At 38.7% G+C, this 116,285-nt stretch overlaps 14 protein-coding genes and 3 non-coding genes across 18 annotated transcripts; 14 read left to right on the forward strand and 3 right to left on the reverse strand.

The window, feature by feature from the left end:
- Positions 1 to 3,250: 3,250 nt before the first annotated feature.
- On the forward strand, positions 3,251 to 5,261 carry LOC102717785 (expansin-A21-like). Its single transcript, XM_040521611.1, has 3 exons — positions 3,251 to 3,398; positions 3,498 to 3,810; positions 4,922 to 5,261. The coding sequence occupies exons 1-3, from the start codon at positions 3,251 to 3,253 to the stop codon at positions 5,238 to 5,240; spliced, it is 780 nt and encodes a 259-aa protein (XP_040377545.1). The 3' UTR covers positions 5,241 to 5,261.
- A 2,198-nt stretch (positions 5,262 to 7,459) lies between these two features.
- On the forward strand, positions 7,460 to 15,231 carry LOC102704499 (protein DGS1, mitochondrial-like). The gene is made up of 14 exons (XM_006650072.3): positions 7,460 to 7,739; positions 8,077 to 8,191; positions 8,307 to 8,510; positions 8,959 to 9,087; positions 9,181 to 9,348; positions 9,923 to 10,117; positions 11,066 to 11,166; positions 12,223 to 12,312; positions 13,128 to 13,200; positions 13,289 to 13,317; positions 13,413 to 13,536; positions 13,688 to 13,798; positions 14,300 to 14,400; positions 14,483 to 15,231. Exons 1-14 carry the CDS (start codon positions 7,522 to 7,524, stop codon positions 14,583 to 14,585), a joined length of 1,761 nt encoding a protein of 586 aa, XP_006650135.3. The 5' UTR covers positions 7,460 to 7,521; the 3' UTR covers positions 14,586 to 15,231.
- An 855-nt stretch (positions 15,232 to 16,086) lies between these two features.
- On the forward strand, positions 16,087 to 26,102 carry LOC102718070 (protein DGS1, mitochondrial-like). The gene is made up of 14 exons (XM_040522711.1): positions 16,087 to 16,381; positions 16,725 to 16,839; positions 16,933 to 17,136; positions 17,368 to 17,496; positions 17,580 to 17,747; positions 20,715 to 20,909; positions 21,685 to 21,785; positions 22,692 to 22,781; positions 23,873 to 23,945; positions 24,030 to 24,058; positions 24,163 to 24,286; positions 24,960 to 25,070; positions 25,439 to 25,539; positions 25,621 to 26,102. The coding sequence occupies exons 1-14, from the start codon at positions 16,134 to 16,136 to the stop codon at positions 25,751 to 25,753; spliced, it is 1,821 nt and encodes a 606-aa protein (XP_040378645.1). The 5' UTR covers positions 16,087 to 16,133; the 3' UTR covers positions 25,754 to 26,102.
- A 1,649-nt stretch (positions 26,103 to 27,751) lies between these two features.
- On the reverse strand, positions 27,752 to 28,772 carry LOC102718350 (E3 ubiquitin-protein ligase AIP2-like). Its single transcript, XM_040521866.1, has one exon. It carries the CDS (start codon positions 28,452 to 28,454, stop codon positions 27,882 to 27,884), a length of 573 nt encoding a protein of 190 aa, XP_040377800.1. The 5' UTR covers positions 28,455 to 28,772; the 3' UTR covers positions 27,752 to 27,881.
- Positions 28,773 to 28,878: 106 nt separating this feature from the next.
- LOC102704784 (probable glucomannan 4-beta-mannosyltransferase 5) lies at positions 28,879 to 33,445 on the reverse strand. The gene is made up of 10 exons (XM_006650073.3): positions 33,207 to 33,445; positions 32,768 to 33,084; positions 32,448 to 32,546; positions 30,793 to 31,045; positions 30,406 to 30,516; positions 30,188 to 30,324; positions 29,958 to 30,071; positions 29,690 to 29,889; positions 29,402 to 29,599; positions 28,879 to 29,302 (listed from the first exon to the last, which is right to left on the reverse strand). Exons 1-10 carry the CDS (start codon positions 33,313 to 33,315, stop codon positions 29,131 to 29,133), a joined length of 1,710 nt encoding a protein of 569 aa, XP_006650136.3. The 5' UTR covers positions 33,316 to 33,445; the 3' UTR covers positions 28,879 to 29,130.
- A 5,344-nt stretch (positions 33,446 to 38,789) lies between these two features.
- Positions 38,790 to 39,701, forward strand: LOC107303764 (heavy metal-associated isoprenylated plant protein 33-like). The gene is made up of 2 exons (XM_015834431.2): positions 38,790 to 39,434; positions 39,549 to 39,701. The coding sequence occupies exons 1-2, from the start codon at positions 39,111 to 39,113 to the stop codon at positions 39,699 to 39,701; spliced, it is 477 nt and encodes a 158-aa protein (XP_015689917.2). The 5' UTR covers positions 38,790 to 39,110.
- A 2,713-nt stretch (positions 39,702 to 42,414) lies between these two features.
- On the forward strand, positions 42,415 to 47,321 carry LOC102718637 (probable apyrase 6). Its single transcript, XM_006651371.3, has 8 exons — positions 42,415 to 43,054; positions 44,705 to 44,817; positions 45,078 to 45,185; positions 45,281 to 45,323; positions 45,780 to 45,965; positions 46,353 to 46,450; positions 46,534 to 46,730; positions 46,830 to 47,321. The coding sequence occupies exons 1-8, from the start codon at positions 42,538 to 42,540 to the stop codon at positions 47,083 to 47,085; spliced, it is 1,518 nt and encodes a 505-aa protein (XP_006651434.3). The 5' UTR covers positions 42,415 to 42,537; the 3' UTR covers positions 47,086 to 47,321.
- A 127-nt stretch (positions 47,322 to 47,448) lies between these two features.
- On the forward strand, positions 47,449 to 47,529 carry TRNAL-CAG. The gene has a single exon. It is a non-coding gene; the product is annotated as a tRNA-Leu (tRNA).
- A 1,629-nt stretch (positions 47,530 to 49,158) lies between these two features.
- Positions 49,159 to 56,626, forward strand: LOC102718915 (uncharacterized protein At4g17910). 2 transcript variants are annotated; one of them, XM_006651372.3, is made up of 16 exons: positions 49,159 to 49,447; positions 49,526 to 49,589; positions 49,679 to 49,712; positions 50,190 to 50,320; positions 50,531 to 50,604; positions 50,745 to 50,823; positions 50,917 to 51,006; positions 51,257 to 51,330; positions 52,226 to 52,313; positions 52,632 to 52,758; positions 52,845 to 52,949; positions 54,147 to 54,270; positions 54,350 to 54,401; positions 55,385 to 55,429; positions 56,015 to 56,113; positions 56,257 to 56,626. In XM_006651372.3, the coding sequence occupies exons 1-16, from the start codon at positions 49,407 to 49,409 to the stop codon at positions 56,407 to 56,409; spliced, it is 1,380 nt and encodes a 459-aa protein (XP_006651435.1). In that variant the 5' UTR covers positions 49,159 to 49,406; the 3' UTR covers positions 56,410 to 56,626. The 2 variants fall into 2 exon arrangements, with proteins under 2 accessions (XP_006651435.1, XP_015690402.1); XM_015834916.2 differs by lacking the exon at positions 49,159 to 49,447 and having other exon boundaries at positions 49,537 to 49,589; positions 50,190 to 50,246; positions 56,257 to 56,625.
- Positions 56,627 to 70,795: 14,169 nt separating this feature from the next.
- Positions 70,796 to 71,805, forward strand: LOC102719192 (transcription factor MYB30-like). Its single transcript, XM_006651373.3, has one exon. It carries the CDS (start codon positions 70,818 to 70,820, stop codon positions 71,790 to 71,792), a length of 975 nt encoding a protein of 324 aa, XP_006651436.2. The 5' UTR covers positions 70,796 to 70,817; the 3' UTR covers positions 71,793 to 71,805.
- Positions 71,806 to 86,585: 14,780 nt separating this feature from the next.
- LOC102705055 (probable methyltransferase PMT2) lies at positions 86,586 to 90,872 on the forward strand. Its single transcript, XM_006650074.3, has 7 exons — positions 86,586 to 86,836; positions 87,448 to 88,094; positions 88,215 to 88,425; positions 88,514 to 88,808; positions 88,944 to 89,333; positions 89,864 to 89,941; positions 90,040 to 90,872. Exons 2-7 carry the CDS (start codon positions 87,456 to 87,458, stop codon positions 90,260 to 90,262), a joined length of 1,836 nt encoding a protein of 611 aa, XP_006650137.1. The 5' UTR covers positions 86,586 to 86,836; positions 87,448 to 87,455; the 3' UTR covers positions 90,263 to 90,872.
- Positions 90,873 to 93,321: 2,449 nt separating this feature from the next.
- LOC102705326 (protein IRON-RELATED TRANSCRIPTION FACTOR 3-like) lies at positions 93,322 to 95,278 on the forward strand. The gene is made up of 4 exons (XM_006650075.3): positions 93,322 to 93,588; positions 93,929 to 94,047; positions 94,265 to 94,392; positions 94,591 to 95,278. Exons 1-4 carry the CDS (start codon positions 93,512 to 93,514, stop codon positions 95,080 to 95,082), a joined length of 816 nt encoding a protein of 271 aa, XP_006650138.1. The 5' UTR covers positions 93,322 to 93,511; the 3' UTR covers positions 95,083 to 95,278.
- A 224-nt stretch (positions 95,279 to 95,502) lies between these two features.
- LOC102719476 (protein GAMETE CELL DEFECTIVE 1, mitochondrial) lies at positions 95,503 to 97,775 on the reverse strand. The gene is made up of 3 exons (XM_006651374.3): positions 97,157 to 97,775; positions 96,027 to 96,216; positions 95,503 to 95,948 (listed from the first exon to the last, which is right to left on the reverse strand). Exons 1-3 carry the CDS (start codon positions 97,702 to 97,704, stop codon positions 95,739 to 95,741), a joined length of 948 nt encoding a protein of 315 aa, XP_006651437.3. The 5' UTR covers positions 97,705 to 97,775; the 3' UTR covers positions 95,503 to 95,738.
- Positions 97,776 to 100,146: 2,371 nt separating this feature from the next.
- Positions 100,147 to 102,243, forward strand: LOC102705608 (40S ribosomal protein S9-2). The gene is made up of 3 exons (XM_006650076.3): positions 100,147 to 100,259; positions 100,675 to 101,056; positions 101,881 to 102,243. Exons 1-3 carry the CDS (start codon positions 100,232 to 100,234, stop codon positions 102,056 to 102,058), a joined length of 588 nt encoding a protein of 195 aa, XP_006650139.1. The 5' UTR covers positions 100,147 to 100,231; the 3' UTR covers positions 102,059 to 102,243.
- LOC121054049 lies at positions 101,223 to 101,312 on the forward strand. The gene has a single exon (XR_005811516.1). It is a non-coding gene; the product is annotated as a small nucleolar RNA Z161/Z228 (small nucleolar RNA).
- LOC121054050 lies at positions 101,501 to 101,589 on the forward strand. Its single transcript, XR_005811517.1, has one exon. It is a non-coding gene; the product is annotated as a small nucleolar RNA Z162 (small nucleolar RNA).
- Positions 102,244 to 105,794: 3,551 nt separating the features above from the next.
- LOC102719756 (putative disease resistance RPP13-like protein 2) lies at positions 105,795 to 113,474 on the forward strand. Its single transcript, XM_006651375.3, has 3 exons — positions 105,795 to 106,082; positions 109,823 to 110,038; positions 111,088 to 113,474. Exons 1-3 carry the CDS (start codon positions 105,817 to 105,819, stop codon positions 113,339 to 113,341), a joined length of 2,736 nt encoding a protein of 911 aa, XP_006651438.1. The 5' UTR covers positions 105,795 to 105,816; the 3' UTR covers positions 113,342 to 113,474.
- The last annotated feature ends 2,811 nt before the right edge of the window (positions 113,475 to 116,285 follow it).

Consider the following 116,285-nt stretch of genomic DNA (forward strand, 5'->3'; position numbering starts at 1 on the left):
CCATGATTTGGAACAATGTCCGGCTTGAAGGAAAATGACTCAAATCAGAGGTGGTTAGGCATTGGCATCTAAAGTAAACAATAAAGTGAAAATGTCGGTCACCTATGGTTGCCCACCTGTACCATGCTCAAGAAACTGAGCTAGTAGTATTAACAGTTTACCTTCTGAATTATACCAAGGGCTATAATCGCTGAAATCTTATGCTAGGATTCAGAAAGCTCTTAACAAAAAGGAATGATAAATATTTACTGTCTGCAGATGGGAATTTTTACAGGTTAGCTAGCCTGTCATTTTGGTGCCACTTAAAAGCAAATCTATCTTCCTGAAAACTTCTCTGTGAGTGTTCTACCGACCAGAAAATTTTCTCTGAAAATATGGGCCTCAGTTTCTGTTTGTTCTGACATGACAGCAAAGATGTCAACACTGAAACAGCTGCACGGGCGTCCCAATTACTGAGGTGTTGTTTAGATTGAGAAAATTTTTAAGAGAAGTATCATATTAAATATTTGATCGGATGTTGGAAGTGGTTTTCGGACACGAATGAAAAAACGAATTTCACGACTAGCCTAGAAACGGCGAGACGAATCTTTTGAGCCCAATTAATCCGCCATTAACACATGTTGGTTACTATAGCACTTATAGCTAACCATGGACTAATTAGACTCAAAATATTCGTCTCAAGATTTCTTCCATAATTATACAATTAGTTTTTTGGTTCATCTATATTTAATACTTTATTTAGGTGTCTAAAAATTTGATGTGATGTTTTTTTAAAAAAATTTTGGGAACTAAACAAGGCCTGAACCATAACAGCAAAGATCTCGGAGTGCACTGAGGTTCTTTTACTGAAGATCCTGTGCATGTATCCCTGACATGCTCTGTGTGTGTGTTTTAACATTTTCCTATCTTTCTTGGATCTGCATAGTCCCCTTCTGTTTGATGGCAATAGGCAGCAGGACATGATCTATGAAAAACTGAGATTGTCAGACCTCCTCCATTACTCCATCTCCATGGACTATCTCTGTTCACAAATATGCCTACACAGTTCCTACACACACAGATCTTGGTTTCGGTGGTGGTTAGATTGAGAAAATTTTTGGAGAAGTGTCACGTCAAATGTTTGACCAGATGTCGGAAGAGGTTTTCGGACATGAATGAAAAAACGAATTTCACGGCTAGCCTAGAAATCGCGAGACGAATCTTTTGAGTCTAATTAATCCGGCATTAGCACATGTTAATTACTGTAGCACTTATGGCTAATCATGGGCTAATTAGGCTCAAACGATTCGTCTCAAGATTTCTTACATAACTGTGCAATTAGTTTTTTGGTTCATCTATATTTAATGATTTATTTAGGTGTCTAAAAATTCGATGTGATGCTTTTGAAAAAAAATTTTGGAAACTAAACAAGTCCTTCATCTCCAACAAGTAGTTGGTTACTGGTTACAACTTACAACTAAACAGGAGCAACTCAGGCTACTTCGGCTAGAGATCTAGTGGACTGCAATTTTCAGAAGAACACAAACAGAAGCAAGCAGCTCAAAGTGGTTGTTGAGGTGGCTTAAAGCCTTGTCTTGCCTGCACATTTAGTGCCCCCACATGCATGCAGGTGCAGGCCTCTCTTTGCAATCTTGCTTGTTGGAGATCCTCAATTAGTCCAGAGAGATCTTTGACATCATGTCATGGTTGCTGGTCCTGCTTTGGTTATGCAGCTAGCATTCAATTTGGACTCAAAGGCATGCAACCATAAGGGAGCTGCTAACTGGCTGTCAGATATCTTGACACATATGCAATGGTTAGTGTTAAGTCATAGAAGCTCTAATTAACACATGCATCCATGATGCACAGATAAATTAGGGGCATGGATGTGCTGTTCTACTGTAGATTTGGCCCCTCTAAGGGAAACAATGCACGACCTTGTTGTCACTTTATAGTCATTTACTACTGCCTACAAAAATGGTCTGAATTAACACACTTTAATTTGAAGCCGATTAAACTTGTGGGAAAAGTACTAGTACAAGTGCATCGAATTTCAAAATGTAGGTCCATTTCATGGTTCTACATTTAATACTACTTTTTGCATGTGTTCTGGCTTTGCAAAGTTGCAAACCATATCTGATTATACACCTGAAGGCTGCGTGTAGCAAACTTTTATCGTCGGAAAAAAAAACTGTACTGTCAGTCTGTGACAACTAACCACATAAATGTGCATCACTGCATGATACCTAGCTTTACATTCTTATCAGTCTATCACCCGAAAATCAGCTGAACTCTTTGCATTTTGAAGAAAAGCTGTACAGCATTTTCTGTTGGAAGCTATGAGTCACAGGGTCGATGGATTGTTTAAGCAGAGTCTGAACTCTGAACTCTGAATGAGGTCGATCGGCCATTTGGCCAGGAAGTTTTTTAATTTTACATCTATACCGGTTCAGTCGCGCTTAAGTTTATGCATGTGATCTGACTTAGATAGTTATAAAAAAATCACAAATTTTGCACGTCTGATTTTATTATTTTGATTTCTCTAGTTGTACATCAAATTTACATTTACATGTTTGTCTATAGACCAAATACTTCATAATCAACTCTGTAGTTTTTCTTAAAAATTCATAACTATTTAGGTGGTATGTAAATAATGAGTGCTATTGTATCTAAGTAGAAAAAACTTGAGATAACCGATCTTGTGCTAGTGTTCTCTTAATTGGCAACAAACTTGGTCCATCTCTTCACACGTATGTTAGAGGATATATTTATAGGTGGATGAGCGTAACATTGAGTATGTAATGGTGTGCACGCGTGTGTACGTCTTCCGTGCAATAAAAAAATCCCACATCTTTTCGCTTATGCTTATAAGAAAAAATATTTGATTTTAATGTTTTTTACTATAATTTATTTTTCAGCTCTAACTTTTAAATCACTAAAAAATATGTTTACTTTTAGTTTACAAATATATTGTTTAACCATTTCCATAAAAAAGACCAACCATTCACCGTTGAGTTGGTAGGCAGAGAAAGACACGCACATTACACATATCATAGAAAGACAAGCATGCATGCAAGCGTACGTGCAGTTAAAAAGTGTTAAACCAGTGACATATTCTTCGAAAAATAAATCTACAAACTTTTCCTGTGCTAGCCAGCTATATGTGCGCGTGCCTATTTATACCCCCACACGAACGAACGAACGATCGATGCCAATGTAGTAGACACGAGCCTACTTTAAGCTCTCTACTTCCTCGATCGCGCGTACGGCAATGGCGGCCTTGCTAGCGGTGCTCTTCTTGCTCTCGCTGTCGTCGCCGTCGTCGTCCTCCGCGGCGGCGGCGGCCGGGTACGCCCCCGGCCGCTGGACCAACGCCCACGCCACCTTCTACGGCGGCGCCGACGCCTCCGGCACCATGGGTACGTACGTACGTCTCTCAGCTAGCTATATCTATATATATGCGTGTCAGCTCTCAGCTCTGGATTGAAGTGTGGCGATCGACGCCGGCGCCGGTGCAGGTGGCGCGTGCGGGTACGGCAACACGTACAGCCAGGGGTACGGCGCGGACACGGCGGCGCTGAGCACGGCGATGTTCGCGGACGGGCTGAGCTGCGGCGCCTGCTTCGAGGTGCGGTGCGCCGGCGGCGGGGGTTGCCTGCCGGGCGGTGCCGGCGGCAGGGGGTCCGTCGTGGTGACGGCGACAAACCTGTGCCCGGCCAGCGGCAGGGGCGGGTGGTGCAACCCGCCGCTCCACCACCTGGACCTCTCCCAGCCGGCCTTCCTCCGCATCGCCCGCTACCAGGCCGGCATCGTCCCCGTCTCATACCGCCGGTGAGCGACCATGTCTACGTACACCCTTCGTCGTCGTCGTGCACTAGCTAGCTAGCTTTAGAGGAATACTAGCTAGTGCTCTAATGCTTGAGCGAGATCCGGTCAAACTTTTCAAATTGTGATAAATTGTTGATAATTTCTCAAATACTTAGTTTAAAATAAAAGAAGTGTGTTAAAAGAAAAATAACGACGTACTCCGTCCGGTCAAAAGTTAATGTCGTTTTGGATAGTTGTATGGTTAAACTTTTAAAACCTTAACTATTAATAACTATTAAAATATATTTAGTTTAAGACACTAGGGAAACATGTTTGAACGAGTCTTATAAAATACTTCAACAAAGATAAACATTTGTTTTTTATATTATAATAGTAAATTATAATCAAAGATAAATTTTGAAGACCGTGTTGGTGTCCAAAACGATATAAATTAAGATTTTGCTTGAAATTAATGTAATCTAGTAATACCATAATGTGTTATATTTTCTAAATTTATTTTGATATAAAATTGTTGGTTGGAATTTTGAACTTTTGACTTAATCTTATAATGAGTTATTCTTAATTTTTTAAAACCCATATTTTATAGTTAAATTATAGAAAAACTATGCGTATTGTGATTTATCACCAGGATTCACGAAATCATGCGGTAACCATGCTACAGCTAGAGGGCAGTGATGGTAACCGTGTGGTTTGGTTTCATGAATTTTTATCAAAATTCATTTTTGTAGAAAAAAGATAAAATATCGAAATAAATTTCTGCAAGTAGTAGTTGATTTCTATTGCAATCTTATAGGTTTATTTCATATTTTGGGCTCCACAAAAATAGGAAAAAAGCTTAAAACAAAACATATATGGGATAAGATATTATTTCTTCTTTAAAAATATATTAGAAGTTGCGCTAACAAATTTATGCAACGTTGTATTACTTTTCTAGAGCTACCTACAATTTTTTTTTTGAATTTTCGTAGTATGGTATTTTGTGAAATCTTAAGATCATAATACCTGATGTTATATGTGACATGTTATAATGCATGTTTGTTTTTTTTTAAAAAAATTGATCATAAAACACGGTGTCTTTCTTTTCTGAACTTTAATTCTTAACAAATATGTGTAGCGTGGCGTGCCGGAGGAAGGGCGGGATGAGGTTCACCATCAACGGGCACTCCTACTTCAACCTGGTGCTGGTGAGCAACGTGGGCGGCGCCGGCGACGTGCACGCGGTGGCGGTGAAGGGCGGCGGCGGCGGCAGGGCGGCGCGGTGGCAGCCCATGGCCCGGAACTGGGGCCAGAACTGGCAGAGCGCCGCGCTCCTCGACGGGCAGCCGCTCTCGTTCACTGTCACCGCCGGCGACCGCCGCTCCGTCGTGTCGTACGACGTCGCGCCGCCCCGGTGGGCCTTCGGCCAGACCTTCATCGGCCGTCAGTTCACCTGAGATCGGCCGGCCGGCCGGCCAATGCACACTATTGTATCTTGATCGATTTGAAAATTTCGCAGCTATGTAAAACTGACACGATCCGGATAATTAAGGGGATGTTTGTTTCTAGGGGCTAAGTCATATCAGATGTTAAACGTAAACTATTAATAAAACTCATTCATAATTTTGGGCAAATTCGCGAGACGAATCTAATGAGCCTAATTAATTCATGATTAGCCTATGTGATGCTACAGTAAACATTTGCTAATTATGGATTAATTAGGCTTAAAATATTCGTCTCGCGCGGATTAGCTCTCATTTATGAAATTAGTTTTTTATTAGTCTATGTTTAATACTTCAAATTAGTATCCAAACATCTGATGTGACATGAGACTAAAAAGTTTAGCCTCATCTAAACAACCTCTGAACAGTATGTCGTAATCAAACGCGTTTCAGAAGGAAAAGAACGTCCAGTAATGGTTGGGGATATCTATTTGTCCATGACTTAGGTTATTGTTTTTGCTTTCAGTAAAAACAGAGCTTTTTTTTAAAACTTTTTTCTCTAAAAGAAAATATATTTGTCGATCGATGGAATTTTTGATCTCGTCATTTCTCTAACATTATTTGTATCGATATATTAACAACTCACACTTAAGTATAATTTTGTGAATTGCACAAGTTTATGTGACCTATGTATAGAGAAATACGAAGCAATTGATAAATATAGGAAAACCGTTAATTACCATCTCCAAGAGAATAATAATATTTTACTTTCCAAAAACTTATATTAGATTCATCTAAAAAATTTTGGACATAAAAATTACACACTCCTCCTATAGAAATAAAAAAATTTATATTAGGAACACATATTTTTGCTCCTAATTTTAGGATACAAATGAGCTAATTTAGGCATGCGTAAATATTTAGAATATATTTGTTAAACTGTTGGAGATATATTTTCCAGTCAAATTCTTAAAATTCAGTTTTATCATCAAATCTAGATATCTCTTTGAGATGCTCAATACTTCCCATTTTCTCGAAGGAAGCGGATCATCTGGGCAGTTAAGCTCTTAGATTTTCTAACGGCTTTGTGCTTTCAGGGATAGACGCCGTCCCCGCTGATCAGGCTTCGGAGATGTTTATAGGGATAGGGTTTACGTGCGTGCGTTCTTAGAGGAGAGTGCGTGCGTTGTGAGCGTCTATATTGTACTATGTTCTCTTAAAAAAGCTCCATATCCACTGTCCATTTCATTAACGGAGTAGGATTGCCCTCACGTGGCTACTTAGCGAACCAATGAAACCTATGTGCTACAGTAATCAGGATTATGGATCATCTTTTCGTTTTTGGAAAAAAAAGGCATACAACATATTTGTAGATAAAAAATAATTTTTAAATAAAACTTTTATATACATGTTCTCGATGATAAAGTCACAACTAAAAAATAAACTACGATAAAAAATATCAAAATTTTCGGTCTTTAGTTCATTTAGTTCGGTTTCTCAGTTTTGGTTATTTTTGTCCACTCCTATGCGTGTGTATATATAAGTGCATAAACAATTTTTAAGGCTCTATGTACTTCTTATTGACTATGGGTTATCGAAAGTTTATAGCAGGGTAGGAGACAGTGTTTAGGCGATGGTACTTCATTAATTTTTTTTCAACGGTTAGGATTCTATATTTGCGTGCCTAATATTTGCAATGCCATTGTTTTAACATGGATTATTGCCTCTGCTACTTGTAGTTACCAAGAAAAAATAATCTCATAAAACTTTTATAGATGAGACAACTATTGATACGTTAGATATGTGCTAAACTTAAAAATATTGGTGAATGAATATGCTTCCTTGATAAAATGGACAATAGATATGGATAAAGTAACGACCGCCTAAATGATCGAGCGAGTTTATTTATACCTTGAGAAAGACCTACGAATCAAATACAGTTATTACCCAAAACATAACCGATGAATGAAAAACAAAGTAAAATTTACAAAACCAAATACATTATAGTCTAAGTGCATGAATGTACGTGAGTTTTGACACATGATACTTATCCTCTGACATATTTCTACTCGTCACTGATTCAACTATGAATCACCACATCACGCTGATTCTAAGTTAAATTATCTCGAACCCACGACGCCAGCTATTTTCTAGTCAAGTTTCAAAAACCATGTTATTAACCAATTTAACTTGGTATTATAGTAAACAAAATGAATATTTCGAAGAGTTGAGCTCTTCGGCTCTTCCTCCTCGGCTGCCGGGGGGCCCCACTCAGCAGCGCCCGCCCAACGCCGCCATGGGGATCTCTTCGCCTCCGCCGCCGCGGAGCCCTAGCTCCGACGGCGATCCGACCGAGGCCGCAAAGCTCGCCGTCGCCGCCCTAGCGGTGCCAGCTCGCCTATGGAGCTCCCTCGTCGCCCGCCTACGTTCGCTCCCGGGTCGCCGCCGCCGCCGCCGCGGCCGGCGCCCTGCTATCCCGCTCCTCATCCGCACTGCCGCCGCCCACCCTGCCCGGTGAGAATCCACTGCTTTGAATAAGCGTAGCTCCTGTGCTGGTCTTTTGCGAGGTGGTGCTACGCTAGTGCCTTCGTGGACTGGTTCACATGACAAGTAAAATTTGGGCGGATTTTGGGGTTTGAGGTAGCTGGTGGTATGTTAGGAACTGCCAATGTGTTTGGGAATTGGTGACTAGCTGCAATATAGGCAAATCATATTGATTTTTTTTTGTCTAGTTAAATGCTAATATTTGATAGGAGTGGTTGTGTCGGCGTGTGTTCTTTACTTCTTTGTGCTTTCGATGACTGCAGAATTACATTAAGTTTATTTATTTTTGATCATATGCTACTTTCAGGGTTACTGGTGAGATGCCTGAAGCTTTCGGCATCCTAGAAGATATTGCACAACACACGCTGTCTAGTTTGCATGGTATTCAGAAAAGCTTACTCTTTTGGCAGTCCAAAGCTGAGGTCTCAAGTTAATTCATAAACTTTTGAATTGTTTATCCACTGATTTTGATTAAATATGTGCATCTTATACTTCGTGCTATTTACCTACCTTTGGTTCTGGTATATATTTTTGCAGGGAACAAATTCACAGAAAATGTATTTCATGATATTTGAAAGAGGCCCAAGGGCCTTTGTTAAATCAACATATCAGACATTGACTAGACTAAGGAGCAATGAGAGTCCAATCCAGTACCTGTTGCACTCTGCATCGGATATGGTCTCAACAAAACTTGCTGTCCTGACAAGCATGCAACACTGCTTGGCCGCTTTTCTTGCTGAGGTTTGTTTAGTCAAATGTGTTTATTATTAAAAATGCTGATGTGTAAAGCAAACTCTTACCAACAGTTAATCTAAAGCTATTCCCCCCGTCCCAAAATATAAGAAGTTTTAGAGTTGGCCATGGGTATTAAGGAGGTAGGTGGAATTAAATGGAGGAATGTTGTGCTTGGTTGTGCGAAGGAAGTAGGTGAAGAAATTGAATGTTGGAAGGTTGTTATTGGTTGAGAAGAGAATGTAGGTGCAGAAGTTGTTATATTTTGGGACAAATTTTGAATGTTAGATGTTGCTATATTTTGGGATGGAGGGAGTAACCTTGTAGCTACTCAGTTCCAAAAACCGCTGCACTGCTGTGGCCAGATATTCAAACCCAATATTGTAACTCTTGGATAACATTGTTTGTTTTACATTACCACATTTATGAATCTAAATCCCGCATCTCTATTTTATAGATTTACTGCGAAGTTGATAAATTCAGAGAAGGATTAACTGAAAATTCAGATAAATCGCTTCACACACTGTTTGTTGTTTTGAATACTGTCTTCTCCAAATTGGAGGCATCACTCCAAAATGTTCGTGAGGTATGCAGCGCTTGATTTGTCATGTACTTGCGTGTTATATTTATAACATACTTTCGTGTTTGGCTTATGTAATATAATTTCTTATTTTTTCAGGGGCGAACTCTACTGGTTCCACCTGAGGGAAGCTCATCTGAAATCCTCTTTGAAAGGTTGCCAGAAATTGATTATGAGAGTTCAGAGTGGACTGAGGCTTCCTCAACAGATGCTATAAGTTTGATCTACCAAAACCTCCAGAAGTTAGATAATTTTGTTTCCTCTCAGGTAAGCAAATTCTTTTCAACAACAGCAACGTGTCCCACATTTGCCAGTTCTCAGCCTTAAGGCGGATATTAATGGCACTTGTTGTAGAGTGGGAATGGCTGGCTCCGTTTTATAGTATTGGAGGTTCTGTGATTACGTGTTTGCGCTTGATGTATAAAATATCTATATAGGTGTATGTACATGCATTATTTCGGACTATAAATGAGTGGTATTATCATACCTATAGCACTGAACAGGCGCCTCATTAGCATGCATATAACAGATCAACATGCTGATTACCAAAACTGTGAGACTTGAGTTATGAGAATCAATCATGTGGATAAACTAGTGATGATGTGTTCAATGCCAAACTTATATCTCAATACCAGAGTAAATGCGTAAATTTATAGCATTCTGCAGGTTTTTTTTGTACTTTCTCCATTTGTCATAATCTTTACTGTTATAAACTATTTAAGTTGTAATGATTATGTAGAAACAAGTGGGCTTGTTCACTAGACAACAGTAAATCTTACAGTTCTTAGCAGATAATTGTATGTTGCTCAATTGTCTGAAGCAAGTTTTTCTGCAATTATAGCTTTCAAGCCACAAAAGACCAACACATATGACCATACACTGGTTGCCCTACACATGTGGAGCATTGGGCCTTTCGGCATGTTCTCTATGGCTTCTGCGACATAGTAGCTTGATGGGAAGTCCTGACATTGACAACTGGATTCAAGGTGCCAAAGAGTCAGTAGCTGGATTTTGGGATGTGCATGTTGAGAAACCTGTAGGATACTTTCTATTTTTGTCCTCTTATTATTTATCTTATGCATTTTAAAATGATTCTAGTGTAAGCTAACTGAGGGTGAACCAAGACATTCTAGACAAAGTCTTTTCTGGTTGTTTCGACATTGACATATATGAGGCGTTCTGTGAGGTACTGCAGGATGCCTGATTTTGTTATCTATTAATGCAAATATTAGTCTAACAAAAAGGAAAACCAGATAACTGGAAAGAAAATCATGCTGCCTTAGACATACTAGATGTACTATTTTCTTATAGTATTAGAATATATGATACAGTATAGAAACCACTTCATGCGTTTGTTAAGCACTTGCACTTATTTTCATGAGCATACTTATAAGTATAAAAGTGCATATAAGGCACTAACTAATTACTACCTTGTTGCTAATTATAAGAAGCACACATAATTTCAAAAGTTTGGACTTTGTAATTCTTTTAACAATAAGTAACACAAGATTCAATGATATACATGTGATACAAAAATGGTACTTTCGAATTTTTGTTTCCGATAACTTTCTTATGACCATGATTTTGTAGTTAAACATGGTATGTTATTAAAGATTCAAGGGTAGAAGTTTATTCTGACAGACCATACCAAGTCAAATCACACATATCATTATGTAAAAATCAACAGATAGAGTAATATGCACCAGCATCCACATTGAAATGGCTGAAATACTGTTTATCATGGAACCGTTGAATGCAACATGACAGAACTTCAGAGAACATTACTATAGGAGAACATTACTATAGGAGATCAAGTACCAAGTTTTTGTGGGGAACTTCTAATTGACTTAATATAGACACAATTTCTTTCCATACCTTTGTCAAGCTGAATTTTGAATTTTGATATTGTTCTTTAAATTTGGAGATCAGTTATGTTATTGTGATTACATCATGATTGTTTTTGTTTTCTTTTAACAATGATTAGATCATTTCCATTAGAGGTGAGCTTTTCGAGACATTCAAAAACAGAGGTAAACATGTAATGGATAAACAAGAGGTCCAACTGAATGAAGAAGTATTGCACAGGTTATTCCTTGATACTACATCTCTAATATGCAGATTCCATTGTACTCATATCCCACGTTTTCTTTTCTTGAAGCTAGCATATGCATTTTCGCCGTTCAACAAATTGGTACCATATTATATCAAAGTCAATATCCCTTTTGTCTGGGTTAAGTTTCATTTGTTTATTCAGATAATTTTGAATAATACACACAATATGTACCTGTTGTTTCAAGATTTTTAAATTGATTATGCAAGTTTGGTTGTTTTAATAATGCTGTAGATATACTTGTAATTTTGATTTGGGATACCTACCGTACTTTGAAGTGCTTTCCAATTATTTTGGGCAAAAACAGTTGGGTAGTCACTATGAGTATTTGTCATGTGTGGCATGCAGTAGACCTGGTGGCACAAGAGCATAATGGCACCAGCTTAGAATGTATGTTTCAATTTTTGTTATCTTTTGTTCCCTACTGTTAGGGTTCTGTCAATACCTAGTAAGTAGTTGCTGTTTTGAGATAGGATTTGTTAGGTCCTTTCACTTTATAAAGGGTCAGACACATTGCACATGTGCTTTGAGGAATCAATCAAAGGAAACAAAAAAAAGGAAAATTCCTAATATCTCTCACTCCTTCCTTCCCTTTCCATGCAACAGCCACACTACAGCTACCGAGTCATGCCGCAGGTGTCCAGACCTCCAAGGACATGTCCTGAAACTTCCCTTCCTGTTTTAACCCACCTAACAATAATCTACCTATGACAGTATTGTACATGTGATGACTGATGAAGAAATTGGTGACATAGTAAATACTGTAGAAAATAGTGGTGGGGACTAAACAAAAAGATTCTCCAACCCAGCACCTAATGTTTTTCCATTTATCTACCTTTTGTTGTTATTATTGATCTTGTCTGGTGTTCTTTCAACCTGGATCACTGTAACTTTTCAGTGCAAAATTTGCAAATTTTAATTTTCATCAATATGTAAACTTCAGCTTTGCAGTTATATTTTTTCTGAATGCATTAGAGCATCATAAATTATATTTTGCATGTTTTAAGCCCACTGATATATTGGATTTGTAGGATGATGCTTGCCTTTTGTCAGGAAACTTCAAACGAGAAGCTTCCACAAGATTTATCAGAGCAAGCACTTATGAAAATTTTCATGGAGAGGCAAGACTGAACTATATAACTGATGTACTGGTGTTGACCGTGGGCATTCATGTGCAAATTTTTAAGATTTTTTTTTGTGATTTCCTTATGCTGAAAAAAGTAATTCCACATCTCAATCTTTGTCCGTCATTCAGTTTTGAAACTTTAGGTTCATATGATCACAAAGGAAAACATGGCACAGGCTTCATATTCTTCATTGAGTTTCAGTTGCTATTTTGAAACTAAAATGTTGTCACCTGGCCCTGGGGCCTGCAGCTATTTGAATTTGCTGGAAGCTCTAATTCATTCTCAGTAAACAACTACAAGCTGGTGAAAGAAATTAAAAGCTCAAAATGAATGTAACTCAGTACTGGAGAGTGGAGACCCAACATTTGATATTAAAGCATACTTGACCTTCTTATGATTAGCACCTATCAAATTCATGTTGTAGAATTCTCATTTAATGCTTATTCAATATTTCAAAACGTTATTCTTTGGAACCCCAATTCAGGTCATTTCTAACCTTTGAATTTCCACTGTGGTTGCTGAGTTAACTACTTTGTAGTAATGGAAATTAATTAGCTTCCTATTCTTTTCAGTAGTATCCAGAAGATCTCGTGGTACACATGTTCTATAGCTATTCTACATAGGTTCTACGTATAAATTTATAGCTGCTTTACATACTGCCTATATAGCTAGCTGTTCCAGAAACTATGTGCAGTTGATCACTTAATGCACTATTTTGGTTTTGCTTCTTTAGTGGAAAGCTAAGCTGCAGTTGACCTATCCTTATCTTGTTTATTTGTGCATTGAGTTCTATGCATGTATTGCCGCAGATATGAGAAGGAATGGACACATCCTGTTAAGAATCTTTTTCGTGGAGAGTTAGTATATGCCATTCTTATCCAGGTTAGTTCACTTATCTCTATTTCTGATGCAGTGAATATTCTAGTTCATGTTGATTTTCTTTTTCTCACCTTCAACTTTGAACAATCAGCTCCAGAAGCGTACAGTCGATATCAAGCAGTAAGTTATACTATTTGTCACAATAATGCACATAAAGATATAATTTGTCATGTCTAATATTCGTCAACCAATGTAACTGGATTCTTCTTACACAGGGCATTGCTGGAACTGGATCAGATTCTTAAGGGAAATGCGATAAACTTTGCTATTCTTGCAGCTTTACCTGCATTTGGTGTTTCGCTTTTGCTCCTCACTGTGGTGCAAGCATGGGTTATGAATGTATGTAAATATAGTTCCATGATTCTATTATTATCTCTTTGAAATATCATTTATGTGAAGAGTATCTGTACGACACATGTTTGCAGTTTGGGGATGTGTGTAGAAAAACCCAAAAAAAAAAATGGTGACTAATGTCTTGATTACAAAATAGGATCAAGGCGCAGAGGGAAGAGGTAGGATTGCACGGCGTCAAAGAAGGCTGCTGCTTCTTGATGCAGAGAGAAAGCTTATGGAGTTTAAGAATTGCACAATTAATGGAATGGTAATATTATCTAGAATTTATATGAGTTGCACGTATTACCTCTGTTTTATATTATAAGGTGTTTTGACTCTTCATAGATTCATATGGATGTTAGTGGATTTGGACACATATATAAATCATATTTGTTGATACATGGATGAATTTAGATAGGACCAAAACATCTTATAATATGGAACAGAGGGAGTATTTCATTTTGAGCTTTCTGATTCATTTTTTCCATCACTCCCTGTTGGTGTATATTCTAATATGTCTAGATTTTTTCCTCGGTATTTGATCTATGCGAATCTTGTTCTTGTACCAAACATGAGAGGGCCATAACTGCCCTTCCAAGATTGGACAATCCTACCCCTTTCAAGATTGGACAATCCTACCTTTGCGAGAATGCTTTTGTATTGATGGCAAAGCTATCTGTCAGCAACTTTTGAATAAAAAATAATAATATTGGCATGAGGACAAAACTTACTAGTTACTAATGATGTCCCTGAATTTCCTCTTTTACAGGAGGAAGAGGCATGCTGTAAGTTCGGATTAACACTGTACACCCTCGATAGATTATACAGAGCTGTTGAATCACATGCAGAAGAAACAGGCGAGTGGTCGAGGTCAGTGTCAACTCATATTCCTTGGCCATTTTGTTCCTGTTTTCTCTGGGATGATCTATGCACAAAACCGTTCGCATTGCAGATTAAGAGAAGACATTTTGGATCTGGCGAAACCTAAGATGGGTATGGCCGACAAGCTGGTGGTTCTTTCACGGCTGAAGGGAACGTACGACTGCTTTCCATAGCCAGAAGAGAGAGGGGGGCCGGGGGGGTGTCGCTGCATCTGAAAATTTCCATATTTTTTTCTCGGGTGGTGATTGGTGAACTTACAGTGCTTCATTTTGAGAAGACGAAGGCGCAAATCCTACTGTGGCATGCAGTCTGAATGTCTGATCCGCCTGCTGGTAGGAATTCATGAAGATTTTGACACCGAACATACGATAGAGAAGTGGCCTTGTGCCTGTCCTAATGCCTACTACTTGTTTCTCATTATGTATCTCCCTGTACAACTAGTCTAGTTTGTGGTAAACTGGCGATGGATGATCTTTTGTGATGATAAGAGCCATACTTCCATGCTTCCATCATTCAACTGGTTCACTACAAGCTGCAATGATTCAGTGATAATGTGCTATTTCACTCGGTTGTGGATCCAGCGTGGCTGCTAAGGGCTCCTACCTTGGACTCTCCTTGAAAGACAAGAGGAAGGGATGGAGGAAAAAGATGGAAAGAAAGAAGAGTACCGGGCTGAAGGAGTAAAAAAAATTAGCCTACCCTCTCTCATTGGGCTGGATTTGGGTTCAGATTCTCTGCAGTAATATATAGGAACATGTAAGGAGAACAGTAAATCAATATCAGTACATAAAATACTATAAAATACTATAGTAACAGCAATCCAAAATACTGTTTACTACTTTAATGATAAATCTCGGTCATCCATTTTAATCCAATGGTCGAGGGGTATACCAAATGCATTGTATTGGAGCCCCTGCAGTAGCACCATGCTACTACAAGGGATGTCGTTTCCACTGGATTCACCCTTTGGGCTTGTTTGGGGGGATTCACCCTTTGGGCTTGTTTGGGGAGCTTCTTTCAGCTGCGGCTTTTCTCAAAAGCTGCTACTGCCAGAAACTGCTCCAAACAATCCATAGCTTCTGAGAATCTGTACTTACAGATTCTGTAAAATAAACTAAGAATCCAGAAGCTGGAGAAGTTAGGTTTAGGAGCTTTTCTATATTCTCAGAAACTAGCTACCAAGCAGCTGCTTCTCAGAATTTAAAGCTCTTCTAAATAGGCTTTTTATTCCACTATAAACAACAATTCTTGTTTTATGAACTATGAAAAACAAACAAATTGCTGCTTAAGGTGATAAAAAACAGGAGCTGATTGTGTAATCTGGAGCTTAAAGTGGATCATACCGTCTTGCCAATCGAAGAAATCGTTGCAGGATCAGCGAACGATGGCTCAACGTTTTTCGAACTATTAAATAATATATTTATTTAAAAAATCATATAAGAAAGTTGTTTTAAAAATTCTTATCAATATAATTTTTAAGTTTGCTATAGTTAATGAAATGATAATTCATTGTTATGTTTTTGCGTAGGTTAACCTACTTTAAAAAACGGGGGCCTAGTTTGAACGAAATGTTTGTAAAACTCACGCTGAGAATAGCATTAGGATGAAGGGAGTATTATTCTTTCTTTTTTCTTGGATCCCCTAGGGAATTTCTATTTTGAGTAGGCTGAAAAACCTTCAAAACTTTGATTCGCACGCCGCCTCCCTGAATTTTGTTTGCTATGGCTGCTTGGTCGCCACCGGCGAGCCCTAGCTCCGGCGACCCGGCCGAGGTGGCCGCGAACCCCGCCGCCGCTAGCGCTGCTCTAGCGGCGTCCGCTCGCGTATGGAGCTCCCTCCTCGCGCGCCTCCCCTCGCTCTCAGACTACTCCCGCCTCCTCTCCGGAGGCCGCCGCCGCCGCCGCCGCCGCCGTCGCCGACGCGCCGCTCTCCCACTACCCATTCGACCTGCCGCCGCCCACTCCGCCCGGTGAGGAGCCGCCCTGCTCGAATTAGTGTGGGGTGCTAAGCTTCTTATCCTGGGTAGGCTTTTGACGGAGTAGTGTACTTGTGATTCGTGGATTGGTGGACATGCGGCAGGTAGAAATTTGGGCCAGTTCTCGATTAACAGGTGGTCTACGTGGATCTTGTGCTTAACTTGTGCTAATGTGTTTCGATGTTTATCACTGGGTGCTGTATGTGCATCAGCTTTTCTTGAACTATATTTGATAGATCTTGTTATGTGGATTCATTTTACTATTTTTTGACATGCCATTGATTACTGTGATGCGCAGAGTCACTTGGAGATGTTTCTAACTATATGTTGTTTGCAGGATCGCCGGTGAGATACCCAAAGCTTTTGACATCCTACAAGATGTTGTGCAACACACACTGTCTAATTTGCATAGTATCCAGAAAAGCTTAATCTTTTGGCAGTCCAAAGCAGAGGTATAAAATTAATACATATACCTGGGAAGCACTTTTACACTTATAATATGTAGGGAAGACTACTATTTTGTTGACCTATGCTATTTTCTCCAGGGAACAAATTCACAGAAATTGTACTTTATGATCTTTGAGAGAGGTCCAAAGGCCTTTGTCGAAGCAGCATGGCAAACGTTCACCAGACTCAAGAGCAATGGGAGTCCAGTCCCGTACCTTTTGCACTCTGCTTCTGATATGGTCTCAACAAAAATTGCTGCCCTGACAAGTATGCAACATTGCTTGGCTGCTTTTCTTGCTGAGGTTTGTTTAATCGATTGTGTTTATTAATACAAATTCTGATGCCAAATAGAGTAGATTGTTCTCAACAGTATTTTCAATATATACTCTGTAGCAGTTAGCAGCTCCCAAATAATTGGTGTATTATGGTGGCCAAAATACTCAAGCTCTTCTATCTCTTGGATGAATTGACTTATAGAACATGATTACTGTTTCTCATACATGAATTCGAATTCTACATTGCCTCTTCTATAGGTTTATTTTGAAGTTGATAAGTGCAGAGAAGGACTAACAGAAAGCTCAGATAAATCGCTACATACTCTATTCATTGTTCTGAATTCCGTCTTCTCCAAATTGGAGGTATCGTTTAGAAATGCTGATGAGGTATGTAATGTTCATGTTTTGGATGTTTTAGGTATAACATACTTGCTACATTAATGCTATGTAACATATTTTCATTTCTTCAGGGGAAAACTCTACTATGTACACATGATGGAAACTCACCTGAACTTATTTTTGAAAGATTGCCGGAAGTTGATGTTGAGAGTTCAGAGTGTACACAGGCGTTACCGACAGATGCTATAACATTATTATACCAAAACCTCCAGAAGTTAGATGATTTTATTTCCGATCAGGTAAGTAACTCTCCTTTGTACAACAGGACACATGCCGTATTGCTACTTCTCAGCCTTTCAGGTTCCATATTAATGTTATATGAGTTGGTGAAGGGGTATTGTGAGACTATTTTTTATAGTAATGAGTGTTCAACCTTTACCCTGAAACTGTTTGTGCTTCTTGTAGAAAATATTTATGTGTATGTAACTTAACAAATAATTTTCTGTGCGTGTAACGTGAATGCTTTCCATCTATAAACTAGTGTTAGGACTATAGCTGTAGTGCAAAACAGAATGCTAAGTGATTCTAGCCGACAACTCTGTTATCCGGATTGATCATGTGTTTAGGGTGAGGACCTTCATCCTGGTTTTGTACCTCCTTTTCCTTTTTAATGAAACGACATGTTGTTAAAAAAGAATTAATCATGTGGATAAGCAGGCTTAATCTGTTCAAATACCAAACCTGCATCTCAAAATACTAGTTTAGCATTATCCAGTGAACTTTTTTTTTTTGGCAAAAATTAGTTCCATTTTCATTGAAATTACACCTGTCAAGTTTCATATTCATCGCAATGTTACTCCCTTCGCTGCCCGTTTTCCATTATCACCTGTTATCCACTTATCCTTCCTCTTACTCTTCTTCCCTCTTTTCTTTCATCCCTCCCTTGTTTGCTTCCTACCTGATCTTCACCCTTCTCTGTCCATGTGGTGCCACCACCTAACACCGTCTCTTCTTGGTCTTAGCATGAATCTGTGTGGTGTTGTAGCTGTATATTCCCATCCACCACCATCTCCAGGATTCTGCATCAATTTTGCCTCGTCATCAGCAATGTAGACATCCTGCATAAGCACATGTTCCTTCAGCTTTAGCAAAAAGATACCTGAAGTGAGTGATTGTCCAGCACCTTTATGCTTCTTCCTCATTGAGCTTGACCTGAGCGGCTGAGCCATGCCCTTCATTGTGCATGCCATGCCTCTTGCTACCTGGTGTGCACACTACTTGGTGTCTCATTTGCTACTCCCTCTCACAAAGCACAAATATGGCACTACACTTGCCTTTGTCTAAAAAAAGTAAAGTTTAATCATAAGAGAGATAAAAGTGAATGGTTTAAAATTTTGGTGGTATAGAAGTTGTTGGGGAGATTTCAATGGTATAACTGTTAACAGGTGCTGTTTTGGTGATATGAAACCAACTGTTATAGTTATTTTTTTCAAATTATTTATTTTTGCTGTCATAAACAGTTTAATATGTAATTCTTACTTGGAATAAGTGAGGACTGTTCACTTTTAAAAATGTAATTTTGCTAGTGCTCTTAGAAGTTAGAAGATATGTATATGTGTTATGGTTATTAGAAACTGTGAGATAGAGATAAATGGAGAGAGCTGAATTGTGAGTCACTTGTATCATTTTCATTGATCCAAACATCTCCTTATATAGGGAGATTTTCAGTGGGCTGTTACAAAATTCATAAACACCATCAATACACATGAATATGGCTGATTTAGAGGCTTGTTTATAGGCTGGTTTCTTCCCTTGCATGAAGGCAAATTATGGGCTGCAATTAAGCTAGTTTATTCCCTTGCATCAATACAATTCATAGGCTACAATGAGGAGAATTAACGATGGCTATTTGCTGCAATTGACTTGATCAAATTGATTTGTTTTGTAAATAGACATGGATAATTCCCCTAATTGCAGCCCATGAATTGCCTTCATGCAAGGGAATAAACTAGCCTAATTGCAGCTCATAATTTGCCAAGGGAATAGACCAGCCCATAAACAAGCCCCTAAATCAGCCATATTCATGTGTATTGATGGTGTTTATGAATATTGTAACAGCCCACAATTAGTGGGCTGAAAATCTTCCTATATAAGGAGATGTTTGGATCAATGAAAATGATACAAGTGACTCACAATTCAGTTCTCTCCATTTGTCTCTATCTCACAATTTCTAATACGTTATCAAGCACGCTCTAACTAGTTGAGCAAAGCAAATAAAAGAAGGGTAAGAATGGCTAGAGATTTACCGATTGGTGTTGATGCTAACTCTTTTCTCCCTCATAATCTCCATGCTCGTCAACTGCGGCGCCTCATGCACCAGCAGCTAGAAGAGCTCCTCCGGGCTCTAGTTCGTCGTCTTCGATGTCGCTGGGACCGTGCTTGTAGGAACACACAAGCCGGTAGCACCGACTCCAGCACCTTCGCGACTCGCCAAGGTTCTTCGGTGATGTCGACCTCCTGCACCGCACCAGGCCGCATCCTTGTGGAGTTGCCGCACTCCATACCATGGTACTCGCAATGGTGCGGCGACTCCCCCAGGATGTGGCTTGGTGCGGCGCAGGAGGTTGACATCACCAAAGAACCTTGGCGAGTCGCGAAGGTGCTGGAGTCAGTGCTACCGGCTTGTGTGTTCCTACGAGCACGGTCCCTACGACGTCGAAGACGATGCACTGGAGCTCGTCTAGCTGCTGGTGCATGAGGCGCCGCAGTTGACGAGCACGGAGATTATGAGGGAGAAAAGAGTTAGCATCAACAGGAATTGGTAAATCTCTACCCATTCTTACCCTTCTCTTAGTTGCTTTGCTCAACTAGTTAGAGCGTGCTTGTAACGTATTAGAAATTTTGAGATAGAGACAAATGAAGAGAGCTAAATTGTGAGTCACTTCTACCATTTTCATTGATCCAAACATCTCCTTATATAGGGAGATTTTCAGCCAAGTAATTATGGGCTATTACAAAATTCATAAAAACCATCAATGCACATGAATATGGCTGATTTATTCTCTTGCATGAAGGCAAATTATGGGCTGCAATTAGGCTAGTTTATTCCCTTGCATGAAGGCAATTCATGGGCTGCAATTAGGGGAATTAACCATGGCTAATTGCTGCAATTGACTTGATCAAATTGATTTGTTTTGTAACAATGGTTTCATTATGCGAAGCAATATTTTGCATAAATATCTGAAGCAAAGTTTTTTCTATTGTAGTTTTCAAGCTATAAAAGACCAAGAAATATGACCATCTATTGGTTGCCCTACACATGTGGAGCATTGGGCCTCTCTGCATGTTCTTTATGGCTTTTGCGCCACAGTAGCTTGATGGGAAGTTCTGACATTGACAACTGGATTCAAGATGCCAAAGAGTCTATGGTTGGTTTTTGGGATGTACATGTTGGGCAACCAGTAAGTGCTTTCTTGATATGTTCATTTATTGTGTATCATATGCATGCATGATGCTAGCATGCGTTTAACTGAAGGCAAATTGAGTCACTTTAGGGCTCACTTTAATAGGTGGGGTTTATGTCTGATCCCTTTAAATTGCAAGGGATTTGAATTAAAACCCCCACCAATCTGAAGGGATTGAGGTCTAATCCCCATATATGCAAACAAGCTATTGTGAGGGTAGAGCATGTTGTTATTTTGAGATAACTGCATCAAGCTGTATATATAATTGCTTTGGAAGGCATATATACACGATTTTCTGTGAAATACTGCATCCAAATGTTTGTCTATTGAAAATGAATAGCAGATACTGCTTAAATAGAAAGAGCTGCATTATTAGATGTGCTCTTGTGTTGCAATGTTAAGCATTTGACTTACTTTTACTGGATGACTTCGCTTACCAGTTACCATCAATGATCTTAAGGTAATTAGTATATCCAGGGTAAGAAACTTGTTAATATGCACCTGCCTCAGGCCCTCAGCTTGCACATTTCAGTGGACTGATTTCTGCCAATTCAATTCCTATGTGGAACCATCAAAATTTTACAGAGAACTTCTTTAATTATACCTGATTTTAGTTGATAACTTCTAATTGACCTCACTATCTCAACAAAAAATTGCATTCCTTTGTTTACAGCTAAATTCAATGTTCTTTACAGTTTTGAAATGTAGAAATCAGCTATCTATATTACCATGCTCTTACCATGACCATTCTGTTCTCTTTGAGAATCATTAGATCATTTCCATCAGGGATGAACTGTTTGAGACATTCAAGCAAAGATCTAAACGTGAAATGGAAAAACAAGAGGTCCAACAAACTGAAGAATCATTGCGCAGGTTATTCCCAATGATGCCCACGCTTCTCTTGTCAAGCTTACATATTCATGTTTCCTTCCTCAAAACTCTGTACAATATTGTTCTGAATATGCCCATTCTTCTTCCTTCAACCTGACGTGCATTTCTCCTTTCCAAAACTCTGTAAAATAGTGTTATACGTTACTACCTCTGTTTCACAATATGAGACTTTTTAGCATTGCCTAGATTTATATGGATACTAAGTCTTACATTACGAAACAGACGAAGTGGTATTCATTTGGCATTGTCTAAGTTTCACCTCCTTAAAACATTGTTCTGAATATGCCCACACTATCCTTCAACCTGACACGTGCATTTCTCCTACCAAAACTTCATACAGTAGTGTTCCAAGTTAATATCCATTTGGCATGCCCTAAGTTTCACTTCCTTACCGAAACAAAATGTAGAAATGTATCTGTACTTCTGTAGTTAAGATTTTACAAATGACTATATTTGGTTCAGTAATTTACCAGACATCCATGTCATTTGTATTTTGGTCACTTACTATTCTTGGAAGTGTCTATGAAATTGTGGGTTGAAACTAGGTTTTGCTGCTCCTGCCTTTCATATGTTCCTTTGTTAGATTGATCTGTTGACTGTTGTGTTGTCATTGACTAATGTTCATTAATAATCAATAAAAGGCTTCTTCATCTCATAACCTACACCGCCTTGCTTCCTTGTCTATTTTATTTTGCTATTTCTGGTCCCTTGATAATTTTCTTCACCCTGGAGCTATGTAATGTATTCACTATAAGTCTTCCAAACTTCATTTTCTTGAAAATATGTAAAACTTCATCTTTGCATTGCAGTCATTTTCTGAAACACATTGAGTATTATAAACCATATCTTGCACTATCTCATCCTACAGTTTACGTGTTGCCTTTGTAGGATGTTGATTGACTTTTGTGGAAACACTTCGAACGAAAAACCGCCACAAGATATACCAGAGCTAGCGATGATGGAGATTGTCATGAAGAGGTGAAGTGTTTGAATATTTATGGTGTATTGGCTTTGACTATCAGGTCTTATTTCAAACTGAATATTTGCAAGATCAAATCATCAAAAGGCACCTGGAATTGTTTTAATTTTGTGTGTCAAATTCCTTTTTTTTTTGGGTTGCTTTTGAAAACTAAATAAATTCTATCTTTTTCCCTTTTTTTTGTTGGGGGGGGGGGGGGGTGGAAGCAAAACATTGCTCTTGAAATTTGTTATATGGTTATTAAGATGACATTATAAGGCTCATTGAGGTTTTGTAGGGATCTATAGGGTCCCTTGCTCCCATAAGGCTTTACATAGGTGCAACCCTGTACCAACACATAACACCCCTTAATCTGTACTTTCCTAGCAATCCATATCTAATTCCGAGCTAAACTGATACCAACTACTTATTTTATTCGTGTAAGGTAAACTCTTTCCTAGTACTGCTACAGTACCACTTGCTGCAGTACCGGCATCTATTACAGCAGTTTTTACTATTTCTTTTGAGCTTCCATTTTATTCTCCATCTTGTTTCACAGTGTACAAGGAAGCACACGCAAGGCTGGTAGCAACTGGTTATCCACAGTTACCAGCCAGTAGGCTTTTCTCTGCCATCAGTTACCCTTTGGTTGTGCCAGTAGCCTGCAGTGGACCAAAAAAGGCATAGCACATCTTTGGCTTTCCAACTTTAATTTTATTTAGGATTTCTCCCTTTTGTTTCAATGAAGGTTTATAACTTGTTGGTGAAGTGAAATAATGATTTTATTTGCAAGTTAAAACTTCAAGATGGATTGACTCAGTTTCAAAATGTGTTGCATCTATTACTCCATGGAGTGACTTGTTTGCATGGCTTATGTTTGCAATAGAATCTGGACTTTTGCAGGAGATTTTTCATGTATTACATGCTTTATAATATGTTGCTTACATACTTCAATGATTACTTCACATTTTATCCTTTTGTGCTTTTGAAAATCACTCAATGGACTAAATTGATGGTGCTTCTTCCACTGAAAAACAAAAACTAAACTGGCTGTTTACATTCTATTGACTTAAGCAATGAGCAATGCTATTTTTGTAATATATTAATACAGATATGAGAAAGAAGCAATGCATCCATTCCAAGGTCTTTCCAGTGGAGAATTAACACGTGCATTGTCTATTCAGGTTTGTTCCCTTCTTTCTCTATTTAGGATGCGCTCAGTTCAAGTTCACATGCATTTTTCTAACCTTCTGCTCTTAAAAATTCAGATTGAGAAGCATAAACTGGCTCTTCTGGAGTAAGTTATACTATTGTTTCTGACAATATTGCTTAAAAATGCATGATACATTTGTATCATGTCTAATATTAATACGCGAGATGATTGAATTGTTTCCACACAAGGGCAATGCTGGAGCTGGACCAGATCCTTAGGGCCAATGAGATAAATTTTGCTATTCTCGCAGCACTACCTGCATTTGGTCTTTCACTGCTGCTGCTCTTTGCAGTGCGAGCATGGGCTACGAATGTATGTATATGGACCCATCACTATTTTATTCCGGGCATCTGTCACAGATAGGCAAACTTTTCACTATTTACTTTTTGGAAAAAGTTTTTACAAATTGATCCCTAGCAAAACATTTTGCAGAATGGAACTTTCCACGCTATGCTATGATATTTAGCCTTATATGTTCATAGCACAGGGTCGCAGGATTCACTGACATGTTGAATCCACAAAACATCCCATGTGGTTAGTATACCCTGCACCATATACTTAGGCCATTAGGTGCCAAATGTCATGGCTCCCGCTTAGTATCTATTTTCTGGAAAAGTTTCATCAAAGGCTATTTGTAACATGTATCTTTACTGCTACAAAGTGGAGTACTCCTTCCCATCTTCTCTCACCACCTGCATGCAGCACAAGAGGAAAAAAACCGAAATACCAAAACAGTAAATCCCAGTGCATCCCCAATTAAAAGAACTGCGCAACCCATTCATAGTATTATTAAATCTACTGCAATGCACGAACATGTTACTAGTGTTTAAAGAGGGACAAATAGCAAAAATCAGTCCACAACTAGCAGGAGATATAACCTTGATATGTTGCATCCCTGAGATTTGTAGTTTTCACCCTGGAGAAAGTGTGCATGAAAAACGTAATAGGAATAGTATGGCTAATTGTTATTCTGACTATGAAATAGGGCCGAGGTGCTGAGGGAAGAGGTAGGGGTGCACGGCGTCAGCGAAGGCTGCTTCTTGCTGATGTAGAGAAAAGGCTTGTGGAGTTTCAGAATTGCATGGCTAATGGGATGGTAATCTCACTTTGATCTTAAATTACACTATAGTGACATTTATTTGGATGAGCTACAAGTACCTCATCTGGTTTCCTGTTGGTGGTTATTCCCTTCTCCAAGAATAAGATTATAGCACTTCTCTGTTGCATTTAAACTGCAAATATCTTATTCTTTCACCAAATATGAGAAGCCCAGGCACTGCCGTTTCTAAGATTGGGCACTTGCCGCACTTCCCACTTTCATCTTGAAAATCTGAGATTAAAATGCTTTTGTATTGACGAGAAAAGCCATTTGCATCCCACTTTTGGAGTACAAATTTGAGAACCTTAGGATTACAATATGTATTTATAACAAAACAACACCTAGCTGAATTTCCTATTTTACAGGAGAGAGAGGCATGCTGTAAGTTCGGGCTAACGCTGTACACCCTTGATAGACTATACAAAGCTGTTGAGCTGCACGCTAGAGAGACAGGAGAGTGGTCAAGGTCAGTCTCAACTCTCAACTCAAAGCTTCTATTCCTTTGCTACATGGGATGGCCTGTGAGCCAAATGGTTTTGCATTGCAGCCTGAGAGAAGACATGTTTGATCTGGCAAAGCCTGACATGGGCATGGAAGACAAGCTGGTTCTTCTGTCCCGGCTCAAGGGGATGTATGACTGCTTGCTTCCATCATCGCCAGGTGTTCTGCGCCATCTGTAACACTCTCATCTTTGCTGTTTTGTTTGTTTTTTTTTTCACGGGTGGAGCGATTGGTGAACTCACCGTGGTTTACTTTGGAGATGATGATACAGCCAAGTCCTAGAATCTGCTTGTAGCTTTAAGCACGACCCGTCGATATTGATATTTTGATGCCTGACTACAATTCCAATTGTAACTTTTTTGGGGCTCTATGCAGTGATGGTTTTTGTGCCACTGCGATGTTTTGTACCAGCGGTTACTGTCTGTAAATCCAAAATTGCCTGAACGATTAATGTGCTACACATATTTTTTTTACCTGTGGCATCGTTGAAGCACATTGAAGTGTGACCCTGAACTGGAAACAAGCGAGTATGCACTGTCTTGGTGACCGGCCGTTGCAGGTGTGGGATGATTTGATGGTTATTGGAAACGACGATGCCATTATACTTTTAATTCTTTGCAATGCAGCCGATCATTTTTCTTTGTTCAGTTTTGTGCAAGGTAGCAGCAGGCTGAGTACTTGAAAAGGATGCAGTGCCAAACTGCCTATGCACTTCCTTCCATTTGAAAATATAATCATTTATTGGATTCAACTGACAGGATCGTTTTTCTTTGTTTCATTTTTCCGATTTATCGCGGAGGCACCAACCGTTCCTAGGCAGAGACGTGGTAATATATGATTATCACGATTATCGCATGAAAACTGCACAAATTCAAATTTGAAAACTCAAAAAATATCGTCATGGTTTTTGCCTTCATATAGTGCGGTTTCATGCGACTATCACGCGATTTCAGATGATTATCGCGACGATACGGTGATCGTAGTTTGAAGCGATAATCGTGTGATTTTAGCTAAAAACTATGGTGATATAGGCAATAATCGTATGATTTTAGCTAAAAACATTTATCGCCCCATTCCACGCGGTTTTGCTGATCTGGTGGTGGTGGTCGCCTAATGGGAAAAGAGAGATATTTGGACCATTTGACCAGTCGTGCTTACATGGGTGGGTGTTGATTCTTCCCAGTGTGTCAAGTTGGGCCGGATGCACGGTGTAAAAAACATATTTTCTCCAATTAACTCAAGTTAAGTTGTCTTTTGTCAAAATTATGACTAATATTGAGCTTTTTAAAAATTTTCTTCACATCAAAGTTCAATAAATACATATGTTTTTTCTTAATTTTCCATCAAAATTTTTAAAATTTTTTAATTTAGGTGTTTTTTTCCGGAGAAAGCCCCCCGAAATTGTTATTGTTTCTCAGCTATATGCTCGATTATCCCGATAATTATGACGATTATTGCGATAAGAGAACCCTAGGACTAGTCTAGACTAGTCACCGGTGGCTCCAATATGCCAAAACTAAAATTTGCATACAAGTTACTTATTTTTGACATGTTTTATAGCATATTTTTAGACCACATAGTATTGAATATTGACTATTGAAGGAAAAAACAAAGAAGTACTCGCTCTGTTTTTTTAATTGACGCAGTTGACTTTTTATCTATATTTGATCCTTCGTCTTATTCAAAAAATTTATATAATTATTGATTATTTTGTTATGATTTGATTTATTACTAAAGTAACTGTAAGTATAATTTATAATTTTGTATATTTGGATAATTTTTTAACAAAACGAATAGTCAAACGTAAATAAAAAATCAACTGCATCAATTAAAATAATTGGAGGGAGTAGGAAATTGAGATTTGATAAGAATAGCTTGAAGTACTCACCCCTCTTTTCTTTTAGTATGCATGTTTGGACCAAATTTCATTGATCACTACCATCACCTCCTCTTTATTCCTCTCCATCTAACTCACCTTAAGTTCCATAAAATTGATGCGTTCCAAATATTTTCTTTAACCAAGTTACTTAACCTAAATTCTTTTATTTTTCACACGTACGCTTCTCAAACTACTTACCGGTGTATTTTTTAAAATTTTTATATAGGAAAATTCCTATTTTTAAGTTTTTAATAGCTAATAATTAATTAACCATATGTTAATCCACTGCTTATGTTTAAATAAGCGCCGGTTTCTAATAGAACGCGGCTGCTCAAACTCTAGCATTTATATTTACAAAAACTAAAGCATTACTACATATTTACATTTTTTTTCTTTTACATTTGAGTTGATGGCGCACTAAACATTATTTAATCCAGATCATCTATGAGCACACTCCTCGGAGGAAGAGGAGTTTCCTCTCCGGCGTCGTCGTCGGCCGGCCGGCCAATGACGAGCACGCTGAGCACGACGCGCCTCCCTCGCATCACCACCCTCTCCCCATGCACCATCGCCACCACCACCTCCTCCGCCGGCATCTCGCGCCGGCACAGCGGGCAGCTCCCGTGGATCCCCAGCCACCGCTCCACGCACTCCCCGTGGAACCGGTGCCCGCACGGCATCTCCTTCCTCCCGCGCGCCTCCCTCCTCGGCTCCCCGTCCCCGTCGAGGCAGATCGCGCACTCGGACGCCTCCGCCGCCTCCTCCAACACCTCCCTGAGCGCCGCGACCGACGCCCTGGACGCCGGGGCCACGCCGCCGCCGCTGGCGCTCCCGTCCTCGTAGAAGACGTGGTGCACCAGGTACGCCCGCCCCCGCAGCTCCGGCGCCGACGAGACGGACGCCCCGACGAGCACCGGCGGCACGCCCGCCACCGTGCGCCCGCTGTCCCTCACCGACGACACGATGGACACCATCGATGAAGGCGCGTCGGCAAGCGACATTATTCGATCCCTCCCTCCCTCGCTCCAATCTCCTCCCGTTCTTTCTTCCGCTCGCGATGAAGCCGATGCATCGATCGATCGATTGATATAGAGGAGCCAGTGTCGCCTCGCCTCTCTCGATCGGTGGGTGGGTTGATGACGCGCATGGCGCCGAAGGATTCGAGGTAGGTGAGCCTTTTGATCACAGGATTTCTGCAGCTCCGACCAAAGCGGTGGCGATTGGGATTCGGACTCCGCTCTCCACGTGTTCAGTTCGTCGTCTTGCAGCAAGGTAGAGACCCTTTTTCATCTGATGCATCTGGAATTAGATTGGATTCAGGTTGGATTTGGCTGTTTCGATATAAAAGTTCTCTTTTTTTTACTAGGAAGGTTGTTTAGCTTGCAGGTCTTCAGCACAAGAGTACAAAAGAGGTTCGATGATTCACAAGTTTGGAGTTCTCTTGGAAGATTTATTATCCCATGTACACAGAAATTCAGCAAAGGTAGGCATGTGAATTTGTTTGTATATATATTTTGTATTGACGTTTATTACTTTTTGTAACTACGGGAAAAAAAATGCAAATCAACACCTGCTGTGACGTATACTCTAGAACCTGGAATGCTTTCTGAAGAAATTTAAACCCAGAAAAGAATCACATATGAGATAGGCGAAATGTTGGCAGATTGATTTGATTTGTCAGAAGCAGCAATGGCCTGGTAGAGTGCCAACAAAATTAAGCCCAAGAAAGAAGAAGGCTAATCCTTGGAGATAGAGGTTTATATAGAAGCTGTTCTTCCCATGGAAGACAAGGTTGTAGGATGCACAGAAGATGAGGAACACCGATAATCCTATCTCAGGAATATTGACCCTGCAGCAACGGACAATATCAGGTTCAGCACGGATGCCCAAGTCCAGTACCTACCAGCTTATCTGAAGACAGCAGTAGCAATTTGAGAGAAAAATTTACCTGTTTATTAACCGTTTCCTGGATTTTTGAAGCAATGGGGTCTCATTATTCTCGTTGGAAGTATTATTCCCCACTTTCTGTGTCACAATCCATTGGTTAAATTCTTGCAGCTGCAGCAGACCAGCTACTGCAGCTCTCAAGCGATGCATGGACATGACGCTCTCAAATAAAATCCACAGCGGTACTGTGTGCAGATTTCTGGAGTGAAGAGAAAGTTAAAGCAAAATAAATTCATCCAAAAAGGTTTAAGGAGTGAGAATGGTAATAAAGCTTGTAACAGAGACTGACTCTGGATTTCTCATGGCAGTGACAATCAAGAGTGCTGTAGGAATATAGGCAACGCCCCAGATTGGCAGGAAGAGTTCTGGGATCATGACCGACACAGGGATGATAACATTGTAGAGAATAAACGCAACGGCAGGGGCAATAACTCTCCTCACCAGGAAGAAGCTATACAGCATGTAGATCTTCTTTAAGGATGACACTTTCTGATGGAGCAACAATGGCGGGTTACATTTTATTCAGAATTTTACTTATTCAAGAGAAGAAATGGTACCTTGGCAGCCAAGACATCCCATATCATCTTTCGAAACAAGTTTGTGCCGCCACAAGACCACCGGAACTGTTGTCGGCAGTATGCTTTGTAAGTGGATGGAAGCTCACTCTTTACCTGTGACATATTTGCTTTATCAGATGCTACTATTGCATCCATTTAACCTTTGGAGTATAAGGTTGCTCCGTGTTATTTTAATTGCACATAACAAATTAAGGATCTGGTCTTCTTACTCTGACATCCCCTAAATAGATGAATTTCCAGCCCTTTAAGGTTGCCCGGACAGCCAAGTCCATGTCCTCAACTGTAGTTCGATCCTTCCAGCCTCCTGCATCATTGATAGCTTCTCTGCGCCATACACCAGCAGTCCCTAAGAAGGTACCAGTGTTTAGAAGACCATCACTTTGTTCTCTTTGTGATCACATAAAGCATATACAGTCGTGGCGCGCACCATTGAAACTGAAGAAGGCAAATGTAGCTGACCCTGCCTCTTGCTCGGCTTTGAAGTGGTAATCAAGGAATGTCTTCTGTACCCTTGCCAGTAGGCTTACTCTGTCATTCACTGTAAAAATCTGTCAACTAAAAATTGGACAGATCAGAATAAATAAAATTGCTGTACAAGAGTTCGATTGTCTACTATTATCTTTTGCAAAGAAATTTTAGAATCATTTGTTCCAACCTTTGTCTTTTGTAACACCACAAGAATCAAAAGCTAAGAAAAGGTCACAAATGCAAAATTTTGGTCACCTTACAAATATATATTTAACACTTCCTGGTTTCCACTAGCAAAAACTGCAACAAGTAGGCTGCAAAGACATATCAAAGGATGAGGTCTTACCGAAAACCCAGCGAGCTTGTACAAGTGCAACATTCTGATTATGCATGAGGAATGGGACAGTTCTGAGAAGGAAATCCGGTTCTGGCTGGAAATCAGCGTCAAATATGGCAATATATTCACATTGCTTGGCATAGTCCCACTCCATTCCCTTCTTCAAGGCTCCCGCTTTGAACCCTTTTCGGCCACTTCTGGTGGCATACTTAATGTTTAGACCTTTGTTTGCCCAATCCTCACATTCCATCTCAACCAAATTCTGCAAATTGAGTAAATTCTTGTACATTTTGGCATTACATTTTCACATGGTAGATGATTAATTTATTTCTCCTCTGTATCAACAAAGTGCTAGGGACTGAAAACATATGCACACTAAAATGATTTGTACTAAGGATGACTAGCATTAAAAGTAGTCAGTTTTTTTTTGGAGGTAATTCAGCTTATATAAAGCAGGAATATAATGATGAGCAGGGTAATTTACAACTTTTCAGCTTGGATAAGAAAATATTTATGCATGGCAATGAAAGGTGACATCATTTCAGTTCACCAGATGCCAAATGCTGAGATATCTGGACCACCTTGGTCCCCACTGTCTTCTTTAAAAAAAATGGAAAAGACTCAACTAACCTCTAGAAGCAACCATCTTTTTACACAAAGGCAAGGCACAAGGAAAATTGATGTAAATAGTGGTTTTTTATTAGATTCCCCATGCAAGTAAATTACTGTTTAACATGAGTACTTTATTGTCTACAGTCTAGATAAGGATCCTTAAATCAGAAATACTTCTTTACATGGAGCTAAAAATGATCAGCTAAAAACATTTCCAAACATTTAGGAATCTGATCATGTTCTTAATTTATAGCTACAGGGCATGTTGTCGTCCTATTTCTAGAAAATGTGATACTCAATCACGTGCATTTCAAATGGTTCAGGCACATGACTTAGCTTTCAGTTCTACTTCTTCCGTTTCATATTGTAAGATTTTTTTGCCTAAATTCATCGATTGATGAATATATATAATTTATATATATGTCTAGATTTATTAGCATTCATATAAATCTAGGCAAGACTAGCAAGTCTTACATTATAAAAATAAAACGGAGAGAGTAGGACCCAAGACATTTGAGGTTCCTATGATGAAACATTAGCTGCTTTTGTTCCTTTTTATAGGGATAGTGATGCATGAAAGTGGAAAAGCAACATCATCCTTGTGTACAACTAATCCCACTCACTCATTAATCTTCAGTATTCACACAGGGACTATACTAAGCCCAACAAGCTGAAAAAAGTGATGTGCTGCACTATTATAGATTTTCTGACGTCTGGTCAAAAAAGAAAAACAAAACAGAGTTTGGACACCTCAACGGCTCAACCATTCCAGTCAGAAACTTGCATGATAATAGGAAAAAAGACCACTACCGTCGTGTTTGTTTGGCCAGCTATCTAAACCATAGTTTTCTGCGCATATGTTTTTCAAACTGATTCAAACTGCTAATCAGTGTGTTTTCTTTTGTAAAATTTTATATAGGAAAGTTGATTCTAAAAATCATATCAATCAATTATTCAAGTTTTTTTATAGTTAATAATTAATTAATCATACATTAATCTGTTGCTACGTTTTTCACAACCGGTTACTTAACTGGCAAAAGAACAGGGCCTACCTTGATGAATGAATCCGTGGAATCATCCAACACTTGGATTATCAGCCTCTCCTTTGGCCACTTGAGCTCACAAACTGCTCCAATTGACAACTTGTAGACCTACAACACAATCTCCATCATCATTACAAAGAAACATTTTTTTTTTTTGCTGTCTAGTCCGTTTGAGTTTGGTCATTTTCGTGTCAAATTTTAATCTTTTTGAATTTTACCTAGAGTTCATTAGTCAAAAGACCTTTTTTTACTGTTTAATTCATTTGAATTGTGCCTGTCTTTTGTGTAAAATTTCAATCTTGTTGAGTTAATTTTACATTTTTTTTTACCTCGAGCTCATTGAACATGGGAATCTGGACCATGACCATGGGGTAAGCAGCAGCAGCATCCTCTCCTTTCTCCTCGTCGGCGCCGCCGCCGAGGGGCTCCCACCTGAACCGCCGCTCCGGGCTCCAGCCGGCGAGCCTGGCGGCGACGCTGACGGCGGAGTTGTAGGTGGCCTCCACCACCAGCATCACCGACATCACCATGCACGCCCACACGCCGACCTGCAGCGCCGGCGCCACCGCGCCCGACCGCACCCGAACCCACGCCTCGCGCCACCACGCCGCCCCGCTCCCCGGCGACGGCGATCCCTCGCCGACAGCTTGGAACCAAGAGAGAAGCTCAGCTCAGCTCAGACCCTCCATCTATCTACCTACATCTCTCTCCGTACGTGGAGCAAGAAGAAATCAAGAAACTGAAACCTTGAGGTGGCGGCGTGTGTACCTGTGACGAGGTAGGTGAAGTCGACGGCGCCGGTGAAGACGGCGGCGGCGACGGAGGCGGCGGCGGCGAGGAGGAAGAGGAGGGCGCCGGCTACCTCGGCGGCCTCCATCTGTGTCGCTGTGGAGACGGAGGAGTACACAAACAGAACAGTAGTGAGTTCAGGGCAAGTAGGCAGCTCTCAGCGGCTGGAATTTATCTGGCTTTCAGAGGAGAACACGAAGGACTCTCGGGGAACACGTGGTGTGGAGGGCGACATGGCCGCGTTGCATCAGCGCATGGGTCAGTGCCAATATTCTGCGCACTTCCCCACCTATTTTGACGTCCAGTCCAGATCATGTCGCTCGTTTTTTTTTTTGACATTTGTTTAACCAATTATTTTTATCAGAAAACTTACGTATTATTTCTACTGCAGATATTAAGTTACATGCTTTCTTTAGATTAGATTTGGGTAGATAGTAATAAATTCGAACGTATATATAAATATATACATTGATTTATAAATGAATTTGGAAAAAAAAACATCATATGACCCAACCAACAGGAGGGTTTCATTTATTTTGTTACGATAGTTTTAAGAAATTTAGGAGAGTTTGAGAAATTTATAACCCGCCAGCTTTTGCGCTGATGTTATATTTAGGAGAGTTTAAGAAATTTATAACCCGCTAGCTGGTGAGGCCACATAACATAAGGGAGCCCTCACTCTTACATTACACGGTTTTAATCTCGCGACATTTTAGCCCCACAGGCCACAGGCCTTCCAAGCGTGGATTTCATCACTGATTTTTGCCAGCAGATGTGATTATATTTCAGAACGTTAGAAATAGTACAATTTATTTTTTTTATCTATTCATCTGCCTGCCTGCCTCCTCAAACACCAGACATGCATCTTTACGTGTAAGTGACAACTGCCCTCCTTGTTTTATATTATAAATTAATTATTGGGTTTGTTCCGAGACAAATCTTATAAAATTTGACCCATGTAATCATGTCACCAAATTAATTCATTAAATCCACAATTGAATATAATTGTATAGTGTATTTTTATGTTAAAAGTGATGCTATAGTTTTTCGTAAACTTGGTAAAATAGTAAGGGTTTGACTTTAACTTAAGATAGACCTAAAATAACATGCATACCAAGATGTCCATGGGCATCATCTGTTATGAACAGGAGTTACTTTTGTTTATCGTGTTGGTTACCTTCTGACAACTTTTCTCCATTTTCTCCGTGTCCAAAGTTATCATCGCATCACAATGTAAAGTTAGTGTATGTAGATACATATCTACCGATGACTTTCAGGAGATCACTTATCCCATTACTACTCTCGTCCCGGGAGGTCGGTCATGTTAGTATTACTCTCATCCAATGATGAGATCCATTTCTTTTGGTGCTGGTACATGTGTATGTGTTTCAATATAAATAGTTACCAATATTTTTCTTTGCATTGGATAGGTCCAGATGCCAGAAAAATGGAAAATAAATATGTCCGGTTATATATTTGGGGTTTGGAGAGATCCAGCAGTGTGCTGGAATGATGCTGAGTCACCAGTCAAGTGTTATATGTGGCAGTCATGCATGGGACATTGTATCTTGTCCAGTGAACCTTCTGCCTATTAAAAAAAGAAGAAGAAGAAGAATGAGCTGACAATTAACACGTTTCCTACGAGAAACATCTTGAGAGAACACCTGTCACCCAAAAGGATTCTAGGTTAGATCACCCCTCTAATTCCCATTGTATACTATACTGTAAAAACCAAGTAGGCAGTGATGGCAGACCTTACTATATTTCATACAAACAAAAGTTTTGCTTCTTTCTCTTGCCTTCTTTTAGTTTCAGATCGATCAATCTATCTTAGTATCATACACTACAGTGGCTGGTTTGCTGTCGATGCATGCTGTAATTATCAATGGTTCTATGTGCCACTTGGCTAAATTAAATTAAAAGGAATTCTGCGAGACTCAAAATAGTAGTAAATCCTATAACAAGTGTGTTATTAGTGATGGCAGTTGAACGCTGATCCATGCCTCCAAAAGAAATACAGGTGTGTACACATCTTTAATTGGCAGATAATATAGCAGTGAACGACAGATAAGAACAATGCAAGTTGTTAATTTGCATCCTGTAATTGATCATACGTACGTGTGACTGCATTTTGGAAGAGACGATGGGCTTCTCGAGAATATTCAGCCGAGTCATGTAGGCAGCGAGAGCAAATTAATTAAACAGGCTGATCGGCCGTACCGCCCAGCGTGATCGATGCCATATGCATGGATTTGGAGAAAGAAAAAAAAGGGTTATGTTTGAGTTTGACTCGATATATATGAAGTGTGCAATTTGGTTGTTTTTTACCCATCTAAAATCTGTTATCTCTGCCATGTAGACTTTTGGCCCTGTTCAAGGAACTTCTAGTGGCTACAACGCGCAACTTTTTGATAATCACTAGCTCATCACATGATCACAACATTCTAGATTCTCGTTTATATAATTAAGAATATATATGTAGCGATTAAATTCAGTTAATAAATTTAAAGTCAGAAGCTGAAAAACACATATTTTTATATTTTTACCAGTTGTTTAGCAGAATTTTGAGCCCCTTTCCAATCAGGGATTAATTTGATTTTTCACTCTTATCGCCACGACATCTACGCTATCATATATTCACGTGTACCTTTTCTTCCTTGGACTTCTCTATTCTACCTCTTCGGTTATAAAGATTTTCAATATAAAGGTTACTCATCGGACCATTGTAAAGTAAGATTTCCACTTTATAACAGTTAATTCAATTGCTTATATTATCGAACAACTACCTTAAAAATTAGATAATCTTTTAATCTAGAAATCATAGCTATCTCATACACAAATTAATTCTGTTTTACTCTCCTCTCTCCTAAACTATCTAAAAATACGGAGGAAGAAAAAGAATGGGAGCAATCGCACACTAAGTGTTGCTAAATTGTTTATAGCATATTAAAAAAATGAGAGTGCATGTACATATCTAAGGTCTTCCTCTTTTACCGCAATGGTGAAGTGGGTCACCATAGTGTTGGAGCAAAATATAGATTACCAATGGGTCGCAGGCATGACCGAGTCCATGTCGAGATCAGTCAGGTAGGCACGTGCCTATCCACGGGCTATACCAACGATCCAGGCATGGCCCAATAAGACTTGGGCTGTGTCGGGCCAACCCGAAGGCACGATAACTCATCGTGCTTCTCTATGGAATAAGTCTATTTTTTCTCTTTCTTCTCTTAGGTTATGTCTTATATGGCTCGAATAAGTCTATTTTATATACGTCTTCTCTTTAGGCTATGCCTTATATGGCTGAATTAAGTTTATTTTGGGTCACTCAACTATTTTTCCCCTACTCATTGGACCCTGTCATGCCAAGCCGACCCATCATGCCAATGCATCGGCCCAAGCAAGGTCCAACTGTCAGGTTGGACCGGCATAGGCCTGACGACAATCGTGTCGTGTCGTGCTTGGGTCAGGCCAAATGGCCATGTCATGGGCCGGGCCGTTGGGCCTTAGGTCTTCTGGCCATCTATAGAGCAAAAGAAAACAAAGATGGAGAGAACTGATGGCAACATATATTTCTAGAGGTGGATAGGGTTCCTTCACTGCTCGTGGTGGTTATAAGGGTCTTCATCTATGTTATGAGGAGGCGATGAAGGAAGATTGTTTAGGGGGGCAACAACAGATACTTTGAAGGCAGGGGAACGGGGCCCAAAATTCTCATGGACGATTCGAGGAGGAAGGTTTGCAAGGACTAATTGGAGTAAAGGCTTTTAGGCATAGTGTTTTCCATTGATGTCCACTAGCCCAACACCTTCTGCATATTGTTCAAGCATCGACGACATTGGCCAATCAACTACTAGTGATGGTTGCTCAAGTCCTGGCGTTGACTGCCAAAGCTCCCATGATGTCTATGTTGGCTTCCTTAACATGCATCGATGAATGATTTGCATGCAATGGTGGTGGCTTCACATGCAACGAGTGCCCATGGTTATGCTCTGGGGGCTCACTGTGTTGATGTTGTTTGACACGAGGTACCGAGTGCTGCTTCGATGGTGTCGCCGGTTACTGCTTCGAAGATGCTAGTGTTAAGGGCAAACGGGCAGTACTAATGGAGTTATGGACATGAAGCAGGCCATTGCCAGAGGGATTAGTTACACCACTGTTATATCGTCTTAATGGAACGGGGCAAACACAAGTTTTTGTCGAAAGACGGCAACAAAATCACACAGTTAGAAAGTAATGATAAAATCACATTGTCGTTAAAACCACAAATAAATATTGAAAGTCAAAAAGCAAGTGCATGGGAATAAACTTTTAATTGAAAAATACCTTTGACATGCATCGGGCAAAATTAGGAGAAATTTTAGTCACCTAACCCTATTTAGTTGTAGGATCACAATCCAATGGATAGCACATCATCTTTTTAACATTTGGACCAGAGAAGGCATGAAGAGAGGGGAGGGAGGGAGATAGCGAGGACTCACCTGCGAAAGCGACTATGTCCTCCTCGTCAATCTTAATTTGGTGGCGACAACCCTCAAACTCCGTTAGGTTTAATCGAGATCGAATTGGTAATTATAGGGTTAGACACAATAGGAGGGAGGTGACGAAGGTGACTTAAGGGGGAGATAGTGAGGTGTCACCAGTGTGGCGCGGTGTCCTCAACAACCCTTGGTGTCAACAACCTCTGAAGTAGGTTTAATTGGATTGGTATTTTTAGGGTTAGAGGTAGTATGAGGGGTGGCAGTGAAGGTGGCTCTAGAGGGATGACCAGGCTAGCGATAGATCATTGATGGGTGCATGACGATTTGATGATATTGTTCCTAGAGCCACATGGATGGAGGTGAGCAGTGAACATTGAGTGCAAAGGTTGAAATAAGAAATGAGTGGTTGATTGGACATGGAAACATCGCTAGAGTTTGCGAAGAGAAGTGGCATATCATGCATGGTGATGCAGAAGATAAGGGAGGGAGCATGAGCAATTAATAGATATTGTTGGTAAGGGGTAAGAGGTGAAGTACATGGGAAAGGATGGGCCGATGACTTGGTGGCATGCACCGCCTTATGCCGCACGAGGTGGCATAAGTAATAGGAGAAAGTAGGGTTAGTTAGATACGCGCATGAATCTTGATTTAATCTAAACAGTTCAAGACAATGACTAACATAATTGAACAAAAAATATCAGGCAACTTGCAAATGGTCAAATTAAATTCTATCCTATCCTATCCCATCCATGAGTGCAGATCCGTTGGAAACCCAAAAAAAAAGAAAAAAAACAACCGCCACCAAATTTACAACCAATGCTCGAAAATCACACCCAAATCTATGCGATGCACCACCTAATAATTACAAACCGGCTGTTGATGAGCTAGCTATAGCACGCAGATAGATCAGATCACGAACACAATCACACGCCAATCCCAGCGAAGATCACCAACATATATGCCGCAATCAAAACGCCAACCTAGAGAAAAATTTCGCCGTACGTGGAATAGTATACGATCGAGACAGGATCTCGTTTCCCAGTATAGCCCGCATGCAGATCTCGACCGTATCCATGGCTGCCGCCGCCCTGCCGAATTTGGGATCGATCCCGCGCGTTCCTTCGCTCGCTGGCTCGATCGTTGGAGAGACGACAAAGAAAAGGCTGTAGAGATAAATGAGACGGAATGCGATGCAAACTCACCAAACGCGCGTGCTGCGTATCGTATCGATCGATCGATCGATATAATGCGCGCCGATCAATGCGTGAGATTACGTACAGCTCAGTTTCCCGATCGATCGAGCAGCTACCAGCGGGGACGCTCCGATCGATCGATCCTCTTCTTAACCACCACGCGCGCGGCGGCGTTGGGTTTGGGTTTGGGATCGATCGGAAGGTAGCGTAGGATGTGGCGATCCATGGACATCGGCGGCGGCGGCGGCGGAGGAGGAGGAGGGAGAGGGGTTGAGCTGGCCGTCGCCAGTGGGAAGAAGAGGAAGGCTAGCGGCGGCGGGGACGGCGCCGCCGACAGGGTGGTGATGATGAGGAGGGAGCCGCGGCGGGGGCTCGGCGTGGCGGAGCTGGAGAGGATCAGGGTGCAGCTCGAGGCGGCGCAGAGCCTCTTCATGATCCCGCCCTCGCTGTCGTCGTCCTCGTCGGCGCTGGCTACGCCGCCGCCGCCGTCGTACCTGCCGCCGGGCGCCGTGCGGTACGGCCAACAACAACAATACGTACGTGAAAGGAAAAAAAAAAACTAATGTTTCTTTTGTCCTCAGGTTGTCCATCCATCCATCACCCATGCATATATGCGTGAAAAGCTAACCCTAGCTGATGTACATACGCAGGTTGGAAATGGATCAGGTGCGCAGAGAAACCATCACCGTTTCACTCCGTACTACGCCTCGTCGCCATTGCCATCGCCACAGCAGCAGCAATACTACGCTACTGCTGCTACTACTACTAACGACGCCTTAACCAGGCACGTGTTCTCGCCTTGATGCTGACGAAATTAAGTCAGGAGGAAAAAAAAATCCTGCTCCCTGCTCGTTGTAATCACCAGTTTTTTTCTCTCCTGACGACTGAATTATTAGCAGGTTCTTGGCAGCAAGCAGCAGCAGCAGCAAAGCATTATTTCCACTCCAGATCAATCAGGGTGTTGACAGGAGCGCCGTGAACGCGCCCCCTATCCCGAGACAGCAGCAGGGTTCATCTGAGGTATATATATTTATGTCTAATTCTGACAGTTAATTAGATATATATGCATGGCAATATGATTGACAGTACTGCTCAACTGAATGACTGATATATATGTCTGTAGGAGTTGTACAAGCTGCAGCTGCAGCTGCAGGAGTGTCACCGGCGTCGAGTGCAGCAGCAGCAGCAGCTGCTGCACGGCGAGGGTACTGCCACTGCGGCGAGGAGAACTCAGAGTATTCCGTTTGTGAACCTCGTCGACTCCGACGACGACGAGGCTGCCGCCGGCGCCGGGGAAGAACTGGACTTGGAGCTCAGGCTCTAGAATTAATACAGCTAGCCAACAAATGCAATGCAGGCATTTGCATGTGGATCCGCCCCATTCATCTGTCAGATCGATTAAACTGAAATGAACATCAACAGATTCTTTGTTCTTTCATTTGCATATGTATGTACCTGAGCCGATCCATGAAGAAATATATGTATGGTTGCATTTTTTGGGTACTTCTCTTATGGGTACCATTTTTCTTATGTACTACAGAGTAATTTGATATTTCAGCTCAAAATTAAAGAGTTTGAACATTGCACTCGACAATGACACTTTGAGACCGTAGTCGCTCTGAAATTTGCGTGTTTTTTTTGTTGGGAGTACATACATATCACTTGAAACTTTTTTTTTACTAAAATCACATAAATATAGAATATAGTTGCTTTGACCAAACTGTCGTAAAACTACATATTTAATAATGTGTATTGCAAACTACAATTTTAGTACTGTATTTATCATATATAAAGCTACAAATTTAAAGTCTCATATTATAAAACTACAACTGAGATTTAAAAGTTGACATACATAACATTTTTGCCTTTTTAAGTTATATAGGTTGTAATTTTGGGATAAAATTAATGTAAAATCTATAGTTTGTAATATGATGCCTTACATATGTAGTTTTGTGAAAAAATGATGCTAAATTTATAGTTTTGTGATATGCACATCTATAGTTTGTAATAACTTGTTCAAAATATTTGTAATTTCATGAAATTTACTCTAATAAAACATAGTGCAATTAAAATATAACTACTACCATGTAATTATAATGTTATATTATACAAATATCATGTAAATAAAAAATGAGAAAATCTAGTATATGCCATTGAGTTAATTTGTCACAATTCAATAATTTGCCAATGAAATTGTCATTCCTACAATGTACTATCGAGTTTACCAATTGCTTTACAATATAACATTGGCATGGGTACTTTTTTTTCACAAATACCTTAGCCATACAAGGTTAACAATTGATTTATTGTATTATAAGTTTTAAAAAATAATGAATATTTTTATCCTCTATACAAAACACGGAAGTTTGTGTTCATTATTTTCCAATTACTATTTTTTATAACATATAACTTACCTGCTATGTGATTATATAGACTATTTTTTGTGTAGTTATTATTAATAAATATTTTAATGGGCATGGGTACAGGTAGCCACTACCAATGCCCGGTTCGTCCGTTTATTCGCCAAATCTAATTGACATGTGATTTTTTATTAGTATATACATGTTTAATGTATAGGTAAGTTGAACTTTAGTTTACACCTTGCACTATGATATGATCATTTTAAGTTAAACTCATGTTTAAATTGCTTAAAAGATAGTGTATATTGATATCTAATCAATAAGTATACATAGTAATGGATAAGTGGCTAAACCCATGGGTATGTGGGGCCCACAAGTAATTAATGGGTTGGGTATACCCACTGACACAAAATGATCTCGTGGGTATGGATATGCGTATGTCCTACTCGTGCCTACCGTCTCTGATATAATAATATAACATTAAATTTACGTGCTAGATATATTCATTTTATTAATATGAAGAGTCATCGTGTCGCTACCGCGCTATGCAAACCGCTGCTTACAGCTGGTCTATTGCTACCTCAGCTATCCCTGTAAGCCAGATGCCATGTTGCCACTTTTTTCCCCTATCCCGAAAGCATAATTGGTAGCTCTCCATCGGGGACGATGCTTGTCGAAGATTGTACAAGGTCATTGAATGTGAAGTTGGAGCACGATACCTGATCTGCCTTTTCGTTTCTGCTTATGATTATAAGTCAAAATTTAAAATTTTAATTTTAAATTTTGGGTGATTTTGAGGTTTTTTCATCGAAGTTTATTTTTCAGTCTTGTCCTTTAGATCGCGAAGAATATACATATAAAAATTTTATTCATAAATTTTTTTTGCAAATATGTCATTTGACTTTTTCCACAGTCACCCTAAATCTTGAATAATAAATCACGCATGTTACATATATAAATAAATAATAATCCTTTTTTTACTGGGTGATGGATGCACTGATGCATCATTCAAAACTCTAGCTGCGACACCTACAACTACAAGGCTACAACCCCAAAACATACGTCTCCGTATGAAGTTTACGTAAAATTGAACGACGCCTCCACCTCCGCCGTCCAAGTGCCAACCTGTACTATAAAGACGCCCCTCCCTCGCAATTTAAAAATCAATTAAAAATAAAAAAATAAATCTCGACGTCGTCGTCGCCGTCTCGCTCGCCGTCGACGAGTCAAGCGGGCGGCGGTGCCGGTACCGGCCGGGGTGCCCCGGCCGTGTCCCACCATGCCCGACCTCACCAAACCCCCTTCCCCTCGCCCCCGCCGCCGCCGCTGCCGCCTCTGCGGCCTCTGCCTCGGCACCGCGTTCCTCGCCCTCGTCGTCTCCGCCCTCGTCCACCACTTCTTCCCGGCGCCCCCGCGCCACCCCGCCGCCCGATCCCCGCGCTTCGCGGTCATCATCGACGGCGGGAGCACCGGCACCCGGGCCCACGTCTTCGCCACGGGGCCCGACGGGCGGCCGGATCTGGCGCGGTCGGCCGTGATGCGCGTCTCGCCCGGGCTCTCCTCGTTCGCCGCCGAGCCCGCGCGTGCGGGGGATTCGCTGCGGCCGCTGATGGATTTCGCCAGGGACAAGGTCGGGGGCGCGGGGGCCGCCGCGGCGACGGAGGTGCGGCTCATGGCCACCGCCGGGCTGCGGCTGCAGGAGGAGCGCGTCCGGGAGGCCATCTTGTCGTCTTGCAGGGACGTGCTCAGGGCTTCTGGCTTCCGGTTCGAGGACTCATGGGCCGAGGTGATACCAGGTAGTGCCCTTTTTTTCTTCCTCAGTTTGAACTGAAGTGATTGAAGTTTAGTTCCGTGGGAAGTAGCTGGATGCAGTGGCGTAGCCAGGAATTTTTGGTTGGGTACTCCTACGCAGCATGCTAACATCCTATACCAAAGGGGAGCTAGTAGACATTGGTTTCTTTAGTCTCTATTGTCCTAAGGTGGGAATACTATCAATTTCTTCGCCCGCTCTGCATTGATTTAATCGAGTAATGCATCTTAATTATTAGTCCATTGCAAGCTTCCCTCAAACAAAAAGATACCGAATACCTACTTAGTTTTCATTGCAACAAGATATACACTTCCTCCCGTAAAAAATGTTCAACATTTAGGAAAAAAATTCAGTCAATTTTTAACAGTACAGTAAGTTTCAAAAGTTTGAACAAATATTGCCTAAAACATCTAATATTTGTCACAAGAGGGAGTAATTAGTTTCAAGTCACGCACCATGTTTCTGCATATCTCTTCTAATTCCAAGCAGAGCTGAGCCTATTGCATGAGCCGTCTTCCTCCAATGGAATCAACAGTGCCTCCTTCATTGGCTAGCTCCTACAAAAACAAGCATAACTCTCTGTTGCCTGTCCTTTCAACACTTCAAGAGAGCAAGTCGATGTCAAGAGTTTCAAATTAACTTGCCTCGAGCCATATCATTTCTGCTAATTTGAAAAGCTTGAACTGAACTTGAAGGATTGCAGTCACTGAAGCTCAGACTGAACTTGAAAGATTGGGGATCTGACCCCATCCCCTCCTCATTTGGCGACTCATGGGGCGGGCCGGCGGGCAGTGGTGTGCAGGGTGCCAGGGCAGGTCGGCGATGGGCGAGGGGCAGGCAGCCGGGTGCCATCGCCCCACGGACAACGATGGACCACCGGGCAACATACCTCCAGGCTATGGCGTTGCAGTGGGTTGGCATGCGGCGGCGCGACGCTATGGAGGAAGTGCAGACGACAACTGGTTGGACTCCACACCAGTGAGGCTGCCTTGCCACCTGGAGCCGAGGAGAGGCGCTGGGTGCCGGCAGCACTGCGGATTCACTCATGGAGTCGCAGAGGGGATTGGAGGTGGAGGAAGCGCCGGCTGCAGCTACCCATCCATCCCTCGCCCCTCACGGTCATGGGCTTGACCTAGCCCAAATCTTGCGTCATGGGGATTTTGGGCTGGTGCGAAGTGGGTGCAGGTCGGTGGGCCAAAATCGGGGGTAGTCATGGACCCATCCGGATACCCCCTAGCTACGCCACTGGCTGGCTGCATTATAGATGGGGTCTGAAATTTTGATTTTTTTTTTTCAATGAGAGATTAGCATTCGAATCTGGTGGTGAATCTGATATATTCCATGGAAATGTATTTCCTTCTTCTTGTGATAGTTATGCTCTGGTGATTCCAGAAATGAATTTCTGGAATATATAGTGGACATGGACAATACCAATTGTTTCCTCTGTAGTACTTCTGATAAATATTTCTTCAGGCTCAGTTTGAATCGAACATTCAAAAGGGAAAGCAGTGATATAAAGTAATTTGGGCAGTGAATCAGTAAAGGAAAAATCTTTTGGATGGTAGATGCGGATGGTTTTTCATCATTGGCTGAAATATTGTCAGTATGAATGCTCATTTTGGATCATTTTTTATAGGATCTGATGAGGGCATCTATGCTTGGATTGCGGCAAACTATGCTCTTGGCACGCTTGGAGGGAATCCACACAAAACCATCGGAATAATTGAACTTGGGGGCGCCTCAGCACAGGTTCTCTGATGAAGATAGATGATGCCTTTCCTTTCCTTTGATTTTGAGTAACGAATCTTCTTTAAGCTACAATCCATGCTAATATGATAGTGCTAACAAAATTAATATGTTATTAATCTGAGAAGACTCACTTACCTGATATGGTGTTATGTAGAATCACACTCTACTTTTGAATATCAATGTCACGACGATGCTTAATACTCTGGTTATATCCCAAAAAGGAAATTTTCTGCCCATCTAATTGTTGCTTATTGTTCCAGCTGACATTTGTTTCTGATGAAGTACTTCCTCCAGAACTGTCAAGAAATTTTACTTTTGGTGAAACAACATATACTCTTTATAGCAACAGCTTTCTAAACTTTGGTCAAGTGAGTTATTTTTATCCATTGAATCCTCCGCTTATGGATATCTTGTAATATGATACGAGAGGTTGACCATATGATTCTATCATTTTATTTTGCAGAATGCAGCACAAGAATCCTTTCGTGAAATACTGAGGTCAAAAGGTATTCTTTTACTTATTCTTTTGATGTAAACGATAGCAACAATCTAGACATTTGCCATCCCTTGCAATGGTAGCTAGGGATTTCTATCCAACAAGGGAACACCAAGTTCCCAGAAAAGGGAATATTATTGACAGCAATCAAATATGATTTCATGATGTTACTTAGCCAATCAAACACCAATAACTAATACTAACAATAGTTATTCTATTTCTGATGTGTTACAGTGATACGGATGTCAGGACAGTTCAAAACAACAGTTGTCAGATTTTAAGTTTGATGAATGCTGGGTTGTATATGTGAATATCACATGCATCATCATACTGTTATTACAATATGCTGTGAATGAAACCAATGTGGATACAAAAATTCTATTTTATTTTCATTAATTAGTAGAGGAACTTAGCTGTAAGTACTGAATTTTAGAGCTCTGTCTTATCATGAATCATGTGGTTGCAGACTCCTCGAAAAATGGTACACTTGTAGATCCATGTGCTCCCAAAGGATATTCTCGCATCAAAGAAGTAATATCAAGATCAAACAGTCTTTCAAAATCTAAATTAGAGAATCAGTTTGCTGATAGTGGGGACGGAGACTTTACAGGGTGCAGATCTTCTTCTTTGATGCTGCTGAAAAAAGGAAATGGTACGAATGAATCTCCCCCTTTTTTTGTTAATCCCTAAAAGCATATTTACGTGGTTAATTAGTTGCAAACATATTTCTTCTTTTACTTTTGCTGTTTGTTGCTTCAGAGTATTATGAAAGTGAGCTGAAGAAAAATTGTCTCAGTCATTAGCTAAAAAATCAAAATGGTATGATGAAAAGAAACAGATTGTAATGGTTATAGCAGGTTATCCTTGAATAGTTCGACATCAATAAAGATGGAGATTCTTTGACTTCATATCTTCTGTAGCCTGAATATTTTATTAGAGTTTTGTTTTCCTTTGTTCTGTTTTAGGAAGCTTCATTTAGCAGGCTTTGTTAGAATTTAGTGCCACTTTTATCTTCTGAAATTTGATGTCCTAATTGCAGAAGAGTGCCGGTATCAACGATGCCAACTTGGACCAACTTTTGTACCAGAGCTCCGTGGACATTTCTTAGCAACTGAAAATTTCTATTTTACATCAATGGTCCTCTACTCTACATCTTTGATTTCCTTGTACATGTTTTCCATTTCTTAGTGCAGCTCTTAATCCATATACTTCTGTGCCAGTTCTTTGGACTGAAGCAATCTTCATCACTGTCGGATTTTGTGCTTGCTGGAGAGCAATTATGCAGCAAGGACATGTCTACTCTTAGACAAAAATATCCTAATCAGTCAGATGATGATTTTTCACGATATTGCTTCTCGTCAGCATATATTGTAGCTCTGCTGCACGACAGTCTTGGTGTACCGCTGGATGACAAGAGGCAAGCATCAGGGCGCTGGCACATCAATCTTCCTCGCTGAAATTTACTTTTCAGCAGTCTTATATGCTTACCTACTTTTAAATGCTTTTATATGTGCAGGATTGAGTATTCAAATCAGGTTGGAGACACTCAGGTTGAATGGGCCCTGGGGGCTTTCATTTCAAACATAAAAGACACAATTTTAGAGTCACCAGGCACAGGTAGATCAGCCCGTAAAAGTAGATCATTGCTTGCTGTACTGCTGGGGGTGTTTCTTTTAGGTGGAGCACTTTGGTTGGCAAGATGGAGGAAGCCCAAGACGAAGATCATATACGACTTAGAGAAAGGCCGATACATAATCACACGCGTCAGCTGATGCTGACCTCTGTGCAGAGGAAATCATATATACACAACTGGAATAGATTGGTATTCTGTGTACCATAATGTACAAGTTCAATTCTTTGTATTCTTGCTCCTTGTTAAGAGCTGGGTGGGAGCCGTAGAGGAGCCATGAAGGATAGCTACGTGTATGTACAGAAGCACCTGTAGAACATTTTCTCATGTATTTATTCTATTTATTTGTTGATGGAATAACCATAGTTTGGTTCATGTGTCCCTGATATGCTTCAGATCCATAATGCCATGCATGAATGTGTACCTTAACTGTGTGAACCGTGCTGCATGAATGAGAAAGCCGAGCTACAAGATTATTATGCCAGTGTTCCTAAGTGAGTCGACTGTCAAGATGGCCGAGTTGGTCTAAGGCGCCAGTTTCAGGTACTGGTCCGAAAGGGCATGGGTTCGAATCCCATTCTTGACAAATTTGTTTTTTTTTATTCCTGCATCGAATTTAAGTGCAATTTTCTGACGGTTCGTTTCTTTTTTTTTTTGTTTTTACATGGAGTTTTAACTGTTGAAGTGCCGACATGGAGTTTTAACTGTCATCTGGAGAACCTTTTTAACAAGAGCAATTTGGATTGTCATATCCACTTGTATGACAGATTCACAGATTTGTTTCTCAAGAATTTAATGAGGAATGTTTTCCCTTTTATAATTTACCCTTTTTAAAGCACAATACTATTAGCTTATTATACACAAACAACTACATCGTTTGACTTTTATGGGGAAAATAAATCCCAACAACAAATTTATAAACGAAAAATAATTTATAAATAAAACTTATATATATATATATTGATCTAAACGTAAAGGTTGAGAAACAAATTATAATAAAAAAACTCCAAATTTAAAGTTAAAAAATTTAATATTTGGCTTATAAGAAAAAAACAGAAGCGAAAAAAATGAGGCCGAAACATTTTCATCTTATAGGGATAAAATTTACATTATGTGATATTATAAAGGGGGAAGTTCTCTTCGTTCCTACTTCTTTGATGTACATACAATGACTTGTTTTAGTTTTATAGTAAGTCAAACATTTTTCCAGCTTTAACCAAATTTCACAAAACTATATATACTTGAGTAAACTTCACTTGGGCCATATTTTATTATTCAATTTCACTTGGACCACCCACGTGTATGTGGAATTCCATTTTTTTACAAATCTCTTTATTTTCTCTTTTCTTTTTTCCTTTTCTATATTTTCTTCTTTCTTTTCTATTTTTCTTTTCTCATGTTTTCTTTTCCCTTCTTATCCCTGTATAAACCATTTTTCCTCGTGCAATTCTAAACCGATGGACTAAAATATGAATTGGACGTGAATTTTACGTCCAATTCAAGCAAAACATATGCTTGAAATTCGAATTGGACGTGAATTTTACACCATCATATACAATGTATCTTCAAAACTTAATTGGACATAAATTTTACGTCATAGTATGTAATTTATTTTCAAAACTTACTTTATTTTATATAATTAAAATTAACTTGCTGTGATGCGGTTAAAATTAAAGCGATGCGTCGAGGCTGCAGTTAAGACAGACGACGGGGATCGACCTCAGGAACTGTTGCCTGCGAATTCGGTTCTTAATCGGATTGATAGAGAGCACCATCAATAAAATAGTGTCAAGGCATGACAGTATTCGTATAAAAAATAGTTAAGATTAAGATATGAATAGGTATAGTGTGTGTATATATATATATATATATATATATATATATATATATATATATATATATATATACTATCTTCGTCTTTAAATATTTAACGCCGTTAATTTTTTTATAAATATTTGATTATTTATTTTATTAAAATTTTTTGTCAAACAACATATTTGTCAAATATGTAAAGATATGTATGTGTATAAAAATATATCTAACATAAATGAAATGATATAAAAATATAATTAATAATTATGAAATTTTTTGAATGAGACGAATAATTATGAAATTTTTTTAAATAAGACGAATATGACAAAAATTATAAAAAAATATAACTTATGAAAAAAATTATGTAGATTATAAGTTATATTTTCATAAGTGTTTTCAACAATCCAGCCCCCACCACCAGCCGTCGTCCCCGCCCCCTGCATCCACCATCCGATCCGCCGGCGGCCGGCGCCACCGCCGGCTTCTCCGCCGCGCGCTCCACTTGTGAGCAGTCACTTCTTTCCCCTAGATCGGAGGCAGCCCCTGCTCCGTGCACCGCCGCTTCACTTCCTCTTCTCGCGTTCTCTTCCGCCTCGCCGTAGGCCGTAGCTGCGCTGCTTCCCCCCGCCTCCACTCGAGCAGTAGCCAGCAATGGACGAGCACATCAACACGCACAAGCTCCTCAAGGAGCAGTGAGTCCCCAACCTCGCTCCCCCCTCCTTACCTCTCACCTACGCCTCTGAAAGTGTGCTCCTCTCTTCCTCGCGCAGGTTCGTCAGCAACTTGACGGGGTCTTCCCTGCTGGAGATCGCGGCGCTCTCCACCATAGTGCCGGTGAGTCGATCACTTACCACTTGCTGGGGTAGGTTTCCCTGCCCTGGATGGAGAGAGCTGTGATCTGACCTGCTTTTTTGGGTGTTCAGGCTGTGGTCGTTCTAAGGAAATGGAGCTGCGGAGGTCAGTTCATTACAGATTTTGTGGATTTTTCTTTTACCCATTTGATCTTTTTATGCGAATGTTTAGCTGATTAATTTGTACAAGAAATTGACGTGCCAGCGTTTGGTATTATTTAGAACTGTGATATAAGTTTACCGGTATGCTACATTTGTGTACATTTAGCATTTGGGTCGAATATGCCACTATGAGATTCAACCATCAAGATTGAAAATATTTTGTAATCTCAGCATGTAATATTGATGAAGTTAACTCAAATTATGCGAAGTTTTACCATGCTCTGCTCCAATTTTGAATTGTGTTGCCCAGTCTGATGCTTTGGATGCCATGTTGATGAACTTTTTAGTTTTAACATCATTGAATAATAACACGAGCTTCTTTTATTGTGTTTCCGGAGAAAACACATGCTTCTTTCTTTCTCCATGTGCAGAGTAGATCCAGAAAGTGATTGCTTCTTCCCTTATGTTTGTCTTGTTTTAGATAATACCAGGAGGGATTCATTCAAGAAAAAAAATGATGCACTTCCTGGTCATAAAGGTTTTGCGCATTACTTCTCTACACTAGTTGTAGATTACCTCACTATTGTATTGCCAGTTCTTCTGGTTTTCACAGTAAGTATTCTTTCACAAGAGTTAAAGATTACATTGTTACCGTGTTCAACTATAGAAATCATAAAATGTGTAGAACCAAACATTGCAATGCAGTGAATAAGATTTTAACCAACTACCGTTATTGGCTTATTATAAATGTTATTACGAGGCTTAATATTTAGAAAATAAAGTTAGATAGTGATATTTGGATCATTACTTGGTTTGTTACAGATTTTTGCTGAATGGGCTTGTGCTTGTGCAATTTTTCTTGTAATGCTGATATCTATCCTCACCATGTTTAAAAGGTACCATTTATGAGTTTGTACACCTGTTTTTATTGCCACATTCTCTCTAATTTCTATTACAATTCTAAATTCCACCACCCTATTTCCTTTATGCAACAAATCCATGCTTACCAGAAACTAATGCATTCCTGTACTATAAGATCTCAGTCTCATCTCAAAGCTGGAGTAAATCAGCTGCCTTTGCTCCGAGCTGATATATCATCATACAGAGTATCAGTGGTAAGTAAAAGGAAAAATATTACTCATGAATACTTCTCAGTACTACATATCTAACTGAACTATTGAAGTTAATGGCGATGAGATGTTTTAAAGGTTCTAGTGACATGTTTGTGCATATTAGCGGTGGACTTCAAAATCTTCCCTAGGCGTTATGCCAAGGCTGAAACATATGGCTGTGGCATTGTAAGTTATATCTTTTTTCATTGGTTTTATGTTAGATCTTTACTATCGCAAAGCAATTTTAATTAATCATAAACTTGTTTTTGCAAAATTAGATACCATCTGCAAATTGTGCATCCAATTTGCTACCTATTATACATACTTGATTTGTATTATTTATGTCTTCCATTATGATTAAAATTTCAAAAGTTTTTGTGCTTTCTTCCCTATTCAATGACAATGATACTAAGATTTCCGCCTTGTTGTCTAACAGATGGATCTCGGAGTAGGGTCTTTTGTAGTAGCTAATGCACTGGTATCTAGACAAGCAAGGAACATTACAACAATGTAAGCCCTTAACTACCGTATGATCTAAAATAAAATCTAGGGTTTTGGTTTTCATTGGACTGACCTTCAACTCTTAAGTAATGGCCAAACATAGTGTGTGAAAGTAGATTCCATGTCTTATGGAAGATAATATTACTCTTCTTTGGTAACAATTATCAGGAAGATTAGAAATTGTTGTTCAGTATGAACTTAAGGTAAAACGAAATATCATCATTTGAATCATTATGTTGATGGTAATGGTTAAAACAATTCACATGTTATAAATGATATAAAAGAACATATATTTATTACACCAACTTTATCTACTAAAATTAGCAACTTTTAGTTTAGGAGCCTAGAGAGTAGTGGTACAAAATGAGTCGAACTCACCAGTTTGAGTCATCTATAAAAGGATATTTTGGACTGTTGAGTTTAGTTCAGAATTGTCACAGTGAAGACAAATTATGCTGACTTGTTGATTTCCACAAATCTTATATTTGTATATCTAGAGAAAAATGGGAAAATTAATAGCATTGAGTTATTGATAAGATGATTGGATCAACTCTTTTCACTTGTAAAATATTTTATTATTCATCGAATTTCTGCACCTGCTCTTTTCCTATCTTGGACAAATATCTTTTTTAAGCACTTCTCATTTGGTTTCTTTTTCTGTCTGAAACCTTATTTATTGTCCATTACTGTACTGACTAGTCAACAATTTATTCCACATTTGTCTAATATAATCACTAAAAGTATAATGACTTTTGATAGAAATCATTTGTTTTAGTATTTGAATTTTCTGTGGATAACAACAAATGTGGAAGATTGTGCTCGAAGTTGAGAGGTCTGCAAATAGACACTAGGTTACCACTTTAGTATGCCATGTCTTACAATGTAACTTCATTTGTGTCCTTAGGCGCTGGAACAAGGTACTGATGTCTACAAGCCCTCTAATATTTCTTGGTTTTGCTCGTCTCATATCAACATCGAGTGTTGATTATCAGGTATTTTTCTTAGTTATGTTAATTATCTTATCTATGCATTCACCAGAGTTTTCCATATGCGTTGACATTAAATTTACTTTTCGATTATGCAAAATTCTCAACTTTTTTCTTTCCTTATCCTTTATTTTCAATTATCATGTGATTATTATCTCTTGTTGACTTGTTGAACAAACTGTATTTGTACTGCACATAAAACTACTTGAGCATATTTGGCCTGTGCAATACCTTAAATGTATCCAATGTCTTCCCATTTTCTAGACACAATAAAAATGTACTGTTGTATTCCTAAAGATGCATCTTGTATTTGTTATCTTCTAGGTTCATGTAGGAGAATATGGGGTGCACTGGAACTTCTTTTTCACCCTTGCAGCAATTTCTATCCTTACATCCGTTATCAGGATTCATCCTAAGTATTGTGGATTAGTTGGCCTCCTTGTCCTTGCAGGTACTAAAGATTCATTTTAACAGTTTGTTTTCAAATATGCTTCAATCGTTCTTTTTAACAGTGAGATTTCTTTTATTTGTTTTCAGGATTCCAAACATGGCTCTCTTCTGGGTTGAACAAGTACCTCATTTCAAATGAAAGAAGTGCTGATATCATTAGTCAGAATAAGGAAGGTGTTTATAGCATTTTTGGTAAGTACATTTATGCATCAAAACCTCTTTCGTACCCCATGAACACATAGTCTCACATCTAGCGTGGCACTTAGACAATCCTTTTATAGTGCTATGTCCACTTGAGTATTCTATAACAGTCTACAAAATTCTCCCATGCGAGTTGTTATGAAAAGTTTTGATATGAACCTGTTATTTTATCTGCTATTTCTTTGCTTAAGGTGCCAATAAATAGTCAGCCTCCAACTTGTTAGTTAATAATTCAAGCATACATGAAGGTGTCTGCACAGCATATAGCTAACCATTTTTTAATTATCTACCTATTTATTTCTTAATATCCATGCTTATTAGAGACAACTTTTGTATCACCTTGTTGACCTTTGATATGCTGATTGCATGTAACATTTTTATCCTTTTTATACCTGAATTGCAGACTTGCATGCACTTGATTCTCTTTTAAAAGAGTAAAATACATGGACGGTCCTTAAACTTGAGAGCGAGTGTCACTTAGGTCCATGAACTTGAAAATTGCATATCTAGGTCCATAATCTTGGTTTAATGATTCGTAGCGGGTCCAAACCTCATTTGACCCAGGCTAACTCGCGACGTGGCAATCCACGTAGGGCCATAGGCAGGACATTTGCAATGTACCCCCTCCACGATGAATAATGCTGGAATAATTGTAATTTAATCCTTGAGGGTACCCTCACCTCCCTCCCATTCTTCCCCCGGCCATAGCAATCGAGGAAGGGAGAGCAGCGACTGGGCGTCGCCGGAGTTCATCGGTGGTGGCTAGATCGATCTAGCCACCACCGATGAACTCCGGCGACGCCCAGTCGCTGCTCTCCCTTCCTCGATTGCTATGGCCAGGGGAAGAATGGGAGGGAGGTGAGGGGTTGGGGGATTTTTTGGGGGTTTCTGGAGAGGTACTGTACCATCAAGGATTAAATTATAATTATTCCAGTATTCTTCATCGTGGAGGGGGTACATTGCAAATGTTCTGCCTACATGGATTGCCACGTCGGGAGTTAGCCTGGGTCAAATGAGGTTTGGACCCGTTACGAATCATTAAACCAAAATTGATCTAGATATGCAATTTTCAAGTTCATGAACCTAAGTGACACTCGCTCTTAAGTTTAAGGACCACCCATGTATTTTACTCTTTTAAAAAGTTAGTGGCAATGTGATGCAATCTGATTGATTCATCTCTTTTAACAGGATACTGGGGTATGTATCTGATTGGTGTTTCCCTGGGCTACAATCTATTCTTTGACAATAGTTCAAAAGGCAAGCATAGGAGCACTCAAGTGGTAAAAGTTTGGGTTCTTGCTGTGTCTTTTTGGTAAGAAGCAAATTTTGGTATGCATTATTTCTAGTTATAATCTTTCTTCATTTTTAACATCTCCCATGCCATGTTACAGGATTTTGGCAATTATTCTTGACAGCTATGTTGAAAGAGTTTCTCGACGAATGGTAGGACATTAACTGATCACATACTTTCTTAAAAAGAGATCTAGACTGGAATTAAATTGATAAATATAAGAAGTCAATGATAATTATGCATTGTAATGGTAGTTTATAGTATATAAAGCAGAGTGTTATTCTATTACATTCTGAATACCCTTAGTTATGCTAGTTAAGGAGCATGCTGTGAGGAAATGGATGGGCATAACTTAGAAAATTAATTGCATCTAGAGTTCATAGTTCCTGATTAGTTACTTTGCTGACACTGGGGCAAATACCTGGTCTCTTCGCTCAATTGGCTCCTACCTTGGTGAAACCAAACTAAATATGGGCAACTCCAATGTAAAATTGCTGTGGTTTTGTTTGCCTCCATTTTCTGTGAACAGCTATGAGAATTTGGTAACACCAACCAAATCTAACATAACAAGTGATTATTTAAGGCTGAGGGTATCTCTTGTCGAATTATTGGCTCTGATGTATAATTTAAACAACATTCTTTTTGACAAACAAATTTTGGCACTGTCCAGGTTTTGGTTATACCAAAATTTGAGTCATCAAGCAAGCAGGCCAAATGTTATTGTTTTTGGAGGAAAGCATAGTTTTGAACTATCACCTGCATTACTGAGACAAAGAGTTCATATATGAATAACTACTATGAAAACTGTAGGGAAAAGTTTTAACATATGCAAATAAGTCATCATTTCTCAACAAGTTTAAGAAACTATTTTTAAAGGCTTGGACTTACATGCACAAAGCCATTCTCTTCAGTCTGGGGATTAATTTGTATGTTCAGTCCTCTTATATTCAATACAGATTTATCCTAAAAGCTTCGAAAACTGTGTACAATTGTTGCTCTTTTTTTAAAAATGAAACTGAAAATATATAGCTACTAATATATTTGCTGTACTCAATTCTTATTTAATTAGGAAAAGTAACACCCAACTTTATTTGTGGCCTAGATTTGAATGTAACTTGCATATTTCATTTTGCAGTGCAACTTTGCTTATGTCATGCTTGTTTTTGGACAGAATTTCCAGGTACTACTACTAATTTTCTTGCTTTTATTATAAATTTGCATAGTATCCATATTGTCCAGTTAACCTTCCTTGACCACTTGGAGAATAAACGATCTGTATTATTTTTAGCAATAACAGCTAGCCATTAGTACTACATGAGTAAAGAATATAAATAAAAATAGGCACTTCAAATCTTAAACCGATTGCGCATCAAAGTTAACCTATAGTGGCCCAAACTGCTATTTTCTCTGCATGCTTTCATGTTATCAAATGAGAACAATGTTTAGTTTGTCATATGAGAACAATGTTTAACTCAATCTAATACATATGTGGTTCATAATTTCTGTTTAGTCTGTCATATTCATTGTTTCACTAGCTGGTTTCATTCTTCGATGATTGGGGAACAATGTTTACATATTTGCCAGAACCTGAAAAATGGTGAGGTTCAGTAGTTTGATGACACAGTAGTTCTGTTATTAGTTACATAAGGTCATAAGGGTTTAGCAAGCATATAGTCTGATAGATTTTTATGGTTGTATCACTACTAGATATAGCCATTCGAAAATTTTCTGTTCTTCACTGATGGTTGTGACTACATTTTAACAGGTTATATCTATTCTCACACTAGCGGGGTTTATTTCATATGAAAAGAACATGGTTCTTGAAGATGCATTCAATCAAAATATGCTTGGTTCATTCCTTCTGGTAAGACAGTCTGGTCGCATTTTTGGAAAATAATTTATCAATACAGAAATGTTTGAACTAATAGAATCTCTGGTTTAAATTATATTATATTTGGGACTTGTTTTTGGTAAGTCTGTGGAGTAACATTTAACTCTCTCTCACAGGCAAACATCCTAACTGGTGTAGTAAATCTCTCAGTTGACACACTTTCTGCCTCTCCCCTCACTGCCTTCATCATTTTGTTAGTATATTCCTTCACTCTATGCACGGTTGCTGGTTTAGCTCAGTTTTGCGGCGTTAGGATGAAATTTTGGTGAATTCAAGTGTTATCTAATACGATGTATGTATATTAGTTACTTTTTCAGCAAGCTCTCTTGGGATAAGGCCAAGTTTTAAAACCAATTAGTAGTCCTTATCAATCTTGCCTATTTTTTGTTCCTGATTTCTTACCTAGATGATTTGACCTAATTTCATGCTGCCCCATATGAAACCAATATTGCTGTCTACATTTGGCTAAATTAAATACGATTTGTGAATAGCTCATTGTTCCATTAATTTAGCAATACTCAGAATTTGACATGAAGTGCCGTACTGCTCCAGTTGTAGCCTGTCATGGTAGGATTCAATAATTCAATAAAAAGTTTGTCTTCCTTCACAGGGATTCAACAGATAAATTTCACTCTGCATTGCATGGGCTGAAATTTGGCCCAAGATCAGCGAGGAGCTGGTTTCGTTCATCCGATGTTTGGAGAGCGACATTTAGTGCATTTTGGCCATAACCATTAAAATCGGAGAAGCTCACAAAGTTGACAATCCATATTTCATTATTAAAAAAAACTACTTATTTGAACACAATTACTTCAATAAGGTTTTGACTACCAATTAGCCGGGAAGTCCTCTTGAAATGAAGCCAACTTGCTGAACCAATTAGTCGTTCCTTGGCAGCAGTTTTTTTTCTTAAAAAAAACAGAAATGGTTAGTAAAATATTGTTTGTATGTTGTTTTCAGAAACGGTATAGGTGCAGTCGGAAAGTTTTTCCATACCGTTACATCCTAGGTCCTATAATCCATTCTGCCTATTTTCGCTATCTGATTTCTGTTCAGTTCACTTAATTAATTCCAAAGAGGAGCTCTCTTGAATCCCATCTGAAAACGTCCTAACAAATCGCAATCGGTCAATGTTATTAATACTGCCGTTTACTTGTGATGTTGAAGAAAGGCACATCTAGAATCACAGATAAGCAGACCCAAATTGAATACATGTGATGACCTCATGGTTACATTAATTTGACAATTCAGTATCATATATATTTATACTGCTCTCCAGTTGTCGCCTTTCACGGTAGAGTTTAACCATCAAATCGGTACGAAAATGGCGCTGCCGTTGAATGTTACTTTCTGGAAATGTTAACTTGATTTGTTAATTTAGACTTCGATCAATGTCAGTTTTAATTAACCTGCTGCGTGCCGTCCTGCTGGATACTCACTCCGGTCATGAATACGTGACACTGTTGATTTTGAATTTGAAGTATGCTTAAAGTAAGAGAACAGGTGACAACAAAATAAACAATATTTCTATAAATTTTTTGAATAAGAAAAATGAGCAACTTCTATGTTTAAAATCCACTATGTTAATATTTATGAACGGATGAAGTATATAGGTGGGATATATAAACCAATGAAATGGTCAAGGTCATCTGTATATGGATTTAGGCAAAAGAGATGAATCCGGTGTGGAAAATGTAGTAGACAGGGTTTCACTTATCACAATAATCGTCACGATAATCGAGGGCTATGCCCAAAACCGATAATGGTTTTGGGTGGTTTCCTCCGGGAAAAACCGCCCAAATTCAAAAAAAATGAAAAATTTTGATGAAAAATTAAGAAAAAAAAGGTGATAGATATGTATTTATTGAACTTAGATGTGAAGAAAATTTTCAAAAAACTCAATGAAACACTCAAAAAACTAAGAAAAAATTATTTGACTTGAGTTAATTAGAAAAAAATAGAGAGAATGACACCAACTTCAGTGGCCACGGGCGACGAACTGGTCCACTCCCTTTCCCCTTTTGCTCAAACACACCAGGACTGGAGCCGGTGACCGCTGCTGCTAGATCCGTCGCCTCCGCCCGAAGAAGAGGGGAGACCGCGCGGCATGCCATGATAATCACGGCGGAGGGCGCGGTAATTGTGTGATTATCACTTGTATTGTCGTGGTTTTCAGCCGAAGCCGCGCGATTATTGTCCCAAACCGCAATCTGCAAGCCTCCGCAATAATCGCACCAAACCGCGCGATATGGTGGTCAAAACCGTCACGCTTTCGTTTGAATTTTTAAATTGAATTCATGCGTTTTTTGAGCGATTATCGTGATAATCGTCGATTATCGTGGCTCCACGCAGGAGTGGTTTGGAGGGCCTCTATGATAAGTGAAACCCTGGTAGTAGATTAGTATATAATTAATTAATTATTAATTATAAAAAATATAAAATAGATTAATATGATTTTTAAAGCAACTTTTATATAGATTTTTTTTAAAAAAAATACAGTTCGGGAAGCGTGCGCGTGAAAAATGAGAGAATATGGGTTCTAACGTAAAGTGTGTTATTCCTAGCTAAGAGCATATGTGAGGAGATGGCTAAAATTTGGCTCTACAAATCTCAGTTTAGTTATTCATATAAAAAGATTTTATCTTCTAGTTGATATGTGTTTCAACGGACTATCGTATAATCTTCCCAATAATGTAAATCAAGCAGAGCCTTACAACGCACAATTAAATGGAGTCAAGTGCAAGTTTAATTCTGATTTCCAGTGCAAGAATATCTAGAGTCCAGCTGGTAGCAATATGATTTATAAGAGATTGAAAGGTCATGGAAGGTGCCAACTAGCTATAGATATAACCTAGTAAACAAATCCACGTGACCTCATTATAGTTCTGGTTGACTTCTAATACTGTCATCTCTTGACTCTCAGGTACGTAGAAAATACACGTACCAAGTGGAAAACACACTTGCGTTTCATGTCTTAGGGGGTGTTTTAGTTGCTGAAATAAAAATTTTTGGATGTCACGTTAAACGTTTGACCGAATGTCGGAAATGGTCTTTGGACACGAATGAAAAAACGAATTTCACGCCTGGCCTGTAAACCGCGAGATGAATCTTCTGAGACTAATTAATCCGTCATTAGCGCATGTGGGTTACTGTAGCACTTATGGCTAATCACGTACTAATTAGACTCAAAAGATTCGTTTCACGATTTTTTACATAACTGTGCAATAGTTTTTCGTTTTATCTATATTTAGTACTCTATTTAATAGATGTCTAAAGATTCGATGTGATGTTTATGGGTGAAAATTTTTAGAAACTAAACAGCCTCTTAGTCTTAACGGCTGTCTTAAGTTGGGATATCGAACACCTAAACATGGAATAAACTGGTGATATGTTGACTTTGCCATCTCTAAGCGCAGCATACACACGCTTGCTACTTGTTGCTGTTGATTTCTGTGGCTCCATGAAAGAGTGAGAGCTACATTTTTCTGCATTATTTATTTATGCATTTACACGAACTTGACTTTCATCTTCCATCTTGCAACTTGGACTTTGAACTAGGGCCGCTATCGGCCACCCCTATAAGGCCAGTTTAAATATATATTTTATGGAGGTGTCATGCACATTAAATAAAGTGCCACATCAGTAAAATTGCTGACTTGGCAGAGTGATTAAATGAGAAAGTTTCATAAGATGAGAGAGAAGTTTCATCCCTATGAAACTCATCTGGCTCGGTTATCTAGTTTATAGTCTTGATAACTATGCCATGAAACTATGCATTCAGACTGGCCTAAGTTAACTTATCCATCTTGTTTTTCACGCATACACTTTCTGAACTGCTAAACAGTGTATACTTTGCAAAAAAAATTCTATAGGAAAGTTGTTTTAAAAAATCATATTAATCTATTATATATTTTTTAATAATTAATAATTAATTAATCATATACTAATCTATTACTATTCCACATCGGGCAAGTGAACTTATCCCCTATCCCAACGCGGCCTAGGTATTGTCATTCCATCGTGTATACTGCTAGTGCCAATCCATCACTATGTGTGTATATGACATGTGGGTGTTGAACCCACCTATCACAGACCGTAAATCAATTGCCGCTTCTAAATACGACAAATCCTTAAATATATCCATCAAGGTCTCCTTTGCATTTCCTTTACCTCAAGTCTTGTCAGCATTTTTTCTTTCTTACAGCGGTACAATATCCCTTCCCTATTCCACTCCAACAAATATTTTTTTCTATTTCAACTAGTATCTCTGCTCTTATTTTATCTGTAATTTATTGCTTAATTATACACACGAGAACTATCTTCCATCTCCGGAGGAGGGGCTCTGCTCACTCTGTTCCACATCTTGGCTAGGATCGTATAAAAAATATCCTGAAAGTTTAATTGATATTAACATGTTACCCCTACGTCGTAACGAGATCTTATTAAAAATATTATTAATATGTTATTAAAGTAAAATTAATAAAATAGTTTGATATATATGTCTTATTTATTTTTTCAATCAAAAAATAAGAGAGAGTTGGTAATAGGGCAGTGACAGATTCAATATCACCACCTCTTTTTTATATAGTAAGTAGATATCTGAAGTGAAACAGAGAGAGAATTTTCCGTACCAGAGCAGATGTACACAAGTAGTACTTGGAGAGCAACGAAGAGATTATTGCAGTGATAATGGCCATGATCAACTACGGAAGCCACGTGTCCTTCACCCATTCGTTCGATAATTGCTTGATTTGTTGCCATATTCAATATTTATATATATTGGGGGACAGCCAATAAAGAGCTATAGTACTCGCATTGTGTTGCATATTATAATGAGTGGTGAAAACAATATATGTATATCTTCATTAATTTCGTGCTGCCTTTAATTTGGCTTAAATTTGAAGGAATGTAGACAAGATAACAGCTCTATGGATTTGGATTCTTTAATTATGCCCGTCATTAATTAGCTCTTTGGTCCGTGGGCAGAGAAACTGTCCAGAAATGTTTACGTGCATCAACGTTGCTATCACAAATTTGGGAAAGGCAGAAATGATTTTGGCAGCTCCACGAACATCACGAAGCCATGCACGTTACTCGAGGGCGCTGTAAATGTCAATTAATTAAGTATCCCGTTTATTTTAAAATATATGATATATTTTGTTTTGTTATGGCACATGTTTGACGAAATATTACCTTATAGGACTTTATCACAAAGCTGATATTATTGGATTAATATTCAAAATTATTTTCTTATGTTTATACTTTTGTGTTACATAGGTGATATATTAATATAGTAGTATTTAGGCAAATACTTGTTCTAATGAAAAAAATACACTCTATGTTTCTAATTTTAAAATTATAAAATTATAGTAAGAACTAGATGATGAGAAGTCAACTTCTTCTTAGAGTACTAAAGAAACAGATTTTTTAGCTTCTGATTTATTGTTCATTTTCTGATATTATAGCTACATTTTGAAAAAATTTGGATGAGAAGTTTAATTGTTTAGAGAACTATAGATTCTAAGATAAGTCGTACCTGCCGGAAGATCTCTCGAACAGACACTAAACTAGGGCCTATTTTGTAGGATCTTTAGGCTCCCTCCGTTTCCTATATTAAGGCCCAAAATTTTTGAGGGAAGGGTCACATCAAACGTTTGGTTGGATGTCAAAAAAAGTTTTATGAAAAAATGAATTTCACGGCTCGGTTGGAAACCGCGGGATGAATTTTTTGAGCCTAATTAAGACATTATTAGAACATATTGGTTACCATAGCACTTATGACTAATTCTGTACCATTATTAGTGGATTTGTCTCCCGTGGTTTTTCCTCCCCACCTTAGAGGGGTTTTTTCACGTTAAATCATGTGCCTCGATCTATTATTCCTAACAAGTGGTATTAGAGCCAAGATTCGATCTACCTGTGGTGGTGTGGTTTTCGGCCGGCCGGTGGCAGCGTTGTTCGTCGCGTGTCTACAGTTGGTGTCTACAGTCGGCGATGACATTCGTCGCCGCCACTCGCATTGCCATCTGATTCACAGATTGAGGCCTCGTTTAGTTTTCAAAATTTGTTTTCAAAAACATCACATCGAATTTTTGGACACCTAAATAAAGCATAGATAAACAAAAAACTAATTGCACAGTTACGAAAGAAATCTTGAGATGAATCTTTTGAGCCTAATTAGTCCATGATTAGTCATAAGTGCTACAGTAGCCAACATGTGCTAATGACGGATTAATTAGGCTCAAAAGATTCGTCTCGTGGTTTCCAGGCTAGCCATAAAATTCGTTTTTTTATTTGTGTCTAAAAACCCTTTCCGATATCCAATCAAATATTTAACGTGACATTTCTCCCAAAAAATTTTCTCAACGTAAACACCACCCCGAGTTGCCACCGAGCGTGGTGCTGTTCCGTCCAGGACTCCAGGTTGATTCGGTGGAAATTGTCAGGGGCACCCAAGTCAGCGCACCATGAAATTTGGCAACCAAATTTACATTGGATTTTTTCTCTTATGTGCACACGATGTCTATACGAGGAAGTTCTTTCTCTGTTGAACCTATCATATTTTCATTTGTAATTTTTCTCGAACGTGTCTACCAAAATAAATAGACATTAAGAAGTTTGATGCCAAGATCAATTTCAGCATATGGCAGGTTTAGATGAAAGTTTTCTTTTACAAGCTGGTGTTTGGAAGGGGAAAACAATTTACCGAGAAGATTTTAGTTGTTCCTGTTTATTACTTTGATCAAATTTACCAGGAGATTTTAATACTTTGTTTTGCTATTCTGTTGGGTTCCCTAATTTATACCAACGATTTTAGGATTTGATCCTACGGCGAGTTTTGAAGTATTACTCAATGCTCTTGTTTTAATCATGTGATTTCAGAGGAACTGCTATAAGCACATGACCAATCTATCATGAGGTTTATAAGGAGATTTAAGTACTTCGTTTTGGTTCGCATCTCTGTTGGTTCCACCAATTTATACCAACAGGTTTAGGGTTTTATTCCCATTGCGAGTTTGAAGTATGTTTCACTGTTCCTGTTCAAAACAAGTGAGTTTCTCGTTGTCCTTAAGTTTGGTTCGTGCTCAGTATATTCCAAAAGACTATTTTCCGCAAGGTGATTTTATCTACATGAGATTTCTAGTGATTTATGATTTTTATGCTATAAGGGAATTCGTCTCAAGGTGGAGATTGTTAGAAATATGATCCGAATTATTATCTATAATGTATTTGGATTATATTACTAGTTTCCTACTAGGTTTCTTCTAACCGTTTCCTACTTGGAGTAGAAGTAGGATTAGTTTCCTAATAGGATTCTGTCAACCTTTCCTATTAGGATTCCTTGATTTCCCCTTATATATATATCCCTTGTGAGCGCACGGGAAGGGTGCGACGGCCCATTTTATTCCCCTTCTACTGTAATCATCACCTCATAGTGGATATTGTCGGTTAGCGTCCGTGGTTTTTTCCCCGCAAGGGTTTCCACGTTAAATCTGCTTCTCGGTTAGGCGTCTATTTCCCTAACAATTTAACCTATGTAATAATTGGTTGTAGCTTCTTTTGAAGTCAACGCCGGGTTATCCAATATCCATTATCTAAAAAATGGACTAATTAGGCTCAAAAGATTCGTCTCAAGATTTCTTCTATAATTGTACAATTAGTTTTTTGTTCCATCTATATTTAATGCTCTATTTAAATATTTAAAAATTTGATGTGATGTTTTTGAAAAAAAAATTTGGAACTAAACAAGGCCTAATTATGAAAAGTAGTCCAGAATCCTATCTGGATTAGGAAAATTAGTGGCTATATGTAGAATTTTAAAAAGAATGAGCTAGCAACCAAAAACACTAAGGGCACTCACAATGCACACTCTACTTAGTTTCTAAGTCCATTTATTACTCATCTTTTTACTGATGTGGCAGTATAGTTATTAAAGAGAGAGAAAGAAAAAATCAAGAAATTATTTCTTATCAAGAAACGAAGTCTATTTTTCGTTCGAGGCAGAAGAAATCACCACAGCTGCGTTGGGGAGGACAGCGTGGTTTCTATGCCATGACTAACCAGTTAGCTTGGTGTTGCACTTTATCTATAGAAACTATTGTAAAAATCTTTGTATTGGGGAGGATGATTTCTTATTGTGAAATCTTTGAGATATAAAAATTATAAACGAGTCTGCATTGGGACTGCTCTAAACACAACCTTTGTCCTAGATCCACAAGCTGGCTTTACCTTGGGAGTGAAGCTGTCCACGACATGTCTACGCCGGTACGCGCACCTCACGATCGAAACGAGGGTGATTGTCTGGCATTTCTACGTAAGAGCAAGCTACTGGCTCTAATTTATTTATATAATAGTTACCTACGAAATATATACTACATATGTATATTGTATCTTGAAATCCGTGATGCTGTTAGCTACAAATCTGTAGCCCACTATTTTTCTATATCCTCTCTTATCTTATTAAAATATGTTTATAGCCAACTTATAGCCTGCTATTGTACCTGCTCTAAAAACCAAACAACATTTTGTAAATAAAAAACAATTTATAAGTAATTTTTTTATATACATGTTCTTAGTGATCTAAAAGTCAAAACTGAAAAATAAACAACGATTAAAAAATCCTAAAATCTAGTCTACATTTAAAGTTAAAAATTATAACTTTTGGTTTATAAGTGTAAGCAAAAGCAAAAAAAAAAAAGGGTCGGTGTGGTGCATATATCCGGATACGGTGTCTTGATTACATCTGATTCCCGTTTTGGTGCAAGTGGATATACAGGTGGTGTTTAGATTAAGAAAATTTGTGAGAGAAGTGTCACATCAAATATTTGACAGGATGTCGGAAGGGGTTTTTGGACATGAATAAAAAACGAATTTTACGGCTAGCCTAGAAACCACGAGACGAATCTTTTGAGCCTAATTAATCCGTCATTAGCACATGTTAGTTACTGTAGCACTTATGGCTAATCATGGACTAATTAGGCTCAAAAGATTCGTCTCAAGATTTCTTTCATAACTGTGCAATTAGTTTTTTGGTTCATCTACGTTTAATGTTTTATTTAGGTGTCTAAAAATTTAATGTGATGTTTTTTTAAAAAAATTTTAGAAACTAAACAAGGCCACAGTACGTCAGTATCCGGGAAGAAACAGATTGGAGTGGTATTCTTCTTGGTTGTTTCTCCGACGCATGCAAGAAATCTCAATTTAATTACTCGATCCTGCCTTGTCCTTCGTTCCGCTGTTGTTTGTCTACTGTCAATGTCTAACAATAATTGATCGATAATTTTGGGTAATTTGTACTGTTGTCTGTCCCTACTACTAGATGAAATGATAAAATGATCTATAGCTTCCTGAGTATGGAAACATTGCTTATTACCGCAGGTTAGCCGATCGGTCGAGGGTTGTTTCGCGGTAATTTGAAATCTTTCGTACCCACATGTTTTTTTTATGCTTATACTTATGAATCAAAATTTAAATTTTTAACTTGATTTTACATTTTTTTATCGAAATTTATTTTTTAGCCTTGGCTTTTGGATCGCTAAGAATATGTATATAAAAGTTATATTTAATTTTTTTTATTTATAAATATATCGTTTGTCTTTGGTCGCAGCTTCTGTCGAAGCAAAGACAACGGACATGTCCAGGGAGGATCTTAATACCCAGTGTTACGTTTTAGAGTGTAGATGTTCATCATAGCATAATCTTTTCGTTGCATTAGTAAGTGTTTCACATATTAAACTGGTGTCAGGCTCACCCACTCTTAGGCCAGTCTTAAATACCCACTCCTAGGCCAATATCAATAGAGATTTTATAGGACTTCAAATTCACTAAATGATATGCCATATAGGTAAAAAGAGTGACTTGGCATATAAATTACTCCCCCCATATTTTTTATTGACACCGTTGACTTTTAGGTCCACGTTTGACCATTCGTCTTATTCAAAAAATTATATAATTATTAATTATTTTGTTATAATATGATTTATTATTATAGAAACTTTAATTATGCATTATAATTTTGCATATTTGAATATAAATTTTGAATAAGATGAATGGTCAAATGTAATTTTAAAAGTCAATGGTGTCATATATCAAAATATGAAGGGAGTATGATAATAGAGAAGATTTGAGATTTATAGGGATGAAACCTGGTGTACAAATTTACCTAGACCATGAAATTGGAATGAAATCTTCACTGAGAGTAATTCATTTTATCATCACATATTTAATCAACTCCTACAGATTACTTGCATGCAATATTTAAGTGATATGTTAGCATATAAAACCATAAAGTGAAATCCCTTATTTCAATCATCCATCAAACATGTTTTAACGGTATAATATTATTAGAACAGTACAATAAAATCTTACGCTGAGAATAGCATTAGAAGGATTTTTTTTCTACTATTCCTCTCTTCTCCTAAACAGTGACTGACGGTGCATGCTCTTGGCTCCTTCCTGCGTATATTGATTGTTGATCATTGTGTGTTAGTGTACTGTTCAGGACATCTAGTTGCACACTTGCACTGCATAATTAATTAATTGCTAGCTAGGACGACAATGCATGCTACAAGTACAACAACTTGTACAAGAGGCTTCGATCCCTTTTTTCGAATTTTTTTTTAAACCTTTGTAATAAATAATTTTATTATTATACCTTCAAAAAAATATTTTCACCATATAAACCTTTTAGCCATGCCATCAACATTGCGTGACGAAACGGCTTGTTTGGGGCGGCGTGGCAAGACTGCCATGTTATCAACATTGGCGTGGCTAAAAGGTTCAATTTTAAGAAAATTTTGCCTAGTGATTTAGTAATAAAATTACATGCTAAAAATATTTATTTAATAAAAAATATTCTCTTTTTTCAGGGCTAGGCAGAAAGTACGTGTACATCCGGGGCTTATTATCATGTCACTACTGTTGAGCTCGTAGAAACTGTGTTTCTTTCTATATTATTTCTCAGTTTTTATATGTGCGTTTTTTAAATTGTTACGTAGTGTATCTTTTATTAGTTTACTGTGTCGTATCTTTAAAATAGATTTTTTAACTTTATAGTAGTTAATTCTATCATTTATATCATAAAACAGATGTCATAAAAATTAGAATATCTTTCATGTAGATAAGAATACATCTTATAATATATATGCTGCGGGGCCTCAAGTGCACTTATAACTTATTCAGATGATCTGAAATTTCGCGGAAACCAGCAAGTTGCATGATGTTTGTCTTCAATTTGATATGGGCATCTTACGGATGTATTTTTTACCCAACTTTCTCTCTCTTTATTTCTCGGCTTTTATACCACAGTTTCTGAAATAAACATGGTGTTTTAAAAATTACGTTCATAAAGGAAGTTTATAATCTTAATTTCTAAACTAGATATTTTTACTTAATTTCCTCATTTATGACTATTACATGGTTATAGTTATCATGTAACACCCTATGCCGTTTGAAGCCTAGCAGTGGTTTGTGTTTGGCCCATGTAGTCTAGAAGTTGATGTGTAGTGGTGGTTTAGTACCAACTTGAAAGTTTAGGTGGGTGAGGATCTGTTTATAAGTTTTTGTGCTCCAATCATGGTATCTCCGGGTTAACCCTTTTATATAAAGCGATGACGAAAGTGTAAGCGGAATTTTAGAGACGGGATGGTGTTACATATCAAAAATCAGATCATTCTTTATTTTTCATTTTTCATCTATAAAAAGAATATAGCCTTGACCGATCGATGCTAGCTAACATGCATATATATCTCGAGCTAAATTGGTCGATGATCAGAGCACACGCATCACATTCAATGGTGTGGATGGTGAGAGCTCATCGGCTGCATGCAGCTGACTCGGTCCTCTTTCTTCTTCAGCCCTAGCCTGGTTGGTAGGGATATATTTATGGTGATTGATCGGCAGGATGTTTGGCTTTCTTTCTCTCTTGCTGCATTTAGGGTTTCGATTGACCACTTAGCTTGCCGCCCGATTTAATTTTGATCAATTCAATAGCACCTCTGGCTCGAGCACATTTTTTATATTATAATAAAAATGTTGAATTTTGAAATTTATTTTAGGATTTTTTATCCGAGTCATATTTTCTATCATTGACTTTTAAATCATTAATAATATATATATTAAGATTCTATCAATGAATTATTTTTAGTTGGTTTATTTATTTTTCTATGGCTTATCAACCATACCTCAACCGGACATAATAGATCGTGTGGTTCTTTGGGCATGAATATCTAAAGAACATAGTAATATCTAAAGGATATTTTTTTTTCATATGTTCAGTTATATTTATTTATATATATATGCCTGTAAGAGCTGACCTAATAGTCCTACGTGTGCCTACACGTTGGTTGCCCTTTGCATTTACATCCATCCCACGTGCCTAGGTGTTGCATGACCATCATCTCCAGCACTAGGCCCCAGATAAGAGACTAAATATTAAATAAGGGTTTATTCCATTTTATAAGCATGTAAATTATGTCTTTAACATTAACATTGGGCCCTAATTAATTCTCATCTCTTGTTCTATTAATTATAGCATGTCGATTGTGCCTGCGAGTGGACTTTGGCACTATTCCATTTTATCACCATTGCCGTTATCCCATATCTAAAGAGGCGAACCATCACGTCGCAGGCTCACAGCTCGTCAATTCTATTTCAATGGCCATTTTGGTTTGGCTCATAGCATTTCTTTGTTAGCTATTGTACGTTGCACCACAACGAAGTTTAATAAATTGGGGCATAATTAATTTTATGTCTTTAAACTTTGTACAAGTCTATTTTTCATCTTAAACAATGGAATGTTATTTGCCGGTATCTAGGTTAAAATTAACAACCGGTTCCGTAGCCGAATTTGAGCAGAGTTTAGGGGCAAACATACTATATCTGCAGAATAAATCATGGAGATGCATTAGTATAATATAATATATTCTATACAATACCAAACTATAATTGTACGCGCGTGATGATACTGTCAGGGAGACAAGGAGACACGTAAGCCGGCCGTTGCAATATATGGACAGTAATACACGTACACACCGCATCCGTCAGTTCACTCGGGGGCACAGTATGAAAGGCTAATGGGTCACCGTAATTAATTAAATGCACCCTTCCTCGCCTAGAATATATATCCCTTTGTTGAGTTTGACCCTCGAAGAATCCAAAGTAATTAATAGAAAGACATAGGCTTCCATCGTTTCGCGTTTTAGAAGAAAAAAAAAAGTAAAAATATGTTTTTTAAACGAAAAATAATTTACAGGTAAAACTTTTATATGCATGTCCATAGCGACTTAAAAACGAAGGTAATAAAAGAAACATAATGAAAAGAACACAAAATCAAGCCCAAAATAAAGTTCTAAAATTCAAATTTTAGCTTATAAGCAGTTTTAAGTGTGAAACGATGGGAGCCATAGTAAGAGGTAGGCTGGGATCTTTTGTAGCTTTTAGATGAAAGAAAAAATATTATCTAATTTGTTATAGTTATTTAATAGTGTAAACAATAAAATAAGCTACTATAAACTTAAAAATCTATTTGAGAAAATAAGATGATGAAATTAGATATAGAAACATTTTGCAAAAAAATTGTTAAGTAGTTCGGGAAATGTATATGTGCAAAAGACGAGTAAAAATCATTGAAAAATCTAAACTTAAAGAACACAGTCGTAGTATGAATTAATACACATAAAAAATAAGCTCCTCCATTTCATATTATATGTCCACTATGTTTAACTTATTATGCGCCTTACAAGAGAAATGTATATACGTATATATTAACCTATTATGTACACTGTACACAAACCCATACAAATATACAAAATCGGTTTTCCAGCTATGTATCCCTTATTGTAACAGATTATTATTTCTTACTTAAAAAACTACTATATTCCTCCACCTAAATAATATAAAAAAAATCCTCACCGTAAAGAAAAATGCTCCTATAGAACACAAGAATAAATTTTACTATATCTTCATGCAAACAGTCTAGTTCCCCTAAAATACCAAATAGCTAGTCAATAATAAACAAATTAAGGATGGATAGTATGTGAGGCAGACAGACAAGGGGAAAAGTATTTTAATTAAACTCTCGAGGAGATTTCCACTCATCTATTGTATGTCATCTAAATAGTCATAAAAAATTTTAAAAAAATTTTGAAGATGGATTACTATAAGACATATCACTACGCAAACATGCAAGTTCAAATATGACTTCTACAATCCATAACAAAAATAATAAATTGAACTCTAAATACTACATGTATATTCACAGTCATATTTCTTATAGTTATTATGAGTTATAGAAGTCATATTTAAACTTGCATATTTATGTAGTGATATATCTTATATTAATTTATATTCATATTTTTTTTAAAATTTTTAATGACTATCAATATATAGCATGCAATATACGAGAAGACATCTCCTAAAGGGTTTAAAATTCACTCCCGACAGACAGCTAGTCTGCACTGCCGTCAGCTCTGGGCTATATGTACATACTGCCATAATACACGTATATGCAGGCCTGGATTATTGCATGATCCTTTAATTAATTCTGTCACAAATCATCCATTAATCAATCCCTCCCTCCGTGTATATAAACCTAAGCTATACCCCCAGCTTCCCTTAGCTTGGGTTCGTCCTCACTAGAGGTAGCTTGAGCTCGGGGGAATAATTGGTGTCGTCGACGATGGGGCGGCCACCGTGCTGCGACAAGGAGGGCGTGAAGAAGGGGCCGTGGACGCCGGAGGAGGACATCGTGCTCGTCTCCTACGTCCAGGAGCATGGCCCGGGCAACTGGCGCGCCGTGCCGGCGAGGACGGGGCTGCTCCGCTGCAGCAAGAGCTGCCGCCTGCGCTGGACGAACTACCTCCGCCCCGGGATCCGACGCGGCGGCTTCTCCGACCACGAGGAGAGGCTCATCGTCCACCTCCAGGCGCTGCTCGGCAACCGCTGGGCCGCCATCGCCTCCTACCTCCCCGACCGCACCGACAACGACATCAAGAACTTCTGGAACACCCACCTCAAGAAGAAGCTCCTCCTCGCCCACACCACCACCCCTACCCCCACCGCTCACGCCGGCCGCTCCTCCTCCTCCTCCGCGCCGGCGCCGCTCGTCGCCAAGGACCAGTGGGAGCGCAAGCTGCAGACCGACATCGGCCTCGCCAGGCGCGCCCTGCGCGAGGCCCTCTCCGTCGACGGCGCATCTGCCGCCGCCACCGTTCCCCAGCCAACCACGCGGACCGACAGCCGCACCGGCGCCGCCGACAAATCCTGTAGTCCGGCGTCCGGCGCCGGGTCCGCGGCGTACGCTCTGACCGCGCGAAACATCTCCATGATGCTGAGCGGGTGGGCGCCGGGGAAAGGAGCCACCGTCGTCGCCGGCGCCAACCCAGCCACGCCGAGCGCGTCGACGGGGACGTCGTCGGAGCTCACCGACTGCTCGGCCGCCTCCAGCGCGCCCAAGTCCAATCCGGTCCTCGGGCCGTCGTCGTCGTCGTCGCCCATGCTCGCGTGTGACAGCGACGCGACGGCGACGGCGACGGCCGGGGTGGCGCGGCTGTCGGCGATCGAGTCGTGGCTGCTGCTCGACGACAGCAGCGAGCCGCAGCTGGCACTGGACGAGCAGCTGCTTGACGTAGCCCTCCATAATTACGCTTTCTAATTAATTAATACTTCCTCGGTCCCTAAATATTCGATGTTGTTAACTTTTTTATATATATTTAACTATTAGTCTGATTAAAAAATTTATATAATTATTAATTATTTTTATATCATTTTATTTATTGTTAAATAAACTTTTATGCATATATATAGTTTTACATATTTGACAAAAATTAAATAAGATGAATAGTCAAACGTGTATAAAAAAGTCAACGACGCGAAACATTTAGGGACGGAGTTAGCAGTGTATAAACCACTCTTAATTACTCATTTACTCCTACCAATGAGTACTAGAGCAATGACTTGATTAAGAGTTAATTCACGTTAATTGCTTAGCTTTTAGCCTAGCTAGCCAGTAAATACTACAGTAGTAGTTGCTGGATTTCACTGTTACTCTTGCTAGTACTTTAATTTTGATGATTTGATCCTTATAAGCATGCAGATGAATATATACACAGATCTACGTACCTGAATTAGCAAGAGTCAAGAGAGCAGTTTAAAAAATAAGAATATGAAATCAAATTGTAAAATTATATTTTATATATTATTTACAAAAGAAGCACATATATTCATACATGGCATACTACCTCTGTTATTTTTTTAATTTCCAATTATTATTGTATACAGATTTTTTGCCAGATTGTTTTGGTTGTCACAGACTCACAGCTAGGGAAACAATAACAAGAGAAAATCTAAAAATACCATTGCCACACATCTAAGTCTAAGAAATGACATTGACAATACGGGTTCTACGAAATACTAATGTCGAAACAAATTTGTCTGAGAAGTGCCATTGCCATTAGAATTCCGTCTATTCCTATTGTTAAATACACAACTCATATTATAGCACTTAACAAAAAAAATGCTAACGAAACCATAAGGCGATAGCATTTTGATATTTGTGTACGTAGAACTCGCACTCGTTTATGTTGTTTCTTATAATTAAGTATTTGTCAATGGTATTTGTTAGATTTTCTCTAACAAATATTATATAGCTTCACCTTCAAATTGAAAGGGAGAAACTTTAAATAATTTCTACGTTTGAATTAATCCTATGTTAAAATTTCTCAATCAATTATCTGGACAAATCACCTGTACTTTTTAAATCTTGTTCCATTCATATTTAAAATTTATAGTAGATATCTACGTTATAAAAAATGTGTACATGTAAAAACCGGTTGATATAGAAACAGTAATACTTAAGAAGGATACTAGCTAAACACGTAGGTCCACGATATGAAAAAAAAAAGAAAAAAAAAAGAGAACACATAGGTCCATGCAAGGTTGCTAGTATCCTGAGATGTATTATAGGAGTCATTATGTAGTTTTTAATGTAAAAGGTCAAACGACATATTTATAAATAAAAAGTATTTGTAAATAAAACTTTTATATATATATATGTATCCTTGGTGATCTAAATGTTAAGGCTGAAAAATAAACATCGGTAAAAAAACCTTAAAACCAACTTCAAATTTAAGGTTGAAATTCAAATTTTGGCTTAAGCATGAGCATAAATGAAAATATCATGGTCATCTTTAGAGTGTTTAGAAGAAAAAACTAAATTTGCAAACGAAATATAATTTATGAGTGAAAATTTAATATAAATGTTCATAGCGATCTAAAAGCCAAAGTTAAAAAATAAAATTCAGTAAAAAAAAACCTTAAAATCAACTCCAAATTTAGGTTAAAAGTTCAAATTTTAGGTTATAACCCAAAACCAAAGCCAAAAGATGACCCGGTAAACCCTTTACAATTTTATCTTAAGTGGTGTTTGGTTCCTTAGTCCTAGAACTAAAAATTAGTCTTTGGACTAAAATTTTTATCCATACTGTTTGGTTAGAGAGACCAAAATTGCATTATATATAGAAATTTTGGTTAGGGGACCGGTGTGAAAGGAAGCTTTAGTCCCAATAAGTACCTTTGGAAGGGACTAATAGACTCATATAATTTTAATCTCCTTTAGTCTCTCCTGTTTAGGTTTTTAGGGACTAAAAAAGACTAAAGTGAAGGGCTAATGAATTAGTCACCTAAAAGCCGATTCTAAACAATAAAAATGACAAAAAAGAATTAATTTCCTCGATAAATTCTATACTTCAAAACTCGCATCGGTTTTTAAACCACGTAGGAACCAGGGCTACTCTCTTTTCGACCTATCCGGCTAAACTAATTCTCGATTTCAGTTATCACGTTTTTTAAAGTACTAAATGGTGTATTTTGTGCAAAAATTTTCTATATAAAAATTGGTTTAGAAGATCAAATAAATCTATTTTTAAAATTTTTAATGAGTAATACTTAATTAATTATATACTAATTATGTTTATCGTTTTTCGTGTGGCTGGTTTATACAACATGCAGCTTCGAACGCAGCGAAGGTGCGACGAAGCGGTGGTATACATATGTGGTTGGTATAGATTTTTCTAGAAGGAAGTTCTAAGAAAATTGATTGGGCCGACACACCTTCTGGCCACTATATACATACAGTACATAACCGGTTTTTAATGCAGCCACTGGTACCAACAGCACCACATATGCCAAATCGAGCGGAGAGCTTGGCTGTTTCATAATATTTTATTAAAACAAAACTATTTTAATGGCAAATTGTAAGAGAAAGAAGAGATGGCTGCAATAGCAAGTTTAGAGCCTATCAAATTACCATAGTTTCACAGGGTTATATATTAAATAACCATCGTTCGACAGATATTTATCAACCTGTGATTACATCGAGAGGGTTAAATGAAAAAAATGAATGCATCATACATATATATGTTTCAATAACCCTAACATACAGCCAAAAAAATTGGTAGGTACCAATCTAACAGCACTTAGCACATGCCAAACATAGATTAGTTTACCGTATTTGTAGCCGTTTGATAAGTTTCCTATTGAACTTTGGTTATTCGACTAGGTGATAATCTTACGATTTCAACATGTCAATCTATATTTTTGCAATTTTTCATCATTTTGAAAAAAACACATGTTTCATGGGTAAACTACAGGAGCACGAGATCATGTTTACAATGTGAGATAATATTGTACTGACATGTATAGGTATGAAAATATTTATGTGAAATTCATGTATCTCAGACGATACTCCCTTTATTACCTATATTAGCACAAAAGATTATGTGCACATTATGTAACAACTTAATTCGAGTAACTATAGTCTATAACTAATGGGATTTCTGAATTACGTACCAGCATTAATCAAAGTTACCCTAGTATATATGTTTTGTTTTTTAGGGCCATTACATGATTGGTGGTAAAATACTAGGTGCAATTGTTAAAAGTAAAAGGAAGATTTTCTTCTAATTAGAAAAAAAACACAATGAGATTGAGATCGAGAGTGCTCACCTACAAAATATTGAGAAGAAGAAACTCAGTATAGAAGATTTTTTTCTATTATGTAATAAAGGAATGATCTGCTTAATTGATAAAAAAACAAGATATGAAAAGTCGACAACATCTAGAGCACAATACTAGTAGCTTATTTGGAATATAGGAATTTTAAAAGATTTTTTTGGAGTACTTAGTTTATTTATTTTAAATTTTCAAAAAAGTGTTCCATTTCCAAGGAGGCTTGGCTAGGGAGAGAAGTTGATCAAGTTCATAACTTTTGTAACTGGCTGCACTCTCTTTTTGTTCTTTTTGTAAAACGAGAAAAGTCTGTATTTAGTCTCTCAACTATATTCTTTGTTCGTTTTTGTCTTTCACATATAAAACCATTTAATTTTGGGTTGTTTTACCATCTTTGAAAAGTATATTAAGTTACTAAGAATTTTAGTACAAATTTTTGGTACCTCAAGGTACAAAGTATCTCAAGGTACCACTCTTTTTACACTAAAATTTGTGGTACCTTAAGATACTTTTTCAATAATGATAAAAAAGCTCTTATACTAAATTTTTTTAAGTACATTGAGATACTTTTCAAGAATGGTAAAATAGTTCTTTAATTAAAATCTTCAGCTATAGATGCTGCTATCTCTGGCTATAGCTGTTTGAGGAAGTTGTAAGTATTTGCTCTCATGTATAATTTAACCGCTATAGCTGTATTTAGCCCGCTATTAACTGTTTGAGTAGACCTATCGCTAAACACCTTAACCGCTATTTAGAACATAAAGAAAATAGTACAAAAGATTAACTAACCCAATTAACTACGGATATCATGCTGATTGTTTTATTTCATTTTCTGTAAAAAAACAATATGTGAATGAAGATAGCAAATGCTGAGTAACATTGTTGACTATTTTGTACGTACGGGCCGGTGGCAACGATCATCCGGCACCTATGTACTGACATCGGACACCAAATTGCTTGACCTTAATTTTCACGTCTCATATGGCTCGATCGTCGCCGTTCATTCAAAGTCACCTTTCTCCTAAAATAATTGAAGAGTGGACTAAAGAACACTAAACCGTTTTGGAATGTCATAGGCATAATACATACCTCCTATATTTTATATTCTAAGATGGAGTTTTTAATCATCCTTAAAAAAATATCTACATTATATCTTAAGAAACTAAAACTTTACACTAAATTTTTTCGTGCCTCAAGATACTTCTTAAGGATGATAAAAAAACTCTTGTAAGATGACATTCTTACATTACGAAATAGAGACGGTAGATATCAAGTACTCTCTCTATTTTTTATTAACGTCGTTGACTTTTAGGTATACGTTTGATCATTTGTCTTATTTAAAAAATTACATAGTTATTAATTATTTTGTTATGATTTGATTTATTATTAAATACTCTTTAAGCATGACTTATAATTTTATGTATTTGTAAAAAAATTAAATATGATATAAACGGTCGTAGATACAAAAGTCAAAGAACTAGAAGAGTATGAAACATATGTAGCAAATTTGATACATGTGTACGAGGCTGTACCGTTCACACGTTACGGTATTGTCGATAATTGAATTCTGTTGTTTTTTTTAATTACCAAAGACAATGATATCTTTTTAAACGCAGACGCTCACAGTGCACGCACGATCTTTCCTAAGAAACGTAGAGCGGTGCGTATTTTATGAGCATATGTGTTGAAATGTATAATGTGCGTATCTTGTGAGGTTGTGCTGTGTTTTTGAAAAAAACTAGATATTGTTAATTACCAAAGACAAGGATGTTAATTAAAAGGAGGCGCACCGTACAGTGCATTGGTAGGTAGGAGTATCAGTCGGTGGGCTGATCGCAACAAAGCCACGATCGAGCTCGATCAGTCTCTTCGCAATTAAGCTAGATATTGTTGATCTATCGACTGTATACGTACGTGATCGAGTGACTAGCAGGCAGCCAGTCAGGTGATGTGTATGAATTTTGCTTCCACCCTCCAGGGAGACAAGTCATCGCACGCATCACCATCTCCTCGCCGACGCCGATTCAATTCATCCGTTACCCCGTTAAGCTAACGTGCACCATCTTCTTCCTTTTAATTATTTTTTAATGTATTCATTCCGATATTAGGAGGAAGAAAAATTTTGACGTGAATGGACCAAATTTTGGTAGGTCTCCCCCTCACCCACCTTTAAAAAAGGCTCGCTACTGTGATGTATCTAGGTAATTCCACAGAGTCACAATGTCTGTAACGAATTTTTTTAGTATAATAGAGAAGTGATAATAATTACTTGATTATCATTTAAGGTATTCTTATACGCTATCGTACTTTTAATGCCCCTTGCGGCTTGCATGAAAATCATAGAAATATAAAGAACACATGATTTTTTTAAACTATGTATGTAAAACAAATGATTAATTATAAAACACAGGAATGACCGTTTTGATAGACCATAGGAGAAACACAAGAATTGAATGGGAGAGATATAATTAAAGGAAAATTTTCCAAAGTTTACAACTCTTGCCAACTTATCTGAAAATCTAAATGTATTTTGTGATTCAAAGAAATTTTATAGAATTTTGAGAACACCAAACTCCTTTGTTTCGAACAAATAAGAAAGTTTCCAATAAGACTGGGGAACTGTATAAAATTCCTCCATAAATCTTTCGTTTTGAAACAAGAAACGGCACATGCCAACGTGTACGGCTTTAAGCTGCCATGCAGGTTACCACAATGAAGCTCTAAACTGATCGAGTTGGCAACTAACCTACATGGATATTTGTATACCTACCACGTGTTTCAAATGAAAGACTTTGACCAAATAACGACTATGGCTACATATGCACCCACATCTTTTCAATTTAAATTTTAAATTTAAATTTAGAGTTGATTCTGGGGTTTTTCTACTAAAGTTTATTTCTCAGTCTTGACTTTTAGATCGCTAAGAATATATATATAAATTTTTATTTATAAATTATTTTTTATTTGCAAATATGTTATTTGGTTTTTTCATAAAACACCTAAACAATGATCCAATGGTGTTGCTGGAGTATTGTGAAGCATAGATTGCACCTTAATTAGCTAGCTAGATCGTCATCTTCCTCTCATTAATTATCATTACCGTTAGCTTGGATGCATCAATTTTGCAGTTAATGCGTCAAAGCTCCATATCGGGGCATCAAAATTGCCTTTAATCTCTGTCACCATGAATGAGTCTTTAATTAGGCTGATGCATGTGCCTAAATTAATTATATATGATCCATCGATCGATCTCAGGACCGGCCGTGCGTTAAATGGCTGATCGATGCATCTGCTTGTACTTTCTGTGTGCCGGTACGACGTAGTGCTACAAATCTGACCTGACAAATTGCTTTGCTAGCTACTTATCAGTCTCGTCTTTCAAAAAAAAGCTTCTCATCAGTCTGTTATATAATACTTATTTCCTCTGTCCCAAAACAAACCAATCTTTCGGTTTCTATATCCAGCATTTGACTATCCGTCTTATTTGAAAAAATTTTAAAAAATTAAAAAAAAAATTAGTCACACGTAAAGTGCTATTCATGATTTATCATCTAATGAAAATAAAAATGTTAATCGTAAAATTTTTGAATATGACAAAGAGTCAAACACTATAGGTAAAAAGTGAAAGATTGGTTTGTTTTGGAACAGAGGGAGTATAGTTCTGGTAATGCTAAATTAAACTTTCAGAGTTTCGCTTATGAATAATTTTAAAAACATTTACTTTAGTAATATGGGCATTGTGGGTTTATTTGGTTTAAGAATAAAATTGACCTTACCAAAATATGCCTATATCAAAATTTGTCGTTATCAATGTTACGTAAGGTAAAGTAATATTTGGATTAAGACCAGAATGAGTCAAACAACTTTGATAACCTTGTTTGGCTTCTAACCAAAGGTATTGTTAAAATTTGACACCAAATCAAATGTTTGAAGAGCCAAATTTGATAAGGTTAATTTTGTCCTCAAATTAAACTAGCCTTATATGTATAAACTAACCTTGAAAGATACTAAAATTATATATTTATTGATAACTTTATATAAATTGTCATAGAGAAAAATGGCCAAAGTTGCTTTTTGGAACCATGTCATTTTGTCCAAAATAATAAGTATTATGAAGCCGAATTAGGTATTATCATTTGAAAGGATACTTGATTGGGTGTGGGCGTGGAGCATGAGCTGTAGCGGAGTACGCGTCCAATTAAATATGTGTCACAACATGTACAACAGTAGTCGGATTAAGAAAGCTGCCAAGTAAGAGCAAGTTTAATAGCATACCACGTGCATCAATAAGAGGATTCACGGATGTGTGACCATCAATTCTTTTAGAGCAGATACAATATGGTCATATAATCAGGCTATTTGAGATTATGCCTCATATCTATGGTGATTTGTGGAGAAGAGAATAGGAGTGGGAAGAAAAGCGTGATGTATAGTCAATTGCAGCACGTGTGTTTAGGAGTTGTACGAGAGAACGGAACCAGCCATGGTATTGGTGTTTTAAGAGCAAGTTCGATGGTATAGCCAACTACTAGTTTTAATTTATCTATAGTCAATCTAATAGCTAAGTCATACAATAGTTACCTACAAAGCATCAATACATGGTCCCACATGTCATGCACATATTTTGTCTTGGAGCCCGTATACAGCTGGCTACAAATTAATAGCCCACCTCCCTTCTCTCTCCTCTCTTATCTCTCTAAAATATACTTATAGCTAGCTTAGTACCTGCTCTAACATGTATTCTCACATATAACTCTCTCGTATCAGTAGGGTTATTAAATTGGCCGTAGATAGAGTGGTACTTCCTACGGCTAAAAATATTTATCGGTTAGGATATGATTTAGTCAAACTTTTAAGTTTCGATAATTAAATTTATGTTAGAATAAATGTATAAAATCTAATAAGTTTACGACAGTGCGATAATATTTTTCAAGGACAGTCTATGTATATAATTTCTTTATTTTTAAACTAAGTATTTAAGAAAGAGTGAAGTGCACCAGCGGTTCCTAAACTTATGTGCATATGTCATCTAGATCCCTGAACCCTCAAAATATATTTTTGGGTCCCCGAACATGTCTGGGGGTGTCATATAGGTCCAAACGGGTTCCGACCCACTCTATCCGCTGACATGGTATGCCACGGTGGCGCTTATGAGGAGGGAGAGAAAATAATAAGGAGGAGAGAAATACTGATATGTGGGACCCACGTGGTCCCACCAACACGTAGGTACCACCGTGTCATGCCACGTCATCGGATAGAGCGGGCGGAGCCCGTTTGGACCTATATGGCACCCTCGGATAAGTTTGGAGACCCAAAAATACATTTTGAGAGTTCAGGGACCTAATGACACATGCATACAAGTTTAGAGACCGCTGGTGCACTTTACTCTTTAAGAAATTACTACTGGTCCAAATTATAAATATTTGACTAAATCTTACTCTAAATGACGTGTATTTATTTTATGCGGGGGGGGGGGGGGGGGTAACGTAGTTTTTATGGCTAATAGTTAGGGCAGCTAAAATGAAAAGTAACACTCGATTTAGGACGGCTCCATTATAGAAACAGAACCACGTGAGGTATTGTAGATTTGTAGGTTTTTTTTTCCTTTTAGTCGGCAGACAGAGAAAGGCAAACACTCCATTTGGCCCGCAAACCACGCACGGTTCACTAGCAAACCCATCCATCCATCTTTTCGATCCCTTCCGACAAGGGCATGGACGAATTAACGAAGCCGACTGCTCTTCCAGCCGTGCGTATAGCCGTCGTGGTCGGCTCGATCGACCGTCGGCACGGTCGGCGACGACGGTGGTCAATTTTGCCTTATTAACCACTCATGTAATGTAAGTCGATCACATTATTACTCCGGCGGCCGGCGGCCGGTGACTGACCGCACACAAACTCCGGCGCGCCGACACGGGTGATCGAAGGTCACTGTCTCGGATGCGTTTAGTTCGTGGATAAGGTGGATTGGGTTGGCTCCATCCCTGATTATAGAATAGGTTGGTTTTATTTTTCTGTTTGGTTAGATAGATGGATTTAACCTTGTTTTTTTGTTTGGTGAAAGGGATGCGATAGAATGGGTTGGACATGTTTTTTGTTTGGTTGAAGGGATGAGATTGGACAAAGGTTACCTCTTATATCTAAAATAAAATATTAAATACTATGATTAATATATGAATAATCTAAAGTAATTAAATGTATATTTATACCAGTAATATATTTTAAATAAATTTAATAAATGAAATGGATATCCCTCTATGTGTCGTGATCGTCCTGGGACGGCTCCATCCCACCGTTTTGGTGGGATGGATTGGACCTAGATCTGAAAAGAATATTTCTCTTCTGGGTCCAACCCATCCCACCCATCCACCAAACAAACAGGGTTAGAGATGGGTTGGCTCTGTCCCAACATATCCCATTCCTGAAACCAAACACATCCATAGTTAATCCGCCTAGTAAATCAGTTGTTCGGATACCCAAATATCAGTATATATCGTTCCAACAGTACACCTAATTATCATTTAGGCCTTGTTTGTTTCAGTTAAGGTTTACTCGACTAAAATTTTAAGCTGATTTTTTGGCTTATATGATTTAAAATTAAGCTGGTTGTTAAAAGCTCCACGTAAAGTTGAGCCTAACTCTTGGCTTACCAGCATAAGAATAACTAATGACTTTAAAAAGCCAAATAAAAATTTATCTAGGAGTATTATTTAGACTTATACCTTTTAAGTTATAAAAGTCGGTTCATAAATCTAAACAAAGAAGACCGTATAACACGCATACGAATCTATATATAGTAAATCTCATACTTTACAGAACGAGTATCTACTACCTCGTTTTAAAATATAAAAATTTCTATATTATTTATTATAGACTAAGGAGATACCAAAAGATTTTCTTTTAGTCATTTCACTAGTCAATTTTCTAATTTTAAATTAATTAGATTTTGTTTTTAAATATATGATTGACTCTAAAATCAATGAAATGATTAAAATATGAGAGATAGTACATAAGTAGTTATATATTATGGTACAAAATTTAAATAAAAATATTTATATATTAGAGCAGAGAGGGAGGCATTAGGTGGGGTTTGGATGGGGCTAAAGTTTTTTAACTCCATATCATATTGGATGTTTAGACAATTATTATAAGTATTAAACATAGACTATTAATAAAACTTATTCATAATATTAGACTAATTCACGAGACGAATCTATTAAGCCTAATTAATCCATGATTAGCCTATGTGATGCTACAATAAACATGTGCTAATTATAAATTAATTAGGCTTAAAAATTGTCTCATGAATTAGCTTAATTAGTTTTATAAACAGTGTACGTTTAATATTTATAATAATTATCGAAACATTCGATATGACATGTACCATAAATTTTTAACCCCATCTAACCACCCCAATGGCTTGCCATCGGTAGAGAAGACCGCGGACGGAAGAGCGTCAGCGTCGCAAAGGACGGAGACGGAACGTGTCATTCCACTTCAATCCTACAGAAACGGAGATTTCAGTCTGGCATGTGGGCGGCTCCCCTCTCGTTAATAACCAACGTCATCATGCTGCGTGCATCATGTCACCTTACACGTGCTGCTGAAATTGGCCGGGTACATACATCTTTCTTGATTTCTATTGTCGAAAACGTATATGTACGTATGTTGGCTAAAATGACCATGTACTCCTAAAGTTCAAAATAAAGTTAAATTAGAAGAATCATATACAACAAGTCTAAATAATTCAAAATCTAGATTTATCGTTCTGAAAGGGGTTACGTCCTCTTCTAAGTTGATTGAGTTTCTTTGGCCCAAAGGAGTATATCATTAAGTTTGTGGAAGCAATTTTTTAGCATAGGATAGACATAAACCCGTGTGCTAGAAACTGTTTCTTTAAGCTTGCCTTTATTTTTTTTCTTTCTTTTTGACCATGAATTCTCACTGATTAACTTATTGCTCAACAACGATCTGCCCTGATTCCATTAAAGTTGATTCGCTCGAAATATGGTGAGAAAAAAAAAGAGGCAACAAGAAGCTTTTGAGTGGTGTGAAGCAGAGAAAACACACCGAGCTTCATTACACTGAACCTGAATGTGCTGAGGAACACCTAGCTGTGACTGATGAACGATTGAATGTGGAAGCAAAGAGAATAAAAGAACAATCCATCTTTAATTGACTTGCTCTTCTTAGCCTCTGACGAGGAATTGCTATATTACAGTCAAACTGAATGGCCTACAACATTGCACTGAACCTGCAACCTGCTGCTTGTCCTAAGCTCACTAATTAGCAAAGAAAACCAACTTAATCTTGTCCAGAATCCTCATGAGCTTCTACTTCCCTGGACAGTAAAGCTAGCTTTGTCTCTACCAATCTACAAAAACCAACGCCTTCAGCTGCTGAAGAAGTTGCATTATGTTTCTTTTTTTTTTGTCAGAGAATCAAGACGACGGGCTCTGATCATCGGCTCCGGTTGTGTATCGGGTCGGAGCCACGCCGGACCCTCCACTTGCTCGTCTGCGCCGCCGCGTCGGAGGTGTCGGCCGTCGCCGTCGCCGCGCCGACGCCGACGACGTTGCCCGGATCAGGCGCCGCCGGAGCTGGCGCCGGGGCCGGGGCCAGGACGACGAGCTCGGCTCGCCTCAGGCCGTGCACCGCTACGACGGTGCAGAGCAAGGCCAAGAGGGCGAGACGGCCTGTGTGCTGCACCACCATGTTAGCTCCTCCTGCTGCTGCTGTTGCTCAGATGGAGACATGCAAGAGTGAAGCCCCACTCTCTGTGGCTAAGCTAGAATGGTTGGTTTGTACAATGATCAATCATGGTGATGCCTTGTCTCTAGATATAGCAAGTCCAAAAGCACAAAGGGACAAGAGAAGCCAACACAGCACAGCATAGCATAGCATTGCATAGCATGCCTAAGGCTGTCAATGGAAGGTTCTGAAGCCCTGACAGTTTGGGGCAGGCAAAGATTTTGGCAAAGTCATGGATGGGGGTATATATCTCAACAGACAAAACCTAAAGTGTGCAACAGCATGCTAGAAACAAAGACTTGCTTTAGCTCCTCCTTGTTGTTGTTGCTGCTGCTGCTGTTGTTGTTATCTGCCCCTGCTTGTGCTTGGCCAATGTGTGCAGTAAAAACCCAGCACTAAAGCAGCAGGCACAGTGGTGAGTGAAACAAGTGAGGCTTTTTTGCTTTTGTATGCTCTCTCTCATCTTCTTCTTCTTCTTTTTTTTTTTGGTGTGGTTTGTTGTTCTTGCTTGGAACACACTTTTCTCTTTGAATCTTCTTCCAAGCTAGGCCATCAAAGATGAGGAGCATTCAAAACCTAAAGGAAGTGCACCAAGTTTCAATAGCCTCTTTCCTCACATTTTTCTATGTAGGCTACTTGACATGCATCTATCTATCCCCATGCTTTAGTTACCCTGCTAGCTTTGGTGCAGAATGGAAAGAATGGTGAATCTTAAAGCATTTTCAGGATCCAACCACAGTTGTAGTTTTCTTGGAGCTGTGTATGTCTCTTCTGGTCATGGTCTAAGGAGGCCGTTTTATTGGGACTAAAGTGAAAAAAGAAAAGAGACCAAAAAAAACAGCAGCTACTGAATCCTTTTAAAGTGGAGGCAAGCCAACCACCTTAGCTGCAAATTTGTTATAAGCACATCACTTAAACCAGGAGAAAATCATTATAAAGATTATGCAAAGATTGCTTCTTGTTAAGTGGATCAGGGAGCCCACAAAATCTTCCTAGCAAGTTGCAAAAGAAAAAAAGGAGGGGGGGGGGGGGGAAATTAAAGGTAACTGGATGAATTATCAATGGTTTTGCCTTTTGTTTGAAGAGATTCTTAAAGTGCTACCCCCAAATACTTGCTAAAGTCACTATCTAAAATATATTTATACACACATACGTACATACGTACGTACTTGCTAAAGTGCACGGAAGCTAACAATGGGAGGCTTTTGTTCAGGATGGTAATCTACAAAATAGGATTCCATTAGAAAAAGAATAATCATATCATTATAGTTTATGATGGTTAATTGGGTCCTATATCAGAAAAGTCACCACAAATAATATATAAACTAACAAACACATATTTACTTCCAAGTTAAGCAATGCAATATAAGTATATGGCAGGAATTGTATAATGCTGAAAAAGATTATGATCCTAGAGATAAGATATTGATCTTATCAGCGTAATGATGATGCTGTGATTAAAGCAGCAGCATCATCATCATCACAGTTCAATTCAAATAACACTGTTATTTTCCTTGCTTTGATGCAAGTTACACGAAAAGTTTATGATGTGTCTTTAAGTTTATGATGCTCATAAAGACACTCAAGTACAGAACAAACAAACTTTTACCAAAGATTGGGTGGGATGGGATCTACTACTAGTTTCTTTCACCCTCTCCCTTTAAGTATGAACTGTGATGGCCAACTTTGTGGTGTATTTGCCACGGGCATATACAATAGCATAGACGGCTGTTGTCTATTTGGTATATAAAGACAGCTAAATAGATAATTTGTACAATATATTGTCTATTTGACTATCTCTACCCTATTTAATACTTCATTTTGTATGTTTCTATTTGTTGCGTGCAACCAATGCATGAATTATTTCTCTAAAAAAAGTTTGCATGCAACATGGGAGCACGTGCTCAAGCAGTAGACGAACAAAGAGATGGCAATCCAGTTTTTCTTGAGTTAATGATGCCACGTAGGATTACTAATCTGACGTGGACGTATACAGACAGTTGTTGTCTCACTGTTGTACATGCCATATAAAGTTAGAACCGAAAGAACAGTTAACTGTTCACAATGATACACATTGACCTGGTAATCAACATAGTAATTAAGGGCTTGTTTGGTAAAGCTTCGTATCCGAGGTTCTTAAGTTGGGTATTTCTAACTCCAGTTTAATTAATCTTACAAACTCCAATTCCATGAATAGATAAATAACACATGGGCAAGTCATTTTGTTTCTATTTTAACTAATATAAAATTTTAAACCACTTTAATTTAACTTGTAGACTCTAAATCCAGCATTGATCAAAGATTTTGGAGCTGCGTCAAACACATCGTACAACCATTCGGAGAGCTTGCGTCAGCTGTAAATTCTCACGGTATCTTTATAAGCTAGAAGCTATCCCAAACAACACTCAAATTCTAAAAATACAGAGTTGTAGAATTTAAGATATAAACTAAAAACCAAAAGTTAAAAAACTCAGCTTTTCCATATTACAAGAAGATGACTTCCAATCAGCTCCTCGTCAGAATCGACAACAGTGTCCAACAACAACGAGTGTATTATTTTCCTAGGCCGGTTACATGGGCCGTCCTGAAACTACGGCCCACGGACGCGACGCGCTTACACCCATGGCCCACATGTCATACTGATGGCCCCTACCTTTCTCCCTCCTCCCCCTCTCTTCCTCCACTTTCTCCCTCCTCTCCGGTGCTCTCGTCGGCGAGCTCGCTCGGCGACACCCACGCTCTGCGCGTGGCTCGGAGAGGTGAGGGAGATTTTTTTTTTCGGAGGGGGAAGCAGGATCGAGCATCACTGGCCGCTTCGTCTTCTGCGGGGATCCGGGCTGATGCGCACAGCCCCGATCTTGCGATCCGGTCCGCCGACGGCCTAGTTTGCCCCCCTTCTTGCCGTTCTCGCCGGGGTGGTCGCCCCCCAAGTCCGGCCAGGTGAGTACGCATGCAGAATTGTTTCCTCCAGATGCGAGTTTTTGAAATACACATATCTTGTATAGTTGTATTTAAGAGAATGGAATGTTTTTCGAAGTATATATATAAGAGGATGTAAAATTTGACGCATTTACTCCGCGATCTGTAATTCATTGACTCCAGCGAGTTACATTAGCACTGCAAAGATACCGTCATAAAGACTTAACTGATGAAAAAAAAAACATAATCTTTGAACTTAGAGGTGATAATTTTTGCTGTACATTTTTTTTGGGCAAATACAATTCAATTGCAGAATGGAGTGATGTACTGAATCCTTGATTATAAGGTTGATTGTTAGTATAGAGAAGAAACTTCATAGCTTCATTTGTAGTTCTGCTTAGTTTCAGTACCGGTAATTTTTGCACAGATGTACATGTTTTTGTTCAACATGATTTAGTTGTAGAATGGACTAAGGCCTTGATAACAATTTTCGTTGGAAATCCAGAGGGCACACTTTATTAATTTTATTTTGTTTCCTTCTTAGCGAATGCCATTGCTTAGGAACATCAAATTTGTTCTTAATTTGTCCATACTTCTAAGCCAATTTACTGGTCTTTTTTTTTTTATCTTAGGGTTAGATATGGCACGGAGTTCAACAGAGAGCAGGACTAGGACAACTGCATTTGTAGTTGTGGTATTTGGCCTTTGCTCCTTCTTCTATCTCTTGGGTGTATGGCAGAGAAGTGGTTTCGGAAGAGGAGACAGCATAGCAGCTGTAGTGAATGAGCAGACAAAGTGCGTGGTTCTTCCAAACTTGAATTTTGAAACCCATCATAGTGCTTCGGACCTTCCTAATGACACAGGGAGTAATGAAGTAAAAAGTTTCAAGCCATGTGATGCACAGTATACAGATTACACTCCTTGTGAGGAGCAAAAACGTGCAATGACCTTCCCTAGGGATAATATGATATATAGGGAGAGGCATTGCCCACCTGAAAAGGAGAAGCTCAACTGTCTAGTTCCAGCACCAAAGGGTTATGCTGCTCCTTTTCAATGGCCAAAGAGCCGCGATTATGTTCATTATGCAAATATACCTCACAAGAGCCTCACGGTTGAAAAGGCTATCCAGAACTGGGTTCACTATGAGGGCAAGGTGTTTAGGTTTCCTGGTGGTGGAACACAGTTTCCTCAGGGTGCAGACAAGTATATAGACCATCTTTCTTCTGTTATCCCAATTGCCAATGGAAAAGTGAGAACTGCACTCGACACTGGTTGTGGGGTACGTGAACTGTGCTTTGAATATGCAAACATATGTTTCATGAGCAAGGCATTAATTTCCCTGTTCTTATGATATTGTGGAGTATAATCTTTTTTTACTTTTCCTGACAATTTTTTTCAGGTTGCCAGTCTAGGTGCTTACCTGTTGAAGAAAAATGTTTTGACCATGTCATTTGCACCAAGGGATAATCATGAAGCACAAGTACAGTTTGCACTGGAGAGAGGTGTTCCTGCATATATAGGTGTTCTTGGATCAATAAAATCACCATTCCCATCGCGTGCATTTGACATGGCCCACTGTTCAAGATGTTTAATTCCATGGAGTGGAAATGGTAAATACACTTTTAGAATCTTTATTAGCATATTAGTTTTCCGTTTTAAAGTTAAAAGATCTGAACAGTGGTTACTGTTGTCCTGCAGATGGAATGTACATGATGGAAGTAGATAGGGTACTAAGGCCTGGAGGATATTGGGTGCTCTCAGGCCCACCAATTGGCTGGAAGATTCACTATAAGGGATGGCAACGGACGAAAGATGATCTTCAAAATGAGCAAAGAAAAATAGAACAATTTGCAAAACTTCTTTGTTGGAATAAGATTTCTGAGAAGGATGGTATTGCTATCTGGAGAAAGAGATTAAATGACAAATCCTGCCTCATGAAACAAGAAAATCCAAATTTTGGCAAGTGTCAGTTGGCAAATGACAATGATGTATGGTGAGTGACATTCTTTCTGCCACTCTCCACCAAAAATATGTTGGTTTTGAGTTTGACCTATGAATTATTTGTTGTTTGGGCTTCACTTTTCTAGCCAGTACTTTCTCTTAAATTTATTTCCTTCACTAAATACAGGTATAAGAAAATGGAGGTTTGTGTTACTCCTCTTCCTGAGGTAAAAACAATGACAGAGGTTGCTGGTGGTCAACTAGAGCCATTTCCCCAGAGGCTCAATACAGTACCTCCCCGGATAGCCCATGGCTTTGCACCTGGGTTCTCAGTTCAGTCATATCAAGACGATAATAAACTTTGGCAGAAACATGTTAATGCTTACAAAAAGATGAATGACTTGCTTGATACTGGAAGATACCGCAACATAATGGACATGAATGCTGGTCTTGGTAGTTTTGCTGCTGCATTGGAGTCCACAAAACTGTGGGTCATGAATGTTGTTCCAACCATTGCAGATACTTCTACACTAGGTGTAATCTATGAGCGAGGATTAATAGGAATGTATCATGACTGGTATATAATACTACTCTGTATTGCTGACTTGCACTTACATTTTTATCATGACACTCTTTCTCACTCATTCAGTTATTCTTGTTACACCATTTTTTATGCATATCTTTTTTGCTTTTTATTGGAGGCACATTTTTCCTTCGTAATGTAGAGAACATCTTTATTTTTTGTATGAATTGCATTTGCTTCTAGGCAATGGCAAAAATGATCGATTTATTTACAATTGTAAAGGCTAAAGGGCAGGATGTATGATAGAACTTTGGCTGCTTCAATTAATATTCAGACTCTTTATGTTGAAGTTGTATAGTAAAAAAAACAGTTTCAAAGCCCAACTGTGGATAGTCTACACATTTGGACTTCTATTAATAGATTTTCTATCAGCTCCACGTATTAGTTTCTTCTACTTCTGTAAATCTGTGTTTATTTTGAATTTTGATTGTGCTAACTGCTGAGGGTTAGCTTTGATCAATTCATTGTTGTTTCTTGTTACAAAGGTTTATGTGATAACCAGAGTTCGTTTATTCTTGGTACAGGTGTGAAGGATTTTCTACTTACCCAAGGACATACGACCTCATACATGCTAACTCTGTCTTCAGCTTATATGAGAACAGGTCAGAAATGCCCTACATTACAAAAACAAGCATGTATAAAATATAATCCTAAGTCAGTAAGTACATCACACTTATTGATATTCTCTATTTACAAGCAGGTGTAAATTTGAAGATATACTATTAGAAATGGACCGAATCTTACGACCAGAGGGCGCAGTTATAGTACGTGACAAGGTTGATGTTCTTGTAAAGGTGGAGAAAATAGCTAACGCCATGAGGTGGAAGACAAGATTGGCTGACCATGAGGGTGGCCCTCATGTGCCTGAGAAGATACTCGTTGCAGTTAAGCAATACTGGGTTGTTGAAAGCAAGAGCAGCTAACTATATATGCTAGGGTGATTTTCTCTACTGAGCTTGCAAACAAGACTGAAGACATGAGTTCTTGAAAGGGCATGCATACTATACCTCCTGTGTAAACTTATAACCACGTAGCCAGGAATGAAGACTTGGCAGGTCAAGTTTTGCTAAGAGTTTTTTGGTCTTTGCAAGTTTCATTTGAGAAAAATGCACTGAGGGTACATGGTTGTTCAAAGTGGCTACCTCAGTTTTGACAATCTCGGTCACAGCTGTTTTGATGTAGGCGTTTCAGATAACAAGAACTCCAAATTGCAGGTGCATGTATGCAAAGCTTGCCATGGCCGTTTTTTTTTTTTTCTTTTAACCAGTTTTATTTTATTAGCTTCTGTCGTGTATCAGTATATCAGTAATTACCAAAAAAATCAGAATGGTTTTATTCTCAAACCATTCTAACTAGTATTAGCCAAACGGGTGGTTAGATTTATTCACATTTTCTGCAGTTGTGATTTTTTTTTTCTCGTGTTATCATCTTTTGGAGTGCCGTATATCGAAGTTTGCCCACTAGTATAGGTATAAATATATATCATCTTCCTAGATGAACAAGAACATATCATGTCGGGAGGAAAAAAAAAAGTATCTCTCCATATTTCAATAGATGATGTTATTGATTTTTTTGCTACATGTTTGATTATTTATCTTATTAAAAGATTTTACATAATAATAATTTATTTTATCGTGGTTAGATTAATTATTCAATATATTTTAATTATAACTTATATTTTCAATATTTGTATAATTTTCTTAAAGAAGACAAATGATGAAACATGTGTAAAAAATTAACGAGGTCATCTATTAAAATAAATATGGAGGGAGATATTACCTTATTTCACTCCTGCGGAACTTATTGCTAGGTTAGCGCATCCTAACCCAAGAAGCTTCCACTAGTGACCTTAGATTTTAGGTAATTTGCAATCGTGTTAATATAATTTACAATAATTTTTGTAAAGTTAGAGATATCTCACTGACTGGGATCCGTAGGAGCCAATGACACGTGGGTCAGGATGAATAAAGTTATAATTGCAGTCTTGCAATTTTTCCTAGATTTATATTATAAGATCACTAGTAGGTCATACATCTTGAAGCTCAGTACGGTCTTAGGCCACATTCGACTGAGAGGGGAGATAAGTTAACTTATTCGGCACGAAAAACATAGTAATAGATTAGTACATGATTAGTTAATTATTAATTATTAAAAAATATAAAATAGATTAATATCTTTTTTAAAACAACTTTCCTGTAGAATTTTTTTGCAAAAAATACACGTTTAATAGTTCGAAAAACATGCGCACGAAAAACGAGAAGGATTTAGTTAACTTATCCCTATGGCCGAACACGGCCTTAGTTAAGTCCAACAAACAAATTTACGTAGTCATTATATCTCACATAAAACTATGGTTTCCTACCTGAGATGCGCTCGAGACCCTAGAGCTTCGCAGAGTCCCGCGGAGTCCCCACGGCCAAGTTAGCTCGAACATTCTGTGTTCACTAGCCATGTCACTGCTTTGGACATGCACTTACTAACCCTTCAACGGATAAAAAAGATTTTGAAGCCACCATAATTTTATAAGTAAAAAGATATTTCATTCAACTACACCAGCACTATTCCAGAGGTAGGTTAATTTGAAGAGTTAAGGGCTAATTCCCAGTATAGTTCTGTAATTTTATCTGATTCCTTCTGCGTCTCTTAGAGCATCTCCAACAGAGAACCCAAATTGGACTCTCCAAATACCTATTTGGCCACTCCCCATTTCATTTGGCCACTGAAATTTGTTTTTTACTCCAACAGTCTCTCCATCCATCCTCTCTATTCTGAGTCTATGGTAGCTAGATCCCACGTGTCATCATCTTCTCTCCCTCTTCCTCAATCTCTTTTCTCCCTCTTTTCTTTTTCTCTCTCTCATTCTCTTTCTCATCCGAGGCAGGTGGTGGCGCAGGGAGCAGCGGGCGGTAGTGCGGCCGACCGCAGGGAGGCGGCGGCATGGCCGGCCACGGGGAGGCAGCGCCGGAGCAGGCGGTGGCGCGGCCGTCCATGGGGCAGGAAGGCAGCGGGGCGCCACAGCGGCGTCGGCGCTGGCGTCATAGCGTTGGGAGGCGGTGCAGCGATGCCTTGCTCTAGCGATGGCCCGACAGCGGCTTGCTCTGACGATGGCTCGCTCTGGATGGGCAAATGGCTTGTTTGAGTAGTACTGCAGTGTGGGTCCCGTGGGCCCCACGCATGGGACCCACGGATGGCAAGTTTGGTTTGGGTGGCCAAATTTGGCAAGTGAGAGGGCTGGTTTGGATGGCAAGTCTGTTGGAAGCCTTTTTTCACCGAACTCTTCAAATTTTGGCTTGGAGAGTTGGATAGCCAACTTGTTAGAGTTACTCTTAGATTTACTTGATCTTATATATACCTCTGAGTTTTTGTTTGGATCCCTTATATATCCATTGTGTTAGTTGAGCATTAGTATAAGCATTTCTAAAATTCAAATTTTATATCATAATATAATTATTTATGCACCAATTTCCATGATTTCAATCAATTCAATAATTCTAGAGCCAACTAAATGTTCTAAAAAAGAGAACTTAATCAATTCAAAACTTATAAATTGATCACTGAAAATAATTAAAAGAAAAACTTTTAATATCATCTTACTATTACTAAACAGTACAAAAATATTTATGTTTCTTATAGAACGAAGATAGCACGTTGGTTTGGCCATGGGGGCAGACGGCAGAGAGACGAAACCGCAACAACACGAGCTGCGTGCACACCCGGCCCGGGCACACCACGCGCCGCACGCATCCACGCAGTGCGTCCGGGTGGTACATCCCCCATCCCCACCCCACCCCCGCGCACGCACCGGCACGCGCCCGCGTGGCTCCTGGCCCCGCCCACCCTCACAGACACGTGGGCCCCCCACCCCAGAACCGTGCGTGCACGCCACGCGCCGGCGACGTGCCATCCCGCGCCGCGCCGCGCCGCACCTGCCCGACTCTTCTTCCTCCTCCTCCTCCTCCTCCGCCCACCCTGCAATTCTGCATCCTCCTCCCTACCCTACGCGGCTCTTTTCTCCTCTCTTCTCTTCTCTCCCTCGATCCGAGGCTGCCCCTTGCCTCCGGTGATCCCCGCCGCAGTTAGCACGGGGCTGGTTCTGCCATTCTGGGTTCTTTCTTGGTCGATTGGTTTTTCGGTTTCAGCAGAGGAGGAGGAGGAGGGGAGGTTTGGAAGCCATGGTTACGGCGGGGGGGGGAAGCGTCGCCACCGCCGTCAGGCCCGCCGCCGCCGCCGAAAGGCTCGTCCATCATGGGTGAGTCAGTGAGCGTTCTTTGGTTGTGGACTTGGATTGGGGGTAGCTCCTCTTCTTGGATGAAGCAAAGAGGGAAACTCTCTGGGGATGCTAAATTTCGTTGCTTGACATGTCTTCAGGCAGAATTAGTCACGCATTATACCATACTGGATTATTACAGAATTTGTGATGATCCTCATGTCTCATGCAGCAACCTGCAGTAATAAAATGCTTATCTCTCTGTCGATTTAATTATTATCTTTTTCTCCCAGGGAGGAATTGATAAATGAGAATCTTACATATGCTTGTGTTTGTGTTACACCGTTGCTGATTACTTGTTTTTCCTTGTAACCTTGAGCAGGGCTATCTCTGACAAGAAATGCCGGAAGAAGGTCCCGAGGAAGGCTCACAAATCTGAGAGGGAGAAGCTTAAACGCGGGCATCTTAATGATCTCTTTAGCGACCTGGGTAATATGCTAGGTGAGCAGTTAAGATCACAACTTCACAAGTTATTGTCTGAGTTCGACATTTGTGAATTTGGAAGTTTATTAACCTTGGGTTACATAAATAGAAACCACAAATCTCTTACTTGAAGTTGTTATATATTTTGTAGTTCATATTAATAGCAGTTGGAATCAACATTGCTTCAGTTTGAAGCTATTTTAGATATCTGATCAACTACAACAATCTTCTGCAGAAGCAGACAGGCAGAGTAATGGTAAAGCATGTATACTGACTGACACCACCCGGATTCTAAGAGATTTGCTTTCTCAAGTCGAATCCCTGCGGCATGAAAACAGCACACTCCAGAACGAATCTAATTATGTAAGTTAGTTCTATTTAATCTGGAAAAAAAACTGTTAGTTCATTGCAGTTATAGAACCGTTCCCCTTTCTTTCATGTGCTTGATGATTTACAATTTTCAGTTTGATGCCTGGCTGCAAACATTGGTGGCTTCTTTGGTTTATACATAAGTCAACACTCATGCCAAGATTCTTTTTTTTTTGGTCTCCCCACAACCAGGTTACAATGGAAAGGAATGAGTTACAGGATGAGAATGGTGTGCTCCGCAACGAAATATCGGGGCTCCAAAACGAGTTGAGGCTGCGTGTGACAGGCAATCCAGGTTGGAGCCATAGTGCAACTGAATCACCTCTCCCTGTTCCTCGCTCCCCAAGCACGGTTTTCCCGTCCCAGCAGCCAATGCAGCCATCTACCATGACAAGCACAGTGTTCCCCTTGCAGCAGCCATTGTTGCCACAACCAACAGTCGTTGAACACTCATACGCCAGACAACCACTGGAACTGAAGCTCTTCCTAGAAGCGCCCGCTGTCGAAAGCCAGGAGCCATCAGAAAACCTGGAGGCTCTGAACCATGTGGCGCGACCACAGGCGAGGTACCCAACAGAGGCATCTTCTTGGCCTATAAGCCTAGGCCTTCCCAGAATGGAAGATGAGCAATGTAGTAGTAGCACAACCTGCAGTAGCAAGATAGATAGCACAGGTAGAGATTGAGTGGACCTGTTTGGAATGCATGTAGGAATTTCACAGAAACGCTTCAGTCCTTACATGAGCACAGAAAAACTCCCTGCATTCCAAGTAAGTCCGGGGGTAGATCACCTCCAACCAATCAGAAACTCACTTTGAGCTCATGTAAATACCAATCTCCATTTTGGATCTAGAAACTCTAATGAGAATAGTACCTGTTTCATCTCCATGTATCTTTTGTTTATATATGCCTGATAAAAGTAGATGCACGTGATTATTGCAATCGAAGTAAATGTTATGGATGTTCAGAAATTTGATGTGATAATTGCAATCGAAGTAAATGTTATGGATGATCATAAGTTAGGCTCTATGCATGTGCCCACCCAGCCTCCAACTTACCCACACATCGCATCATCTGAGTTTGATGAACCAGCAAGATCACAACATATTACAGCTATGCAACACCTGACAACCAAACAGGGTAATGTATTGTGGAAACCTCATAGTTAAACGTTTACATCGCTGTTATTCAGAAAAAAGTACAATCCATACGCAGTAATATGAACTTGCTTGAATCAGATATTTTATCATGTTCTTTGGCAAGCAACCTATCTACTGATACATCTTCGGACACGATTAACCAAGCCTGTGTGCACTGCACCAATGAAAACACTCAAGATAGATTATGGTCGGTTTCCTCTGAATGGGGAGCCAGATGCAATTGCAGGTGGGTCTTCCCTGAACGGCTGAGTGGCAGGATCAGTCACACTCGGTAGTCTCTGTACACTCCCTTTCCCTTTTCTAGCGTTAGGTCCGATTTCTTCGATCATGTACTTCCATCCATCGATAGGACGCCTTCGGCTAAATATGTGGGTTTTGATGAAGCTAGCAATCTGCTCGCACATTTCAACACAATGTCAGGAATAACTAGAATAACAAATTAATTGTGTGGAGACAGATGCGTTGTGGACCTGCTGTTTACTGAAAGCAATCCGCCTTTCGAATTCTTGGAGAAGAATGTCGTCTTCTCGCTGTGAGATGTCCCATATGCTACCATCCTGTCCTCTAGAGGTGGTTTCCCAACCATCAGGCTTGGTTTTGATCTCGTTAGTGCTTGGAATCTTTGAACCGCCAAAATCTGTATTGCCAGAATCGAAAATCCTGCATCATTCAACCAAATTATAAGCCACCAATGTTTTATACACGAAAACATCACTAAGCATTTGCTCAAGAAAATATACATTGATAAGCAGGTTAACAAAACCAAGAGATTATCAAAATTAAAACCGTGCACAAGCCATAAAGCATCCCCAATCATACAGTACGATCTGTACTACTGTCATGATTTGTAATGCCTGATATGTTGAATATAAGCAATTATAGCAAAGGAAAAGAAAACTGCATAGCTAAGATGTCAATTCCAGATATTGCCTACTTGTTTCAACTAAATGGTGAGGAGCAACAAAGAACAATGCTAACATAAGTTTGTTCCTAAGCAAGAGCAAGCAACCATAAAGTGCAGTACTTGATATTACCCCAGAAGAAATAAATCTGACAGAGAAAGATGTCAATTGCACTAGCTCCATAACAAATAATCATGATTTGTGAACCAAGCTGCTAAAATTGGAAAATTCGAGATAAACAATATATATCATGATTATATTTTGACTGAAGCATATCAGACCAACAAGTAATTTGTCCATCAGGCAACAAACAGATCATCAATTCAACATGCAGCACGTGTTATCAATCAAAAGATTATCTCAGGCATGATATTAACTACTCCATTCAAGTCCAACTTATATAAAAAAGATCAGAGTATCTCCATTACAACTAACACAACATAACTATACCAAATGAAAAGGAAATCCCAGCTTTCCAGCTACAAATGAACAATACAAACCATAATTCATAAATAATACTTCCCAACAGGCCAACAAAATACCTAGCTAACTTATAGAAGATTCATGCACATTCCAGCACCAAATGAAGCATACAATGAGAAATCAAAGCAATGCTACGACATGTTGGCAGGCGAACACAGTTAAAAATAGCAGTTTTGATAATGGACTAAAGGGGGAAAATGAGGGTAGAAGCGCACTCGGAGCACGAGTCGAGGAGTCGATCGATGTCGTCGGCACCGCCACCTCCGCCGCCGAGGCGCGCCTCCTCCATCTTCTCGATCTCCTTCACCCACAGCGCGGCGTGCACGCGCTGCTTCCTCGTCCTGTACTCGTCCGCCTGCGCCTTCTTCGCCAGGGCGCCGCCCGCACCCTGGGCGGCCGCCGCGCGAGGAGCAGCGGGGTGCGGCCGCCTCGACGCGGCGCGGCGCTCGGCCCAGCGCTCGTCCATGTCCGCCACGAAGGCCTTCGTGTCAGGGTCCACCTCCGCGGAGATGGCGGGGACGGCGGCGGTCTCCGAGGTGGCGGACTCCCACGGCGCGGGGGGCGCCGGGGAGGAAGCGGGGGAGTCGCCTGGGAGCCATGCGGTCTCCCAGGCGTCGTTCCACTCGTCGTCCCCTGTGGTCGCGGTGGCGGCGGCGGCGTTGGCCCGCGACGGCCGGGGCGCGCGGCGGCTAGAGGAGAGGCGGCGCAGGGAAGAGGGGGAGGTGGAGACGGGGACGCGGATGGCGCGGCGGAAAGAGTGCATGGCGTGTGTTCGGTGAAATGCGCGAAGAGAGAGGCGGAACTAGGAACTAGGAAGCATCGACTGTGATGAAATCCTCTGCAATTTGGTCCCATGTTTTTCCTTTTTTTTCAAACCCTCCTAAATAAATCTAGTTTGGTCAAAATTATAAATGCACTGCAATTTTTCATTTAAAAGGAAGACCGTTTTAGATATGCCCGTCCACAGAACACAAAGTCCAAATTGTTTCTACACATGGAAGAAAAATGTCATGTGCTCCATACCATCACAAAAATTTGGTGTTTAGGAAAAAAAATAATTTTAAAGCTTGCCCATCAATTATTTTTTATTTTTTAAAACATAAATACTATGTACTTTTATACGGTGTCTATACATCCATACGGTGTACCCTCAGACAAAAGTTAGAGATACGAATCTCCGCCGCCGCCCACATATGACATGGCTCTTGACGAGATGTAGTAGGGTGGATGACAATGATATTGACTCGTTCAAGTTCAAACAGCTCAAGGGTGAACATTCTCCCCATTTCTCTCTCTTCATATCTGTCACTGCCGTGCAATCAAGGAATGAGACAACAATAGTGCAGTAGATGCAACAACACAACAATGACATCAAGTTGATGTATGAGCTGACTATGCACTAGATAAGATCATATGACTAGACATTGGATAAATATGTGACCATAACTCACATGCAAGAGAAGGGGTTTCCTTCATCACATTGTTGGGTCAAAGCAAAAATGATGCAAATGTCATTAATGGTTGCAAGATTCTTTTGAAGATAGCTCCTGACCCTGCACTATGATGTCTTTATGGGGTGGAAGGACTATCACTCTATTAGTGTTTAGCTGGTAGCAGCTAATAGATCTGGTATCTAACTTATATGTTGTTACCAATAGAATATTAGTCGGTACTTACGTAGCATCAAGTGATACCAATGAGGAACCAATGGTACTAATGGATATCAACTGGTATCTATGTGGTACCAGATGATACGTGTGAGTACCATATCTGGTATCTTATTGGTATCAGTACCATACTTGGTACCTCATCAGTATCAAGTGATACTTGCCTGTAGTGGAGATCGTGATGTTAGCATCAACGTCAACTTGTCCATGGATGACGGGGACCATGCTTTTCTATCAAGAGTGTAGCCTACACGGATACTGCCGCTTCCCCTTGCAGTGCAAGACGAGGTTATGAACCAGCAATGGATGGAAGGTGCTAGTGATGTGATGGCCCAATGCGGCTATCCAAAGGATAGAGCTAACTATAATTTGCGCTAGACGCGAGCATCTATCCTGTATGGGTGTAGGAGGATGAGATGTCGTGTATTAGCAACCCATAATATATCAAATGTCCTTTTTCAATAGTATGGCTAGATTTGGCCTGTGCTATCACAATATCACAAACTATTAGATTATATAAGCATATTATAATATGAAAATAATACTCCCTCCGTTTCATAATGTAGGATTTTTTAGCTTTACTCAAATTTATATGGATGCTAATAAATTTAGATACACAAATAACTATATACATGGATTAATTGATAAATCTAGACAAAACTAGAAAGTCTTGCATCCGTGAAACATAGTGAATAGTATAAGTTTAAATTTTAAATCAATCTTGTCGTCTACATTAAATTATGACCGGAAGGAGTAATAAAAACACAATATACACCATAAGAAACAGAAGGAAAATAACAGTGAATTCTCCATCATTTTTTATTGTATTTCACCGCAATAGATGAAGAGATTATTGATTTTGTATGACTAACTAAACAAAGCGATGTACTAAACAGTAAACAACCAGTAGAAGGTAATTTCAAATCCATCATCTTTCTAAAGAAAAAGTTGGTCAACCTGTAGCAACATGTACTCCCTTTGTTGCCTATTTTCATATTACATTGTTTTTTTTTGTCATAAGTCAAATTTCTTCGAGTTTAACAAAAAATCTATAGAAAAAACATCACAACATATAAAATGCCAAATTAATTTATTAAATCCTCTATTTAATATACTATTATTGTACTAGTGGTTAACCTGTGCATTGCTATGGAAATTTTAGGTATATACAAAAGGGAATGTTAGTCTGTGATTACAAAACATATCATAAGAGCTACCAGATATGAGTTGTTAAATTCATCACAAAAAAAACTGAAGTGGACTTATACTTGCCTTTGGTCAAATTTTAGAAAAGATGGAGAGGGCAAAAGTATATGGAGCAGTGGGAGGCTGGGAGCAGCAGAGTGGAGAGATGGAAAAAGAAAAGAAAAGAAAAAAGAAAAAAACAAAAACAAAGCAATAGGTGTTCTGCCCAAGGCCCATAAGACAGCCCATTTCAAGGCATACAATTTCGGGCCCACTAACTCATAAGCTCTAGGGTTAGGGTTTAGCGCCTCCTTTATAAGCAGTCGGGCCCCCAATTCTCGGCCGCCTCCATTGCCTCGCTAACCTCGCAACCTATCTCTCGGCGGCGGCGGCGGCGTCCGAGACCGGCGGCGAGCGGCCGGGGCGGCGGCAGCGGCCATGGTGCACGTTAGCTTCTACCGCAACTGTAAGCGACTCCCATCTTCTGTCTCTCCGTGCCCGCGATCCGTGTGTAGCAGCTGATCCTGAGCTAGCCTCCGTAGTAGTGGTCGTGATACGTACTTGGCCCCGCGTCTGAATCTGGAATCAGAGACCCGGCCCCGTTGCGTTGATCTGGAACGTGTGTAGATTTAGGGTATTGTGTTGTCTTTCCCTTAGCTGATTTGGCACATCTGAAAGTGCGTTGTTTTGGTCAGTCGGGCTGTTCGAGTTCACATGTTGCTCTTAAATCTTGATATATAAATGGGGCAAGTAAAATGCATTCTTGTTTTGAACGTAGATTTCTATTCGAGGCCTTAGATCTCTACGTTTTGCTGATACTCAATGTTATGATGGGTTGTACATGTTGCTCAATTGCACAATCTTGATTTAATGTGGATCAGATGGCAAGACTTTCAAGAAGCCAAGGCGTCCGTACGAGAAGGAGCGTCTTGATGCCGAGCTGAAGCTGGTCGGTGAGTACGGCCTCAGGTGCAAGCGCGAGCTATGGCGTGTGCAGTACGCCCTCAGCCGCATCCGCAATGCTGCAAGGGAGCTGCTCACCCTCGATGAGAAGAACCCTCGGCGTATCTTCGAGGGCGAGGCTCTCCTGCGCCGCATGAACCGCTACGGTCTCCTTGGCGAGGGCCAGAACAAGCTTGATTACGTGCTTGCGCTCACCGTCGAGAACTTCCTGCAGCGCCGCCTCCAGACCATTGTCTTCAAGAACGGCATGGCTAAATCCATTCATCATGCTCGCGTACTCATCAGGCAGCGCCATATCAGGTATAGGTTTCCAAAGTTCTTGTATAACTTGTGATTAAGTCTTTTTTTTAGGTTGGAGTACAGAAATGCTTGTGCACAAATACATTGAATTGTGTGAACATTCGTCTTCTGTTATGATAACCTCGTAGTTCATGGTAGTTGCAAACTGCGCTTCTGTTTTTGTTCTGGGCTATGTGATGAGAAACGATATGCAACTCACGACGGTCGTCTGAGACACTTAGTGTGTAATGGTGCAGTCATATTTTCTCTGATGCCCTGCAGTTCCTTTTCTTTAATCTGCTGATTTTTTACTTGTATATGTGCGGCACACAATCTATTTAGCTGGATCTTTTGATTTCTTATTGTAGATTCATAGATATCATTGTCATTATGTGGTTTTGGCAATATATAGAAGTTCCCTTTTTGTTGCCATACTTTTTTAGTTTGCTCTTGAATTTTGTATTTGGTGGCACAATGAGGAATTAAATTTGCTAATGTATCTATGAGGCCATTAGGCTAATGACTCAAAATGTCCTTTTCATTCTGAGTGCCCTTTATTTTCCCTCCCGTTTTAATGAATTATCGATCTTGTATTTGTAGTGCTGTCTACACTTTGGCTTTGTTCTTCACTTAATTATGCTGCTTCTCACATGCCTATCATTTATTTTCATGTAAAGGAATTGGTGATCCCGTGATGTAAAGGGTCATTCCATATTATGTTTTAATTTTCATCTAGACTCACACGGATTATAGTTATCGAATCCCATTCCTGCTTACTATGATCCCTTCTGTTGAATGTTGAAAACCTAGTACTTACAAAACGTTGCTCAAATTGGTTTCTGCAGAGTGGGAAGGCAGCTTGTCAACATCCCCTCATTCATGGTGAGACTTGATTCAGAGAAGCACATCGACTTCTCCCTCACCAGCCCACTCGGTGGTGGTGAGCCTGGAAGGGTGAAGAGAAAGAACCAGAAGAAGGCCTCTGGTGGTGGCGGCGGCGACGGTGACGAGGAGGAAGAGTGAGTGTGTTCTGTCCATGTCAGCTCTCGGTTCTGTTAGGACCTAATTTTGTGGGAACTTGTCTTGTTAGGGACCTAATTTTTGTTACATGAGTTTTGAAACAAAAGTTAGCCATGCACCGAGGGCTGCCAAAAATTGTTGTTTACATAATTTGATCATTGCCAAGACTTGATTTGATTTAAAGTTTATCCTCTGATGAACATTATGTTACAAGCTTACAGTTGGGAATACTTGACGTCTTAACATTTAGGACACCCCAAAAGCAGTCCTGTATAATCTTGGAAAGTTAGGACCTGCTTGGGAATACATTTGTAAACGAAAACCACCTGTAATTTCTTGTGGCTCCCAAGTTTACGAACAAAAGATCCTGCAGGCATTTCTGAGATAGAATTATACACTACTGCATGGTTAAATTCTCAATGACGGTGCAAGTTTTAGAACATGACATCAAATCGGAGCTACAAGATGGGAGAAACGAAAGAAAGTTCAGGCCTAACTCAGAAAAATCTGTTAAGTTATGGTTTAGTAAGTGAAAAGGTATATTTGCAAGCGAATTTTATATATGTGTTTTTAGCGATTTAAAAGCTAAGCTTATAAAATAAGCTACGATAAGAACACTAAAAATAATTTTAAATTTAATATTAAAAATTTAAATTTTGACCTAAATATAAGAAAAAGATGAGCGTACAACACCGCTTCATAGCAGCTGCAGATTTATGCTCATCAGTTCCGAAGTATAACCAATTCCTACTATGTCTGGCACTATTTGCAGTACATTATTTCATCGATCACCCTTGCTTCCTACTCCCAAGACATTGTTGTCTACTTGTCTTTTCTTTTTAATCTTAACTTTTGCTAAACAAAACAATGAAGATTCAAACCAAAATAATCAAACCAAGTCACTTATCTTCTACTGCCTCTGTCCTTAAATTTACCAACATCAGGATGTAGTTAGCATGGATCAAAACCGACACAGAAGAGCACTAGCTGTAGTGTAGAAATAATGTCGCAACACAATATCATCGTGGAAGGTTGCGGTGGTGGCGTTGACAATTTTGACAAGCATTGATATCGGGGCTTGGATGCCATGCAGGCTCGGCCTGATATTATTTCTCAAATTTTACCGGATTGGACTAAAAACATGTGAATATTAAATGTGTTGCAACCCATACGAGTTGGAATTTCAATCTACCCAAAAAATATGATAAAGAACCGTAATTTACATCGGTTTTGGATCTGACACTTGCCTTTCGAAATATAAGAACACCCCCTTAAGATAACCTGTTCTTCCAAGTTCCAACCAAATGCTGGCCCAAAACTGGTTTGTTTGGGGAGTTTTAGATTCTGAGAAGCAGCTGCTTGGTAGCCAGCTTCTAAGAACAACTAGCTTCTCTTATTTCATTTTCTAAAATCTGTAACTACAGATTCTCAAAAGCTTTTCTAAAATCTGTAACTACAGATTCTCAAAAGCTATGGACCGTTTGGAGCCTCTATAATTTCCCATAAGCTGTGGACCGTTTCGGGCTTTTGGAAAAAGCTACAGTTAGAAAAAGCTCCCCAAACAGGCCCTATATATGGGTACATCTATATATGGGTACATCTGGGTCACACAGCACAAGCCCTATTTACTTGTCAGGCAGAGTTATGCATATGTGTTAAATATAAGAACACCCTCTTAAGATAACCTGCTCTTCCAAGTTCCAACCAAATGCTGGCCCAAAACTGGTTTGTTTGGGTAGTTTTAGATTCTGAAAAGCAGCTGTTTGGTAGCCAGCTTCTAAGAACAACTAGCTTCTCTAGTTTCTGGATTCTTATTTCATTTTCTAAAATCTGTAACTACAGATTCTCAAAAGCTACGAACCGTTTGGAGCAGCTACAATTTCCCCTAAGCTGTGGAGGCAGCTAAAGCAATTTTTGAGAAAAGCTATAGTTAAAAAAAGCTATCCAAACAGGCCCTATATATGGGTACATCTATATATGGATACATCTGGGTCACACAGCACAAGCCCTATTTACTTGTCAGGCAGAGTTATGCATATGTTACTGTTACCTTCCTGGGCCTATATCTCACTTGCTTTGAGTTGTATTATATGTGCTTCTTTCTCTTCCGTTGTTATTGGGTAATTTTACCATCTTTTAAAATGTACTGAGACTTATCATATTTTCTAGTGGAAGTATCTGTATTATTCTTATGAGTTTCAAAAAATTATACCGTAAAACTTTATCACCTTCAGGTAGTTTCTTATGGTTCATATAAATTTTCATATGCTATTAGATTATTCGAGTTTGTGTCACCTCTAGAATTTGTTGACAAGACATTTATACTACCGTACAAGCAAAATGTGTAAAACAAACTATGATAGAAAACCATAAAATCAAGTTTACTTTTAAAGTTTAAATTTTAGCTTATAAGCAGTTGTAACTACGAAATGATGGAGAACGATGGAGCCATGGTCTAGCGCGGTAACAATAACACGAGTCCGAGTCCGAGTTCGAATGCTAAACACAACCTTCCCTAGCATCCGAGAAGATTCTGGTCCTGGCTCAAATTCCGAATGCTACTTGGGCCGTGTTCGTTTAGGTGAACGTAAGTTAACTTATGTTGGTGCGAAAAACGTAGTATTAGATTAATACATGATTAATTAATTATTAAAAAAATGTAAAATGTATTAATATGATTTTTTAAAATAACTTTCTTATAGATTTTTTTGCAAAATACACCGTTTAGTAGTTTGAAAAGCGTGCGCGCGAAAAACGAAGGTGATAAGTTAACTTATATGGACGAACGAACGCGGCCTTGGTGGTCACCCAGCACGCCCCCACCTGCACATCCGCCTCTATATTATACTGACATCTATTTCAATAGATGATCGGTTATCTTTTGATATATACTACCTTTATTTTATAACGTAAGATGTTTGACATTTTTAGTTGTAATGTTTGATCATTCGTCTTATTAAAAATTTAGTATAAATATAAAAAAACAACAAGTCGTGGTTAAAGTTTTTTTGATAATAAACTAAGTCACAAGCAAAATAAATGATATTTTCATAACTTTTTAAATAAGACGAATGATCAAACGTTGCAAGTAAAAAAAATCAAACATCTTATATTATGAAACGGAGGAAGTATTTTTTATCATTTGTTTTGTTTATATTTTTTTATCATTCATCTATATTATACTCCGTCCTACTCTCTGACGTGTACTGGTAATTGGGAGAGCAACTCTCCGAAACCTTGTCCTTAGACATCTTGTATCAGGAGAAGACGATAATAAGATTTTTAGGTAGAGTGTTGCACGCCTGCTCACTGATATTTCACAATGCCTCGTCTTCCTCCCTGCTCAAGGGGTGCGTGCCGATTCATAGGAAGAAAACAAACAAAAGAATCCAAGACAACCCTTTCTAAACGATTACTAATTGACTTGCTCGCGATGCAATCGACCACTTATTTGCCTCCTCCCAAGATTCCAAACTTCTTTTTTCTTTTGACAGATCTAAAGGTTTGAAACCAAGCATATATGGCACTTCGCATAATTAAGCAAGGAACAAGCAGGGTAGCAGAGGAGGGAATCAAATCCTTCCCCTAGCGGCGACTCAAACAACAGCGCAAGTCACATATCTTTCGCCGCCTATATATATATCCATGCGTAATGAAGTCAAATGTAAAACAAATCAACTTAATTAATTGTGTTTACGTAGACCTAGCAAATTACAAGAGCATAATTAAGCTCTTAGAGGTGAAGAGAGAGAGAGAGAGAGATGGCGGAGGCGATCATCGGGCCGCTGGTGTGGAGGCTGCAGGAGCTGGCGGTGGGGCAGGCACGGGCGCTGGTGGCGGTGAACGGCGACATCGTGAGGCTCCGGGACAGGCTCATGTGGCTGCAGGCCTTCCTCCGGGAGGCCGACGCCAAGCGCCGCGCCGTCTCCGACGAGGTCACCAGGGTCTGGCTGCTGCAGACGCGGGACGCCGTCTTCGACGCCGAGGACGCCCTCGATCATTTCTATCTCCGGGTCGATATGTCCAGGTATACACACCCATACACTTTTTTTCCTTTTTGAATGAAATAATTCAACCGAGAGGAGAGTTTCCCCATCTAAAGTATACACGTACGTATACTGTAGTTGCAGTGACCTCGATAGCATACTCGAGGTCCTAAGTTTAAATCTTATATATGCATCCTCTTAGTATAAACTATTATACACTCTTCTCCATTCCAAAGCCTCTCAAGGCCTATCTCACCTCCTACCCTCTTGTCAAGGCCCAAAAAACACCCTTATCTCCCACCCTCTTCTCAAGGCCTCAAAACCATCCTCATCTTGTTTAAAGGCTGGTCAAAAGGTTTATCCTATGGATCAACCCCTTTATGAGTTTCCCCTTATGTCTATCTAAGCTCATCTCTCGTCTCACAAGAATTGTGCAGTAACACGATGATAAAAATACAGTAACACGACGACTAATTTGTAGTAACAACGTCGAAACATACCCATAAGACATCTACTTTTTTAGAACATTTTTTTCAAACAATATTGTACAAAAGTTCTTAAAAAATAATATACGAGGTGAAAGACAAAGTTGTTTAAAGTTCAAAATCTTAAGAAATATCTATATGTGTAGTAATGATGCGTCTTCTATACAGTAATAACGTTATATTGCTATAAAATATATGTATTGTTACTGCACAATTGCAACAAAGTCATGATAGATGTACAGTAACATCGCGATATACGTGTAGTAACATGTGTGTTGCATAGTTACAGTAACGTTATGATAGAAATACAGTAATATCATGATAGAAGTATAGTAACATCATGACTTTATATTGTTGTTACAGTATAACTAATGCATGTGAGGTAACTAAAAATATTGTATTCCTAATCTTTAGAGAGTAATATCTCATGTGTTTTATATTATTTTTTAAAACCGTTTTCACCACATTGGTTAAAAAAATATGATTTAAAAAACTAGATCCGATATGACTATATTTTGACGTTGTTACTGCATTTTATAAGCCATGTTACTGTATTTTTGGCTTCTTGTTACTGCATTTTTCAGATAGACGGGAGTTGTCAAATGACGGATTTGACCGGTGGGAGAGTGCTTTGACCAGACTAAAAGAGAGGTTTTGGGTCTTTAGAAGGGAGTGAGAAAGGGTTTATATATATATATAAATATATATATATATATATATATATATATATATATATATATATATATATATATATATATATATGTTTTCTTTCTATGTATATCCTAATGACAGGTGTGGAAGCAATCCCTGCTTTAAATATACTACTCATAGGCTTGTGATATGAGCGTTAAGCGTTTGTCTTATTAATATAATAAATGTTAAGTGTCAATATAAAAAGGAAAGTCATATTGAAAGTATGTATACTACTATAAATATTGGTAGTATCTGCCACCACCCTCACCAACTCTTTGTTTTTTTATCTATAATCTATTTTTAAAAGAAAAATAATGGTGGATTTCATATACTAACCATTCTCACTAATTATAAGAACAAAAGAATCGTGAGATTAATAGACCCATATGTCAATAATAAATATATGTAACAATTAAAATATGACACGTAAAATATAATGTTAATAACATGTTTTGATATTTTTTAAATTAAATTCTGTTGCAATGTACGGACTAGTATTTAATAATAAAATAAGTCAGCACAAATTAGTTATGGGTTTCAGCGAGTGAGAAAAATGTTAAGGGCATTAGCTTTTAACATTTATTGTATTACGTACCTACTCCGATATTTTATCATAAATAGTTGTAGTTTTGTACGTCAACACAGTCTTAGAAAAAAAAATCAGCTTTTTACCTCTAATTTATATTGCAAAATATATACAATACTTATTTAATTAGTGGTTTTGAAGAGAAAATTAAAATGTATGATTTCCGTGTTTTAACGACACATACTTTAAAGAATAATTGCACATTTTTTTTGCCATTGTCGTTACATGTGTTGGCACGTAATTAAACATCATTCATCGATGTGTAACGCCGGCACTGAGGCCGCGTTCTCGTTGTCCCATGTAAGTTAACTTATCTGTTTTTCGTGTGCACGTTTCTCTAAATGGTCTATTTTTTGTAAAATTTTTTTATAAAAAAGTTGTTTTAAAATTATATTAATCTATTATATATTTTTTAATAATTTATAATTAATTAAGTATGTACCAATCTACCCCTCGGCCGAACGCGATGTGAGTCTTTTAGGGAGAGGCGAAAGGGTCTGTACCTAGTGGATACAAAGGCCTCAGTAGCACCTGAGGTCCTGGGTTTGACTCCTCGTTGCAGCGAATTTTTCAGGATTTTCTAACGGCTTTGTGTTTTCAGTGAGAGTCGATATGCCCGTCGACAACGAAGCGCCCGTGGTGACTTCGGGATTCTCTAGATTTACCGGCTAGTCTTCAGAGATGCTTATAGGGGGGTTTGTGTGAGTGTGTTCTTAGGGAAAAGTGTGCGTGCGTTATGAGCGTGTCTATGTTGTGCTGTATTCTAAAAAAAAAAGTCTTCTAGAGAGAGACGAGATGTGGAGGCTCATCAAGAGGTGGCTGGTAAGCATCTGCTAGGGTACTTGAGGATAGAGAGGAGGAGGAGGAAGGCAAGAACGACACGTTGGTAGCAGCGGAAAAAACGGTCGGGGCGGACCCAATCCGTCCGTCGGTTCACCGGGTTTCTTGCCATAAGTTAACTTATCTCCTCATTTTTCGTGCGCAAGTTTACCAAACTGTTAAACGGTGTATTTTTTGTAAAAACTTTTTATAGAAAAATTGTTTTAAAAAATCATATTAATCTATTTTATAATTTTTTAAAAACTAATAATTAATTAATCATGTACTAATCTATTACTACGTTTTTCGTGCCAGGATAAGTTAACTTACCCTCACACCAAACGAACGCAGCCTAGGTTATATGTCAAACTATTGATTTTATATTTATTAATATTATATTTGATTTATATTATTTTTAATGTAAACCATCACATATTAATGAAAATATGCCTAAATAAACTAGTATATCAAAGAAAAATAAAAATAGTGTGATAACATAATAAATTCATAATACCATCCGACAAAAATGGTTTTATTCCAAAAAAACTGGTTTTGTCCCAAAAAAACAGTTTTATTAAAAAAACTACTCGGTTCACTTTTTACCTTTTCGATTACAGGGATGGTTTTTAAGTAGAAATGTGAAGATGATTAGTTCTGGTTTTTTTTTGGTTCAACTGCCAATTTGATCTATTTTTTGCACTATGGTGGTTGTGGGGATTCTTTCAATATTGTCCTACAGTGGTAGTGGCTGACATGTCAAATCGAACCCATCTATTAGTGACTATCATTGCAGGGACAATACCCACGTGTTGAGAACTTGAGGCCAATATATAATTTCTTTTTTAAAGTTTTATTCTAACTTAGATTGGCACTCATCAACACCATCTCGCAGAAAACCATTCTAGTTTTAGTTCAGAATGTTATTTAAGTGGATTCTTTAGTCAGTCCAAGGTTGAATGGTTTATCTAGTAATGAAATTCAGGATTTATCTTTTCCAAACTTTTATGAAAAGTTTAGAGTTGTTAAATGGATTCTTTCCTTAAACGCTTTGGTAGTCAAGAGCTGATACACTCGTGCAATTTATCCTCATCTTCCATGAAAATAAAATAAAAATAAAAACATTGATCTTTCTGACAATTTATATATTTCTGTTTGCAAATATCTACTTGGTGTTTCAATGAGCAAATATATTTTGCAGGTTTCCAAGATGGGCTCAACCCTGCATGAGAAATATTGTAACATTTACAACACAAATACGAATGCGGCACATTCTCTCCGGAAAGATAGTAGCTATCAACACTAGACTTGAGGAAATTATTCAAAACAAAGATAGGTACAAGATGGATGATATGAATAAGGAGATAGAGGTGACATGGAAGGCTTCAACATCAATATCTGAAAGCCAATCTGAGCTGTAAGTACCTCCTCCTTTGGTTGTGTTTTACAGCCCTACCTTCTTGTTGATTCTCCATTCTCCAACATACTTTGTTTGTACTTAATTAGATTTACCCAGGTATAATAATTGTTTATACAAATTGTTTCAGGTATAATATTCCGACAACTCAGCAGTACACACTGTCAGCCATCGCATGAAATATTTATTGGCAAAAAAAACTATTAAAAATACAATCATATTTTAAAGCTTGACCACCCACATTCTGAAGGAGACATATTTGTGAAGAAAGAAAGTAACACAATATAAACCTGAAAGAGACATAGTAATGAATACGCTTCCAGAAGCCAGAGCCAACAAGTGAAACACTTTTTGCAAATTAGAGAAACAACCGTTTAACCGCCCTTGAAATATTATAACCAAAGGCCTGAGAAGCAAATCATGATCATCAAGTCGATGCATCACACCAACTAAGAAAAGGTAGGTTAATTTTAAAGTAAAATGGCTTCATAAAATCTTAACAAATTTACTCATTTTATGAAACCACCAATATTCTTGACTAATTTTGTACATACAAAATAAAGTAAAAATGGGTCATAAACTATTATTTAAAACTAAATGAAACCGTTCTTTGGAGGGATACAATTTTATTACACTTAAACCAAATTTATTTAGGTTATAAATACTCTTTTGTCCATATGTAAATTTTAACTCTTCACCTTACTAGATTTAAAATATTTTTACAAAAGAACATTGAAAATTACACGAGGTACCACTACTACGGAAAAAAAGTAACCAAAATTGGCTAAAAATGGTTTTCCCAAGCGACCAGTAGCCATGCATACGACTAAAGGCCTCATTAGACATCAGCAATCTCTTCTCCTCACTAATGCTCCCTAAATGGAGATGTGGGCTTATATAGATACACAACATTGTCTTTTACTCATATTTGGGGAAAAGGAAGCTTGAGGTCTAAGTTTACAGTTGATATGGATCCTCGATATGCTTCACTTTGATAGTATGTAAAATACATTCTTCGGTGTACTAACTGTATAATGATTGAACTACAGGGGTGATTCACAAAAAGGATATTTGACATTGTATGCAGAGCTCCAAAATAAACTCGAGAAATACCTTACCCCAACTGATCAAGAACGGAAGAAAAACAACAATCGTCCAATTGTGATTTCGGTGTCTGGAAAGAGTGGGGTTGGCAAGACAACTCTTGTGAGAAACGTATACAAAACAATGGTTAAGAAGAACTGTTTTGATGTTCATGCTATGGAGAGTTTTGCACCTCATTTAACAGCTCCCAACATTCTACATCAAATTGTTCAACAACTTACAGAAGACAACAAGAATTGCCCTAGAACCAAGGTCCAAGAAATGTTGGCTGATGCATTGAAAGGTAAAAACTACTTGCTGGTGATAGATGGTGAAGTTAGCAGAACTGAATGGAAGAACATGGTCACTATTCTCACTACTCTTACACCCGGTTCTACTGGTAATAGAATAGTGCATATCAGATTTGACAAACCAGAACAACAATCTATCTATTATCAAGAATGCATTCAGCTAGATCCTCTTGAAAATAATAATATCATGGCATTGTTCCATGAGAGACTACGAAGCCAGGACCAACAAGGTGATTCTCGATATCCAATCATATTGAAGCTGAAGAGACTACTCCAATTGGATGAACAATACAGAAAACTTGAAGAATACCGTGAAGACATCTGCAAAATCACAGAAGGGTTGCCTCTGGCTGTTGTTCTTCTATCAGGTCTTGTCCAAACTAAAGAGTTTCCCCATGAGTGGACAGAGGTATTCAAGTACCTTATTTCCAAGAAATCGAAGCGGCTTGACAATTTATTGTCCTTGTGCTTTGATGATCTTCCACACGAGCTAAAATGTTGCTATTTATATTTTGCTGCATTTCCTCCCAACGTAGTGTTGGAGGCACGCAATTTGGTGTGTATGTGGATGGCAGAAGGATTTCTAACACCTAGAGTTGGGAAAACATTGGAGAAGGTGGGCTACATCTTCTTGAATGAGTTGATTGCCAGGAATCTAGTCAATCCTGTTCTTGCAGATGACGATAATTCTAGTACTGGAGCTATGTTTGTCTCCATCCAAAACAAAATCCATGAGTTTTTGCAGTCTGAAGCACATGAGGCAAGTTTCTTGGAGGTCCATAGTGGTGATGACATCCCTACTTTGACAAGTGCTCGTCGTCTCTCTTTGCAGAATTACACAGACAAGTATGCTGCCCTAGCAAATCCATTGCCAAAGCTACGCTCCATCTTCTCTCAGTTTGAGCAAGAGCCAAAGGAACAAGATCTCGAAGTAAACCAAACAAAACAATGTTGTTGCACACCTCAACAGTGGGTAACCACCTATAAGAAACAGAAAGACATCAAATCTCACATAAAAGGATTGTTGAAGGGATCTGAGTTCCTTCGTGTCATTGACTTGCAAGGCATTGAGATTGGTGAGGAGTTGCCACATGCAATAGGAAGTGTCGTGCACTTACAGTACCTTGGAATTACATCATGTTCATTAACGGTGATCCCTCCATCTATTGGAAGCCTCAGTGGTCTGCAAACATTAGATGTCAGGGAAACTAATGTTCGGAAGCTCCCACTGGATTTCTGGATGATCAAGACACTAAGGCATGTTTTTGGTTTTACCCTCAAATTGCCAAAACAAATTGGCAGTAAGAAGCATATGCAGACACTTGACTCAATAGAGCTTGATGATCATGAGCAAGATTTGACAGGGACAGTTGGAAATATGGTCCATCTAGAGAATCTTTTTGTTTGGAATATTGCAATGGGCAATATGGCTGCTTTGTCTATTGCTTTGAAAATGCTGGAGAATCTTAGGACTTTGGCTTTGCATGGTCAGATTATTCCGTCAAGTGTGTTTAATACAATCTCTCTTCGCCGCCTCAAGTTCATGAAGTTACAAGGGAAGTTGAAGCCAAAATCAATGATAACTAGTATGGATGTGTGTCTTCCTAATCTCAGCATGCTTTTGTTGGAGAAAACAAAGGTGTCTCAGTTATTCATTACAAAGCTTGCTGAGCTCCCATCTCTTGAAACCCTGGCATTATATCCTGGGTCATACAAGGATGAGCATCTTTTATTCTCTCCAAGTGGATTTGTTAATCTCAAGAAGATCAAGCTTGATGTGCCAACAACACTAAAAACAATTGAGATACAACACGGTGCACTTCCCGTTCTCAAGGAACTTGACATTCTCTCTCAACATCATCAAGCTAAAATCATTGCGGAATCACGCATTACAAACATCATCGTCTAATGACTTTCTAAAGACAATGAAGAGTGATAGTTGATGATGAAGACATCTGATGAAAAGGTAATTATGTTAATTACTACTACAATGTGAGATTATTATATTTAAATTGCCCACAAACAATTTAATATTATTTCTGCCAGCGTGTGTTTATGTGTGTTTCATGGCACTATTGTATATCTAACTTGTATTGTTGTCTAAAGGTTGTGTGACCACATCTGTTCAACTAGAACCTTTGTAAAATGTGTGTTGTGTACTATGACAAAAAAAGAGTGTAGCGCGCACATGCCCGTGGATTTGTTTTTAAAAAAATGCTTTTCAACATGTTGTTAATGTTGTGATGTATACACAATTATGTAAATATGTAATAATGTGATACAACCATGGTGATGGATGATGGTTGTCCTGCTACAAGGTGATAAATGTCCTTCATAAATATTGTGTTATGGACTTTTGTCTTTATTAGAAAAATTGTTCGTGCATTGCAATGGAAAATAGTGAGGACGCCGAGGACTAGAGAGAGAGAGGTCAATAGATGGCCAAGTGAGACGATGACCTAGAAATAGAGAGAGGTGGTCATTCAATACAAAAGGTGACACCAAAATACCAAAACTTAGCTAAAGAGAATGAGAAGAGAGTAAAGGACTGCTATGGGAGGATATGGAGCAAAATGGAAACACAAGGATACATATTATTATGATCTATATTCAAAGTTAGTACTTGCACCATAATATCATAACGTCACCAAGATATATATCAAAGATCAACAATCATATCAAATGTTTGATATGAACCTAGATTTGAACTAGATTCTAAAAGTTTTGCCTTTTTATGGAGTTAAGTCCTACTCCTACACATATACGGGTGAGCTCTAAGAGCTCTATGTTAGATGATAAAAGTTAAAAAAAAGTTGAAAGTGAAAGACCTAAACACTAGTAAACCAATAGAAACATATCAAATGTGTTAAACCAATCAAACCAGTTGAACTGACTAGTTTAACCTGAACTATACACTATTGAGCAAGATGAAGAAATGGTCGGGTTCCACTACGTGCTTCAGTAGAACCAGAAAATGCATTAATGCTAATCAGTGGTGCTCTTGTTTCTCTTTGAACCGAGACAAGCAGATGAAAAGAGCAACACTCAGGTGCTGGTTCTAGCTATGCAACAACGCCAGTGATGTTTGTGATGGAAGAGAACCAGTGTGTAACAAAATTGGATTTTGAGGGCGATCATTGCAATCTTCACCAGATTGTACCCAACGACCTAAATCTAATCCACGGTCCATTCTTCAGCTATTCTCATAAATGTGCATCATGCGTGCATCTCGATGTCGGGGAGTAGGCAGACTACAATTGTTAAAAAGGGATTTGAAAAAAATTGTAGCACTGATGAAGTTGTTTAAAGTCAACGTACAGACAATAAGTCTCTATTTGATCTACCCACATAAACAAAAATATTAAAGTCAGACAACAAATATCTCATGCACCACAAAAATATATATATATTTTTTAATTTTTGTTTCTTGACGTGTAGATTGAGCTAAAACATACATATCTGTGTAGTGGTTTATAATGTTATATTTCAACTTGTCATTTCTCTAATACTTAAAAAATATGACTTGCTTCCGTCCTTAGTCATTCTGATTTTGGTCCTCCTGAGCGCAGCCTCAAATCATCCTAATCTGATCCCTTGTCAAGACCATACTGTCTACCAGACCTACCCATCTTCGCCTGCATTCTACGTGAGAGCAGCAGCGGCACGACTGCTTACGGCATGGCGGCGGCCGACAACGCAGCGGCGGTGGCGATGCGTTCAGCGTCCGTGCCGTGCGGCATGCGCCTGTGCATGTGCGGTGTGCAGCGGTGGTGATGTCTCTTGCTTGGCTGCCTGCCTACGCCTGACTGTGGACCACGTACTGGTTAGGGTTCTAGCTAATGGGCCGACCAATGCCTGACTATGGACTGGGCTTTCTAAAATTTTCATGTGAACTTGGGAGCTGGGACATGCGCCACATGGTCGGCTCGGCTTTCAGAAATTTTCGGAAATTTCTAGCCCAATATTGAATTCCGACAAAACAGTCAGAAAAATTGCATTACCGTTTTCGGATAACTTTACCGTTACCGTCTTCTTTTTCGAGAATTAACGTTACCAGCTAAAATGGTCGAAACAAAACGAAAACGGCAGCTGGGACGGTCAGGATTTTCCGTACTGTTTTCAACCCTACTCAAGGGCTTGGCAGGATGAGTGCATAGCACGAGAACCTAGTACTAAGTTAAGGTGAAGTACTGAAGTAAATATAAAAGTATAAATCAAAATCATATAGATAAGTTTAATTTTCTCTTAATGATCGCAAAAAGTACTCAAGTAGCACAAATTCTAATTTATGAAGATCTGCTCCATGTCGAGCAATTGTTTAAACGTAAGGAATCAACTACTCAGGGAAATTAAAATAAAAAATTGGATAAATGCATACTTGTAAACATCGAAGCACAATTAGATTTTCTTAAAAGTTTTTGTCTAGTTTCTTATAAGTTTTTAAGAGAGAACGATACCAAGGTGTGAACCCCTTTTTACTGGTCTAACCCGAGTGCTACGCTATGTTTAGTGCTAGTCTCTAGCACTCGGCGCTGTTGGGGTGCATAACACGGGATGCTAAATAATTAATATTAAATAAAGGAGCAATGGTAAAAGACATTAAAATATTTAACTAGCTTAAGAGTTATGTTACTAGGATTTTTTAAGTAATTATATTTTGCATCGGATATTATTCATCCTACATGTTTAAACTGAATGGTACAGATCAAGATCAAGATGTGCATAACAGTTATTTATAGCCATGAGCTTATCTCTTACCCACAAAGTTTGGACTGGTTGGTATGCTCCACGATGACAACTAACTGACTATTCTCACTACGTTAGGAATCGAATCAGATGAAGAAAAATGAAAC

This window comes from Oryza brachyantha, chromosome 3, assembly GCF_000231095.2.
Source record: "Oryza brachyantha chromosome 3, ObraRS2, whole genome shotgun sequence".
NCBI classification, from domain to species: Eukaryota; Viridiplantae; Streptophyta; class Magnoliopsida; order Poales; family Poaceae; genus Oryza; species Oryza brachyantha.

Bases quoted from the DNA above. Each gene is read 5' to 3' on its own strand.
- LOC102717785 (XM_040521611.1), top strand. From the start codon at position 3,251: ATGGCGGCCTTGCTAGCGGTGCTCTTCTTGCTCTCGCTGTCGTCGCCG. The intron at 3,399-3,497 runs GTACGTACGTAC...GCGCCGGTGCAG, and splicing joins CGACGCCTCCGGCACCATGG to GTGGCGCGTGCGGGTACGGC. The intron at 3,811-4,921 runs GTGAGCGACCAT...AAATATGTGTAG, and splicing joins GTCCCCGTCTCATACCGCCG to CGTGGCGTGCCGGAGGAAGG.
- LOC102719476 (XM_006651374.3), bottom strand. From the start codon at position 97,704: ATGCACTCTTTCCGCCGCGCCATCCGCGTCCCCGTCTCCACCTCCCCC. The intron at 96,217-97,156 runs GTGCGCTTCTAC...TGAATGATGCAG, and splicing joins CTCCTCGACTCGTGCTCCGA to GATTTTCGATTCTGGCAATA. The intron at 95,949-96,026 runs GTCCACAACGCA...ATGTGCGAGCAG, and splicing joins TTGCTTTCAGTAAACAGCAG to ATTGCTAGCTTCATCAAAAC.
- LOC107303764 (XM_015834431.2), top strand. From the start codon at position 39,111: ATGTGGCGATCCATGGACATCGGCGGCGGCGGCGGCGGAGGAGGAGGA. The intron at 39,435-39,548 runs GTACGTGAAAGG...GTACATACGCAG, and splicing joins ACGGCCAACAACAACAATAC to GTTGGAAATGGATCAGGTGC.
- LOC102705055 (XM_006650074.3), top strand. From the start codon at position 87,456: ATGGCACGGAGTTCAACAGAGAGCAGGACTAGGACAACTGCATTTGTA. The intron at 89,334-89,863 runs GTATATAATACT...TTCTTGGTACAG, and splicing joins ATAGGAATGTATCATGACTG to GTGTGAAGGATTTTCTACTT. The intron at 89,942-90,039 runs GTCAGAAATGCC...ATTTACAAGCAG, and splicing joins TTCAGCTTATATGAGAACAG to GTGTAAATTTGAAGATATAC.
- LOC102719192 (XM_006651373.3), top strand. From the start codon at position 70,818: ATGGGGCGGCCACCGTGCTGCGACAAGGAGGGCGTGAAGAAGGGGCCG.
- LOC102718637 (XM_006651371.3), top strand. From the start codon at position 42,538: ATGCCCGACCTCACCAAACCCCCTTCCCCTCGCCCCCGCCGCCGCCGC. The intron at 44,818-45,077 runs GTTCTCTGATGA...TTATTGTTCCAG, and splicing joins TTGGGGGCGCCTCAGCACAG to CTGACATTTGTTTCTGATGA. The intron at 46,451-46,533 runs GTCCTCTACTCT...CTTCTGTGCCAG, and splicing joins ATTTCTATTTTACATCAATG to TTCTTTGGACTGAAGCAATC.
- LOC102705326 (XM_006650075.3), top strand. From the start codon at position 93,512: ATGGTTACGGCGGGGGGGGGAAGCGTCGCCACCGCCGTCAGGCCCGCC. The intron at 94,048-94,264 runs GTGAGCAGTTAA...AATCTTCTGCAG, and splicing joins CGACCTGGGTAATATGCTAG to AAGCAGACAGGCAGAGTAAT. The intron at 94,393-94,590 runs GTAAGTTAGTTC...CCCCACAACCAG, and splicing joins TCCAGAACGAATCTAATTAT to GTTACAATGGAAAGGAATGA.
- LOC102718070 (XM_040522711.1), top strand. From the start codon at position 16,134: ATGGCTGCTTGGTCGCCACCGGCGAGCCCTAGCTCCGGCGACCCGGCC. The intron at 16,840-16,932 runs GTATAAAATTAA...TATTTTCTCCAG, and splicing joins TTTGGCAGTCCAAAGCAGAG to GGAACAAATTCACAGAAATT. The intron at 24,059-24,162 runs GTAAGTTATACT...TTTCCACACAAG, and splicing joins CATAAACTGGCTCTTCTGGA to GGCAATGCTGGAGCTGGACC.
- LOC102705608 (XM_006650076.3), top strand. From the start codon at position 100,232: ATGGTGCACGTTAGCTTCTACCGCAACT. The intron at 100,260-100,674 runs GTAAGCGACTCC...AATGTGGATCAG, and splicing joins CGTTAGCTTCTACCGCAACT to ATGGCAAGACTTTCAAGAAG. The intron at 101,057-101,880 runs GTATAGGTTTCC...TGGTTTCTGCAG, and splicing joins ATCAGGCAGCGCCATATCAG to AGTGGGAAGGCAGCTTGTCA.
- LOC102718350 (XM_040521866.1), bottom strand. From the start codon at position 28,454: ATGTCGCTTGCCGACGCGCCTTCATCGATGGTGTCCATCGTGTCGTCG.
- LOC102719756 (XM_006651375.3), top strand. From the start codon at position 105,817: ATGGCGGAGGCGATCATCGGGCCGCTGGTGTGGAGGCTGCAGGAGCTG. The intron at 106,083-109,822 runs GTATACACACCC...TATATTTTGCAG, and splicing joins CTCCGGGTCGATATGTCCAG to GTTTCCAAGATGGGCTCAAC. The intron at 110,039-111,087 runs GTAAGTACCTCC...ATTGAACTACAG, and splicing joins TCTGAAAGCCAATCTGAGCT to GGGTGATTCACAAAAAGGAT.
- LOC102704499 (XM_006650072.3), top strand. From the start codon at position 7,522: ATGGGGATCTCTTCGCCTCCGCCGCCGCGGAGCCCTAGCTCCGACGGC. The intron at 8,511-8,958 runs GTTTGTTTAGTC...TCTATTTTATAG, and splicing joins TGGCCGCTTTTCTTGCTGAG to ATTTACTGCGAAGTTGATAA. The intron at 13,537-13,687 runs GTATGTAAATAT...ATTACAAAATAG, and splicing joins TGCAAGCATGGGTTATGAAT to GATCAAGGCGCAGAGGGAAG.
- LOC102704784 (XM_006650073.3), bottom strand. From the start codon at position 33,315: ATGGAGGCCGCCGAGGTAGCCGGCGCCCTCCTCTTCCTCCTCGCCGCC. The intron at 33,085-33,206 runs GTACACACGCCG...CTTGGTTCCAAG, and splicing joins CTTCACCTACCTCGTCACAG to CTGTCGGCGAGGGATCGCCG. The intron at 29,600-29,689 runs GTCAGTCTCTGT...TCTTCACTCCAG, and splicing joins ACTGCCATGAGAAATCCAGA to AAATCTGCACACAGTACCGC.
- LOC102718915 (XM_006651372.3), top strand. From the start codon at position 49,407: ATGGACGAGCACATCAACACGCACAAGCTCCTCAAGGAGCA. The intron at 51,331-52,225 runs GTAAGCCCTTAA...TTGTGTCCTTAG, and splicing joins GCAAGGAACATTACAACAAT to GCGCTGGAACAAGGTACTGA. The intron at 52,759-52,844 runs GTACTAAAGATT...ATTTGTTTTCAG, and splicing joins TGGCCTCCTTGTCCTTGCAG to GATTCCAAACATGGCTCTCT.